This window comes from Microtus oregoni, unplaced genomic scaffold, assembly GCF_018167655.1.
Source record: "Microtus oregoni isolate MIOR12 unplaced genomic scaffold, Mior012 000020F_ref0000438, whole genome shotgun sequence".
In the NCBI taxonomy this organism is placed as follows: domain Eukaryota; kingdom Metazoa; phylum Chordata; class Mammalia; order Rodentia; family Cricetidae; genus Microtus; species Microtus oregoni.
In genome coordinates, this window is record NW_024543079.1 from 17,107,442 (window position 1) to 17,229,337 (window position 121,896).

Sequence of the window (121,896 nt, forward strand, 5' to 3'; positions counted from 1 at the left end):
GCTTGGCCAGAAAGCACTTCACCAGCAAGCAGTCTCTCCATTCCCAAATCCACTTTAAAAATTATAACGCTTTGGCCATTTGTAGAAACCAGTCCTACTGTTTGGGCCTAGATCATTTTCCTAATCTCCATATCTGTCTTCAGTTTTTGTTGAACTGAGAGGCTGCAGAGCTAGGAAAGATTAACAGTCGGAGCCTCATGGGATCTAATTTGAGTATAATTATACTCAGTTTGGTTAATTAACAATTCCGTCCAACTGGTACATTCTTACATCCAATGTTAGATGATTTCGTGTATTATTTAGTATTCAAGCAATACTTATTTCTGCCTGTGGGAAAGGTTTGAAATGCTCTGTTGTCTTTAAATATTAACCACAGATTCGGGTCTGAACATTACAGACAGGTGAAAAGATGTCATAATCAGAACAAAATTCTGTAGGATTGAAACACTTGACTTTTTCTTTTGTTTGCGTTTTTGAGTCAGGACCTTGCTGTATAGTCCAGGCTGCCCTCAAAGTCTCAATCCTCCTGCCTCCTGCTGGAAAACGTTGCTGTTTTCCCTTCTATCAACCAGACACGTCCTCAGGAGTGTTATTCCACCGTTTGGCCACACGATGGTGTGGTGAGCCCATGGAATAACGAAGGTTTCCTTCCAGCTGGAATCTAGTGATAGGCTGCGCTAGGGGGAAACACCATGCTTGCTAAAGAGTCAATCTTAGTTTTTCATAGAATTAGCAATAAGACACTGGCTTGATTCAACGTAGTCAAATGATTGTTTAAGGTAAGAGTCTTTCACACCCTCAATCAAAACGCTGGAGACAGGAAGCCACCAGATGTCACTGATGTTTGTGGGATTTTGTTGAACTCTTAGATTTACTGTAGAAACAAAGTCCCATTTACGCCGGGCGGTGGTGGCGCACGCCTTTAATCCCAGCACTCGGGAGGCAGAGGCAGGCGGATCTCTGTGAGTTCGAGACCAGTCTGGTCTACAGAGCTAGTTCCAGGACAGGCTCCAAAGCCACAGAGAAACCCTGTCTCGAAAAACCAAAAAATAAATAAATAAAAAGTCCCATTTACTATTCCTGCTGTGCAAGAATTTCAAAGATTGACATGATGGGAAGGGAGCAAGCAAAAGCCCGTGGCCTAAGTTCTGCCATTTTGATGTCAGACTCCATTTTCCCTGCAAGGTGAGATAAACTTCCGGTTTCCAAGTCCTAGGGGAGTGGAGAACTTTCCAATCGCTGAACAACCTCCTCCCTAAGCCATAGAAATAGCCGCTATGCATCTTTAACTCTTTAGAAACATTATGGCTGTTCCCAACAACAGAGAGGACAAATGAATCTGATTGGTTGGACTGAAAAGCTTGCATTGCCCGTCGGCTGACAATGACGGAACACACAAGGAAAGTCCCTAATCTTTGATTTCTGATTAGTCAAAATTGCAACTGTAACTTGGCAACAAATGTTTGTGGTTTTTATTCTTATAAATCCCATTTCCGCCCCACTTGGGGCTGTCCCTGATCAATCAGTGACCCGCTTATATGGTGATTTCTAAAATCTCTGGAACCCATAAGTATTGTGTCTCCTTCCTTGTAGCACATATGGGCTAGGTGTGACGGATGTAATTCTCTAAGGCCGAGATCGCCATTCGTTTGAGAAAGTGACATAACATAAAGCAACCCTCCGGCATGCAGGAGCCCGACGGTGCTCCTTACCTTCTGATGCTAAACCTTAAGGGGGAAAACGCTCGTTTCTCTCCAGGTCCCAGGAGGCCTTGCCCAGGGGATCCCCTGACTTAGCTTGAGGAGTCCCACAGTGCTGCTGGTCTCTCTTTCTGCTATCCCTCAGCTCCTGAGCCCTTGAGACACATGGAGTATAGACTGGAAAGTGGATACAGTTTATTACAGGACATGAGGTCACCCGAGGGGTACCAGAAAGTAACTGCTAACGGGAGCAAGGAGGAGCAGAGGACTTCCACAGAGTGAGAGCTGACAGTGGCCAGAGAGACCATGAGCTAACCTCCATTTTTAGGCAGGTCTGTACTATCTCTGGAGTCTATAGAACAGACAGCTCTCTGGGGGAGCATTTTGCTATTTGGGTGATTGACAGGGACATTTGGATTGCACTCTGAGAGTGAGCAAAGACATATAAAACCTGGGGCTAGGTAAGAACTTTATGTTTAGATTCCTGGCACCGGGTTTAGCTAGTTACCAATTAACAACCTTCAGAGCAGCTCAGGACATCGAGTCTCTTCCCATGACCGGTGATAAGAATCGGATCCCATCCATTAACCAGTGAGAATTTTGCTGCTGCTATTCTTGGTTTTACAAGTCAATGGTTCTGGCGGGGGGGGGGGGGTGAGAGGTTAGGGATGGGGGTGAGCAGTCTGGCCCTAATGCCTTCCAGCCTGCCGATATTTAGCTTGCTATCTAAAAATACCACCTATTTGCTTTATACCCTGAATTATTTGAGTCATACCGTAGATGTGTTGAGATTCCAAATTTTCACTCCTCTTAAGTGATACTGTTGGTTCGACAGTGGGAGAAAGCCATCCAGCGGGGCTGGGGAGATGGTTCCGTGGATAAAGAACTTGCTGCACAAGTGTAAGAACCGAGTTCAGATCCCAGCACCCTTGTAAAAATCAGGAGGATGTGCAGCCACCTGCAGTCCTAGCTTGAGAGGCAAGGACAGGGGATAACCAGATCAAACTGGCTGGCTAGACTAGCCAAGTTGGGGTGCCAAGTCCAAGTGAGAGACCTCACTTCAACACTTGCTCCGGCACGCACATGTGTGCATGGGCGTCCATCACACATGTGCACTCCAACACATACAACAACACATACATGCACCCCCACACACACACACGCTCTTTCAGATTCATGAAGCAAAAAAAAAATCCATGCAAGCATTAAACTGAACTTCAGGGATAGTCTTAGTGATTTACCATACGGTGGGGCCACCTTTCCAATTTCATCTATGTTTCTTCTTATAAAGATTTGTTTTTAGTTACGTGTATTGTATGTGCATTTGTGCATGCAACACCGTCAGAGACCAGAAGAGGGCAACAGTTCCCCCGAAGCTGGAATTAGGCAGCTGTAAGTCACCTGACATGGACGCTGGGAACCACACTCGAGCCCTCCGCGAGTACCATAAGTTTTCCTAACCACTGAACCAGCCCTCCAGCCCCATGAGCGTTGTATTTCTGAAACTCTGAGTCACAGTCCCTGGGCTGTGTCAAGGGACTTCCGTTTCCCTAGTCCAAACCCTAGCAACCCTTTGTTTGCCATTCACCTAGATAGTCAAGCTCACATGGGGAGTTCTGCCACAGCTGGTATAGGCCTGCTTGGGAAATGGCAATCATGACGTTAAACCAGCAGGTCATTTCCCGTGGGTGTTTTCTTTCTTATTGCTGTTAGAAAGTCTCTATTCTTCCAGACTTGACTTGTAGCACACTAGTCCCCAAATTCACGTTCACCATCTGTGTCAATATTCACTTTACTATAAGTAGCCAAGCTGAGCACCCACATAGCATGTGGTTTTGGCTTCTTGCTCATTTCATTCCTGTGAAGATGTGAGCCTCTAGAACCTCTGATGCCTATAGTTGCATAAAAAGCTTTGTATTCCCCTGTGTGTCCCTCATGCAAATTCCACCGGGTCACTCCTGGAGAGGTCGTGTTTATTTGGGAGAGGAAGAAAAGGATCTCAAATGGTTTTAGTGTAAAGAAATGATAAATGCTGAAAGACAAAGATTCACCTTGGTTTGAGCATTGTCCCATGTACAGAAATAGTCCATGTTGAAAGATCATAATTCGAAAATGTGTACAACTTTTATGTATCAGTTTGATAACAGGAGGAGAAATGAGCTAGCAGATACAATAGACCCAGGCCCAGCATCTTCAGACACTGCAAGACCCTACCTGCTCAGGAACTGCTACCAGCAGCTTGGTTTTAAGTGCTCTGGCCCATTGAACACTGGCTTCCCAGTTTCCATCTCTATATATCTGTGAGACTCTAGGTATCTCAGTATGCTAATCCCACATGCCTGTGAGACTCTAGGTATCTCAGTATGCTACCCCTGCATGTCTGTGACTGAATTCTTTCACTTGCTTGTGTCTCTGAGGCTCGGTGATGTCAAAGCTCGTGTCAGAACAGGAGTCCCTTCCTTTACAGGCTGATGGGTATTCCACTGCACACCCGCACAACACCTTGTAAACCCCTCCAGCCAGTGCTGAGTGACAGGTCTGACTGCTGTCGATGATGGCACCGTGAACACGGGCTTTGAAACAGCTGTTCTTTGGGATATACCTGGAAGAGAAGCTTGGGGTGTAACTCTGAGTAATTACCACTCTGTGCACTGTCTTCCATAGTCCCTGCAACCACTTCCTGTTCCTACCAGTGGTGCAAAAGGCCCTGACTGGGTCCACTCTTGACATTAGTTACTCTTGTTTTGAAAGAGCATGCGTTCTCAGAAGTATGATATGATGGCTCATTGTAGTTTGGAATCGAATATGCTGTCATAACCAATTTTCGTGTGGGTGCAGGGATCTGAACTCAGGTCCCCACACTTTCACAGCAAGCATTTCACCTGTGGACCATCCTCCCAACCCAAGAGCATCTTCTTAGGTGCTCACTGGCCATTTGTATATTTCTTTGATAACATGTCTATTCAAGCTCTTTGTTCTTTGCCCCGTCCAGCCTTTTGTTCTTGTTCTTGTTGTTTTTTTTTTTGCAGGGGAGGGGTTGTTTATTTGTTTTCAAATATTGCTTTGGTATGATTTATTTGATGTTGTATGGATATTCTGCCTGCCTGCATATCTGTGCTCCATGTGTGTGCCTGGTGCTTAAGGAGGCCAGAGGATCCCCTGGAGTTACCAATGGTTGTAAGCCACTATGTGGGTCCCCTGGAAGAGCAGTCAGCGCTCTTAACCACTGAACCGTTTCTCCAGTCCCTCCGTCCAGTTTTACTGAGGTAAAATGACAATGACTGAGCATTCATGAAAGGGATCCTAAACCTTCTTGCATTTTTATGATGCTATTAGTTCACTTCTTTTTAGCAGAGAAATTTCTAGGCAAGACGCATGTCTGGAGATTACTTTCAGAACTATTACTTTTCTCATGGAGTGACTCATTCATTGTCATCTGTCCCACACAAGGTGTCAACTGGCTAAACTTTGTCTTTGTTTCTTACAGAAAGGCAGGCCTGCTTTGCTGTCAGCATTGCTGAGCTATCCCCAGCCCTCACACAGCACCCCGAACTGGGACTCCTGGGGCATGACATCTTTCTGCTTGGTTAACCTCAGCGTTTCACCATCCCTTTCAGGTCACTGCCCCTAGCCTGGCCCATTTCCAAAGCTGACAGAGGCTGGGCCCTGCTCTGCTGCAGTGATTCCTACCCAGTCACACGCAACACAGCCTCCATGCTCTTCAGTATGTCAGTCACAAAGCCACACTTCATCACCATGGTCATTCTGCTGATCCTGGCTAACAAGACGGCAGGTAACTCAGGTCTCCCTCAGGTTCTGGGCTCTCACATGTACAACTGGTGTCTCAGTGACCTCTGAAAAGTCATGTATGGTAGGCCAGTATCTCAGGTAGGCTGTAGATGACACAGGACCAGCGGTGTCAATATCCCCCTTCATTCTCTCTTACAGCAGACTTAAGGTTGTTGGCCTGTGTTCCTGGGACAGTGGAGACTCAAAGCATGAAGGGCACCAGGAAGTGCTGTAGCTGGGATGGGAACCTGAGTCACGGTAAAGGTGTGGGAGGTTGGAAGGAGAAAGGACAAGTTGCACTTGGGAAAGAGAGTTGAGGGTCAGAGCAGGGATTGTAAGACCATAGAGAAAGAGGGGGATTGAAAAATTGAGTCTGGCTGAGCATGAGCCAAACAGTTCTGCTGTGGACCCAGGCTTGGCTGAGGTTCCCATGTCATCTGGAGAGCAAGCACTGTTTGCTGCTGAATGGAGCTGGGAGATTAGTGAAACCAGGAACTGGGGTAGAGAGGGGTCTGTGGTTCAACCCTGTCAGATGTAGCTGTGAATGGGGCTTGGATGACTTTTACTGAGCGTGTTTGTGTTTGCTTTGTAAGCAAGGCTTGACTGGTTATCAGAAGGGAAGAGTTTGATATTATTTGTTGGTGGGTGTCTCACCAAGGCCAGGTATATTTATCTGGATTAGCCTATGTTTGGGGGTGATTCTTAAGCTTCAGTAAGACCCTGAATTCATCAAAGCAGTACTGTAGCTGTTACTGATGTGGAGAGATGAAGATTCATGAATATACTGTTGGTGACTGTGTTTCCATGCGCTGGTAATTCTCTTTACTGCACAGGTTTTAGGTTGAGGTACCATCGATTTCTGGTTTTGTTTTTATGCCTGTACTTTTGAGATCAATGCAAATAAACTGTTCCAAGGCCACTATCAAGACTCTTTTGTCCTAGGTGGTATTTTGGGAGTCTTACAGTTTCAATTCCTAGGTCCATTTTGAGTTGAGTTTTGTCGGCAGCATAAGGGTCTAACTTCATTCTTTTGTGAGTAGATATACAGTATTCCCAACACTGTTCATCGAAGAGGTTATCCTCCTATAAGTAAGTGCCCCAGTGACAGAAAGTATTTACATCACACACTCTATTTTTAAAGTGGCATAGAGACCTGGAACAGTGGCGCTCCTCTCTAATCCCTGCATGGGGGAGACAGAGGCAAGCATATCTCTGTGAGTCTGGGCCAGTCTCATCTATACTGTGAGTTCCAGGACAGTCAGAGAGAAAGACGCTTTCTCAAAACAAAACAAAATAAAAGATGGCTTAGGGAAGATCTCTGCATAAGGATGAGTTAATAAACAAAATAATATTAATAAGGGTATTGGAGGAAATCTTTGGTGGTGATAGAGAGTGGTGATAGTTTCATGGGTTTGTATTTATCTCCAAATTCAAGATGTATTGTTAAATATGTGCGGTCTATAATAATGCCCCCGGCCAAGTGGTTTTAGAAATAAACGGGAAGAATAAGTTGGGAGAAAATATCTATTATTTTCCAACGTGGAGGAAGATTTTTGAGTGTGGGTTTTAGTCACACTAAAGAACAGTGCATAACTCTAGGCCCTGAGGACAAATGACACCAGACGGATTCTTCTTTGGCTATCCTGGAACCTTTGTAGACCAGGCTGGCCTCGAGATCTGCCTGCCTCTGGAGCACTGGGATTAAAGGTGTATGCCACCACACTCGGCAAAGGGGATGTTTTTGACGTGTCTCTTGTCAAGCTCCGACACATGCAGAGACACTGGGCACAGTTTTGACCTGGCGCTGTGGAAAACAAGGGTGGTTCCCTCATTCTGAGTGAGTTCCCAGTCCCTGTATCTAGAGTTGCTGTCCTGCCTTAGCATTTTCTTCTCTCCTTTCACCTACTGTTTCTTCTTTATTTCTCCTCCCAAGTTGCTTTTCCTCTTCTTTTACCCACCTGACAGAGGACCCCTGTTCTCCTGTGCAGTAAAGCTCGTGTTGGAACAGTGATGGGAAACATGGGTGTGCTTGTGAGAAATGACAAGTGAAGACAGCACGCCATGCCTCAAAAACCACACACGGTGCCGCTTCTCGTGGCTTTATGGCTGTCACCAGGCAGGATTTGTGAGCAGAAGTTGTCCCTGACCACCCTTTCCACCAGGACAATCAAAGTCATCTTTTCCTTTTCTTGCCCCAAACATGCATATCAAATTGAATTGTTTGATGCCAAGACCGCCTTTAACTATGAGTTCCTGGCACTGAGCTGAGGATGAAGTAGCTTGAACAAACATTTGTTGAATGGATGAAGGAAAGTATGCGTGACCGATGGCTGACTTACATGGCCAGGAAGAACCTTAAGAAGTAGATGGGGACAGCCACGTCCGGCCACACAGGTGGTTGAGAAATGATGTGTCGTGTTGATTTGGGGTCAATGTGGAGTTTGTTAGAAAGAGGCCAAAGCAACCCTGAGGGATGGCTCAGCGGTTAAGAGCATTTACTGCTCTTGCAGAGGACCCAGGTTCCTTTCCAGCACCCATATTAGGTAACTCACAACCACCTGTGACTCTAGCCCCACGGGATCAGATGCTCTCTTCTGGACTCTACAGGTTCTTGTACATACATGCTCAAATTCACACATATAAACACGTTAAAAGTAAAATCATTTTTTAAAAAGTAAGGGTCCAGAATGCATCTTCTCTTGTTTTTTGAACATTTTATTTTATTTTTATGGATCTGTATATGTGTGTAACACACGTGTGTTGGTGCCCATGCAGGCCAGAAGAGGGTGTCAGATCTGCTGGTTGCAGGCAGTTGCAAGCCTCCTGATATGGTGATGAGAACCAAAACCCAATGTCCTCTGCAACAGCAGTCAGCCCGTATTGCTCATTTTTGATTCGTGACTATTTATTTTGCTTTCAAAACATTTCGGCTGGCAGTGACTGTGGCTGAACCAGGGTTAGACTCTCATTTCAGGCAGGAGCTGCCTCTGCTCTGGCTTCAGCTAAGGGCATCCTGAATCAGATGCTAGAGGCACGTGTGTAATCTCCAAGCAGTGAGATCTCATTAGCTTCCTGGTGCAAATCTCCCCTTCCCCATCTCTCCCTGGGGAGACTAGGTTCAGAGAGTTGAGGCACACTGTACAGTGGCTGAGGCAAGGCTGAGCCCCACAAACAGCTCCTGTGGCTTTAGTTGGAGGTAGGGAGCTCACTCGAATGTGGCAGCACAAGAGCGTCGGTGGTGACGCAGGACAGCGTGGGGTTAGAAAGAGCGAGAGGCTGTCCGTGTCTATAGTAAACCTTTATTGCAAAAATTACTTACTTTTTAAGCCACTCTAGGCTGCATCCTCCTGGGACGGTGAAGAGCAGAGACTAAGACATAACGGCTCATCTGATCTCTAGTCCTCAGTCCCTACATCCCCAGCCACCCTCTGCAACCTGGACCAGCAGGTCATTCTTCAGTGACAGGGTCTTAAGCAGGAGGGCCAGGAGATGAGACAAAGATGGGAAAGCTGGGTCAGAGGTCTTGCATAAGCTGTCTTATGCCAAGCAAGTTTTCTAAGAAGTGCAGCCACTTATATCCTGCTTTTAGGGGGGGACAAGGACCAAGGTCAGCAGAAAGCTAACTCAAGCAATGTTGGCAAAGAGAACACAGGCTCCCTCAGACACAGCTGACTTAGTACTGATAACCACAGCCCTTCAGTGGGGAAAGTGGGTCCCAGGAACCAAAACCATAACTCCTCGGAGGCCCTGACCCCAGCCCCAACCCAGATCTTGCCACGTCCACCCCTGGGCAAGCACTCAAACCCTTTGAGCTTTCTTCAGGGTCTTCAGGAGAGCCCGGGATTGGTCTGGCTCCCAACACCTCCGGGGAGACAGATTCATGGGAGACAGAAATTCTTGCCTTCCCACTTTGCTGGCGATTTCCCTTATGTTACAGGACTTTGCAAAGCATTGATTATCACATCTGTTTATTTATGTGTGTGTTCATGGACATCCATGTGGAAGCCAGGGGACAACTGTGGTCAAGTGTCCTGGAGCCATTTCCCCCTTCGCTCTCACTAGCCATCAGGCTAGGTGATGTGGCATCTCGTATGCAAGGATCCTCACACATTCACCAGGGCCCAGGTTCTGCAGGATACCAGCCCCAAAGCCATTTTTTTTCTTATTATTTCCTCTTTGGAAATATTCAGATTTCCATATTCAACTCAACTTGTAAAGTTTTACTCCTTGTTCTTTTTTTATTAAAGGCAAAGCCCTCCTCTTTTCTATGAAATAAATCACATCAGACTATCACTGTCTCACTTTCATCAATGCTAACAATGAATTGGTTTTATTTATTCATTTATTTTGGGTGTGGGAGTGTGGGCATATGAGCCGCCATGCGTGTGTGGAAGTTGGAGGGCAACTTGCAGGGGTCTGTGATCTCAGGGATAGAAAACAAGTCGTCAGGCTTGGCAGCAAGCACCTTTTACTCACTAAGCCATGCAGCTGGCCCATTTTTATTTATGAACTGGAGACTTCAGCATGGTCCCAGCTGGGTACCTGGCCCATGTGTAAGATGAGGAAAAGGTAGAAGGCTGGACAGGGACTTGAATGTTAAGCTAGGCCTGTCAGACTGACTGTTGAAGCCTCATCCCCACACACATGATGCAGATGCGACTTGTGGAATCCTTGCAAAGAGAGGGGGTGTGAGCTGGAGAGCAGGGAGCTCGGGCTTGATGCCACGGGGATCCGAAACAACCTGTTTTCAGTCCGAGAGCAGGGAGCAAGGGGTTGACGCCATGGGGGTCCGAAACAACCTGTTTTCAGTCCGAGAGCAGTGAGCATGGGCTTGATGCCATGGAGATCCGAAACACCCTGTTTTCAATCCCTGAGACCCACAGACTCCTGTGGAATCTAACTTCACAGGAAGTTAGCTATCCCGCACCCCCCAATTTAGCACTTATGTGGGCAAGAACAAGCTACGGACATTTGAATATATATAGTTCATCTTGAGCCTATGTGTTTTCATCAAATGGTGGGGGGGGTCACAGTAGGTTTTTATGAGGGTTCTCTGAAGCACATTTAATAAAAAACTCACAGGCAGAAATTAAGGTTCAACCTAAAGGTCACTGACTCTTTACCTCGACCTCAGTCCAAAATGGCGATCCTGCCTCCAGGAATCTCAGAATGAGACTGACTGAGAGCTGTCTCCTCCTGTTTTATAATCCTCTCTAGGGCTGGGATTAAGGGCATGTATCACTACCTCCTGGTTTCTATGGCAACTAGTGTGGCTACTGGGATTAAAGATGTGTGTTACCGCTGCCTGATCTGTAAATCTGACCACTGGGGCTGTTTTACTGTCTGATATTCAGGCAAACTTTATTTATTAAAATACAAATGAAATGCCACTACAGTTCTCTGTGGTGTCACTCGAGAAATCGTCACACAAAGGAGATGCCATGCTGAGTGATACTTTGATCACATTCTGACAATAAACTTTACTTTGAGTTGGAGGGCAGACTGAGGACAGATAGGAGACAGGAAGGAGTAAGGCAGGGCTGAGGGGATCTCAATCATTCTGGGACTGAGGAATGGAGGAGGGGGGTCACTGGTGGCTTCTCTGATCATTTGGGTTCTTACCCCATATCTGACTCCCAATTTTTTTTATTAATAAAGAATAATTAGATAAACACTTCAACAGCAGTGAATGCTTGTATTGTGGTTTTTTTTTTTTCTCTCACATCTCCTTTGTTGTAAGAGCCAATTGTTGACTAGTACTTAGAAAATGCCAACTGTGTGCCATGAACTTTGGGGTTTTCAGTCACGGAGCCTGGATGCTCTGCACACTGCTGGATGACCAGTATGCAGCTATCAAGGCAGGCTTTAGCCACACGGAACATGTGTGTGTGGAAGAGGTTCATGTGGTGAGAACAGCTGCATTCACTGAGCGTGTGTGTGAGTGTGGCTCCCTGAGGAAAATCCGTAGGACCCACGAGTCTGTCACCAGTGTGTGGCTATGCGCACACTGCACCTGTTTCTTTGGGGGACATGCACAGAGACATGTGGGGAACACATTCGTGCCTGTTTCACGGCATCCAGTGATGCCTGCCCCTCGGTCCAAACGTGTGTTTCTGGATCATTAGAGGCACAAAGAACATGTCCAATGTGTACCCAGGGTGGCAGTGCATGGATCCAAGGCTTTAAGAAAAATGTTCGTGTTAATGGTGCCATATATTTAATTACAATAAGTGATTTAATTACATTAGTAATTCACATAATATTTATAATGTATATACTTATATAATAAAGTAACCTTTAATTACTTATTAAATGCTTGATGATTTTGTGGATGTTCCATGTGTGATATTTTATCATCACAAAACCCTTAGGGACTTGGCCCTGTTGGTTCTTCCGTTGTAAAGATGGTACAGTGGAGGGCCAGAGGCTTGAAGGAAGCCGTGTAAGCAAGGAGCTAGAAAAGAACAGAGCTCAGGTCTGACTCCAGATGTTTTGATTCTGGAGCCTGGGCTCAAAGGGACTATTTCATTTCAGTAACAATTCCTCACTTCTGACATCGCCACTGTACGGAAACTAAACATGGCTATGTCTTCCCCAGGTGGCCTGTTCGGATTCCGCATCAGCAAGAGTCCTTGGATTCCATGTGAACTTTACCACGGCGTATGCAGAAATTCCTGTGAGAAATACGAGATCCAATACTTAACCTGCCCAAACAACAGAAAATGCTGCCTCAAATTTCCTACGTAAATTTCCAGTTTCTAACTCTGTGAAGGAATTCCGCTTGCCCACCACAAATGCTTCAAGCTACTCTCAAGTTTGAGTCAAGCATCATCCCTTCCTGTAGTAATTTCTTCTATGATCTGAAAGGCTCTCTCATAAAAACGCATTCCTTCTCATGTGTGTCTCTCTCTGTTCATGGCTGCCACTGGTCAGGGCAATCACTGACTTTAAACAAGAGGCTGCTTTAAAGCCCAAGTGCTGTTACTCCAGGACACATGTTTTGCATTATGCCCACTTCTCGGGCAGTTATCTTACCTGCCTAGCAGTTTTGCCAAGTTGAAACATCCTTGGAGGAAGCTCCTTGAGAAGTTTAAAAAGAAGGCTTAAGACTCAGGTAGTGAACAACTCAGAAGTCTCAGGAAGTCCCTGAAATGTACCAGATTCACAAGACACCCCCACAAGGTTACATAAGCAGTAAAGAGATTGAAGAGACACTCTGACTTGTCAATTTTCCTGTGAGTTGAGTAAATGAGAGAATATGGGGGCCAGATAGTACCCTGATAGGCAGGCAGATAGGAAAAGACATCAGAAATAAACAATATGGCATACTTCCCGCTTCTTCTTCACCCAGGACAAATATTGGCAGAGTTCCTTGACACTTCCCCTAATATGGTGGGCACTCTTGCAGCTGACCTGCCCAGACATGTCCCAGGCAGGCCCTGGACAGGAGTGTGAACCAATCATCCTGTTCTCCTTTGTTCAGACTAGCTGATCCAAAATGAGGAAAGGAGGACCATCTCAGGCCACCTGAAGCACTTCCGACCCCCAGCCCTCTACAAAGAGACAGAGCTCAGCTGCTGAATCCCCTCCTCACTTGTGAGGCGTGTGTGTGTGTGTGTGTGTGTGTGTGTGTGTGTGTGTACACGCGCACGCGCACGCACTCTTGCTTCAGACTTCTTAGCTCTCCAGGACAATTATTTAGTTCCTGCTTTTTCATTCTTCAGTCAGTGGAGAAAAGGAACCTGACCCAAGAGCCCTAACTGGCAACACTGAGAGCTCCAGAGTTCCAGGTTTTGTGAACTTTTGCCCATTTGGGTGGGCATCTGGTGATGCAGCTGCCTTTGAGTGGCCCATTCTCCCGTGAGTTACCCTTCACCCTTCCCTCATCCCCACCTTAGTTTTGAGACAAGGCCTCTCACTGAACCGTGAGCTTGCTGTGTCAGTTAGATGGGCTGACCAGCCAGCCCCAGGGAGCCACCTATCTCCACCTTCCCGATGCTGGGTGACAGACATGTGCCACCATACCCAGCTTTTATATGAATATAGGGGATCTGGACTCAGGTCTTCACGCTTAAACAGCAAGTGCGTTACCCACCGAGCCATCTCCCGGGCCTGGCTTATTTCCCCTTTCTTTTTGTCTGTTTGTAAATGAAACTGTAAGGTGGTTTTCTGGGGTGTAGTGTTCAGATTTAGGGATGCGTGCTGACACGGTTAAACTCAAGACCCAGGAATCTGAAAGTGAGCCTGGAAGCAAGCAACATTCATCCAGGGTTTCTTCGCCTTGAGTGCAGCTTCTCTTAACAGTGTTCTGGAGTCTGCAAACCAAAGACACTCTTTCCCCACAAGTTGCTCTTAGTGGTGGTGCTGATGATACTGTAGCAGCAGAAGGCAAACCAGAACAGAGCAGTGCTGTTGACTAGGTGCCAGCCACTGTTGTGGAAAGTACTTTAACAATGTAAAGGTGTGTTTCATTTGTTTCTGCGGCATTTGCTTAATTATGAAAAGATGTGGTGTGTTTGTTTCACCTTGCCTGCCCAAGGCTCCTGATTGGTCTAATAAAAGGCTGAATGGTCAATAGCTAGGCAGGCAGAGTAGATAAATAAGAGGAGGGATCTAGGCTTGAGAGAAAGAAGGAGGAGGAGAAGGAAGAGGAGAAGGAGGAAGAGGAGGAGGAGGAGGAGGGGGAGGGGGAGAGGAGGAGGAAGAAGAGGAGTGAGGGGAGACATGCATGCCTGGGGCCAAAAGCCAGGAGGCTGCCAGACAGATAGACAGATATAGAGACAGTAGGAATAAGATACACAGAAGAAAGAAACAATAAAAAGCTCAAGGCAAAAAGTAGATAAAGAGAAACAGGGTAATTTAAGTTAAAAGAACTATCCAAAATGGGGCCTACGCTAGGCCAAGCATTCATAACTTATAAGAAGTCTCCATGTTATGATTTTGGAGCTGGCTGATGGCTCCAAAGAATAAAACCTGGTACAAGCCACCTTGTAATTCCTTTTTGAGACAAAGTCCCCCACAAGTCTGGAACTCAACACTTGAGAAAGGCTGGCTAGTCAGTGAGTCTCCCATCCTGCGCCCCAACACCAGGACTGAAAGCACCCAGCTTTCCTAAGTGAGCGCTGAGAGTCAAATGCAGGCCCTCAGGCTTACACACCAAGCACTTTACCAATCGAGCCATCTCCCCAGTCCCACTTTGGAAATTTGTAAAAGCAAAATTAAAACTTTCAGATTTGGATTTCAGGGCAGCATTTAGGACATGACTGCCACAGGGTGTTTGCATTCGTTTAATTGCTGTCATTAAAAAGTACCACCAACTGGGTGACTTGAGTTTATTTTCTCACAATTCTGTGGACAAAGTCCAAAGTGCAAATATCAGTAGAGCTGGTTCTCTTTGGCATCTCTCCTTGGCTGGCCGATGACCAGGGTCTTCCTGGGTCTTAGCATTCTGTGTGTCACAATGATTTGCAAACAATTAGGTCTGAACTTTCTCTCATGAGAACATTCATCATACAGCATTAGGGCCCACCCGAACAATACCATTGTACTTCCATTTCAGAGATGAGCCAAAGACACAATTGGTAAGGAGGCTTAGCCTGCCCTACAGACGTGTCCAGATTTCCTCCGTATCCTCCTCACTTCTATGTAACTGTGAGTCTGGAGACATGTTGGCACAGTGTGTACTCCTTAGGAAGAGCAGGATACCCAATGACATGGGTCCAAAACATCTTTTTGTTCCCAAGGATCTTGACAAGAATAGAAGGACACTAAGGATAGGACAAGATTGGGGTGCCCAGTACATATCCTAAAGGACCTTAGCACCCCAAAGAACACTGGAAACTGAGCATGCAAGTGTTAGATGCATCTTTGGAGTCTGGACACAATGACTAGAGGCAAGGATGGGGTCAAGGCATGCACCTCTAACCTGGGAGCTCCTCTCCGTGTCCCATACCAATAGTTCACCCTGCTGTCACTGGACCCTGGCAGGGTCCTCTGCCCCATGCATTGTCACTGTATTCACCTGTTGGTGATTTCAATAAAGCCTCCACCTCAAGGGACAACTCTAGCTATTTCCTTAGTGTCTGGGGGAACCTGGCCCACTTCCCTAGCCTAGCTGGGCTATTCCACCACTGCATCTCCCTAAGAGATGGACAAACCCAAGATCCAGTCTCTTGTTTGCTCTGCCATTCAAGTGCTAACCAGGCCCAACCCTGAGACCTAGCAGGTGCACTCAGGTCGTGGTGGCTCCACACGCTAGATGTCCCAAGGACATCTGTGAAATTCCTCCTTGTAGGATTACAGTGGAGGAGGGAACATGTGATGTAAACAGATGAGGAAATGCATTGAGAAGCAATTGGAAGGACTGTCCTGCCTCCTCAAACTTCATTTCCTCTTCTGGCTAAGGGGCATCGTATTTATTCCTTGCACATAATAAAGATTTTAGAATAGGCTAAGCTGTCTGTTGTTTTTACTGTTTTCACCTCCCGTCTTCTTGGGGCAGGAGTGGCTGCTTCCTGGTCACTGGATACGACCGACCATCTTTGGGCAGTCCTCTGTGACTATGGGCTTTGGGACTGAAAGGCCATCTAGCAAAGCGTGGGGCAAAGCATTAAGCTAGAGAGGGAAGACGGGATCTTCTGGATTCTATTGGTTCATCCTGTCTCTCTAGGAAGAGACATCACGTAAGAATCTGCAGCCAAGGTGCAGTTTACACCTGGAAACTTTCAGGGACTGGGAGCTTCTGCTCACAGTCTCGGGGATCCAGGAACTAGATGCCACCAAGTTCTTGTGCTATAAGAACCAATATTTTCAACTGACATTATTGGTTATGTTATCCAACCCAAAAAGTGCTAGACGATGGGCTAAAGGCTGACATGAACTCCTTCCCCTCAGTGCTGGGGTCAAAGCCAACACTGGGTGCTGGCATATGTAGATGCCCTGGGGTCAAAGCCAACACTGGGTGCTGACTTATGTAGATGCCCTGGGGTCAAAGACAACACTGGGTGCTGACTTATGTAGATGCCCTGGGGTCAAAGCCAACACTGGATGCTGACTTATATAGATGCCCTGGGGTCAAAGCCAACACTGGGTGTTGACTTATGTAGATGCCCTGGGGTCAAAGCCAACACTGGGAGCTGGCGTATGTAGATGCCCTGGGGTCAAAGCCAACACTGGGTGCTGGCTTATGTAGATGCCCTGGGGTCAAAGCCAACACTGGGTGCTGACTTATGTAGATGCCCTGGGGTCAAAGCCAACACTGGGTGCTGGCTTATGTAGATGCCCTGGGGTCAAAGCCAGCACTGGGTGCTGGCTTATGTAGATGCCCTGGGGTCAAAGCCAACACTGGGTGCTGGCTTATGTAGATGCCCTGTTACAGCTCTGTACCTCAGACTCCTTGCAATGAACATGGATTAATGAGCCCTCTGCAGCCCAGCAGCGCCTGAAGATTAGAGCAGGGGATCTACGTGTCCCTACTTGACCTGATGACTGTTGAACACTCAGGCTGGGAGTCCGACATGATACATACCTTTCTTTGACTGGTCTTTGACTGGAGGCAAGTGATATAGTTTCGACTTTGCTATTTGGATACAGCAAAAAGTTAAGTCCCCACATCTCTCTTTCTTCTTCTCAGTTGTCCTGCATTCATATCTGCATTTGCCCATTCCATAATAGCACGTTCTCAGCCACCCATCTGTCAAAGGGAGCAGAGAGGAATCCTGAAGTATGTGAGGAGGACACACCCGTATATCCTGAGGATGTCGGCGGGTGGGCCCGTGAGAACGGTGGGTTGGGTTCCGGGGGTATTGAGACCCCAATGTAAATTACAAATTCTCTCTCCTTGTCTTCCCCCAAAGTTCTCTCCTGGGAGGTAAGCTAGTGTTCTCTCTCATCAGGACACTCAAACCGGAAAATCAAGTTCATTTCAACTTCCCTTTCCACTTATGTATCCCATGAGCCCGTGCACTGGCACTCTCTGAACTGTCTCATAGCCGCAGCTCCCTCCTCTGCCTCAATTGTTCTCTCCAGAATTTAGCCCAGTTTGCCATCAGTGCTAATCAAGAATGGATTTTTTCTTCTTCCCATCCCCCTTTCTCTAGAGCAACAACAAATGATTGACAAAGACCTTCACCTGGCAAGGTTGACCCAGCAGCAAATGATGCAGCTGGGGTGAGGAGCTGACTCAGCCGGCGAAGCACTTGCTACCTAAGTATGAGGATGTGAGTCGAGGCTGTCAGTTCCCACATAAAAGTTGGGCACAGCAGCACACATCTGTAACCCCATCACTGGGGCAGTGGGACCAGGGAGATCTCTGGGTCTACTGGCCAGCCAATCTAGCCAATCTCCGAGTTCCAGGTTTAGAGAGAGTTCTGTCTCAAAAAATAAGGTAGTACCAGGCATGGTGGGCACGCCTTTAAATCCCAGAACTTGGAGGGCAGTGGCAGGTGGATCTCTGAGTTTCAATGAAAGCGAATTCCAGGACAATCAGGGCCATACAGTGAGACACTATCCCAAATAATAATTAACGATCATCTTATTATTGTGTGGAGCGTGACTAAGGAAGACATCTGATGATCGATGGCTACCTCGAGGCACTTGCTTTCTCTGTGCCTGCATTCCCCAGCCACCCTAAAAAGAAGCATCACCTTGGCCACAGGCAGCCCACAGGAAAGCACATTGGCACCCTCCACCCTCCTGTTCTCTTCTCCCGCCTCCTGTTGCCTCCTACCTCCCTCTGTTCCCTCCTCCCGTATACCCTTTTCCCTCCTGCCTTACTGCTCACCTCTCGCCCTCTCTCCTCTGTTCCCTCCCTTCTCTCTTTCCTCCCTCCTAGCACCCCCTCTTCCCTTTTTTCCTTCCTTCCTCCCTCCCTTCCTTCTTCCCCTCCTCCTCCCTTCTTTCTTCCCTATCACCATCCATCTGCTCTTACCTCCCTCCCCTCTTTCCTCCCAGCACTGGAGGGTGAACTTAGAGCCTCACACGTTCCCCAAGCAACTCTACCACCACGCTAGATCCAGTCCCAAAGACACAGGCACAGTATGGTTCTCTCTCAGCAGACCTCAGCAGCTCCCGCTTTCCCAAAGGGTAGCGTGGAACTCCCTTTCCCCTTCTCACCACCGCTTGGTTACCTGGGGAAGTCTGAGCCAGGACCACAAGGACAGCTAAGGTCAGAAACCAGAACTTAATGTGTCCTGAGAGGGCCGAGGAGCGAGTCAGCAGCATGCTGAAAGTGCTGGGAAAATTCCGACTGCTTTTGGTTTTAATGACCGAGGTAGGGCCTGGTCACGGGCAATAAATCCGAGGCTGGCAGAGAGTTGCATCACCCGGACTGCCTTCTACAGGTCACCACTGAAAGTGACTCATGCAGTGTGCAGGGTCAGCTCTGGAATCCCTCTGGCAAGGGGCCAGCAAGCCTGCTGCTTTGTGGACAGTGAGGATCTAGGCCCCCAAGAAGTCTTCCCTGCCGCTCTCCTGCCTGGTTCTGCCCCATGTTTGCCACGGGTGGAGCTGAGTTTTTCTAGCTTACTGTCCCACATACTGGTGGCCTCAAGGGACAACTGTGAGACTGAGAGCCCTGCAGGGGCAGACTAGGTTATCTCTGTGTGCCCAGCGCATGCGGAGCAGGTGCTGCTAATCTTGGGCAGTATTTCAACACCAGCACCAACTGGACTCATAGGGTCAGCAATAATAGATAGCAATAGAAAGGGAGAGGTGGAGGTCATGTTGGAGTGCAGGGTGTGTGTGGGAAGGGGTGCTGGGGTGGGTAGAATCAGGGTACACTGTTTACGTGTGTGAAATTGTCAAACAAAAGGATTTCTTTTAAAAAGCATTGGCTGGACAGGCAGGTGGGCTGTAGATGGGGCTCAGTTGACAGAGCTGGCCTGGCAGAAGCCCAACCTTCAGCTCCATTCCAGGACAGGGGAGGTAGGTGAAGGCAGGAGGATCAGAAGTTCAAGGTCATCCTCAATTGTGGAGTGAGTTCAAGGCCAGCCTGGGCTACGTAAGAGCCTGTATCCAAATAAATAAAAAGCAGGGGGAAGAAGATGGAGAATAAGCAATGTGTGACCTTTATTCATATCCCGCAGACCACGTGCAGAGTCAAGGGGTGAGCAGGGCAGAAACAAGCTGAGTGACAGCTCGTGTGTGTGTGTGTGTGCACATGCGTGTGTGTGCTGTGTAATATATATAGTGCATATGGTATGAATGTATGTGTGAGGTGTGTGTATGGCATGGTGTGCATGTGTTTGTGATGTGTGTGTGGTGTGACATGGTGTGAATGTGTGTGTGTGTGTGTGTGTGTGTGTGGTGTGGCATGTGTAGTTACTTTAGGCAGAGTAGTTGAGAAAGGAGTCTATGAGGAAGTGACATTAAATGAAACCTGAATGTCCCGAGGACTTGACTCATCTAAATAGAGTTTTCCAGGCAGAGAGAACAGAGAGGACCGAGCCCCAAGGCAGGAAAGGGCTGAGATCCCAGAAATGGCAGGGCCACCTGCATCGGACCTTACATGGCCTTATGGGATTCGTTCTGGCTGAGATATGGGGCCAGGGTTACTTTTAAGTGATATTTCAAATCTGACTTCATTTTCTCCACCTGAAACGTATCTGGGCTGGATGGCATGCCCCTGGGGTGTGCTGGTGTCGCTGGCAGCGTGATTTGTAGGTAGCAAAGAAAAGCATGTTTAATTCTCACAGGAGGACAAATCAGAGCCTAGATCTGGTGCTATTTTACATAACACCATTCAGGCTGGCAAAGCGGGGTGATCTCTGGGAAAAACACGAAACATCAGGCTGTAGATGGCCTGGCAAAGAGTTCGCAAGATGAAACCCAAACAACCGAGGTTTGTGAAGAAAAACTGGTAATGATCGTTCTACGGAACTGGAGACTGAAGCTCAGGGAGGGCAGCTGACTTTCTTGGCGACACACGGTTACTAAGATCCTTCCTGGTCACTCAAGCCTTCACCTCACCATCTGTGATCTCCATCTTTTGAGATTCTGAGAATGCTGAGTGTGTAGAATCTTGGTCTGTGGCTTCCTAGGTCTGCTGTTTGATTTGGAGTTTGTTCCTTTGATTGCTGAGTGGCAGTCCACAGTATGAAACATTTATGTCGTATTTTCTAGGATGGAAGTATTATTTCTTACTCTTTTGCTTTTTGAGGTAGCATCACTCTGTAGAAGCTCAGGCTAGCCTTCAGCTCATGGCGTTAACCCCAGTTGGCCTCAAGCTCCATCCTTGTGACTTGAGCTCCCGAATGCAGTGATCCACCCAGCTGCATTTCACACTGTTTGCATCCTAGAATGCCGTGTCTTCCTGGTCTCAAACTATACTTCTTTTTTGATTGTTTGTTTTGTTCATTTTTTGTTTTTCGAGACAGGGTTTCTCTGTGGTTTTGGAGCCTGTCCTGGAACTAGCTCTTGTAGACCAGGCTGGTCTCGAACTCACAGAGCTCCGCCTGCCACTGCCTCCCGAGAGCTGAGATTAAAGGCATGCACCACCACTGTCTGGCTCAAATTGTACTTCTTCACTGGCTAATGATGTTGGACATCTTTTTTTTCTTCTTTTTTTAAATTTTTTTTCTTTTATTATTATTATTAAAAATTTCCACCTCCTCCCATTTTCTTCTCCCATCCCCCCACTTCCCCTCCCCCTCCCTCTCCAGTCCAAAGAGCACTCAGGGTTCCCTGCCCTGTGGGAAGTCCAAGGTCCCCCCTCCATCCAGGTCTAGGAAGGTGTGCATCCAAACAGACTAGGCTCCCACAAAGCCAGTACATGCAGTAGGGTCAAAACCCAGTGCCATTGTCCTTGGCTTCTCAGTCAGCATTCATTGTCAGCCACGTTCAGAGAGTCCAATGTTGGACATCTTTTAAGTATTTGTCATTTATAATCTCCTTGGCTAAATTTCTATCATTGTCTTATGCCCATTGTCTATAAAGCTGATTTTGATTGTTTAATTTCCAGAGCTCTCCCCTTTTGTTATTAGACATAAGCTGTTTACTGTATACATAGTTAAAACTGTTAGAGTATGAAAGATTTCTACACTAGCCTGGAATGAAGTATAACAAAGGTTTATTTATTTGGGGATAAAGAAAAAGGGTAGCAATCTGCAGTTCTCTGTGTGCCCTGGGAACTGGAACTGAATCCAGCGACCAAGAGACCCTAGCACACTTCACATCTGCATATATAGTGCATAAGGCCTCACCTGAAGTTGGCCAGTATCTTAAAGGCTATTGGCTGAAGGAGTTCCCACAGCACCTCCCTCTCTTATCTAAATAAAAGAGTTTAAGCCTAATACAAAACTATATACCGTAAGAACAAATATCAAGTATAAAAATTAGAATACATTCAGCATGAACAACATCAATCAAGAAACATATACTAAATGTTTTAATAGTTATTTTATCCCAAGGAGTCTAAGTCTTATATGAGAAATGTCTTGGCAAAGTCATAAGAGGAAAGTAACTATGACTATCTAGTCTTCAACCCCATTGAAAACCCGAGAAGGGGGATAATATTACTTGAGTAAACAGGAAGTGCAATCAAGCAACTTTTAAAAGTAGCCAGAGGCAACTGGGCAATCACCCAAAGTGACACCATGCATTTTGTCACTGGTAGAGGTAGGGGCAGTTCTTTGCCCAAAGACTAGTTTTGCCCAGAAGAAAACAAGCTCCAAGTGGAGTGTCTTCGGTGCCCAACATTTTCTCAGGAATAGATCAGTGCTTCCAGCAGCAATCGTGTCTCACATCAACAGAATCCTAAATTATTTAAATGCCATATTCTACGGTTTTTTTGAAGTGGTTGAAGATTACCTATCTATGTTAAATATAATCTCTATACATCTAAAGAACCTGATTAGTCTAACTATACGTATAACAAACATGGATGACTATTGACCTATAATTCTTTATTTTTTTATTATTTATTTACTTATTTTGCTGCTTCAAAAGGCTTTATTTTTACTTGGTCCAAAACTTGAGAGGGGCTCCAGGGCATTACAAAGCTGCCTAGTGGCTTCTTGAGAGGTTAGGGTGAAGGTCCTGAGGCGGGCTGGTGCAGAGCAGAGGTGAGAGCCCCTCGAAAGGAGAGGCCTCTTAGTCATGCTTGAGAGTGAGCCGCTCAAAGAGGTACTCGCCCAGAGAAGCCTGGGGCCCAGTAGACAACCTGCAGAGGTTGGTCAGGTGGTTGCCCATCTTCTTGATGACCTTCACCTCCTTATCCAGGAAGTGGTTTTCAAGGAAGTCACAGAGATGAGGATCTGTGCGGTCAGAGCCCAGGGAATGAAGATCCAAGAGGGCCTGGTTCAAGTTCTTCTCCAAGGCCAGGGCAGCTTCCATGGCCTCCTGGGTTTTACCCCACTCATCTTGAGATGGCTTCTGCACATCCTGAAAGAGTGCATGGCCTCCGCAATCGTTCTGCAACTTGAGGAGATGCTCGGCGCCCTCGCGCTTCTCCTAGGCCAATTCGCGGAAAAAAAGGCCTACACCCTCCAGAGCCACGTCATCCCAGTCAAAATAGTAGCCCAGCGAGAGGTAGGTGTAGGAGGCCCGCAGGTGCAGGTTGACCAGGCGGTTCACGGCAGCCTTCACTTCGGTGGAATAATTCTGACGAATCTGGGAGGTCATGGTTGAGACGCAGTCTGGAGCTACCCGCAAAGAGACGGTGCTAGCTGGTCCTGGGAGCTGAAGGCGGCGAGGTGATGGTCCCGGAGGCTGCGGCTACAGATGGTTTTCAAGGAAGCTAACAAAGGGAGGCCCCGGGTCTGTTCCGTCCAAACACTATTCAAGCAAGACACAGATCCACGGGATCTCCGAAGGCTGCTGACCTATAATTCTTAATACCTATATATTTTAAAGACTAAGGCTTCATTTTAAAACATTAATCTTTAAACAAATTGCAGAAAATGAGAACAATGACTTCAAAATGTAAACAATGTATAAGCATCTTGATCAGAGGTAGAAATGTATGTTACAATATGATAAATATATCCTAAAATTGTATCAATATACAAAATGTCTTAAGCGGAGGTAGAATCATGCATGCATACAATATGACAAAATGACTTTTCATAGGTGCATAAATACTGTAAACAGAAATAGGAGTATATTCACTATAACAAATATAATTTGAATTTGTATCAATATACAAGAATCTATATCAATGTAAATTGTCTATAAATAATAGTTCACAAGTATTCTCACTATTACTCAGTATTATTATTAGTATAAGCTCACACTAATCTACCTATTATCCCATCCAATCTCCCCTGCTTTTTCTTTTTGTTTTTTTTGTTTGTTTGTTTGTTTGTTTGTTTTTCGAGACAGGGTTTCTCTGTGGTGTTTGGAGCCTGTCCTGGAACTAGCTCTGTAGACCAGGCTGGTCTCGAACTCGCAGAGATCCGCCTGCCTCTGCCTCCCGAGTGCTGGGATTAAAGGCGTGCACCACCACCGCCTGGCTTCCCCTGCTTTTTCTTAAAGAGATCTCTCAGCCTACTTAATTTCCAACCCCAACCCTATACAAGTTATAACCAAGCCCTAATAGATGTTCCCTAACCCTGAGGACAAACTTTCTTGAGAGAGGGGATAAACAGAGGCTGATCACTCATTTCCCAACCTCTCAGACCCGAATAATCACACAGAAATTATATTAATTACAACACTGTTTGGCCAATAGCTTAGGTTTATTTCTACCTATCTCTTATATCTTAAATTAACCCATTTCTATTAATAAAGGAGAGATCTTTGGAGAGAGATCTTGCTCTTCCATGATGACCGTGTAAGCTGCGTCAGTTTATTCCTTGCAACTCCATTCCAGTCCAGTTAGGGAATCTGTGTTGGACCCACACGGCCTCCAACAGTTGTGATTGAGGTAAAGACCAGCTTTTTATAAAGACGTCCTTATAGGTGAATGTGTTACAGCTTCCTGACTTATGGGGAGGCCAGGCTAGAGCCACAACAGGGACAACTCTAGAGGGGTAAAGAGCTGCAATAGGACAGCTCTGGAGGCTAGAACCACAGTAGGGCAGCTCAGCCCTGGAAGAAAAGTGTCCTGACTATTTGGAAGCCAGGATACCCGAAGCTGGAGTGCCGTGTGGGGATGATATCCTGGAGAGCCGCTACAGCTGAATTCTTCTCTGTTCCCTTAAGGGAACGTCCTAGCGGAGCTATCTGCTGCTTCTCTGGTCCAAGACGTTTCTTACTTTGCTAAAGCTGAAGTGCCTGCAGAAATGTAGCAATCTCCTCTAGCTCAGGGGAAAAGTTGTTACTGTTTTTCTGTCCCGCCTTACTCAGCCCTCATGGTCCTAGCAAGGTTCTCCTGTTCTGCTCCGCCTTGCTCAGGCTCCCTAGGAGAGCGTCTAAGCAAGGTTTTTCAGCTCAGTCCCCTAAGGGATGTCCAGCCAGGTTCTTCCAGTCTGCACTGGGGAATAAGGGTCATCACCCAAGACTCTTTTTGAGAAAGAGATTTATTTGGGAAGGAGGAGTACAGGATAGTGGCTGCCTCTGCCAGGGAGGGATAAATTGCCACCTCTGAACCAGCAGAGAGGCTTATACAGGGTTTCTTTTTTTTCGAGACAGGGTTTCTCTGTGGCTTTGGAGCCTGTCCTGGAACTAGCTCTGTAGACCAGGCTGGTCTCGAACTCGCAGAGATCCGCCTGCCTCTGCCTCCTGAGTGCTGGGATTAAAGGCGTGCACCACCACCGCCTGGCTTCCCCTGCTTTTTCTTAAAGAGATCTCTCAGCCTACTTAATTTCCAACCCCAACCCTATACAAGTTATAACCAAGCCCTAATAGATGTTCTCTAACCCTGAGGACAAACTTTCTTGAGAGAGGGGATAAACAGAGGCTGATCGCTCATTTCCCAACCTCTCAGACCCGAATAATCACACAGAAACTATATTAATTACAACACTGTTTGGCCAATAGCTTAGGTTTATTTCTACCTATCTCTTATATCTTAAATTAACCCATTTCTATTAATCTGTGTATCACCACAAGGCTGTGGCTTACCAGGAAGGTTCTGGCAGCTACATTTCTCTCCTTTGGCAGCTAAATGGAGTCTCCTTGACTCCACCTATTCTCTCTATGTATCTCTGTTTGGATTTCCCTCTTGGCTTTACTCTACAAAGTCATTGGCTGGAACAATTTTATTCACCAACCAATAAAGCAACACACATACAGAAGGACATCCCACATCAGAAAACAATTTCTCGCAGTCTTTAGTTTTCCTTTAAGTTCATTCAAAGGTGTGCTCCATCTTTAATCTGAGCTCAGGAGGCAGAGGCGGGCTGATTTCTGTGAGTTTGAAGCCAGGGTGGTCTACATAGTGAGTCCCAGGTCAGCCAGGGTCACAGAGTCAAACACTCTTTAAAAAAAAAATTATACTCCCTTTATGTCATTATTGACTTCTAGTTTTATCTCACTGTGGTAAGAAAATATATAGACTATCTTTTAATTTTTAATTTTTGAATATTTGTTTTGTAGTTTAAAGTGTGGCATATTCTAGAAGAAGCTCCATGTCTGTACACAGTGGGTAGTTCTGCGATGACCGTTCTGTCCATCTGGTCTCCAACACACCTCACTTCTCCAGCCTCTGCATTGTCTCTCTGCTTACTGCGCCCACTAGTGAGAGTGGAGTGTTGAAATCTCTGTTATTGCATTGAAGCTTATCTTTCTTTATCTTTGGGTCTGTTTTATAGAATTGAATGTCCTGCACTAGGTACACAGATACTTGTAACAATTGTATCTTTTGTTGAATTGCTCCTTCAGTCATTACCTGGTGGCCTTTTTTCTAATGTTGTGAGGGGTGTACACGCGTGCGTGTGTGTGTGTGTGTGTGTGTGTGTGTGCATGTGTGTGTGTGTGTGTGCATGTGTGTGCGTGTGGGTGTGTGCCTGTCCCAAAATTCCTTTTATTAAATATAAGTACAGCTACTCCTGCTGACTTTAAGTTTTCTTTTGCTTAGAATACCACCTTCTGACTTTCTGCTCATCTGGACACATGTATATTGGTGAGGTGAGTTTCTGGGAGGCAGCTTGTGGTTGGATTGTGTTTCTTTATCCTTTTGTCTGATCTGTTTTTATTTTTTTTAATTGGAGAATTTAGTCTGTTTACATTAAGTTTATAATTGACAGGTAAGGACATTTTGACATTATTTTGTTGACTTTGTTCTAGTTGTTTTGCATATCTTTGCTGGGAATCGAACCTGGGTCCTCTAGAAGAGCAACCAGTGAGTGCTCTTAACCACTGAGTCATCTCTCCAGCCCCTGCAGTGACCTGTCTTCTTAGTAAGCCACTTTCTTCTGGGGATGCATCTTACAATTCTATTTTACATTCATTCCATTGTGAGTAAGCTGAACAACCCTTTACCTTTATCAAACATTCATATGTCTTCTTTGGAAAACTGCCGATTTGGATTGGAGGCACGCCTACTTGACTGAAACTATCTGGACTTGCTTATGACTTTCACGGAAGATTGGAAACTGTTAATTTACTTTTGAGTCAGGTGCAGGATTGTTTGGGGACCTATTTCACTGTTAGGTTGTTTGTGTGTTTCTCAAGGACTTGGTTTATTTCACATACTAATAAAAATTGGAGGTATATTACTCCATGCAGTTACTGTCCTCTTATTGCCATGGGGTTGTAATTACAACCTCCCTTCCAGTCCATAGAAGTTCTTTCATTGTATCTTCCAGGGAGCTGCCTTTGGTTTTAGTGACTCATCTTTCTGAGTGTCAACATCGTAGAATTTGCTCTCTATCTCTTGATATTTCTTTTCTTCTACTTGTTGTTGGTTTAATTTTCTCCTCTTTTTCTAATTTTCTAAAGTAAAATTTTGGATTTGAGTTTTTAAAAATGTTTCTTCACAAAACAAAACATAATAACGAACAAACAAAAAGAGCCAGACACGGTGGTATACGTCTTTCATGCCAGAGGCAGGCATATCTCTGTGAGTTCAAGGTCAGCCTGGTCTACAGAGTGAGTTCCAGGACAGCCAGGGCTATGTAAAGAGACCCTGTTTCAAGAAAACAAAGATAAAATAAAAACCACTTCTTCCTTCCCAATGTACTGTTTCTTGGTTATTTCTTTGAACCAATGGGGTTGGTGGAGACGTGAAATGGAGACAAGACAGTCTCAATAAGACCTGCTTTTCTATTTTGACTCCAGTTCCTGACACCTTCTATTTAATAATCCATGGAGTTGGGGCATAAAGGGTTTTTGTTCGTTTGCTTGCTTGTGTGGTTTTTAAGCATCTCCCTATTTCACGGGGATTCATACTAGGGCTAACAACCAGAGAAAAAGCCCACTGTTTCCTGCATCCCGTGACCCACTGGTCTGCTGCAGAGGTACCTTCATGGAGCCTTTCTACTCTTGTTGGATATATACAGGAAGCTGCACATGGATAGAAAAGAAAATGACCCCATGTAGGTTTACAGGAAACTTCCTGTTGAGCAGTCTTTCCATCAAACCACACGGGATTATATCCTGTCTCATCAGGCTTCATTTTCCTTTAATAATCTCCATGCCGGGCACGATTGTGTCATGCAAGTGAATGGTCCAACAGCAGAGGTGGCAAGGTCTTCTTCCTTCTCCGCTTCATCACTCATGATGCCCATAAAGGTGACAGCCTAGATCCCTTGCTGGATAAAGTGTTCTGGGCTCCTCGGGACATAGAGCGTTCTCTCTCAGGAGCCATGATTTTCCCAGTGCTGGCCTTCATTCTCTGTGAGTTGCTAACTCGGAATAAAGGTAATGGACCTGATTAAATGAGGGTAATAGAGTGGGGGTGAGTAGTTACACAGCCTCCAGCCCCTGCCCTGGTTCCTTGGGGGGTGGGGAGCATCATGCAGGGAGAACCTTGGCTCCAGGAAGTGCAGGAGAAAAGGTCTTTCTTCTGCTGGCAGCTCTTGCCCCTACTCTCTGAGATTCTTCTGTCATGAGCATCCAAACATCTGGGGAGTCCTCCGAGATGAGTCTCCAGAAGGCAAGAATCTACTCTATAGTCTGAGCTGCCTGGAGAGCTTTCGGTACAACCATTCCCTGCCAGCTTGACCTTCCTCCACTTCCTGCGGCTGCTCCACTGCTGTGTCTGACAAGTGGGAACCTTCTCTCCCTCCGAAACTCTTAGTCCTGAGACCACCAGCAGGGGGAGATGCTCACTTCGTGGTCTTAGATGCGGTAAACAAGCCCAGCCTGTATATCCTGCAGAGCTGTCTTGTGCAAGAGACATTAAGTTTGTGATCCAAAAAAGGATAAAGATGTGGTGGGGGACATGTGGCTGATGAGGAGCTTCTGATTTCAGGTCAATATGAAGCACCTATCCTGCTTTAAAAAAAAAAAAAAAAAAAACCACTGGTACTTTTGGTTTAATTGAGAAATATTTGCCACTGGTTTATGCATAAAATATCAACACAATTAGTCTAAGCTAAAGAAACTCTCCAACCTAGAAACCCCACTGCAGTCGTCCCCTTCGGGATCAATCAGTGCCACTAATTTCCTGAATGCTCTAGTATGCGTGAATCTATTTCCATGCTTGTCCCTTGTAGCCTCTTAAAAATTCATCTGTAAATGAACCATGTGGCTTCTTCTGCAAATGGACGGGCAATGCGCCTTAGGGGCTTTTTTAAGAGACAAGATCTGGAATGTTAGCAGAGCTGACTTCAAGCTGGCAGCCTCCCTGTGCCAGCCTCCTTAGTCTTGGGATGGCAGGCATGTGCCACCATGCTCAGATAAGGCTTCCTATTAATACATAACCTGCCCTGTTATAGTTAATTGATCCAAAAACTTTGGGGAAAGTGGGATTTCTTCCCCTTGTTTAATTGCTTCACTACAGCTGGATCCCAGCTCTTTGTCAACGGTATTCTCCAGGGGAAACTTGCAAACTAATGTGTGCTTTTTCCTTTTGAGAGCAGGAAGGGGGGGGGGGAGAGAAGGAAGGGGGAGAGATAGAGACAGAGAGAGGTAGAGAGAGAGCCCCATCAAAGGCTTCTTTTCATCACCCCCAGCTAAATGTTATCTTCCCAGTCATTTACCTGTGTGTTTTCTATTATGATCTACAACATGCTAAGTGCAATGCTGGCTCCTAGGGTGTGAATTCAGGGGCTGTGGTTGGGTGACGGAATATCCATTCCACTAGATTTCTGAACGCCACCCCATGCCTATCATTTTTTTTAAAGAGCTTCCATGGACAAAGAAAACAGACTCATTAATCCGGAGGTGTAGCAATTTGCTTACAAAGATTTTTTTTTTAACCTCCATGAATGAAATGGCTTGCCCTGTGTTATTTCATCTTACTCACTGTGGATGTAGCAAGTGAGCCAAAGGCCTCACGTCTATGCTCGTTTCTGACTTACAGATTTCTTGTGATGCCATCACTACTTTCCTTTACCAAGTGTTTTTTGGAAATGTTCTCAGTGATAATATAACATTTCACTAAATAAATGCAGTGTAAATTATTTGTCCAAATTATTGTTCCATGACATACTTATGTTTTAAATACACAGTAGTAAATATAATCTTTCTTATACAGCTATATCATTCAACATAAAAATCTTATGTGCTTAATGTATGATCAATTTAAATATATTTGAAAATGACAGATTGTATTAGAATATTTGATGTCAATGTTTTTTACAGCTAAGTAACTCTCCATTGTGTAAACGTGCTGCATTTTCTTTACCCATTCTTCAGCTGAGGGGCATCTAGGCTGTTTCCAGGTTCTGGCTATTACAAATAATGCTGCTATGAACATTTTTGAGCAAGGGTCCTCATGGTATGATTGAGCATCCTTTGGATATATGCCCAAGAGTGGTATCACTGGGTCTTGAGGTAGATTGGTTCCCAATTTTCTGAGAACCCACCATACTCATTTCCAAAGTGGCTGCACAAGTTTGCACTCCCACCAGCAGTGGAGGGGTGTTCCCCTTATCCACATCCTCTCCAGCATAAGCTGTCATCAGTGTTTTTGATGTTAACCACTCTGTCTGGTGTAAGACAGTATCTCAGAGTCATTTTGATTTGCATTTCCCTGATAACTAAGGACGTTGAGCAGTTCCTTAAGTGTTTTCGGCTACTTGAGATTCTTCTGTTGAGAATTCTCTCTTTAGCTGTTTCCCATTTTTAAATTGGATTATTTGTTCTTTTGATATCTAGTTTCTTGAGTTCTTTATATATTTTGGAGCTCAGCCCTCTGTCCAATGTAGGGTTAGTGAAGATCTTTTTCTATTCTGTAGGCTGTCATTTGTCTTGTTGACCGTGTCCTTTGCCTTACAGAAGCTTTTCAGTTTCAGGAGGTTCCATTTATTGATTGTTGCTCTCAGTGTCTGTGCTGCTGGGGTTATATTTAGGAAGTGGTTCCCTGTGCCAATGCGCTCAAGGATATTTCTCACTTTCTCTTCTATCAGGTTCAATGCAACTGGATTTATGTTGATGTATTTGATTCACTTAGATTGAGTTTTGTGCATGGCAGTAGATATGAACTATTGGCAATCTTGTGCTTGTTGACATCCAGTTACTCCAGTACCATTTGTTGAAGATGTTTTCCTTTTTCCATTGTGCCATTTTGGCTTCTTTGTTAAAAATCAGGTGTTATAGGTGTGTGCATTAATGTCAGGGTCTTCAATTTGATTCCATTGGTCCTCATGTCTGGTTTTTTGGGTTTCTTTTTGAATTTTTCGAGACAGGGTTTCTCCGTAGCTTTTGGTTCCTGTCCTGGAACTAGCTCTTGTAGACCAGGCTGGCCTCGAACTCACAGAGATCCGCCTGCCTCTGCCTCCCAAGTGCTGGGATTAAAGGCATGTGCCACCAACGCCCAGCCTCATGTCTGTTTTTACACCAATACCAAGCTGTTTTTATTACTAGAGCTCAATAGCAGAGTTTGAAGTCAGAGGTGGTGATGCCTCCAGAAGTTCCTTTATTGTACAGTATTGTTTTAGCTATTCTGGGTTTTTTGTTGTTGTTGTTGTTGTTTTTCCATATGAATTTGAGTATTGTTATTGCAAGGTCTGTAAAGAATTGTGTTGGGATTTTGATGGGGATTGAATTAAATCTATAGATTGCTTTTGGTAAGATTGCCATTTTTATTATGTTGATCCTACCTATCCATGAGCATGGGAGATCTTTCCCTTTTCTGATATCTTCTTCAATTTCTTTCTTAAAGTTAAAGAAACTTAAAGTTCTTGTCTTTCACTTGTTTGGTTAGAGTTACCCCAAGATATTTTATATTGTGGCTATTATAAAGAGTGATGTTTTTAAGCCGGGCGGTGGTGGCGCACGCCTTTAATCCCAGCACTCGGGAGGCAGAGGCAGGCGGATCTCTGTGAGTTCGAGACCAGCCTGGTCTACAAGAGCTAGTTCCAGGACAGGCTCCAAAACCACAGAGAAACCCTGTCTCGAAAAACCAAAAAAAAAAAAAAAAAAAGAGTGATGTTTCTCTGATTTCTTTCTTGTCCAGTTTATCATTTGTATGTAGGAGAGCTACTGATTTTTTTAGATGATCTTGTATCCACTACATTACTGAAGGTGTTTATCAGCTGTAGGAGTTCCCAGGCAAAATTTTTGGGGTTACTTATGTATACTATCATATCATCTGTGAATAGCAATAGTTTGACTTCTTCTTTTGCAATTTCTATCCCCTTATCTCCTTTTGTTATCTTATTGCTCTAGCTAGAACTTTGAGTGCTACATTGAATAGATATGGAGAGAGTAGACAACCTTGTCTTGTTCCTTTTTCTAGTGGAATCACTTTGAGTTTCTCTCTATTTAATTTGATGTTGGCTGTTGGAATTTGATTTTCATTTATCTTGTTGCGTAAGGATGAGTCAAATTTCAAATATAATTTATTATCTTTAAAAATGTTTTCTATACATTGTCTCTGCCTAGACTTTTGTTCTGGAAGTTGGATCTATAGCTTTTATTTTTGTTTGCCTTTTAGGTTCTCTCCTGAAATTTAATCTCCCTGAGCTTCTTTCTGTGATTTTAGGTGATAGAACATTTGATGGTCAATGAAGCGCATTTTTCCCAAGCCAAGCTGTCCACCAGAGGCTGCTGCCTTGGGCTTTGAAGTGTCATTCATATTCTCTGTGTTTGGATTTTGCGCTATTGAGGGTAATGGTCATGCATCCTGAGAACATAACACACCCAAGCTCTGGGAAAATAACCGTTGCTCTTCTAAAGGGAGATCCACTGCCATGTAGAGTCCTGACAGTTAATGTCATTTCATTGCTTTACCTAAATTCTTGGAATTATCTTTAATGTTTCTGTTTCTGGGTCGCTCACATCTTTCAGGAAGTCAGTTACGGATACCTGCAAATTCCACCCAGAATTCAGCTGCTCTCACCAGCTCCACTTGGGGCATTCTGACTCAGGTCTCCACCCTCTCTCTCCCTTATGCCATACCCATCTTCCTGCTGGGTCCCTTTCCTAGTCTTACCTCCATCATCTCTAGTCAAGATGGTGAAGCGTGTGAGCTGCTTGCATTGGTCAATCACGTACATTATGAAAGCACAGCAATATCCAACTGGCTTTTTACAATCTGGCCCTCAGACCTTCTTATTTCTAGTGTGGTCCTTGCTCGGCTTACTGCAGCCACATTGGTCCCAATTATCTCCCTCAAACTTGTAGACTTCCAACACACAAGCCCTGTACCCTCAGTACTTGTCCAGTACGTCAGTGTGGGTAATTCCCTTTCCTTCTTCAAGTTGCCTGGTTACTGCTTCGTCACACACACTCGTGATATTTCCCGTTTGGTAAGCTGTGTCTTTCCTGCTCAATCACCCTACATATCCCTTTCTCTTTGCAAACCATTTCTCATCTTCTCATACACAAGGCATCGTCTTTTGTCCTAGGCTAGAATGCAGACTCTGTTGTGATTTGTTTTTTAGTTTACTCAGGTACCCCAAGGACCACAGCTGGGGCTCAGAACTTTGAAGACTGTTTGGCTCTAGCTGAAGCCTTAAGGAGAGAATAAGTAAAAAGACAGACTTCATTTATCACTGTAAACGTTCATCCCAGGAGCCTTTGGATCGTCTCCTCAGCCCTTCTTTCCGTAGCCAAGGAAGTATGTCTTCGCCAAGAGTGTACATATCCCTTCTTTTTAAGAGTGATACTTTTGAAATATATGTTTTATCAAATACTAATACTGCCATTGATTTATGCCTCGAAAAGCAATATGATAATGTAAGGAAAACAAACAAATAAACAAACACGCTCTTCAGGCCAAAACCTCTAGTTCAGCCTCCTCTCCCTTCAGAGTCAGTCACTATTACTAATTTCATGAATGCTCTAGTATATATGGTAAATGCGCACAGTCAGAACGTTTAGATTTTAGTGCTTTACACATGTATAAAGAGCTCTGCCTGTGCTCTGATGTCTGAATCATATATTGATGTATCACGTGAGCTAAATGATTAGCAACCATACTTATGTCTGACTGTGACATCGTAGTCAAAAACATGGGACGTTTTGAAACATGGGACGTTAGAAAGCAAATTCTTTTCTCTTTGCTCTCCCTCAGTTTCGTTATCATTTGTATAAAAAAAAATGTGCACCTACTCACCAACTTCCTGATGCCGTTAGCGCTCACCCACTCAAATATTCTTTTAAAACTGTGTTTTCAAGGATTTATAAAATTTCTCTGAACCGATGCCTAGCTGAGGATGAATTCCCGATTCTCCTGTCTCAGCCTCCAAAACGCCAGGATTGCAAATGTTCAGCACCGTGCCCAGTTGTGCGCGGTAGTGGGGACTGATTGACAGCTCTCAGCTACGCGAGTTACAGACCCAGCCTCTCTCTGGTCTCCTGACACGGAAACTCAGCAGGAACTCTTTCTCTCATATGACTCCACGGCTGTAACTATTAGCAACCAGCAGTGACTCTGGCATTCATATCTTCAGCTGAAGCCTCTCTTCGGAGACCCCACTGCCTTCTTGACACCCTGGGTTTACCATATCCTGTTCTCCAAAGCAAAAACTTGGCCCACCTGTTGGCCCACCTCCTCAGCTGTTCTTTGTTCTGTGAATAGCGCGCGTCTCCATCCGCCTCCACGGTTCAGAATCCAGCCGCTCTTTTTGTTTTCTCCATCTGTTGTTTCTCTGACCCTGCATCCAAACCACCGTATTTACCAATAGCCTGCCCTCAAGGCGCTTCGAGCACATCTGTGGAATCCCACTCTTCCCTGTCCACCACCGAGCCTCCCAGAACTGACTAACCTAGAGCAGACTGAAGCCAGTGACTGTTGTGTTCTGAACAAACTAAGAACAGTAAAGGGCCTGTGGGTCTGACACTGCTACCTCATACTCTCTGCTGCCTTATGAACTCCAGACTTAGCACAGAGTGTGTCAGACCGTCTCCATGCCTGAAGCCTCTTACGTGTGCCCAGTAGCTTCTTCCACACAGACCAAGCGTCATTGCGTCTTTCCCAGAAGCAATCCTGGCCTCCTGTGAACCTTTTATGCTCACTTCCACCCTTCTGAAGAGTCTAGGTGGCTCACACCTTTGATCCCAGCACTTGGGAGGCGGATCTCTGAGTTCAAGGCCAGCCTGGTCTACAGAGTGAGTTCCAAGACAGCCAGGACTACACAGAGAAACTCTGTCTTTAAAAAGTCAAACTAAGGGGCTGGAGAGATGGCTCAGAGGTTAAGAGCACTGGCTGCTCGTCCTGAGTTCAATTCTCACCAACCACATGGTGGCATCATAGCTATCTATGATGAGATATAGTGCCCTCTTCTGCCCTGCAGGTGTACATGCAGGTATCTACTGGGTAGATAATAAATAAATAAATCTTAAAAAAAAAAACAAAGAGAGTCTAGGTTTACGTAACAGCTCCAAATGTGACCGACCTACCTACCTACCTCCCTCCCTCCCTCCCCCTCCCCCACCTCTCTCAGGCATGTGCCACCATGCCTAGCTTCCCCTGTATCGTTTTGAGGGCATACATCACAATTTTAATAGGTTTTGTGCCTTCTTGTCTGTCTCTCTCAATGGCTTTTAGGTCAGAGGTAAGTTTTTGATTGAGTGAAAGTTATGTTCACGCTAAAATTAAATTTTTTTACTTGCTTTGTATTCCCCGCAGCTGGCTGGTCTCAACCGAAATGCTGGAAGAACAATTTAGGGCGCTGCAGAAGCCGCTGTCTGGATGACGAAAGGTACATTCTTCTGTGCAGGAACAAGGCGTCGTGCTGTATCCCCAGAGCACTAATGGAAGAAAAACATCCGAGGCCACAACCTTCCTTGACCTTCCCAGAGGATGTAACACTTCCAAACTCTTTTTCTGTCTCACTGAACACCAAATTTAACGATGAAGTAAACTTTAAAGGGAATGAATCTAAAGAAACCGCGGGAACTCCTCCCAGTACTCCTATGAAGCCAATATATCCCCAGACCACTGTTGCTGTGAGCACACCCATAGACAGGGCAGTTACCACGAAGACACCCTCTCCCTTGCTTGCCACTTCTACTACTGTGAATACATCCTCTGCTTAGGACCTGGACCCCGCACTCTCTGTGTCTGATACCACCCTTCAGTAACTTGTCTCCGTTTGTGTCTGGGGTATCAACACTGCCCAGAATAATGACCAGGAGCTCATGCAATCAATCTTGGTTTATATCAGAAATCAGATAACCATGGGTATGCTCATAAGTTCTACAGCCAGGAACACAAGTCAAATGTTTCTGAGATATGAGAATTCTCTTTAGCAGTCACATTCCTTTCCTATGCCCTTTTGAGTTATTAAAATATATGGGCTAGTTTCAGTCTCAAGGGAGCGCTGGAGTATCCATGGGTTTCGTTATTATTTTAATTGTACATATTTATGAACTCTATCATATAATGATTCTGTACATGTGTATGATGGATAATACGGAATGTAAACCGGGAGAGTTAACATGTCTGTCCTTTCATGTGTGTCTTTAAATGTTGGTGTGACCCATCATTGCTCCTGGGACACGGCGTGATAGCTCAGGACACAGATACAGTTTGTGCTGATAAAATCAGGGTATTTCATAGCTCCTCCTACTTATGATTGCTTCTGTTTGGAAAACTTGAGCCCTTGTTTAATAAATATTATTAATAAAATACAGACTAGGTTGCCATGCTTATAGTAAACACACTGACCTATAAGCACTGCTGAGACTTACTGCTTCTGCATAACTGTGTCTAGGTATCCCTTTGCCAGTCTCTCTCGGCCTCCCCAGTGGCCTCCCACTCTTTGTACCATCTGCTGCGAACAACACGGGAATAAACATGGGCATGCAGGGATCTCGATTCGTGCTCATTGTGCTTCTTTTGGATGTACGCACAAAAGCGGTCAGCCGCTAAGCCTGAGTCTACTTTTAGGTTTTTGAGGAACTCCATACTGTTCTGTGTCAGAGCCATATAACTTCCCATCCCCAAAACAACGGGGAAGGATGTGTTTTCCTCCATGTTCTCACTAGCAGCTTTTTGTTTTCTTTAGTTTTATCATGTTTATCATGTTATACATGTTTATACAGGTTAGCCCTTAGGAAACTTAGTACAGGTTAGCCCTTAGGGAAGTCAGTACAGGTTAGCCCTTAGGGACATCAGCACAGGTTAGCCCTTAGGAAACTCAGTACAGGTTAGCCCTTAGGAACATCAGGATAGGTAGCCTTTAGAGATATCTCCTGAACACCGGGTTTCTTTTCCTTATTTGTCCCCTCACCAAGTTATCTATAGAAAAACCCTTGGCCCTGAGAGTGAAAATTTATTTCTCGATGAGGATTCAAATTATACGGAGGCTGGTAGCAAAGTTAGGGAGAGGTGAGGCATTACACTCCTATTATCTTTATAATTATGAGGTGATAAAGCAAATCTGAAAAGGAAAGGAAAGCACCCCATAAATTATACAATTATAACTTGTGAGTTAGAATATTGATAAATTATTTTTTTAATATCTACTAGGGGCCAGTGTCTGTCCATATTGTCCTGATCACTCATTTTAGTTTTCTGATAGGCACACACACGTTTTGGGTAGACGTTGTCTTTATTGTTTAGGTTGTTTGAAACTTTTGGATGCAAAAACAAAAATCTAACATTCAAGGAGAAAAAACGTCATGGAAGGAAGCTCTTCGTTTCAGGTGGCTAAAGGAAACTTCAGGGTCGTCCTCAAAGGACCTATGCCTCTGCCGTTCCTTCACTGGCCTGAGGTTCTGCATGGTCCGTTTCAGGCTGGCTGTTTTTTTGTTTTTGTTTTTTTGTGCACACTTTTTTTTAATTTTTTTTATTTAATTAATTAATTAATTTATTTATTTATTAAAGATTTCTGTCTCTTCCCCGCCACCGCCTCCCATTTTCCTCCCCCTCCCCCAATTAAGTCCCCTTCCCTCATCAGCCCAAAGAGCAATCAGGGTTCCCTGCCCTGTGGGGAGTCCAAGGACCACCCACCTCCATCCAGGTCTAGTAAGGTGAGCTGGCTGTTTTATGCATGCAGCCTGCTGCTCATTCACACAACTGGGGTGTATCAGGTGCCATGGAGAGAAGAAGGTAAGTGAATATCAGAACGGTTCCAGTTGATCTTGGGAGACAAGGACTCACACAGGTCAGGCTGGCCTGCAGCCGGCCAAGTAGTCAGAATGACTTTGAGCTTCTGACAGTCCCGCCTCCACATTCCAAAGGCCTGTTGGGACCACAGGCTTGGTCCATCACCTGTGACTTTTGTAATGATTAAGATCCACCGCAGGGTTTCCTGAGTGCGGGGTAAGCATTCTACCAACTCAGTTGTAGCCCCAAGCCCCTCATCCCAAGGTATTTTGAGGCCATGAGTTCCTCAGCTTCATCCTTATTGATCAGAAATCTCATTGCCCTTTTCTTTGCCACCGACATGGGATCTGAAGACCTTCAAACTGGAATCATGTTAAGACTGAGGAGAACATCAGAGGGTGAAGCCTCCAGGTTCTGACCATGAAGTCAGTGCTGCTACACAGAGGAAAGTCTGTGGTTAACCTGTCCTGCCAGAGGCTTCTTTTAGAGATCCAGAATTTTATTTGCTTTCACAACACATGTGTCCCCGTGGTCCCCTTGCTTTCCATGCTAACCCTGTCCCCTCTAACCTGGGCTTCCTATATCATATTCACACACACACTCACTCTCTCTCTCTCTCTCTCTCTCTCTCTCTCTCTCTCTCACACACACACACACACACACACACACACACACACTGAGAAATGTCTAGTCACACGCTCTGCATCCACTTAATGAGACAGTTCTCCTTTTCATTTCTCCGGGTGCAGAGTAACCTTCCACCATTACTACCAACACAGACGAAGTCTGATCTCCAGGGCACATGCTCAGGGCTGGTAACTTTCAAGGTAGATACAGGTGGCTAAACTGGCTCACTTGAGCCTCCTTATGGCCCTGGATAGGTGCAGGAGTTCAAGATAACTTTGATCAGATCTGTCATGAAGCGATCCCTGGGGTCACAGTGCTCCCTAGTGACAGGCACAGCTTCTACATCAGTTGACTCAGACTGGCCACGTTATAGACTGTCCTTCAGGACAGCTGTATTTGTATTTCAGATGCCTGCTCTGAGTCGATGCACCCAGCTTACCAAGGTCAACTTCTTTGACAGTGGGAAGAAGAGCTCCTTGGGCAGAGCTGAGATGGCCAAGCCTCATCCCTCAGCAGCACCTGCCTTGCCAGCTCTAGCAGTGTGGATGAGACCTGGATGCTCATCCTGATGGAGCTTAAGGGGAGGAATCGTGGGGTACCAGAGATGGATTCCGGTGGTCCAGCTTCTAATCTCTGCAGGGTCAGGCAGTGAGTCCAGGCTCCAGGACTCTGAACCTCTTTCTAGTTGTTTCGATATATTAATACCACAGGGTGTGATTAAGTCAAGCTAATTAATAGACTGGTGATCGTGATGGCTACTAAATTCTTCTGACTTAGTAGGTCACATGATCTCTAATAGTGGAGGACTCATATCATAGCCTCATAAAAATAGATAAATCCAATAAAGTCAAAAGAGTCACGCTAAGTCCCATTATAATCAAACTGTCAAAGGATGGAGACTGAGATGCTTGATGTAGCTAAAGAAACCACTTGGTCCTGTGCTGGCCAGGGTTACAGCTGATATCCTGCCAGAGGCACGCGCTCACATGTGTATGTGTGTGTGTTTAAAGGCAAACTCTATCAACTAAGAATTTTGTATCTGACAAAAGCAGCTTTCAAAATGAAATGAAAATGACATTGTTCCCCAAAGCAGAGAAACAGGAGATCATGACTAACCAACCCACCATCTGAGCAATGTTAAAGGGTGTCCTTCAGACAGAAGAGGGCCCTAGAGAACACCTCAAGGTCATATAAAGACACCTAATAAGTATAAAGGCTTAATGTGACTCAGGTTGGTAGTTGCTCTTTTCCTTATTTTATTTAAGAGACGAGGTATAGCATAATAATTACGGGTGTATGCTAATGAGTGCACAAGATACAAGACTGGAAGCTGTGAAAATACTGGGAGGAGGAGATGTGTAGGAGAAAAAGATGTAGGATTGCGTCTACTGTTAAGCTAAATTGGCATCGTCTTAACTGGATGGTTTTAAATTTGAGAATTTATGATGTTTTTCAGGAAATTATCGCATAATGGTACAGTGCAAAATATTACTTAAGAATAAGGCGAGCTATTTCTCCTCGACCACTGGCAAGACTCTCCAGTCCTCTCCATCTTTGGGGGGTCTGCCTGTGACATGGCTTGATGTGACCCTCTTTCACTTACTGTGGTTAGAGTTTGATGAGCGTGGATATGAGGGTTAGTGAACTTTTACAAGATTTGTGAAGTGTTTTGTCGTTTGCTCTTCATATATTCTTTATCCATTCTTTTGCTGATTTCTCTTTCTCTTTTCTCACAGAACGTAGATTACACATGGTTCAGCTCAGTTAAAACTTCTCCAGCTGGACTCTTAGGTTCTATTCATTTTCTTTGTTTTATCTTTTTCCCCTTTCTGTTCTCTTTTTCAAAACAGGGTTTCTCTGTGTAACCCTAGCCATCCTGGAACTCACTCTATAGACGAGGCTGGCCTCGAATTCACAGGCCTGCCTCTGCCTCCCGAGTGCTGGGATTAAAGGCGTTCACCACCGCCAGGCCAGAGGAAGACACCTGATCACCTAGAGCTGGAATTACAGATGGTTGTGAGCTGCCTGGTATGGGTTCTGGAAACTGAACTCATGTCCTCTGCAAGAGCAGTTACCATCATTAACCCACGAGCCGTGTGTTTCTGTAGACATGTTGTCTCTGCGTCTCTGTGTATGTCCTGGGATTCACTCCATTAGAGAAGAGACAAGTCCCTTTCTCCCCCAGATGTCTAACCTCTAGGGATTCTACTTTGTCACTTGTGTTTAGACAGATGAAGAGGTCCATGAGTCACTGATACCTTGAAAAAAGGATTCTGAATGATTAGATAACATATCTTGGGCTGAATGCCTGCTCTGAATATGCCAGGCCCTATGATCACTAGCAAAAGAACAACAAAGATGTGTTCTTTAAAGCCTTACCATATTTGATCCTTCCAAGTCATTAGCAAAATATGATTCAGTCAATCTGTAGGCAGACTTTTCTGTCCCACCAATCTGCTCTCTTCCTAGATGGCTCCCAAATAACCACACAGAGGCTTAATATTAATTATAAATATACGGTTGATAGCTTAGGTTTGTTACCACTAGCTCTACATCTTAAATTAACCCATAGTTCTTATCTATGCTCTACCATATGGTGGGACTTTTCCAGCATGGTATATTCATATTTTCCTCCCTCCACCCCACATCTTCGGGCGACTCTGCCCTTCTTCTTCTCAGCATTCTCTCAGTCTGGCTCTCCTGCCTAAACTCTTCCTGCCTAGCTATTGACCAGTTGATTCTTTATTAAACCAACGAAGACAACACATCTTCACAGTATACAAAAGAATTATTCCACAGCATTTCTCCCTTTTGTCTAATTAAAAAGGAGTATTTTAACTTTAGCATAGTAAAATTATATGCAACAAAATCAATTATCAAGTAAGAATTATAGATACAATATACAGTCTATTTGTATTTGGCAAAATTAGAGGAAATGCTCTATTACCTGTCTTATTTTTATGAGTTTAAAGTTTTATATCTATTTTTTTCTTATCAGAACTAAGAAGAACTGTAAGTCCAACTATTTAGTCTTTAACTTCATCAAAGACCCCAGAAGGGTGTAATATTACCTAATGACAGAGACATCTGACTGCCTGAACACCCAAAGTTCCTCCCCAATGTTAGGACATCCATCTTTAACCTACAATCTTACAGACATTTCTGAGAAATGGAATTTTGAAGGACTGACCTACTTCATCTTGGCTTAAATGCCATAGTTCTGTAGGTCTTTGAAGTGTTTGTAGACCATCTATCTATCTAAATATATTTGTTTAACCTTGAAAACATACCTAATATGACTACAAGTTTGATTATTATAGATAACTAACTACTAATCTATATATCTTAATTATACATCACATTTTTAATGAGCTGCATAAGCACAATACCCAAAACAAGAGTAGAAACATACATGTGTATAACAAAAATAACTTTAAATTTGTATCAATAAACCAAAATTCATACCAATGTAAAATATTTTTGAGATTAATAGTTGATTTTTGTATTAAAGTAGATTCAAGACTCTACACTTTTTATTCTATCATTTTTATATTTCCCCTATTTTTTCAGAAAAATATCCTTGTATCTAACTTCCCTTGTTTAGTTTTTTTCTCCTATCATAACCAATAATAATTTACAACCAACCCCCCTAAATGATGACAAGCATCATCCATAACCCATCTTTTAGGAATGTAGCTGTTATTTTCTCCAGACTGCTCCCTGTTGTCTGGGGGCACTGGTGTCTTTGGAGGACCCTGAGAAAACATAGAATAATGATCAAGTCCTAGTTGAAGTAGTTTGTGAGGCTGAACCATCTCAACTAGCAACCTTGAAGGTGTTCTGGATTCAGAAACCTGAGGAAACTGAAACAGAAGCGTTCTGAAATGTTGGATCACCTGGGATACTCATCTTTACTGGTGTCTGGACCACCTAATCTGAAAATACGTAAATTTTCAAAGGTAACATGCATATCTAAACGGACCTCTAAGTCCGTTGCCACTAGAGAAAACATCTCCTTCCCCTTCCTGCTTTGATGGCTGCTTGCCTTGGTGCCAGGGTTCGCTTCTCTGACTTGCATCTCTGCCATCCATGTCTGTCTCTCACACATCTCGCTAACACACGCAGGGAGCATGACTGACGGTCCTCAGTTGTGTGATTGAATGAGAATCCCCCCCGCCCCGCCCCCATGTGCCCAGGTGTTTTGACTCTTGGTTCCCTATTAGTGCTTCTGCTTGGGGAGGTTGTGGGATCTTCAGGCAGGGAGCCTTGGACTTTGAGAGTTTGTAGCCTTGCCCTGTTTCCAGGTAGCTCATTTTCTGGTGTGCTAAGGAATTGTCATCAGCCAGCTTCCTGCTCTGGCAGCCTCCTGCTGTGCCGTCCTCATCGTTATGGGCTTCTCTGGAGCTGTAGCCAAATAAACTTTCTTCCATACGTTGCTTTCAATCATGGTGTGTCATTATCTTTTTTACAAGTAACTAATGCAGAAACTGGTACCAGAGAGAGTAGGCTGCTGGTTTTTGGAGGGATGTGTAAGACATCAGGGCTTTAGACTGAAAAAGCAGTTGAGTGTCCTAAGCAGAACTTGATGGGTCATTCTAGGAGGCGTCTGGACGACAGCAGTGTGGATGACAGGCCGCTGGCCACCTGTCATCAAAGCTCTGCTATCTCCAGAATCTCTCCTTGGCTGAAAGCGCAAAAGCGCAGCTCCACCCTTGAACCTCTGTGCTGTTACTCAAACCCTGAGAAGTGCCCGCAGGCTGTCAGTGCAATGAGGTGTCAGTGTTCTGGAAAAGGGAAGGTTGGTTGGCCCTACAGAATGTGCTGGATTCATCAGAGAGCTCAGCACGCTACAATGAGAAGTTCTGATGTGGAAATGTACTCTTGGAATTTCTGCTTATTTGTACCATATTGCCTTGTGTTATGCTGCAGGAACAACAGCTTGGGAGCAGTGACCTGAACATATATAATCTGTTTCTCCAAACTTCTAAGCACACTGCTGTAAAGTGTGGTGCAATTATTAGGAGTTATATTTAGGCAGTGTGGTCTTAGTGGTGTCTCTGATGGAAGGATCCTTAAAGGAGTGGAGGGGAGTTAGGCATGGTGACAGTTGCCCGTAATCCCAGCACTCAGAAGGCTAAGGATGGAGGATGCCAAGTTGGAGACTAGCCAGGGCTACAAAGAAGGAGACCAGAGAAATACAGACTCAAGTGGCGATCCCCTGAAGTCTGTCTTGGTCCCTCTCTTTGTTCTTTCGTGGAATGGAGGCAAAGCTGCCCTCTGCACTGATGGTTGAGATGCTGAAGGATATGTAGTATAATGAAGATGTTTTAACAACTCTGAGCGTGTGCCTCATGTGGAAAATAAAACCCGAGTTTGCAGAGGACATGGCCTTTTCTGCCTTCCTGTGCCATGACACACACAGCTGCTGAGTCACGAAGTACAGATGTGATGCAGGATAGCATCTTTGCTTAAGTCAGAAGTAGTAACTTTCTTCTCATATTTTTATTCTTTTACTGCATCCAACTTGCTTCAAAAGATTTGAGGAGAAACAGGATTTCAGGGGGGAATTGCTTTTGTTCTTGGAACTCACTGATTAGCCTATGCTTGAATTCACAATCCTCCTGCCTCAGTCTCTCAAATGACAGGATCACAGGTGTGTACCTGGCTACAATAAACCCTTTCTAACTGGCACCTTGAACTATTTCATGAGAGGAAAATAGCTTAAGAACTTTAAGGAGACTTGTGGTAAATATAGGAGGTAGGGATGAAACAGGATGCTTTCAGGACATAACAATTCCTAAAAGCAATGGCTATGTATAAAATAACTGATAAAAATGTCAACGCATGATTATTTTGAAAAGGCTCAGTGAGGCCTAATGGATTTGTAGTGAAATAGCTTCAGAAAATTGGGAAGCCAATACAGGACATGAGAGAGAGTGGAACAGGAGGGTCAGAATCACTGTCTCCACAGGCCACAGGGGATGCGAATACTGAAGAAGTTAACAAGAACCCAAGCAGATTCCAGTCTGTCTTTCTGGTGTGATCACTACCCTCAGGCCCCTCAAGATAATAGAGACAAACTGAACAACTAAACATTCACAAACAACAAATGCCTCGGTGAGGTAATACAAAGTCTGGAAGACATCTGTGAGTGGGGTCGTCAGAACACCCAGGAAGAGACAGGATTCACCATGGCAGGAAGGACCAAGCAGAGGGAGAAGGCATGCTCCCTGATAAAATCACTAGCTGTAATTCGCAGTTGATACAAGAGGCAGGTGTCAAAACTGCCTTCACCAGATCCTGTGGGACGAGAGCTTTCACTGAAGCGCAGTGTAAAATGATGGTAACAGAACGGGCTTGCTGAGGAATAGCAACTGACTGTTTCCTCAGAAGAAATCCTGGGACCAAGGAAGGAAGGAAGTTTCCCCACCAAAAATGAAGCTGTTGTTTAAGGACAAGGCTAATAACAATCATTTGGCTGAATCGAAGTGGTTATCGCGAGTCATGCTGCACAGCTGTTTAGGAATACAGATAGGCAGATGTTTTGTCTTTATGGAAACATCTAAATATTTGGAATACCTGAAGATAGAGAAAGAACTAAAGGGTGTAGAAAGCTTAATAAAATAACACCAGAAAACTTCCCTGATCTTGGTAATATATATATATGATATCAGTTCTAGGTTGCTGTCTGTTGTTTATGACAAACACCAAATGCCACTTGGGAAGGAAAGGGTTATTTCACCTTATAGGTTATAGTCTATTATCAAGAGAAGCCAGGACAAGGACTCAAGGCAAGAGCTTGAAGTAGAAACCACAGAAGAACGCCACTCATCAGCTTGCTCCCGGGCTACCTTTCTTACATAGCCCAGGCCCACTGGCCTATGGACGGCATTGTCCAGAGTGTGCTGGCCCTGCTACAGCAGTATCAATAAACACAATGCCCCCACAGACATACCTACATGAAGCAGTTCCTCAATTTAGATCCCCTCTCCTCCAGGTGTGCAGGTTGACAGGTGAGATGAGCCATCAGAACACCCTAACTTCGTTTCCGTTGCTATGATAAACACCCTGGGAAACAGCAGTTGAGGGAGAGCGGGATCTAGCTCAGCTTACAATTCCGTGCTACACTCAGTCATTGTGAGAAAGCCAAGCAAAAACTTCAAACAGCTAGTCACATCACTTCCGCAGTCAGGAGCAGAGGGAAGTCAATGCACACATGCTCCCTCGCTTGCTTACTAGTGGTCAGGTCAGTTTCTCCATCCACACAGTTCAGGGCATCTTGCCTCAGAATGGTGCTGCCCGCAGTGGGCTGAGTCTTCCCACATCAATGAACTTTACTGAGACAATTCCTACAGACTTGTCCACAGGCCTATCCAGTGGACGTAACTCTCTTCCCTAGTGATTCTAGATTATGCCAAATTGACAATTAAAACTAATCATTACACCTGGGCAAGAGGCTCATAAAAACATCATATAGCCACGAACACAGTTTATTATAACCAAACTGCCAAAAGTACATCACACAGAAAAGGGTTTTAAATTTATAAAAACAAATGCACCAAGCAGTAGTTAAGGATATCTCCATTAGAGCAACAACAGATTTTATTAGAGGAAAAAACAATATAGGCTAGAAGAGAACGGAAGGACATATTCTAATTCCTGAAAGAACACAAGTGCCAACAATGTGACAGCAAGGCTCTCCCTCAGAAATGAAGATGCTTGAAAGAAACTTCCAAAATAAGCAAAATTTGGAGATTCATGACAACCAGACAAGACTTACAAATGAAGCTTGAAGGACTTTTGCTTTTGACAGTGAAAGGAGGATACCGCCATCATGCAAGCCTGTGGAAGAGATAACCGCCATTGTGTGAGCGTGTGGAAGGGATAATGACCATTGTGTGAGCATGTGGAAGGGATAACCGCCATTGTGTGAGCATGTGGAAGGGATAATGACCATTGTGTGAGCGTGTGGAAGGGATAATGACCATTGTGTGAGCGCGTGGAAGGGATAACCGCCATTGTGTGAGCATGTGGAAGGGATAATGACCATTGTGTGAGCCTGTGGAAGGGATAACCGCCATTGTGTGTGTGGAAGGGATAACCGCCATTGTGTGTGTGGAAGGGATAACCGCCATTGTGTGTGTGGAAGGGATAACCGCCATTGTGTGTGTGGAAGAGATAACTGCCATTGTGTGAGTGTGTGGAAGGTAAACCCTACCCAAAACCTGTAAATGAAAAGAGAAACAGAAGAATTAATGAAGAATCAAGTCACAAAGTTGAACGAGAGAGAAAAGAACAAAGAATGTGAAAACAATAGAAAAAAAATCAGCAGATGACAAGAACAAGTCCTTATCTAAGTGTCCTTTTCTTGGATGTAAGCAAGCTTAAGTATCCAGTCCAAAGAAACAGACTGGGAAAATAAAGAAATAAATGAACAAACCTGTGCTGCCTTCAAGAAGCTCGCCTGCCCAGAGGACACGCACTGACTGAACGCGAAAGCACGGAAAATGATATTCCAAGCAACCGAAACCCCAAAGAAAACAGCAACGCCTGTATTTATATTTAACAAAATAGACTTTGAAACAAGAACTACACAGAGACAAAAATCACTAGTGACCACAGCATCAAGCCAACGAAAGATAGAGGAGGGTTGGAAGTTTGCATGCACCCAATTTTATAAAGCAAATCCGTTACCAGGTCTAAATGGGGAGATGGGCTTCAATACAAAATAATGTGGGAGGGCTGGAGAGATGGCTCACAGGTTAAGAGCATTGCCTGCTCTTCCAAAGGTCCTGAGTTCAATTCCCAGAACCATATGGTGGCTCACAACCATCTGTAGTGGGGTCTGGTGCCCTCTTCTGGCCTGCAGGCATAGACACAGACAGAATATTGTATACATAATAAATTAATAAATATTTAAAAAAAAAACAAAATAATGTGGGGGACTTTAACACCCAACTCCTATTAATCAATCATTCCAATTTTAAAAAAATCATACCACAAGGGCCATGATGATCTGAGTGCCTGGTCCATCGCTGTACTGCCTCCCCCATCTGTGTTGATGTCTGTGGATCCTGTTGCCATCAGGGGCCATTCAGATGTCCACGGTCTGTGTCACCGCCTGGGGCCATGTTGGTGTCCTAGGGCCACCCTGCAACTGGGGCCATGCCAATCTGGGTGGCCTGCATTGCCACCCAGGGCCATGGTCATATCTGGGCCCAAACTGCTGAGGGCCACATCTGGGTCCATGGTCCTGCTGCCGCTGAGATCTGGGTTGATGTGCATTGCCCGCGTTACTACAGGGGCCCTGGGGAATCATGCATGTTGAAGACAGGCTCCTGCTGTGCTGGCCTTGCCCCTCACTGGCCCTGGGAGAGTCAGCTACATCCCATGCCTTATGGAGGTGACCCCAGGAGCCCTTGACTGCCCAACCCTGCTAGCACCCAGCCATACACCCAGGACTTTGAGTTGGCACTCTCTGACATCCACCCCATCTATGACCTGCTGCAGCGAGTGAAGGGGCTGATCCTGTGGAACCATAGCCACAGGCTCTCCATGACTCAGAGCAACAGCAAGATATCCCCGGAGAGATGCAGTGAGGGTCCAGTATTGCTGGTGTACCAGAAGCCAGAGGCCTTGGACATGACCCACAACTCACCACACAATGAACGTTTGCAAACAAGGCTGTTTGGACGAAAGGGTCTGTTGTGAGACACCCTGCAGCTCCCAGTGCTCCTGAGACAAATGAAGAGGAGATGGAGAGGTGGGAAAGATGGAGGAGCTTGTTTCTTGCTTGCTTGTCTGCTTTTGTTTTGTTTTTTTTTTATTATTTATTTTTAATATATTTTAATATATTTTTAATTTTTTTTCTTTTTTATTGTTTTTATTTAACTATGTATTTTTCTCGGTTCCTCTCCCAAGGTCCCCATGCTCCCAATTTACTCAGGAGACCTTGTCTTTTCCTATGTCCCATGTACATTAGATCCATGCATGTCTCTCTTAGTGTCCTTATTTTTGTCTAGGTTCTCTGGGATTGTGAATTGTAAGTTGTTTTGTTTGCTTTTGTTTTGCTTTATGTCTAAAAGCCACTTATGAGTGAGTACATATGATATTTGTCTTTCTGGGTCTGGGTTACCTCACTTAATATGATGTTTTCTAGTTCTATCCATTTGCCCACAAATTTCAAGATGTCATTTTCCCTGCTGTGTAGTACTCCATTGTATAAATGTACCACATTTTCCTTATCCATTCTTTAGTTGAGGGGCATTTAGGTTGTTTCCAGTTATGGCTATGACAAACAATGCTGCTATGAACATAGTTGAGCACATGTCCTTGTGGCACGATTGAGCATCCTTTGGATATATACCCAACAGTGGTATTGCTGGGTCTTGAGGAAGGTTGTTTCCTAATTTTCTGAGAAATCGCCATGCTGATATCCAAAGTGACTGTACCAGTTTGCACTCCCACCAGCAATACAGGAGTGTTCCCTTTACCCCATATCCTCTCCAGCATAAGTTGTCATCAATGTTTTTGATCCTAGCCTAAATTTTTTATTCTTGTTGCTTTTTAAATTTTCCTCTGTGGGTTCAATACAAAGGTGAAGGGTGGATATGAAGGGACTGAGAAGTGGGTGGAATTGGGATGTGTAAGTAAAATTCCGAAAGAATCAATTTTTAAAATATGCTAAAAAAATCATCGAGAAACTTCAGGACAAATTCTACAGGACCTAGCCACTTCCGGTCACCACCCAGTTCACAAGCAGCATTTCTCTCTGCACAGGTAAGATTTCCCTGACTGTTCCTCGCACTCAGAGAAAACAAGTCTTAAACTGGGCACAAGGCACAACAGTGATGTGTGCCTTGAAGTACATCAGTTAATTCCCTTTTTATACACACTCATCTGCATCTTTTACACACAAATTAAAATTACTATCTTGTTTCAAAATGTTGCTTTTTCTCTCAAAAATATGTTTAGAAAGACAAAAATCTGCTGCACCCTTTTTTAATAAGAGGCTGGAACTGAGCCAGAGACACGCCTCATCTTAGGAAGCTGTAGATGGACACACACACAAGTTTCAAGACATCTTTGAACATAAATGACTACTTGCTAAACTAATACACTCATTCTAAAAAAAAAGGATTTTTGTGGGGGGTTGCAAAAATTTGCCCAGCACGTAAAAGCACTTGCCTCACAACCCTGATGATCTGCATTCAAACCCTAGGTCCCACAGTCAAAGCAGAGAACCAGCCCCCAAAACTTGTGCTCTGACCTCTACATGTGGGCCATGCCCCCCGTGTCATACATACATCATATACACAGTAATGATGATAATAACTGGGTTGTTGAACTGACTCAGCAGTTAAAAGTGCTCCCTGCTATTGCAGAAGACCTGGGTTCACTTCCCAGAACCCACATAAGTTGGCTCATTTGACACCCTCTTCTGACTTCTGCAGGCTCCTGCACTCATGTGGCGCACATACATACTCTCAAACACACACACACACGCACACACAAAACATTAAATAAATAAATATTTTTAAATAAACTTCAATTTTAAAAGGCTTCCTGAGTTCCCAGATTATCAACAAAGTAGTAACTTGTTCAATTTAATAAACAAGAGCTTTGAAGTAAAGAACCACGTGCAGATATAAATGCATACGGTGGGGATACGGGATGTATGTGCAGAAAAGCACAATACACGTCAATACCCAGCAGGCCCCGTGTTTCAGGAGGACAGACGGACAGCTGAGAAGACAGCACACACTGCAGTGACATGGGGCCTCTGCTAGCACAGGAGGCTTGGAGGAGCACAGGTGTGAGCGGCCAGCCTTGAGGGAATCAGATAAATGTTTCCTGCAGTTCTTCCCGTCTGTGAATGGACCTGTACCTAGCAGAGCTCACACCTCTAAGCTGCCCTTCTTCCCCCGAAGGCATACCTAGTGCAGGGCTCTGGGTGGCGTTCTCTTAATCAGAGCTGCTGGCCAATAGACTGAAGTCATGGTTGACCCAGTAGACTATATCCTCCTGTTCTGCTTGCTGAGCCAGCCTTCTCCTAAGCCGACAGTAAAGATCTGTGTTCAGAGTCAAACCGCCTGAGAGTCCTGGACTCAATCGGACCCTCTGCCCACTGACTTGGAGCCATGAAGTCCCTATTATCTACTCTTGTGATCCTTATGCTCCTGGCCCATTTGGTCACAGGTAAATGTAAAATCTTGGGGCGAAAGAAACGAATGTTAGTCAGCCTGCAACAGGATCCTGTACATGAACCCCTGGTGTCAAGTGAGCTATGGGGCAGGGTCCTCACTGGAAGAGAGATGAGGTTTGTCCCAAAGTTCCTCAAGGTTCTCAGAGTAGAGCATTATCTGTGATCAGAGATGGGGGAAGGGAATGAACCCAGGACCATCGCCTCCAGAGGCAGAGACACTGCTGGAATTCTGGACTCTCCCATCTTCTCACTTGGGGCCAGTCCTGTTCACTTCTCTTGTTGGCCACGAAGATGCCCCTGTGGTACCACTGCCCTGTGCCCCACAGGTGCTGTAGTTCTGGTTCCTGGTTCTAGGACTGGAACATGGATGAGGAGGAAGAGGCACTATCTGTGGATACGGGGAACTGTTGGCATCTGTACCAGACTGTTCTGTCTGTACCAGTCTGTTCTGTCTGCACCAGACTGTTCTGTCTGTATAGGCAAGCCTCCTCTTTTTAGGTTGGTTGGTTGGTTTGGTTTTGAGTCAAGCTCCTGCACTGTAGACCAGCAGGCTTTGAATTGGTAGTTTTCTTGCCTCTGCCTCTGAAATTCTGGGATTACAGGAGCAAACCACTACATTACGTCAGGTTTGTTTTGCTTCATTCATTAACTAACTTGTTTTGAGACAGGGTCCTGCTAGGTGGTCCAATAGCTTCAAGCTCACCGTCCTCCTGCCTCTGACTCCTGGGCACTAGAATTTGAAAAGTGTGGCACCTCCGTGGCTTTTAATTTTTGTGGAGCTGAGAACCACACTCAGGGGCTGGTACTCAATAGACTTTTGGCATTGGACTAGGTCCACAGCCGTATTTTACTCCTGACTGACACACAACTATACACATTTATACTGAACCTTACTGAAGTATCACTAGGAACGTCTCTGATCCTATAGGCAAACAGTAGAAGTTCTATTGATCCATCCAAGGGTTTTATTGCTCTTACATTGCCTGGCATATCGATTGCTAATTACTATTATCTGGATTTGTCTTTATTCTTCTACTGAAGATTCCTTATGAGTATTATAGAACATATTTTCTATTTATATTATTTAAATGTCTTACAATATGTTCATTTCCCCTTAAGCTTTTATTTAAGGGGCAAAATTTTCTTTCGCAGAATGCTGCTCCAGTCCTCGGTAGAGGCTGAACAGCGGACAGGAGGTGTTAGTGGTGCATGCTGTAGCCAAGACTGCTCCAGCCTCTGACTGTCCTCCACACCACACCCTTCCGTCTGTGACTCTGGTCTCAATCTGTGGCTAGTTTTCTTCTTCACTTTCTTGTTGCTTTGCTGTCTCCTGCTCTCTCTCTCTCGCCAAGTTCTTAGACAGAAATTGAGGCAGGGGTTAATCACAAACTCTCCTTAGAATCTATTCACATTCTAACATGTGGTCAGGCAAGTCACAGTTATGTATAATGTGGACTCATACACAGGCAGCGCCTGAGGGGTGTCTCCCTAATACACATGAGAAATTCACCACCAGGCATGAGGGTTACTCCTGTAATCTCAACGACTCAGGAGACTGAGGCAAAAATTCCTGGCTAGCCTGACCTGCATAGTGAAATGTCTCAAAGTAACAATAACACAATTACAGAATGTACGTATAGCTCAAAATTATCTACATTTTAAAGATTTATTTTTATTTGGTGCAATATGAGAGTTTGCTTGCCTGTGGCGGGGGTGGGAGGTGGGGAGTGAGACCACCAGGGTGCAGTACCCGCATAGGCCAGGAGAAGGCATCAGATCTCCTGGAACTGGAGTTAGAGACAGTTGTCAGCAGCAGTGTGGGTACTGGGAACTGAACCAAGTCCTCTGCAAGAGCAGTGCCAAGCCACCTCTCCAGCCCCCTTAAGTATCCACTTTTAACAAGGCAATATGTAAAACAAGTCTAGAGTCACAGTCTGTCACTTGTTGGACCTCAGAAATATGGAAGGACTTTGCAAATCTCAGCAATACCAATAAAAACCCTGGACGTGTATTTTGGCAGTGATGAGAGAAATGCCCGCAATGGTTTGTGTATTCCCTTTTTTTAAATGTGTCATTGTTTCTATTGGGGTGTTTATTTATGTTTTTGTTACATTTCAGGTCGCAGATTTTTTTTTTTGTATAAAACTATTTTCTATATTTTCCCATTTGAAATGCTGGGAAATGGGCATTGTAAGTGCAAAATTCCGCTTCCAGAAATGACACGCCCTTCCACATATGTGCACATTAAAAAAAAATCTAATCTACTCTTCAGGGAAAGTTTACATGATTAAGAAAAGTAGGAACAGCAGCCAGCAAGAACCGGGAAGACACAGTGCTCAGGAGATGGGCGCTGTTGATGTGGGTTTTGAGCCGGTCTCTCTACACAGCCCACGCTGTCCTGGGACTCACTTATGTAGCCCAGGCTAGCCTGTAACTCAGAGATCCGCTTCTCTTGGCCTTTACCTCTGAGTATTAGGCTTAAAGGTGCTGGCCACCAAGCCCTGCCCAGACGCGGCTTTACCTAGGCCGGCTCAGTACCCAGGCCTGATGGCTCGCTCTCCTCTCTGCAGGCAGCTGGTATGTGAGAAAGTGCGCGAACAAACTGGGCAACTGCAGGAAGGCGTGCAGGAGTGGAGAGCTGAAGACGGTGCCTGCTACGGGGATGTGCCCCAAAGGAAAACACTGCTGTGTTCTGAACTTCAAAATTTCTGGCTGTGGTGGGGCCACCACAAATGGAGCAGGCGCTGCGGAGTCGGGGGCGGAGTCGGGGGCAGGGGCGACTCCTGGAGCGGGGGCGGCACCGGGGGCAGGGGCGACTCCTGGAGCGGGGGCGGCACCGGGGGCAGGGGCGGGAGCGGAGACCCCAGCAGCGCCAGCAGCAGCAGCTACCACAAAGGGCACCACTGCTGCTCCCTGAACGCTGCAGCCTCTGTCTCTTGATCTAATACCACTTGTTGATTAAAGCAAAAGAGGCCTAAGACAGTGTTGGTTTCCTCTCTATACCCCTTTCCCACGGTGCCTCCTTTCAGGCAGGTTTGCCAAGGCACCTTGCCTCCTCACTGTGGCGGTTCCAGGGTTGGGAATCCAAATTAAAAGAGGCGGGGCACAGGAGGGTTTAGTTCCTCCCCATTCAGAACTGAGTAGTAGAAGCTGGTCTTCCTTCAGTACAGATCTTCAGTAGGCCCCTGACCAAGAGTGCAGAGCTTACGTGGACGGGAGGCATTGGGAGCGGCTGCACAGACCCTGAGCCTCATAGGCAGTCCTGACCCGGGGCACCACTCCAGCTCACACGGGTGCTGGTATTAACAGGGACTGGCTGATGGAAGGCTTCCTGCAGAAGCAATTTTCTATGAATAAAAGGCAATATTTTCTGTGTTTGAAATAGAATCTCACTACATAGACCTGGCTGGCCTCAAACTTGGGATTTTTCTACCTTAACCATCCAAATGCTGGTATTACGGGCATGTGCTACCAGACCCAATCACCTATATATTTTTTAAATTACTGGAACTGAAAATTTTTTTAAAAAAGTCCCTAGCAGGGGCTGGAGAGAAGCCTCTACAATGCTCTTGAAAAGAACTGGGGTTCAGTTCTCAGCACCCACATGGCAGCTCACAACCTTCTGTGAGTCCAGTTCCAGGGGCTCTGCCTCTCTCTCTTCTGACCTCTGGGGAACCAGGCACAAATGTGACACACGTACGTGAGTGCAAGCCAAACACTCATACATATAATATAAGTTTTAGAAAGCATCACCGTGAAGAGCCCCTTGGTGACCATCTTCTTAATGTTGGACTTCCCCAGCCAACTCAGGTCCTGGCACTCACTTTTCAGAAGAGCAACCTGAGACAGACTCAGCTACCTACACGCCACAATGTTATCCATAATCATATTCTGCCCTTGGACCCCCTGAATTGTAGCTTTCAGCTTAGGTAGGAAGGAAGAGATCTCCAGAACGTTGGTGTGACCTGAAGACTGAGCAAGATACCGTAAGTATCAGGATATCCTAAGTGTTCTGTCCTTCCCATAGAGCTTGACTTGGAGCATCCCAGTCTACTCTTCCTTAGCGATCACTGGATAGAGAGCCGGAAGTGTCAACTGCACTTTCTGGGCTCCTGAAGCCTTCATGCTTGCCTGTGAGATCAGTCTGATTACTTGGGGAGCTGTGGGGTGGGCCGAATATCTTCCTCCCCATCCTTGGCATACTACCGTACTTCTGATTTAAAACAAACAAACAAAAACAACGACAAAAATGAGGGACGAGGATAGTTCACAGTAAAAGTACTTGCTGCAAAAGCATGAGGTTCACTCCCCAGAACTCAGATACAGCGCTGGCATGACCGCAGAGGGGAGGGCCCAGCGCTGTGGGGAGCAGAGAGGAGGGTTGGGCTTCAGGGGCAGCAAAGTCAAAGGAGTAAGTGGAAAGTGATAGACCCAGTGTCCTCTGCCTCCTCATGGGCATAAAGGCATACACACACACACACACAGAGGGAGGGAGGGTGTGTGTGTGTGAGAGAGAGTCTAGTTTATACTTTGACCTCCTATTAAGCCAGATCCACTGTAGACATCTATGGTGGAAGAACACCGTTGGTAAAATGGTCGTCTCTCCTCTTGAGTCTGAGTGCCCCCAGCACACCGCACCTTCTCTAACAAATGCTCCGGTTCCTACTGTCCCCCACAGGATCAGCCATCAGGACTTCCAGTGGTGGCATCAGCATAGCAGCCGACGGTCCACTCTGTACCCCTCCCACACATTTGCCGCCATCTTCTCCAAGCTGAGCCAAGTCAGTTTTTGGAAACACAAATATAACCACTAATCTCCAATCTGGCGTCTTTGCCCACAACATCCCAGCCACCTTTCAGGGCCCATCTCATTGTCCACTGTGGTTAGGACCTGGATGGCATCCGCAGTCGTACTTCCACAGAGCAACTTGACTTCTAGTACCCGTCCTCCCCAGGGACTGATTTGAACTCATGGAATCTCTACTGGCTTCCAGATTGTCTCTTCACACTACCCGTCTGAGGGCTCCTTACAATTCTTGCTAAGGACACAGATAGCCACACCCGCAGAGCTCTTCTGAGGCTGAGGCTTCATTGTTGTGACTCATCTACAAGTTTATGCCATCATATTGTGCTCTGTGTCTGCGCATGACATTTGCTCAATGGTGGGAACCATTTTTCCCCTCTTATCATCCCCTGACTAGAATTGCTACCAATTCTTTTTAAATTATGTGTGTGCATAGCTAAGTGCAGGTACCAGAAAAGTTCAGAAAAAGGTGCCAGATGCTCTAGGAAAGGAGGAGTCTCAGGTGCTTGTGAGCTGCTTGATGTGGGGGCTGGGAACCGAGCTGAGGACCTCTGCAAGAACAATGAGCACTTTTAATGAGCCGTCTCCTGGGCTCTTAAAAAATTATTTTTATAACTTCTTTTTCTTTTTAATTGTGTGCCTGTCTGTGAGTATGTGTGCACATGAGTGTGTGTGCCCACAGAGGACAGAAGACAGAGTCAGATTTCCTGGAACTGGTCAATCCAACACAGGTGCTGGGAATGAAACAAGTCTTCTGCAAGAGCGGTGTGTTGTTCGGGATTCTCTAGGGGAACGGAACTGATAGAAGGCATCTACATATTAAAAGGGTATTTAGAGGAGTGGCTTACAGGCTATGGCCTGGCTGTCTCCCGATGGGAAGGCCAAGAATCTGGTAACTGCTCAGTCCAAGAGGCTGGAAGTCTCGGCTGGTCTTCAGTCTATGTTAGAATCCCAAAGTAGATTTTAACAGCAGCAAAGGGAAGCTTCTGCAGCAGGACACGAGTTTGCCACAAAGAGGGCAAGCAGGCAAGAAGCGAAAGCTCCCTTTTCCCGCGTCCTTCTGGGTAGGCTGCCACCACAAGGTGTGACCTAGATCCACTGTGGTTCTTCTAACCTCAAGTGATCCAGATTTAGGGTGCGTCTCCCCCACTGTATATAATCCAGTCAAGAAAAATCCCATTACACATGGCAGTGCGCCTTTAATCCCAGCACTTGGGAAGCAGAGGCAGGCAGATCTCTGAGTTTGAAGCCAGCCTGGTCTACAGAGTGAGTTCTAGGACAGCCAGGGCTACACTGAGAAATCCTGTCTTGAAAAACCAAAGAAAGAGAGAGAGAGAGAGAGAGAGAGAGAGAGAGAGAGAGAGAAGAAGGAGGAGGAGGAGGAGGAGGAGGAGGAGGAGGAGGAGGAGGAGGGAAAGGGAAGGGAAGGGAAGGGAAGGGAAGGGAAGGGAAGGGAAGGGAAGGGAAGGGAAGGGAAGGGACTCACAGGTGTGCCCGGCGTCTTGGGTTTTAATTGATTACAGGTGCAGTTAGAATGACAACCCAAATTATTCATCACCTGCCGCATGTCCTCCTACCCACAGTGCCGTACCTTCAGGCCCAGAGACCCTGTATTAAGTCTTATTGATGAAGTAAAGGGGCTTCTTGATGGCCCCAAGGTTGCGGAGAGTCATTGAAACCTTCATTTGTTGTAGATCTTCCCCTGGGAAACAGGCTTCTGTCCTTCTAAAGACATAGCTATGGTCTATGGCACAACTGGGAGGCAACATTTCCTCCTACACCCATGGCTGTCTTTGCAGGTAGAACTCACAAACGCACAAAGCAGGGTGGGCCGATGGAAACGGGGCAGCAGAGAAGGGCAGAAGGGAAGGAAAGCATGTGATCTTTGGGGTCATACATATCTAAGGTCAGTTCTGTCCCACTAAAAGTTCACTTTTAGACTAAGGTCAAGTGAGCATGCATTTTTGAACATGGAGAATAGAGAACGCATGTCCTCCATTGAGTGTATATTATGTTACGTGTATTGCGTTTGCAAGAATGGTATATTATGTTAAGCACATTGCAGGGACTTAGTTAAGGTAAGTTGCTTATTCCTGGATGAGGGTTAGCAAGAACATTTCCTGAGGGCCCTGCCTGTTGGACCATGGCTGCCCTTCGTGGGTATGTGTGATGATAAGCTATGCTTCACCTGAAGGGAAATGCATTACCATGCAGAAGAGTGTGAGAGGTGAGGGCCATGGGCTCTCTTTGGATAGCCAGATGGTCTTTTAAAGGCTCTTGAGGGCACTTGATGTGCTTTCTCCTCAGTAATTAACTGGATCACTGCCTCAGAAATACCTCAGACCCATGATCACCTTGAATGTGGGCAGGGACTCTAAGCTAAGTACTAATATAGCCTCCTGTCTTCTGGCCTCACACCTCACCCTTCCTCACACCGTGTAAGCAGCAAACTGCCTTCACCGCTGTGATATAATCCCAGAAGAAACTAGCGATAGAAAGGACAAGCCTCAACATAATACAGGCTGATACAACAATACTATAGGCAACACTATACAAAGTGGAACTGAATTGAGAACATTACCTCTAAAATCTGAAGCTAGATACAGGTGCCCACTGTCTCCACTCTTACTCAGTATTGTGTTTGAAGTCTTAACCAAAGCAATAAGGCAAGAAAAACAAATAATAAATACTTCATAGGGTGTGCTGGAGGAGATGTCTCAGCAGTTAGCAGAGGACTTGGGTCTGAGTCCCTGCACTCACATGGTGGTTCACAACCATCTACAACTCCAGTTCCAGGAGATTTGTTACCATCTTCTGATCACTACAAGCACCAAACACACACACGGTACACATACATACATGCAGGCAAAAAACCTCACACATAAAACAAAATGAATAATTTAAATTTTTTAAAAGTACACAAATAGGAAAGGAAGAAGTCAAATTATCTGGATTTGTAGACAACATAAGTCTGTACTTAAAAGACCATATGTATATATTTAAAGCCAGGCGGTGGTGGTGCACACCTTTAATCCCAGCACTCAGGAAGCAGAAGCAGGCAGATCCCTGTGAGTTTGAGGCCAGTCTGGTCTACAAGAGCTAGTTCCAGGACAGGCTCCAAAGCTACAGAGAAACCCTGTCTCAAAAACCAAAAACCAAAACAAAACAAAATAAAACCCTAAATATAGTATCTTAGTCATTGTTTTATGGCTATAAAGAGACACCATAACCATGGCAACTCTTCTAAAAGAAAACATTTAATTAGGGACCTGCTTACAGTTTCAAATCATAGCAGGGAACATGGCAGCTACATCCTGATCCGTAAACAGAGAGAGAAACAGAAATAGAAAGGAGAGAGAGAGAGAGCCTGGGGCTGGCATGGGCTTTTGAAATCTCCAAGCTTACTCTCAGTGACACACTTCCTCCAACACATCCATAACTCCTAATCCTTCTAATCTTTCAAATAGTGCCACTGCCTGGTGACCAAACATTCAAATATATGAACCCAGTGGGGGCCATTCCTATTCAAACCACCACACTCAGAAATCTCTAAGATCTGATAAATGTTTCCAGAAAAGTAGTAAAACACAAACTCGACATAGTAAAATCAGTCTCCGTGTGCTGGGAAAGTTCAGGCTTATCTGGAGTCTGGCTGCAGCAGTCTAGGAGGCTGGACCATCTGGGCTACTTGTCTTCCGTGGTGTCTGGTCCTTTTGCTCTGAAAGCACACAGACTTTCAAAGATAACATTCATGTCTGCATTAACACAAGTATGGAACGCGCAGTGTGAACAAGTCAGCTAAAGATGAGTTTTTCTTCTGTGTTTGAAGTGAGAGGATCTGTCAACTTTGTAAGTTCATTTGGACTGTTTAACCAAACTGTAGTATAAACCTCTATCCATGCCATATGAAAGGATGGCATGTAATAATAATTCATGAGGACTCTGTAGCCATGTTACCATGTCTCGTCCAGTCCCAGAGCTGTTCCCATGCAGAGGGATCAGCATATACGTCACCTGTCCTGTAGTCTTTCTTAATTTCTTCCTTCATGTCTGCGGCCAAGATTTTCAGGAGGTCTCCCATGATCAAATCTGATCTTTATTAATTTAAAAGGAATTCATAGCTTTTTGTTTACTGTGGAGACAAAGGCATAACCTCTCCTCCAACACATTTCCTGACTTCCACTCTGAAGTTAAGCCATCCTTAAAATACATAGGCTGGTGTAAATCATTTTCCCCCACAATCCAATGTCTCTCAGCAGCTGCTGTTTTTTTGTTCGTTAGCATTTTAAAAATTCAGAGTCAATAAAGCACCATACAGGATCCAGGTGCCCTGTGTGGTTCCCATCCTTGTGTGGCTTGTTCTTCTTATATTACTTTGCTCTTTCTTTAAAGATTTTACTTTATTATTTTTTGCCTATTTGCAGTATTTCTTTGACTGCCTGAGCCAAACCTTAAACTGTGGGGCTACCCACTGAGCATCTCTCCGTAGCACATGGCATTGGCGACTGACCCTGCCCACTTCGGGCCCATGATTAGGCCCATGGGCACCAGACTTACCATCCTACCTAGCTCTGGGAAGCTGTTGGGCCTGCGCTGCGGCAGGAGTTTCTGTCTAGTCTCCCATCTATCTAAGAGTGCACCATTCAAGGGTTCAGCTGTGTAGCAGGGCCTCTTAAAGGAGCCCCAGCTCTGTACACCACAAGCAGTGGGCTCCATTATCTGCCCCACATTGGTCGTCAATCACCATCTGACGTTCTTTTGGGGACCACCAGCTCCCAAATAAGGACACAGAGACTTTTATTAATTACGAATGCCTGGCCTTAGCTTAAACTTGTTCACAACTAACTCTTATAACTTAAACTGACCCATGTATATTAATCTACGTCCTGCCACATGGCTCCTCCATAATGTATATCTGCTTCCCTCCACGTCTTGCTGGCAAATTCCACACGTCTCTATTCATCCCCCTGAGTCCCTCTCTCTGCCTGGAAGTCCTGCCTAACCTCCCTTGCCTAGCTAGTGGCCATTCAGCTTTTTATTAAGCCAATCACAGTGACACATCTTCACACAGTATAAACAAATATCCGGCAACAACTCCTCTGCCCACACTCAGGCCTGTGGGTTTACTCTCCCCGAAGATAACAGGACCACATAAGTCCACATTCAGCTCTCTTTGCCGCCTATTCCAATATGCTGAGATGACAAGACCCACTGTTTCTTAACTTCTGAGATGGCTTTCAGACTCGAATAAAGACTTTTGCCAAATCTTTTGACTCCTGTTTTAACCAAACTGAGTACTTGTGTGTGTGGGCGGGGGGGGGGGGGGGGGGGGGAGTTCTAGGGCCTCGGAGGACTGGGACCAGGGGCAGGACTGGATACTATGTTCCCTTGGACAGGTCTGCAGCTTGAGACCTCAAGATCCCACCAGCTGCGGAGCAAGGTCTTGTGGCGCAGCCCGTAGCTTCTAGAGAGGAGTCCAGGGTCTTTGAAAGTCTGTCTGCAAAGCACTGGGTTTTACTGAAATGCGTGTGATCTGGGGTCCGAGTCAACACTCGCTCTTTTCTCCTACCTCCCCCAAACGGAGATTCTCTGTTTTCTAGGCTGCCTGAGGATGGGGAAGGATGATGGGGACTCTAAAACACTCTGCCCAGCTTCTTCCTTGCCTTTTTCTTCTGTTACCAGACAGCTGCTGGGGGTTCTTTAGCTCTATCCAGATAGAAGCCCTGAGTGGCTGAGGCGCTCTTGCTGGGCGGATCTTTGAGGGCTCCCAAACCCTTTAGCATTTAACCGCAGTGAGGAAAAGCAATGGCGAAGTGGGAGCAGTAATAGGTGACGCCCTCTAGTGTCCTGAGCTGGAGTGTCTAAGCCCCTCGGTCCTGGAGGCCTGTCTTGGACCACAACAGTGAGTTCAAGGCCAGCCCAAGTAATTTAGTGAGCCTCTGTCTCAAATTTTTACACTTCTAATTTAAAAACAACTGATGGAAGAGGGTGCTGGAGAGATGATTCCGCCATTAAAAGCACGGACATTAGGAGCTGGCTCTCTACTCATCCTGAAGAGCCCCCAAGTTGGGTTCTCACTGGGCAGCTCACAACTTCCTAATAGTCTAGTTCTAAAAGATCTGACACCATCTCATGCCGCTGTGGGCACTGCACTCATGTGTACAGACCCACACCACTCACACACATACACACACTCACATATACACACACTTATATATACACACACATACAAATACTCACACATACACTCACACACACTCACACATACACTCACACACACACTCACACACACACTCACACACACATACACTCACACATACACACTCACACACACACTCACACACACTCACACACACACTCACACACACACTCACACATACACACTCACACATACTCACACACATACACACACTATCACTCACAGACACACACATACACTCACACACATACACACACACATACACACTCATATATACACACACATTCACACTCACATACATACACACACTCACACACACACATAATTAAAAAAAATATTTTAAGAGGACTGGGGCTATAGCTCAGCACATGTGTCTGAGGCTCTACGTTCAATTTCCAGAACCATGACAAAGGGTTATTTATGGCTGACCAGCACTGTAAGGAAAGCAGCCGCCACAGTGTCCACACAGATGTTTCTGTTTTGTTCATCAGAAGAACCTTTCCCACTATCCTGAGCTTCAGCCATTTCATTCTGCTCGTGACAGCTTCTTAAGTGCAGCACACCTATAAGGCTTTAAAATCTACGGTACTAAACAGATCAGTCAATGCTTTCAGACATCCTGAGAGTTGCCTTTGTCTAAAACTCAAGCCAACTAGACATTCTAATTGCTAGTAAGAGAGAAGGTGGTGGTGGGGAGCGTGAAGAGATGGCTCAGAGGTTAAGAGCACTGGCTGCTCTTCCAAAGGTCCTGAGTTCAATTCCCAGCATCCACATGGTGGCTCACAACCATCTATAATGAGATCTGGTGCCCTCTTCTGATATGCAGGCAGAACACTGTACACATAATAAATACATGTTAGGAAAATGTTCAGGTATCTTTCCACACTTCAAGAAACTCTTAGTTGCCAGGCGGTGGTGGCACACGCCTTTAATCCCAGCACTTGGGAGGCAGAGGATCTCTGGGAGTTCGAGACCAGCCTGATCTACAAGAGCTAGTTTCAGGACAGGCTCCAAAACCACAGGGAAACCCTGTCTCAAAAAAACAAAAACAAAAAAAAAAAAAAGAAGAAGAAGAAGAAGAAGAAGAAGAAGAAGAAGAAAAAGAAACTCTTAGTTGTTGGCAAAAGCCGTGTGTGTTCTCATAGCTTCTTAGAGACATGAGAAATTTCACTGGAGAGTCTGAGGGAGTGGATGAGATGGTGCTGTAGGCAAAGGAGGTGCTTGCTGCCAAGCCTGGTGATGTGAGTTCAATCCCTGGGACCCACAAAGTGAAAGAAGAGAACCGATTCCCTAAAATCGTCCTCTGACCTCCACACATGCGCCACCATGATACATGCATGTCATGAAGCATACCCAAGTATGCACGCACAAGCACACACACTAAAATACCCAAAATTATCTTTGATTTTTTTTAAAAAATAAAAAAAAAGAGGAGAAATAACTGAAATTTGAGAAACGCCTTCTTGGATAGAAAGTGCAGAGACTACCTGCCACCTCTCCCAGGGTTCATTTAGCCTCGTGTCCCCATTTCTGGGGCAAAACACAAGAAGTACAGCAGCTATGCAATCTCATTCACGTTATCCAGAAAAGGAGCGGACACAGGCAAAAGTGTCAAACTTTATTATGTGGGGAACCACGTGCACAGGAGGAAAGCGGCTGCGGCAGCCCGCAGGGTTCCACAGAGCCGTGGAGGACATACGGTCCATTCAGATAGTGATGGTGAAGTAGGTGATGGTGGGCAGGATTATATAGTCTTGGACTTTGTTTGACTTCTCCTTGGGTTGGACCCGCTGCTGGTGGAGGATTTTCTGCTTTTTGTTTTCCCTTTCATTGACGCAACAGTATTTGGCATGCAGGCATCCCACCTCAGCTATCTCCCCCATTTTGCATTTCTTCCTGCAGTAGCCTGATACATTGTTAAAGCATCTTTTGGGTTTTGCACCATCTGAACACAGGAAACAACATGGAGCAGGGTTAGTTTCTGAGGGAAAGCAGAGATGCAGCTGGATTTCACACTCACAGGGGCAACAGACTCACCACCCTCTGTCAGCATCTCCTCTATCCCAAACGGAAACCTTATACTAATACAAGGAAACTCAGAACCCCCAAATTTAGGACATTCAAGGGATTGGGGAGATGGCTGAGCAATTGAGTGTGTTTGCTGCACTTGCAAAGGACCCAGATTTGGTTCCCAGCACCACCTGATGGTCTACAGCTATTTGTAATGTTCCAAGAGGTGCAAGGCCCTCTTCTGGCCTCTGTGCACCCTAGACACACATGTGGTGCACATACATATGCGCTGGTGGAATGTTTGTACACATAAAATTAATCTTGAATTTTAAAAAAGGACAGTTGGTCCTGGCCAATACCCAAATAGCTTTGGAAGTACCCACGACAGGGAGGAAGAGGAGAAGACCTGATTCCTTGCGCAGTCCAGGCTAGGTACCACCCCAAATCAGGCAAAGCCCTCCCGGCTCCATCAGCACGCCCTCAGTCTTGTTTCCTCAGAGAGCACTAATACATCACCATCAGTATACTTCAGAGCCAAGTCAGCTTTTAAAAGGGCATCCCAGGCTGGGCTACCAGGATGGCCCTGCAGATAAAGACACCTGCTATGGGAGCCTGGCAGCCTGTCTTAAATCCCCGCAGTCCACACAAGGTGGGCAGAGAAAGTAAGTCCACAGAGTTGTCCTCTGACCTCTGACCTCCATGACACCCATGAGCACATGCATCCACAAATGCACTTCACACGTATACAATAATAATCAAGCAGAGTTAAAATCTTTTCCCATGGCTTCTGGAGACCAGACTCAGATCCTCGTTCTCACACAGCAAACACACTCTTACTAACTACGCCGTCTCCTCAGCAATTTTTTTTTAATTTAAAAGAAAATCACAGAGATCAGGAGAGATGTCTCGGGAGGTTTTTTTTTTTTTAAGATTTGCTGCATATCTGAGTTCAAACGCCCTGCGCCCTCATAGAAAACAGGTGTGTCTGTGCCTGTAACCCCAGCACTGACTGCTGGGGGACAAGGTAAGAACAGGAGGGTTGTGGGGCTCGCCAGCTGCCAGCCTAGCTCCAGGTTCAGTGCGAGAGCCCATCGCACAGAAGTGAGGTGGAGAATGGCAGAGCAGGGCACCCAGGGCATGTGGGTGGACGTGCAAAACACACACACACACTTGCAACATCACAGACACACATGGATGCAGACATGTGGCATCACAGACTCTCTCACACACACACACTCACAACACAGCATCACAGGCACACACACTCACACACACAGCATCACAGACAAACACACACAGCATCACAGGCTCACACACTCACACAGCATCACAGGCACACACACTCACACACACTCACACAGCATCACAGGCACGCACACACACACACAGCATCACAGGCACACACACACACAGCATCACAGGCTCACACACTCACACACACAGCATCACAGGCTCACACACTCACACACACTCACACACACAGCATCACAGGCACACACTCACACACACTCACACAGCATCACAGGCTCACACACTCACACACACAGCATCACAGGCACACACTCACACACACTCACACAGCATCACAGGTTCACACACTCACACACACAGCATCACAGGCACACACACTCACACACACTCACACACACAGCATCACAGGCTCACACACTCACACAGCATCACAGGCTCACACACTCACACACACTCACACAGCATCACAGGCTCACACACTCACACACACTCACACAGCATCACAGGCTCACACACTCACACAGCATCACAGGCACACACACTCACACACACTCACACAGCATCACAGGCACACACACACACACACAGCATCACAGGCACACACACACACAGCATCACAGGCTCACACACTCACACACACAGCATCACAGGCTCACACACTCACACACACTCACACACACAGCATCACAGGCACACACTCACACACACACACAGCATCACAGGCTCACACACTCACACACACAGCATCACAGGCTCACACACTCACACAGCATCACAGGCTCACACACTCACACAGCATCACAGGCTCACACACTCACACAGCATCACAGGCTCACACACACACAGCATCACAGGCTCACACACTCACACAGCATCACAGGCTCACACACTCACACACACTCACACACACTCACACAGCATCACAGGCTCACACACTCACACACATTCACACACACTCACACAGCATCACAGGCTCACACACTCACACAGCATCACAGGCTCACACACTCACACACACTCACACACACAGCATCACAGGCTCACACACTCACACAGCATCACAGGCTCACACACTCACACACACTCACACAGCATCACAGGCTCACACACTCACACACTCACACAGCATCACAGGCTCACACACTCACACACACTCACACACACACACTCACACACACTCACACAGCATCACAGGCACGCACACACACACACAGCATCACAGGCACACACACACACAGCATCACAGGCTCACACACTCACACACACAGCATCACAGGCTCACACACTCACACACACTCACACACACAGCATCACAGGCTCACACACTCACACAGCATCACAGGCTCACACACTCACACACACTCACACACACAGCATCACAGGCTCACACACTCACACAGCATCACAGGCTCACACACTCACACACACTCACACTCACACACACAGCATCACAGGCTCACACACTCACACACACTCACACAGCATCACAGGCTCACACACTCACACACACTCACACAGCATCACAGGCTCACACACTCACACACTCACACAGCATCACACACTCACACACACACACTCACACAGCATCACAGGCTCACACACTCACACACCCTCACACACACACACTCACACAGCATCACAGGCAGGTCTTTGTGTTTCACACTCCTAGGCTGCAGGCATCACCCTTGCCAAGATCTCATTAGTTTTAGCCACAGTTGCTCCTGAGACCCCTTCTGCTCATCCCAGACAAATTCTCCAGAACCTGGCTGTTCTCTGTCTCACTTTCTTCTTCAACTCAGATAAATGTCTTAGCTAGTGAGCAAACACAGTTTGATATCCTTTCCCCCTGGAGATCCCGACTCTCCCCTACTCTTGCACGTAGGTCCCAACATCTCTGTCTAAGCCTTCATTTCCCTCTCTATCCAAAATCAGATCAACCTGCAGAATAAATGTGGACAGCAAAGATGTGCTCTCCCTGCTCTCAAACTTCATAACGAGCAACAACCTTGAAGACGAGAGAACTGTATTTTGAGGGCCATGAAAACACAATATGGCTCCTTGCAAGCAAAGCAGAAAAGAACCCTAGATGTCGGACTTCCTTCCACCAATAAGAGGCTTTTCATCTTTGCATCTGAGCTAGAGATGTTACACCCACTTGCCAAAGAGAAAAATTAAGGTTCAAAAGAAATAATTCTCTGGGTTAATTAGCTACTTAATGATGAAGAAATGCTTTCGCCTGTGAACTGTTCACTTCACTGCTGCAGCCCCGGCTGAAAATGAATTTGAGTGGAAATGGGGGGTGGCCAAAGTTCTCAGGTGAAAGCTGCTGAGCATCATAATGTTGATACCAGATGATGAGCTGATTGGTACCTTCCGCAAGGGTGCCTCTGACCTCACTGCTTGCTCTCTCTCTCCCAGGCACCAAGGATGATGCTGGCCAACTGTCAGCGGTCTTAACCATCCCACCCCTGTTGCCACCAGCACTAGCATCCCCTACTTCGGGGTACATTTGGACAAGTTACCTGCCAGTACCACAAACAGCAGAATAACGAGAACCTGAGGCAGCTTCATGTTTGCAGACCCCCCAGAGACAGCAGGGTATCCTGCGAGGCAGCACCGCTCAGAGCACAGCTAGCATGCCACACTTCGATTTTAACTCACATGGACAGAGAGGGAACCCAAGCCCGACCCCACCTACATCCCCAAATTCGGAGTCCACAGTCACATAATGTTCCATCCTCTCCCACCCACTCCCTTTTCCTCAGGATGTGAACCCCTGCTGAGCTTGCTCCACCTGGCTGTCAGCCCACTTGGCTCAACGTTGGTTGACCATATTCCCTGGTTTGGATGGGCCATCCCTGCTTTATGGTTATCCTTGCCTCTCACTCTCTCACTCACAAAAACCTCCAAAATAACGCATAGCATTAGATTAGAATCCATGGGAGACTGAAGGCAAGATAGCCAAGGAAACAATGCTTTAATTCGTAAACTGTTTGGGCCACACCCTCAGCTCAACATCCACCTTGTATCGTTTAGGAAGCAGCCTTGCTGAGACGGTTTGTATTTCTACTTTCCTCCTGATGACACTGCTAGACCTTGAGAGTAACACTGGTCACCTGCCTCAGGCATTCACCCCTAAGTCTGGCCATCCATCTGGCTAGTTCTTTCAAGTTCCTGCGCTGTCAAATTGCCATCTGGATTGGGTACAAGGAGCACACAGCCTCCTCATTTGCAAAGCTCTTTACAGCTAAGTAGCCAGGTTCCTCTTGAGTAGGCTGGGAAAGATAACAAGATCTTGCTTTATAGACATGGCCAGTTTTTTCGTGTTTTTCTTTTTCTTTTTTTTAAATCCCCCGTCAACATATTTACTCCCACCAGCATCCACAGCCACACAAATCGTTTCGATGCCTTACTTACAAATGGATTTTAAATGTGTTTCATTTCCGACAGAGCGTCTCTGAATTCTACACGCCGAATTCGGAAGAATGGCAATGCTAATCCTCACACAAAAAGACTGGGAAAGTTGAGGATATTTGTTCAGAAGCGGTGAATGGGGGTTAATAATTCATGCTGCAAAAGTCAGACAAACCCTTTTCAAAAAGGCAAAGAACAGAAAAAAATCCCTTTTTAAAAAGGATTCATTTATTTTTATTTTAGTGTATGAGTGTATTTGCCGGCATGTATGTCTATGTACATGCATACCTGGTGTCCGTGGAGGCCAGGAGAAAGTGCCACATCTCCTGGAACTGGAGTCATAGACAGTTGGAAGCTACCACGTGGGTGCTGGGAATCAAACCTGGGTCCTCTGCAAGAGCAACTACAGCTCTTAACTGCTCCAGCCCTGATATTTCCTTTAACACGCATGCTTTAAAGGAAAATGCTTTTTATAGTTCACTCCAGAAATTGTCTTGCTAGCTCAAATTCCAGAGTCCAATTAGGGCTGCACATACTTCAGTTCCTTCTTGGTAAACTGTGTTCCTAAGACTTGATGTATACTGGAAAACAAAAACAAAAACAAAAAATAAATGTGTATTATGGGGATTGACGACATTGTTCAATGGCTAAGAAGCACTTATTTTGCAGAAGACCCAGGTTCTGATCTCCGCACCCACGTGATAATTCACAGCCATCTCTAGAGTATCCAGTGTCCTCTTCTGACCTCCATGCACACCAGGCATGCATGTTGTATACAGATATACAGGTAAATAAAACACACATACACATAATAAAATAAATATTAAGCTAAGCATACATATTAAGTGTATGCCTTTAATCCCAGCACTTTGGAGGCAAATGCAGACGGATCTCTGAGTTTGAGGCCAGCCTAGACCACAGAGCTAGTTCCAGAATAGCCAGAGCTACACAGAGAAACCCTGTATCAAAAATCCAAAACCAAAACAAAGAGACCTGAAGAAGAAAGTGTACGTTACGGTTTATAAAATGCACATCTGAGGGCTGGAGAGATGGCTCAGTGGTTAAGAGCATTGCCTGCTCTTCCAAAGGTCCTGAGTTCAATTCCCAGCAACCACATGGTGGCTCACAACCATCTGTAATGAGGTCTGGTGCCCTCTTCTGGCTTGGAGGCATACACGCAGACAGAATATGTATACATAATAAATAAATTTTTAAAAAAAATGCACATCTGAGTCCCCATTTTGAACTTGGTTAGCAATTATTAAACACTATGTAATAGTAGGCTGAGGGCATAGCTCTGTCGATCAAATGCTTGTAAGCACGAACATCTAAATTTCTTCCTCAGAACCCATGGGAAAATGCCTGGCATAGTGGCATACAAACGGCATTCCAACTATCAATGAACAACATGTCTGACGCTTCTATGTATCTAATCACAAATTGATTACAAATAAACATTCCTCCTTCATTTAAAAAAAAGCTTAAAGTGGTAGCAAATGGGAGAGAGGAGATGATCATGCTGGTAAAGCATTTGCCATGCAAGCAAGAAGTCCTGAGTTCGATCCCCACCACCCACACGAATACTGAACGTAAGATTCTGTGACTGTAATCTCAGCACTGAGCAGGCAGAGACAGGAGGATCCTGGTGACTTGCTGGCCATTAGGCTAGCCTCACCAGTGAACCTGAGGTTTAGTGAGAGACCCTGCCTCAAAAAATAAGGCGGAGGATGACCAAGGAAGCCATCCAACACCAACCTCTGACCTTCCCTTCCCATACAAGTGCACACACATGCCTAAGTACCCACACACATATCTGTGCATGCAAAAAAACCACCATTATTTTAGGTGTACAGATTTTAGCTGGTTGTAAAGGCATGTGTGATGTTGTCAACTACACCTGAAATTAACTAAAATCAAAAATGTCTGGGTATACTTATGAGAGATTTTTGCTTAATTAAATCACTTGAAGTGGGAAGATCCACTTCTAAATGCATGGCTTTGAGGTGGGACAGTGCACCTCTAATCCAGATCTTTTGAGGTGGGAAGACCCACCTCAAATCTAGACCACGCCTTCCGATGGAAGCCTATATAAAGGACATGGAAGAAGAAAGCCTCACTCTTTGTCTGCTTGCTCTCGCTCTCAATGGCAAGTCCATTCCTTCACTGGCATTAGAACCAACTTCTTCTGGATTCCAGTGCACACTGGGGACCAACTGAGACATCCAGCCTTGTGTAATGGACAACTACCGAATTCATAGGGAGCGATGGTTGGATTAGCTGGACCACAGCCTGTAACTCGCTCTAATAAATCCCCTTCTATATATAGAGAGATTCATCATGTAAGTTCTGTTACTCTAGAAAACCTTCACTAATACAGCATGCTAATAAAAATCTGCCACGGATGAAATAAGAGCTCCCCACGATGTCCACCATGCGTTCTCAGAAACTATGAACATGGCATGCGTGGGAGATTTAGTGCTGTGAGTAGAACCGACGATGGTGGTGAGAAGATCGTAAATGAGGTTCTCCTACCTTATCCTGGAGGTGCAGTGTGATACAAGGACCCTCTAACATGGTAGGGAAGGTGGGGGAGTCAGCATCACAGAGAGATCTGATGGAGCTACACAGTTGGCTTTCAAGATGGATAGAGGGAAAGTCAGCCAAAGAGTTCAATCCCCTGAAAACCAGAAAATCAAGGAGTTCTCCATTAGAGCCTGCAGAGGGAACACAGCCTTCCCACCACCTTGTTTTTAGCCAAATGAGACCCATTGTGGACTTCAGAACTATGAATCTAAACTAGCTACAGAAATTATCTAAACTTGTGTTATTCTATGCTGTTAAGCATAGGGGCATGTGACAGTGATAGAAAGCCAGAGCCGTATTGGTCACATACACAAAGGGATCCAGAATGTGACCAGAGCATGTGCTCTCAATCGAGCTTCAAGTTCTGCACTGATGAGACTTAATTCAAAAGCACACTTGATAACTTCAAGCCTGGAAACTCAAACTCTGATGGCTTAATTGCGCACGCGCACACACACACACACACACACACACACACACACACTTGCGCACACGGCAGGGGCGGGGGAGAGAGAGAGAGATCAGGCTGGCTGGTCAGAGATCTCCAGGGAGCCTCCTGTCTCCACCCCGCAGAGTTAGGGTCACAGGCATGTGCTGCCAAGCCCACCATGCAAGCATGGGTGCTGGGATCCACACTCAGGTGCTATGCTTGTGTAGCCGGCATTTGACTGGCTAAACCATCTCCCTGGCCCCAAGCTGCAGAGAATTTCCTCTGATATGTGTCCAAATTTTTATTTTATTTTGTTTTGTTTTGTTTTGTTTTTTTTCCAAGACAGGGTTTCTCTGTGTAGCTTTGGTGCCTGACCTGGAACTAGCTCTTGTAGACCAGGCTGGCCTCGAACTCCCAGAGATCTGCCTGCCTCTGCCTCCTGAGTGCTGGGATTAAAGGTGTGCACCATCACCGCCCGGCATGTGTCCAAATTTTTAAATCTAAGCCCAATGCATCTATTCCTTGGGTAGGCTGCCACAGAGAGACCAGAGATATGTCTAATAATTTACAGTCAACTTCCAAAGAGGAAAACTTGGCTCTTTGATGAAAGGCTCTGCTCAACTATGTTCATAGCAGCTTTGTTTGTCATAGCCAGAACCTGGAAACAACCTAAATGCCCCTTGACTGAAGAATGGATAAGGAAAATGTGGTACTTGTACACAATGGAGTACTACACAGAAGAAAAAACAACGACAGCTTGAATTTTGCAGGAAAATGGATGGAGCTAGAAAACATTATTTTGAGTGAGGTAACCCAGACACAGAAAGACAATTATCACATGTACTCATCATAGGTAGCTTTTAAACATAAAGCAAAGAAAGTCATCTTACAAACCACAATCCCAGAGAACTTAGACAACAATGCGGACACTAAGAAAAACTTACATAGATCTAATCTACATGGGAAGGAGAAAGTAGAAAAAGACAAGATCTCCTGAGTAAATTGGGAGCATGGGGACCTTGAGGGAGGGTTGAAGTAGGGAGGGGAAAGGCAAGGAGGGGAGCAGAGAAAAATGTAGAGCTCAATAAAAATCAATAAAAAAATAAAAATAATACAGTTGATTCTCAAAAAAGAAAGAGTCTGGGTGCACTTTCAAATGTTTAGAAAAATAAATATATTTTTCCTACCAAAATATCCTCAGTTTTATTTGATACATTATTTTTAGAAGACATTTACATGTTTAAGTAAAAACTCAGCAACACACCTGCCCATACTGGATTTGGTGGCACACACCTTCAATCCCAGCACTCAGGAGGCAGACAGAGATGGATATCTGTGAGTTTGAGGCAGCCTGTCAGGGATACATAGTGAGATCCTGTCTTTAAAAAAGGGAGGAAGGAAGAAAGGGAGGAAGGGAGAGAGGGAAGGAGGGAGGGAGGGAGGGAGAGAGAGAGGGGGGGAAGGAAAGGAAAGAAAGGAAAAATATTTTAGACAAAATATTACAAATAACTTCAAATGTCCTAGAGTGGTGGTTCTCAATCTGTGGGTCACGACCCCTTTCCGCAGGGGTCACCTAAGGCCATCAGAAAACACAGATATTTACATTATGGCTCATAACATAGCAAAATTATGAAGTAGCAAAGAAAATAATGTTATGGTTGGGGATCACCACAACATGAGGAAGTGTATTAAAGGGTCGCAGCACTAGGAAGGTCAAGGACCACTGTCTTAGAGGAATAAATTTTCATAGTTCAGAAAGCATAGATGTAAAAATTAGCCAAAATTATATTCTTAATCTATTCCTTTTCTATTCTCAGACCAAGAAGCAGCACAAGCTACTTTTCCCAGATGAAACTCTCCAGCTAGTAATCCTACAGTCCCCATAAAGCTCCCTCTCTCCAACGTGAAACCTTTGAATGCCAAGCCCAGTTGCTATTATCTTCTATTGAAATGCCCAACTTTGGGTTTAAAGTACCACCTAGTGGTCAATTCTTCTTCCTAGTTGCCCAGACATCCAGACTTTCAATATTGCATAATAACTCCACAGAAATGATATAAATCAATTGTTCTCCATGCTTCATAAACGTCTAGAGACCTCAACCTTAAAGAATGATCTAATAGGGGCTGGAGAGATGGTTCAGCAGTTAAGAACACTTACTGCTCTTGCTGAAGACCCAACTAACATGAGTTTGCTCACAACCACCTGTAACTCTAGTTCCCAGGAATCCCTCAGCCTATTCTAGCCTCGCAGGAGGAAGCAGAGAAAGGAGGCTCCTAGCGACTCACTGGCCAGGCAGTCTAGCGAATTAGTAAATTCCATATTTGTTGAAATGCTGGATATGGTAGCCCATGATTTTAATCCCAACACTCAGGAGGTAGAGGCGGGTGACTCTCTGTGAGTTCAAGGCCAGCCTGGTCTACTGTGGTAGTCTGAACATAATTGGCCCCCATAAGCATTATGGGAGGTGTGGCTTTGTTGGAATAGCTATGGTCTTATTGGAGGAAATGTGTCACTGTGGAGGCAGGATTTAAGGTCTCACGTATGCTTAAGCCATGCCCAGTGCCTCAGATTATTTCCTGCTGCCTGCTGATCAAAATGTAGCTCCTTCTCCACTCTCAGCTCCTTCTCCAGCACCATGGCTGCCTGCACACCACCACGTCCCACCATGATAATAATAGACTGAAACCCTAAAACTGTAAGCCACCCAATTACATGTTTTCCTTTAGAAGAGGTGCTTCGGTCATGGTGTTCTTCACAGCAACAGAAACCCTAAGGCATCTACATAGCATGTTTCAGGCCAGCCAGGACTACGTAGGGAGACTCTGTCTCTAAAATAAAACGAGAAGAAACAAAAGACTATAACTGTTTTTACTCTATGTGAACAATCTCGATTTATTTGCACACACATTGATGCTATGTCTTTATGGAAGGTGCCCCGTGTGCTTTACAAGAGTTTGGATGTAGTTACATCTGATCTGCATTTAGCTTACTTTGTTCCTCAAAGAAATTCAGGCATGCTTTGCTGTGCATGTGGGACTGAAGTAAGCATCACAACAACCGTTTTCACCAGACTGGGCAGTGCTTCAGTAAACCTAAAACAAACCACTAGGGGTCAGACTTCACTCAGAGGACCTCCAACCCCCAGGATTCACCCACAGACCACTGGTGACCATAACAGCTGTATCCAGCCCCTCCAGACACAGGTGGTCAAGGTCTGCCCTATAGAGTAATAAAAACCCAAGGTCAGGTCACAAAATGCCACTAGTCCCTGGCCACCCCAGAAAACTCCAACCCCAATAAACCCTATATAAATCGTACTTCCCCTCAGTTCTCTGCTGCTCCTTTCCTGAGAAGAGGCAGCCATCCTCCTGCTGTGTGAGGTTTGTTGTGCTAGGTGACTTTGCGGTATTCCTTGGGTCCCCGACTGCCAGGATACCTTTCCCCTCACAGCTGTACCGCTTACAACTCTGGCTACTGAGTCCTGTGGCGCCAGACTGCATTCCTGTCTCACACAGCTCTTGTCTGTGCTGCTGGTGCAGGACCGCTCACAGCTGGTGCCCAATGTGGGGCTCAGCCCTTGAAGAAAACAGAAATTTTTTCTTTACATAGAAGCAGAGGGTCGGAGTTCAGTACTCTCACCCCAGGGGTCACAACTGTGAAAGAGAAAAAGTCCACGGAGTCTTCTCAGTCCTTTGAGGCAAAGCATCTTATACGGTTATTGAGATGTCCGTTAAGATTCAGGAGCGCAGAACAGGCAGGGCAATAACTGCGGCTGTGTTACACGCGACTGTAAAATCCAATCCAACAAGGAGCCATGGCTGTTGACAACTGGAAATGCGTAAGCGCTGGTGTAGAACAGAGCCCATGGAAAGGGGGATAAAATCCCTGGCGATTGTTTGGCAATCTGGATTGCGGTAATGAATTACCTCTTCAAGAGGACCTCAATAGGAGGATCCCCCAAACACATCTCAGAAGGGACTCACTGCCCCTTACATTTGGGGACACTAATTTAGACACATTACCTCCCCTTTCAAACACACCAAATTTATATCTATGTACCATAAATATTCATTCTCGCCAATACAACTCGGAAATTCAGTCTATACTGCCTCGCTTTCAGAGACTTCTTATAGAAGATGAAGGACATACTCAACAATGATTAGACGGAACCCCTCACCACACCAGCTCTTATGATACATGTGATTTTTTACATCCTCAAAGCCCATGGGCATCAACATCACCCATTTACTTTTGAGTTCTTAAAGGACTCAGAAACTCTATTGCTGCCAATGGCATGTATGTTCCATTTATTGATGCGGTATGGGGGAATCTAATTATTACTCCATGGGACTTATAAGCAAGTATGTAAAGCTTCCTTAGCCCCAGGACAATGTCTGGCGTGGAAAGCAAAATATGGTGACAAAGCTGAGGAACAGGGAGAGCTACACTGTAACACAATGTCCCGATTAACCGAGACATGCTTAGGGAGTGAGAAAATTAGTGACACTCTAGTACAGATGGGTTAGCCTGGTATTTTGACCAAGGGTGCTCTGTGCACTGAAAGCCTGGAGAACTACTCCTGACCGTGCAGAAACTGTGGATTCTCTGGCCACTTTGACACAGGCCTAGGAGCCATGTCTGAGTTTCTTGCTCACATTAAGAGAGTGGTACAGCAGAAAGTAGCTAATGGGGAGGCTGCAGGTACCCTGATCAGGCAGCTCAAGGTTGGTGGGGCCACCGGAGTGTGGAGCTGCTACAGCACCAGTAAGGCATGGCGATTTCTCTAACAGGGTAACGGCCACTTGGCACATTGGCAGCTCACCCTTGGGTGGCAGCAGTCACTGCAGCGGCTAATCAAAACACTCCCCAAAAAGGACTTTGCTTTGGATGTGGGAATAAAAGGACACTGGAAAAAATTGGTGAAAAAAAAAAAAATCTAGTAACTTGGCCCCTTGCCTTTGCCCATGACGTAAAAACGAAAAGTTTTGGGTTAAGGAATGTCAATCCACATTTGACATGGATAGTAAGCCTTTAAACTCCCCAGGGACAACACCCAGCCTCAGACTAAAGAGGGAAATCAACCCAGACAACCAAAAACAATGAACCAGGCTCAAAAGTAGTGTTCATTCATTCATGGGGAGCAAGAGGACCTGGTGCAACGGGATTAAATCCCCTAACTTTATGGACAAGACCCTTACTAGAGGATGGACGTCCTATGTTGACTTTATACATTAAGAAGTATTCCTTCTAGAAACTGGGGAAGATTGTTCAGTTATTCGTCAACAGAGATGGCCCCACACTGGCCAGTGTCTGGAGGCCTGCCTTTACAAGGTGCTGGAGGCCAGCACGGTTCTTTCCAAAGTACTAATGTCTTAAATTGGATTAACAAAGATTGTTCTTTTGGCAATGCTCAGCCTTATATTGGCTCAGGACTTTGATATAATCTGTGGGGAAGAGCTATATTACAACAAGTGCAGGCAGCACTGACCCCTGCAACTAATGAATCATCTGATAACTCTAAGAGAATACAAACTCCCTTATTGGGGTCACTGATCGAGGGCCAGCCATACACTTTTAAAAACAACCGTAGGTCTCTGGTGACCCTGTATGGATTGATCAATGGCCCCTTCATGAGGAAAAATTAAAACAGGCCCAACTTCTAGTACAGAAATAACCGCAATGAGGACATGCAGAACCTTCAGTAAAGTCCTTAGAGTCCCCTGTTTTTGTAATCCATAAAAAGACAAATAATAGACTTGGATTCTTACATGATCTCAAGGGCATAAATGCCACTGTGAACCAACGGAGGACCTCTACCCAGGGGTCCCTGCTCCTAGGATTCCTCAAGGGCATTACGATACTATATTTGACTTAAAAGACCGCTGTTTTTCTCTTTTTTTTTTTTTTTTTTTTTTTTTTTTTTTTTTTTGCAAAAGGACCAGCCTTTTGCAGGTCAGGGAGACTGGGAATGGGATGCAGAGGCGGCAAAAAAACCACACTGACTTTTTTTCTGAGAGATAAAAGCTTCTCCTCTTTTTGTTCCTCTTTCTGTTGTTCTTTTTGTTATGTTCTTCTGCCCTGATGTTTCCCTTCTGTGTCTTCCCTGGTGTCTTCCTTCTTACTACTGAGTCTTTTTTTCCACCCTTACAGCTTATATAGCCCAGCAAGATCTTTCAAGCAATATTAAAATTACAATGCAATTATACTCTATTTTTTAAGTGAATGATTACAATGAATACAAGTAAAAAATGACATATTTTCCATTTCTCTTACATGATTAAACATTTTACATATTACAGGTGAAAAACAAAATTATCCCCCCAAACCACATACAGTTAAACATTTATCTCTTAGACTTCTCATAGACTGGGAGCCTTTCAGCCATAACTGTTTACATAAGCTATAGTTTTTATAATTGCCAAAAAAAACAGGTTACTAGTTTCACTTTTCATATTTTAGAGTCCATCCAATTCTTTGTTTTTCAGTTACATGAAGTCATTATTGAAAGCTTTGTTTAGCTATGTTGTACACTGAAACCCATGAGCACAATTCCCAATATCAAAAAGAACTTGCACTGGGGCTGGAGAGATGGCTCAGAGGTTAGGAGCACTGGCTGCACTTCCAGAGGTCCTGAGTTCAATTCCCAGCAACCACATGGTGGCTCACAACCATCTGTACTGAGATCTGGTGCCCTCCTCTGGCGTGCGGGCATACATGGAGGCAGAATGTTGCATACATAATAAATAAATAAATCTTTAAAAAGAGAGAGAGAGAGAGAAAAAGAACTTGCACTGACTCCTGGGACTCCATTGTTTTGCTGAGTCACTAGCCTAAGTCACAATCTATACGACTCCTCAAGAGAAACTCCTAAGTCATAGCTGCGTGACATTCCCTTGGTCCCATTTTCTACCCTCTGCAGCCCTTGCTTTACCGGGGTGTGAAAAACACTATATTCTGCCTTTACCTGTACTAATTTCCCACTAACCTAACCTCTATCATAATCCTTTACTATATTTGTTAGAAACCCTTAATCATCAAAATTCTATTTAAATTAACACTATTATTGCATAAAATCATTACTTCAATTAAACAGTACAGTTTAAGAGGAAATCATCTTCATAATAATCCACAGGTAAAAACGTCCAGTAGAATGGGATAGTTCCATGAGAAAATCACACTATATTAAAGGTAGTGGGAATCTCCCCGACACCCAGCCACACCATGTCAAATACCAGAGAAAAATGGCACTGGCAAACATGTAACGGCATAGCAGTAGCAAAAGACATTCTGGAGCCAAAGCCCTTCCGGCCTCACCTATCCGAGATTCATCCATCAGTGCTTTGCCTCCTGATGGGTCAGACTCCTGAATTCAAGTGTCACAGCTGCTCCTCTGATGTGGTCATCGGCACTTTTCCTCTATTCTACATCCTGATGATAAGAAACGCTTTGGAATCTCTGTTTCTGCTTTAAACAATCAACAGCAAATGACCCAATATCAGTGGAAAATTTTACCACGAAGGATGAAAATAGCCCCCACTATATGTCAATATGATGTCCATGAAGTTGGTGCTCATCAAATTTCCCAAGGTATTGGTCATTCATTATATGAACAACATTCTTTTCTACTAGTGATCTAATCAGTATGTAAATGAGTGCTTAAACTTTTGTGGTAAATAAACTAAAAAAAATTAGACATATCTGGATAAAATACAAAAGCAATCACCTTATAATTCTTACGGCATGTAATTACACAAAAACTAATTAGTCATCATCCTCTCTGCTTAGACCTTCCCAAACAATACCTTCAATTACTTACAAAAAATAGGGTCATGCCGATTGGGTACCCCCTTATCTGCCTATTCCTACTAAAGATGTATCCCCACTCTTTAGTTTACTTTCTGGAGACTCTCGGTTAAACTACGTGAAAAACACCACACCTGAAGCAGAGCAACTCATTAGTTTCTTATAGAATGCTGCTGCGGAGGCTGTGGCTCAGAGGATTGATCCTTTACTTCCTTATCAATTACTCATCCTTCCTTCCCCCTCCTCACCTGCTGGAATTAGATATCAACAAGAAAATGGAATTATAGAAACTTATGTGTGTCACAATCCTCCACAACAATCCATAGCTCCTTATTTACAAGCAATTATAGACTTGACAGTGATGGAAGGGCGTGTCTTAAGGAACTTCCTGAAATCACAGTAAGTTGTAGAAACTACAGACAGCATAGTGCTATTAAAGAAAAGGCAGATTGATTATTTGTTCCACACTGATAATAACAGGCAGGTGGCATTAGCATGTTATTCAGGATCTGTAGATAATCATTATCCTAAATGTCCCCTTCTAAGATTATTTGAAGATACCCGATGGGTAGTAAATCATGTTACTGGAATCCCTTACAATTCGTGGTGTCAAGCTATTGTTGAATGGCACCGTCAAATACTTAACAGAATTTTTTTAATAAAATGTGGGTATATACACCCACCTAAATCCTACATACTATACTACATGTAGCCAAGTTTATTTTAAATTTTTTCACTTTAAAGGATAATGCTTCTTCTCTTACCCAAAAACATTTTCCCTATATGAGACACAGTCTAAAATATATGTTAAACGGAAAGATCTAGAAATTAATTGGAAAGGACCAAATGTTCTTCTAATATCAGGAAAAAGTTATGCTTGTTTCTTCCCAGAAAATAAACAAAGTCCCAGATGACTCGTACTCCAATGATCCCCACCAGTGCAACATCCCCGAGACTATCAGACAAACAAAATGTCCATAGATAGACCACCAACCCATCAAGAGGAGATGTCCCAAGAGGATGACTTAGGGGGACATCAAGACTTAGCCAATGACTTAGGGAGACATCAAGACTTTAACTCATCAGGCTGAGACCTTGGGGAGACAACACAATAGTATTGCCTAAGTCACTTGAAGAGGCACTGTGACCAAAGCAACTATTATAAGAGAAAGCATCTAACTGGGGGCTTGCTTACAGTTTCAGAGGGTTAGTCCATTATCATCATAGCAGGGAACATGGCGGCATGTAGACAGATGCTGGAACAGTAGCTGAGAGCTACATCCTGATCCATAGGCAGAGAGAGAGTGACACACTTCCTCTAACAAGACCACACCTCTTAATCCTTTTAATCCTTTCAAATAGTGCCATTCCCTGATGCCCAAACATTCAAATATATGAGCCTATGGAGGCCGTTCCTATTGAAACCACAACTACTGACCCCAAAATGATGCTGTTATGTTTATTGACTATACCACACGTTTATTCTCAGCTTGTTAATGCAGAATCCAAAGCTTTTTATGAGGAGGATAAAAGACATGCCTGTAGTAGGAAACAGTATGAAGCTGTTTTGCCATGTTCAAGATTGTTTTTATCCTTTGGAGCCAGTTGTCTGAACAAAAGATAGTAGACAAATATTTCGCCACATGAATGGAGGATATTTTGGTTAGACTAATCTGATGATCCCAGATGCTATAATACAGATTTTAGAACAATTAAGTACTCTTAGAAAGCTCTGATAATGGAAAATATAGTTGTATTAGGATAAAGAAAGGAATATCTAATGTATTGCTTATTAAAGTTAATATTACTGTACATAATCTAGCACTATCTCTTGCCAACAGCTTAGAAAAGAACCTCTGGCTTCATTTGGCACACGGTAGTCAATGAGAACAACTTTTCTGTATCAGAGGAGACCCATCTATTTTTGGGCTCTTAAAAAAGAAGTAGGGGCTGGAGAGATGGCTCAGAGGTTAAGAGCACTGGCTGCTCTTCCAGAGGTCCTGAGTTCAATTCCCAGCAACCACATGGTGGCTCACAACCATCTGTCATGAGATCTTGTGCCTTCCTCTGGCGTGCGTGCATACGTGAAGGCAGAATGTTGTATACATAATAAATAAATAAATCTTTTAAAAAAAGAAATGTATATGGTTTATGAGCTACTCATTTAAGTCATACACTTATATGATAGAGGGCACCCACACCCATATTCATAGGACTTCCCCTGACATTCCAGCCAACGGTGCTTTTTTATGACATTGTTTATGCTTCAAATGCACTTCTATCCCTCCTCATTGTAACTCCATTTCTAATTATGACTTCCCATGGTAACAACCGCCTTGGATGGACATTTTTATGTGAGAATAATGCTTACACTGCCCTTCCTGCAGGTTATAAAGGCTGTGTGTGACGGGCTGTACTAGACCATTTTGCTCAGTAAATCTTGGCAATTGATCGACAGAATTAGGAGAGTTCCCCTGAAAACTGTGATGATTCTGAGCACCTGCTGGTTCCTCTAACCATTGCCACCACAATGGCTTTTTTATTACCAGGCCCAGGAGTGATTACTGGACTACAAAGAGATTTCAAAAACGGCCTGTAACCTTGGCAAAACTACTAATAGCAGAAGCTAATCACGACATGGCTGCGCTGAGTACCAGTTCTACAAAATAATGTAAATTATTTGTTGCTCAAGCATAACCCTGGTTGTCGACAATTTTCTGGCTTGTGTTGATTTAACGTGTCAGAGTGCTCCCATACCATGGATGGCCAAGCTGATCATCTGCATAGTAAGAAAAACAAAACTTCCCAAGGTGCCCTTTGAATCGACATCATGGCTAAAATGGCTTTCCCCTTCCCTTGGTCCTCAGCTAGCCACTCTTCATTCTGTTTGCCTTGCCTATATTAGTCAGACTCGCCATACAAGCAATGCATCAGCTTTGACTCCTGTTACAGCCACACTTTTCTCTTTAAAATATAAGAAGCGGGGAGATGCATTGCCCACGGACAAGCCTACCAAGCTCCGGGATTTCAGGCATGCTTGCACTGAACATTCAGCTCATGAAGTCATGCTGCCTTCAGCCCCTGAACAACACTCACGTGGACAACTGAGGATCTGTTCCAGGCATAGATTGAGTCAGGAGCATCACCATGATAACGGAAAGAAAGGAGAGAGTGGTCATCTCAGAGAGCAACTCTCAGTCAAGAACACACAGCACAGGTGAGCCTGAGCTGGGGTTTAATCCTACAGTTGTCAGGCCCCAAGGAAAGCTAAGAATATTCTTTGTTTCCATTCCCTCATCTGTAACATGGAGACCACTGTACCAGGCTTTCTAGCTACCTTCCTTTTTCTGGGTTTTATAAATTCCAGAAAAAAAAATCTGGGCAGTAGTGACGCATACCTTTAATCCTAGCACTTGGGAAGCAGAGGCAGGTGGATCTCTGTGAGTTCGAGGCTGGCCTGGTCTACAAAGCCAGTTCCAGGACAGCTGGGGTTGCACAGAGAAACCATGTTTTAAAAATAAATAAATAAATAAATAAATAAATGCCAGAAAAAATAATCCCATGACTATTCTCTAAGATTTATTTATTTTATGTCAATGGATGTCTTGCTTCCATTTATATATGTGTACCACGTGTATTCTTGATGCTCCAGAAGCCAGAAGAAGGTGTTGGATGCCCTGGAGCTGAACTTACAGACAAGTGTGAGCTGCCATATGGATGCTGGGAACTGAAACCAGCACCTCTTGAAGAGCAGTATTCATTTTTAACCTCTGAGCCATCTCTCCAGTCCTAATCACGTACCTTTTGTAGAAGAAATGAACTTTGGGGTAAATATTGTGAAGCAGAAGTAACTGAGTTATGAGATTGAGAGTTGGGAAATTGGGTCTTTGCCAATAGTCATATCGGGCTCCTTTTAAATGTGGAAGATACAGTCAAGTCTACAAAGTCAATAATTCACATTTACTGCTGTCTATACCATGCTCAGACAAGGGATAATACATAATATTATCACACCAATCACCTAATACTTAACTTCTGTCATTCCCACAGAGAGTGGCTGTGTCCTTCCACGTTTATGTCTGGGGCCGCCTCAAGCTTCAGGAGAAGTCCTGATGCTCATCTCAAGTCAGCACGCAGAAAGTTAAACAGTCCACAGGTCTAGCCTTGGAAAAGCAGAGCTCCCTCTCTGAAGTACCTATTCTGTGGGTCCATCTCCTCCCTAGCCTGCTTGCCTTGACTGGACCTCACACTTACCCTGCTTCAGTCCTAATAACAGGAAGTGTGGGGCTGGACAGACAGCTCAGTGGTTAAGAGCTCATTCTGTGTTGCAGAGAACCAGAAATCGGTTCCTCACACCCGAGACTCAACCCACTTTTAACTCCAGCCCTAGAGGGTCCAGTGTCCTCTCTGGCCTCTGAGGACGCAGCACCGGCATGCTCATACCCGCCCACAGACACACATATACATATGCTTAAAAATAAAAACAAACTCTTTCTAATAAAAGAACAAGAAATATAAAGAGCAGCGTTTCTTTCTTGTCCTCGATGTATTGTGTCCCCCGCAAGACAACAAAGAGGAGCAGCAACACACAGAAATTTGCTGACAAACTTATCAAACAGAATCAGAGAAAACTGACTCTCCTGAGCAGCAGGGCTGCTGTGCTGCACTTCACTGCCCTTGGCCCAAGGCCATGAGGAGGCCGATAAAGGCCAGAGCTCAAGAACAACCACCCAGACCTAAGGCGTCTTTCCTACCACCCAGCCATGAAGTTCCTTTTTCCTCTCGTAGCCAGCCTCATGCTACAGTATCAGGTGAAATCAGGTAATGTGGACCCCTGGGTTGATGTGAGCAAGTGGGACAGGGCTGCCCATGCTGCTAGGACCCCAAAAAGACGCTGAAAGATGACATTCCCAAAAAAGATGGCTGGAAAGCTGACCCAGCCTCTAGACTGTGTCTGATGGAGATGCCCGGGAGTTACAAAGAGAGTGGGGTATCGCATGTCTGACATACGATGGGGTTCTTGCTCTGAGTATGTGTCTGTCTCCTTGAAACAACTCAGCCCAAAGCACCTTCAGGCGAACTCTATTTCTGAGTTGACCACCTTGTATATTTTTAAAATCTGTGTGTGTGTGTGTGTGTGTGTGTGTGTGAGAGAGAGAGAGAGAGAGAGAGAGAGAGAGAGAGAGAGAGAGAAAGGGAGAGAGAAAGGGAGAGAGATAATACAGTGTGATGTGTGTAAGAGAGAGAACACACAGGGACATGAGTGTAGAGCTCAGAGGACAGCAGGTGTCAGTCCTCCCTTCTCTGAGGCAGGCTCTTTCGTTGTTTCTCACGGGTGTACGCCAGGTTAGCTGGCCCATGGGCTTCTGGGAAGTCTCCTGTCTCCACCTCCTGTTGCACTATGGGAAGACTGGGCTTGCAGAGGCCTGCACTACTGACTGCATCAGACCTCACATCTGACCCACGGAGCTTCCTCCGCAGCTCCAGCCAAAGCCATCTCCTAACGCAGAGGTTACATTGGTGATGCACCTCTGCGCACAGGATAAAATCCTTGCCTCTGCGTTCAAAAAAAAAAAAAAAACCTCTTAAGAATTTGGTAGGCAGGTCTACGTCTCCATACCAGCTCCTCCAGCAGAGCCTTATTTCTCTCCATCTCCGTCTTCCTGGAAACCCTCCAACTACCATAAGGGTGTCTGGGGGTACAGTATAGCACATGACAGGACAGGGCATGGCTGTTGCTCTTGAAAAGGAAGGAAAAAGATAAGATGGAGGCTTGTTTCTGGGAACAGGAACCATCAAGTTACTTGGAGTAATCATAATGAATCAAGGAAAATAAGGGCTGAAGATGTCTGTACTGATTTTATGTTGGGAACATAGGGAAGTCCGTGTCCCCTTGGGTAAAGTCACTTAAACACGTTGAGCTTCAAAAGTGACTTGAGCACACTGGAAAAATCAATGTGACCGCTTCTAGTTCTAAAATGTTTCTGCTTTGCAGTCCTTGTAAGAACAACATGAAGATGTATGAGAATAACAAAAACATATGTGAAAATATGCTTTGAAATTATGTTTTATTGACATACATTAACTGTGTGTAATAATTGGATCCCATGATGTCCGTCATATGTATGGGATGTATTTTATCAGATTCATTCCCACTCTCTCTTACCCCCTCCCACTCCTGCTGACCCATACTCCTCTCTGCTCTCTGCTCCCAAATAGTTCCTTTTCTACTTCATGACTTTTGTGTGTGTGTGTGTGTGTGGCCCAGTGAGTTTTATTAGGTTTGCTTTCAGAAGCATGGACAATGGGCTATCTACACAAGCATGGGCAACTTACCAGTGGCTACAGTGTAGAAGAAAATCCCTCTCTTTCCCCAACCATCCTTAACTACCTAAAGAGTCTCATGGAGGAGCGTGGCCTCGTGCGCCTTTCTCTCCCTCAGCAGACCCAATCTTATGCAGGTTGTCATGGGCACTATAATCTTTGGGAACCATCTGATGCTAAATAAATCACTTCTAATTTACATAAAATTGATAAGGTGGGTAATAGAGAAAGAAAAGATTTCTCTTTTTTAAAGATTTATTTATCGTGTATACAACATTCTGCCTGCATGTATGCCTGGAGGCCAGAAGAGGGCACCAGATCTCATTACAGATGGTTGTGAGCCACCATGTGATTGCTGGGAATTGAACTCAGGACTTCAGGAAGAGCAGTCTGTGCTCTTAACCTCTGTGCCATCTCTCCAGCCCAGAAAAGATTTCTTAATTGAAGGAAAACATTCAGACTCTGGGATGGGACATTCAACAGATGAAGGTAAATTACTAAACTCAGGGGGAACTAAGCTAGAAATAATATGTGAGTGACCTTGATAGAGACAAGTGGAGGCCACAGTAACAAATAAGATCTCTGAAGGACAAAGTATCCAGGTATTGGAAGTGACAAAGTGCCATGTCCCAGAAGCCGTAGGTCCAGTGACTGACAGGGAGGTAAAAGGCCATGGACCTCGAAGAAGACAACACTTCTGAAAATCCTGTTAATCCTGTTTCAAAATTCTTTCTTGGTTTATCTCAATTAATGTAAGTCCCCCATTCCACTTATTATCTTGCAAATTATCATTTTATTCTTCTCTGTGACCACACAGAGAGAAGAGTACTACATGCTGTCTCATGTGAAGTTAAAAGAAATAGTCTGCCAGGTGGTGGTGGCACACGCCTTTAATCCCAGCACTCGGGAGGCAGAGGCAGGCAGATCTCTGTGAGTTCGAGGCCAGCCTGGTCTACAAGAGCTAGTTCCAGGTCAGGCACCAAAGCTACACAGAGAAACCCTGTCTCAAGGAAAAAGGAAAAAAAAAAGAAATAGTTAACCTGAATGCACTATTGACTACCCAAGCGTGGACAAAGACAGGCTTGCTATGATCAGCACACTTGGAATGCATGTGCTGAAATTGCACACTGAATTCACTAATGTACACCGCTAGCGAATGTTGGATAATAATCATGAGTCTTTCTTGGATCAGCTACATGGCAGGTTTTACTGACATTGGTGTTTTATAGGATTATAGAGGGGGTGGGGGGCTCTGCTGGTATGGATGATGCAGGATTGGAAATCAAAAATGCTGTCTTGTGGCTGGAGATGTAGCTCAGAGGAAAAGTGACTGACCCCAAAACCCTGAGTTCAAAGCCCAGCATCACCAAACAGAAAGGAAAGAAGGAAGGAAGAGGGAGAAGAGAGGGAGAGAAGGAGGAATATTCTGAAATCAAGTACTTGGACTTCATATCTTTCCTTCCTCATTACAGCCTTGGTGTGTGTGTGTGTGTGTGTGTGTGTGTGTGTGTGTGTGTGTAGGCCCTGAGACAACCTCGGGTGTCTTTCTTCAGGTACCATTCACCTTGTTTTTGTTGTTTTGAGACAGGGTTTTTCTGTGTAGCCCTGGCTGGCCTGCAACTCTCTATACAGACCAGGCTGGCCTCAAGCTCACAGAGTTCCACCTGTCCCTATCTCCCTAGTGCTGGAATTAAAGGCATGCGCCACTACAACCTGATTGTTAAGATAGGCTCACCAATCAGGTTAGGCTGACTAGCCAGTGAACCCTGGTCTTGTCTGGCTCTGCCTTCCCACACATGAAACCACTCCTGCCTTTTGGATCTAGACTCTCCCGCCAGCAGTCTGAACATCGTCTCCAATGATTAGCCTTGACCCAGTGGTTTCTCTCTCTCTACCACACAGAGTTTTTGGTCGTGAAAAAATGTATAATGGGCTTTGGGAAATGCAAAGACAGCTGCCTCGCCGAGGAAATCGAGATTCAGACCTGCAAATCCAAAAAATGCTGTATTGGGTCCAAAGTGACTAAATTGATTAAAAGCTACCTGCGACACGAAATTCCCCACATCTCTGACAAGGACCTCGTGGAGATGCTGAAGAGCGAGAAGAAGTCCAGAGAAGAGCTGCGAAGGAAGCAGGCCTTAGGCACACTCCCCCAAATCAGAGATGTCAACCCTTCACTCAGTATCAACTCTGCCATTGTTCCAAAAGGCTCCCCTATGAAGGCTGTCACCCCCAGGCCAGGCAGACGTGGCTTGGGCGGTATTGTTTCCACCAAGAGGCATGTGGAACCAATCAGGGATTCTGCCAATGCTGCCCCTCAGTCCCGACCTGGACCACCTTAGACATGGCCAGCACCCCCATGGCAGCAGGGAAGCAGATGAGCAGGGAAGTGGGTCTTTGTCCTAGGGTGTCAGGCTCCTCTCTACCTCCACAGGCATTAAAATATGACGTAACTGTTCTGCCCACAGACGGGTAATAAACACTGTTAGGTCCCTTCCAGTCCGTGTCATGGAATCATTCTTGCAGGGGTCCCCCAGAGGACAGTGCTGGAGAGGCATGGGATTTTAAGTTTAGATGCCGGGAGAGAGCAAGTCCCAGCTCAGGAAGTGCTGAGCCTCAGGCCTCCTTGTGGGATTCTCATTTGAAGGCCTTTTCCTGTGACAATGGGAAGGAAAGCCTGAGCCCTGTTTCCTCTGGTCGTGAACCTTGGGGGAAGGGCCCCTATGCAGCCAGAACACAAACAGAAGCTGGTAGGGCTCATCTGAAGAACTTCTTAGCTTAACAGCCTGAAACAATACCAGATCAGTATGGCACCAGGACGAAAACGACTCTGACATTGCTCAGTTGTGCGGCCTAAAACAAATCACATATCCATACATTACCATCAATTTATCCATTCGTTAGTGGAGATGCCAGCATTTTAGTAGACACCAGAATTCAGCAATCTCAGACTGCACGGTCTTACTTTGTCGACGTGACAGCAGCATGGCCCTCAGTCCCAGTCTTTGAAAAGCTTTATTGCAGTAGCATTGATAGAAAACATCCACATGTGTCTTGCTCGGACTACTGGGTAAGTTTGGCACATACACACCCCAGTGAGGTTGCTATCAGAGGTGGGGGCTCTGTCACCCATGTTTTCCACCAAAAACAAACAAACAAACAAACAAAAACCAGAAGACAGAAACGAACGGTGTTCTCGTTCCATTCTGTTGTTTTAGTAAAATACCGAACCACAAGGCCACTTGGAGGAGAAACAGCTGTGCTACAGAAAAGATGACAAAGATAGATGGCTTCACCATTTCACAAACAGCTCCTGAGTTCTAGGTAACACTATAGATAGGTTTATATCTCCATTGGCCTTGCTCCAGAGAGAGAAGCGGGGAGGGGGTATCTGAGGACCTGAGGGTAGAAAGAGGAAAAAGATTATCCAGACTGACAGAAACAGACAGCAAGAAGGCATAGAATTCTGATTGCTAACAAAATAGACTTTAAACCCAAATTAGGAAAGATGAAGAAGATCACTACATATTGGTAAAAGGAATATTCTAGCAGGAAGGTGTTGCAGTTCTAGGGGCTGGAGAGAGGGCTCAGAGGTTAAGAGCTTGTCTTGCTCTTTCAGAGGACCAGGGTTTGCTTCCCAGTACCCATGTCTAGTGGCTCACAACCTGCTTCAAATCCTGGCTTCCAAGGGCACCTGCATGCACATGGTGCACATACTCAAACACAGATACACACATACGCACATTATTAAAAATAAAACAATCTTTTAAAGATACTACAGTTCCCAGCATACATATATCAAACCATGGTGTACTAAATCTCATAAAAATAAATACATACACACATTATTAAAAATAAAACAATCTTTTAAAGATACTACAGTTCCCAGCATACATATATCAAACCATGGTGTACTAAATCTCATAAAAATAAATACTACTGGATGGAAGGGCACAAACTGATCTCAACACAATTACTGCGTGACTTAAGCATACAGACAGCTGGGGAGATAGCAAATTTATTGGGGTCCATTCTATTGCTGTGAAGAGACACAGCAACTCATAAAAAAATTAACTTGGGTGGCTCACTTAAAGTTTCAGGGGTTCAGTCCATTATTATCATGATGGGGAGCATGGCAACCTGTAGGCAAACATGGTGCTGGAGTAGCTGGAAGTCCTATATTTTGTAAGCAACAGGAAGTCAACAGAGATACTGGTGGTATCCTAAGCATAGGAAATCGCAAAGCCTGACCCCTCTGTGACACACTTCTTCCAACAAAGCCACACCTCCTACTAGTGCCACTCCCTATGAGATTATGGGGGCCAATAACATTCAAACTACCTATAACCTAATAAATTGGAAAACCTAAAATCCATAAAGTTCTGGACATGTGATCTACCAAAATTAAATTAAGAAGATATAGTGTAACTGAGATGATAATAAACCATGGAATTGAATGGAAATAGTAAGAAAAACCATGTCAAGCAAACAAATCCTGGGCCCTGAAGGGAGCCCAAATGAGTCTGACCGGAGCTTTAAAGAGTTAACAGCAACACCATCACACTACCCTATGAGACAGAAAGGGGAGGAAAGCTACCAACTCCACTTTATGAAGCCAGTACTACACTCACACCCAAACCAAAGAGGCACACAACAAAGAGAGAGGTACGTACACACACACACACACACACACACACACACACGCGCGCGCACGCACACACACACTATGAACTTTTATGGCCTGTTCCCATCTCTGCTTCCTGGATCTCCATGGCGTGACCTGCCCAGCTCTGCTGCTCTTTCTGCATGATGGAATTCTGCTCCCAGAATCCTCCCAAACCTCCTACGTTGTCTGGTATACACCAAGCCCTGCTCCCTTTCAGTTCCCGTTGGAAAGGTATATTTCTTCCCATCCCTTCCCTTTCAATCTTTAAGTTCAGGTGAAGCGAGTCTCTAAGATGAAACACAGCTGAAACTTGGTCTTTTTTTTTTTTTCAAATCCATTCAGCCTCTCTTTCTCTTTTTAAAATTTTGTTGTTATTGTGCACGCGTATGCCTGGTGCGGGAATGTAGGTGCATTGCCAGGGTGCATGAAGGAAGGTAAGAGGACCACTCTGCGGAGTCCGTTCTCATCAGCCTTTAAGGGGTTCCTTCTGGAAACCCCGTCTCCAGCCTTTGCAGCAAGTGCCTGGACCCATTGCACCATCCCACATTTCCCATGTTGTCTTGTCTTGTTTGTTTTTTCAAGACAGGGTTTCTCTGTGTAGCATTGGCTGTCCTAGACCTTGTTCTTTGTACCAGGCCGGCCTTGAACTCACAGAGCTCTGCCTGCTTCTGTCTCCCAAGTTCTGGGTTTGAAGGTGTGCGCCACCACTATCTAGCTTTATTTAACTTAGTATCACAATTTGCCTCTTTTCCAAGACCCTTCCCCAAAAAAAATGTAGAAATGGAATCTGGCAGGACGGCTCAGAGGGTAAGGCACTGGTCACGCAAGGCTTACCACCTCAGGTCAGTCCCCTCCACCCACAGTAGAGAGAAACAGCTCCCCACATCTGTCTTCTGGCCTCACACACTGTTGTGCACACTCACACACAGTCCTAAGCTCACATTAATAACAAATGAACTGAATTTAAAGGGGAAGTTTTAGGAGTCGGAGAAGTGAAATTAGAGGCAGGCACAGCGGCGCATGCCCGTAACCCCAGCACCAGGGAGACGGGAGCAGGAGCACTGCTCAAGTCCAAGAGCAGCTTCGACTGCGCAGCAGGAGGAGTAGAGACGACGGCTGGAGAGATGGTCCAGAGGCAAGGAGCACTTTCTGTCCTTCTAGAGGACCTGAGTTTGGCTCTCAGCAGCCGTGTCAGGCAGCTCAGAACAAAGAGTCCTCTGGTTCCAGGGGATGAGTGCCCTCCCCTGGCCTCTGTGGGCATCTGCACACAGTACACACACAGACATTATACATACATATATATATATATATATATATATATATATATATATATATATATACATATGTGTGTGTATTATATCTACACACATGTTATATATATATATATATAATTATTAAATAAATAGATCATAGACTCAGTGCTGTTCCCTGCTGAGTCTCTCACGTCAGGCAAGGGGAAGGAGGTCAGCAGTCCTGAAAAGGGTTCTCTCTGCTTTAGCAGGGTATTGCATGGCTCTTGAGTAAAGAAATGTCTCCTCGCTCCAGATAGGGAAGGCATCATCAGACCAAGGGAAGGTTCCATCCGGTCCAGCTTGATGAAATAGTGAGCTTGCTGGAGCCATTACAGGAGCATGGTCCACTCACAGGGAGCTACATCAAAGAGAAGTGTCACCCTGGACACCCATTTGCCTCTGACATAATGACACATGGAATCTCTGGGGAGGGGGGAGGAGCCTCGGGACCCTAGTGAACCTCCTTGCTCACCCAGAATTTTAACAAGCCAAACTTGGGAAGACTTCCTGCATGTCACAACTGCTCTGCCTCAAAATGGCAGCTGCCGTGCCCGACCCAGATGACCCGGGAGGAAAGAAAAAAGACTGCACCACAAACCAGCTAGTCACAGACATCCTGGTGGCCATCCTTGACAAAGTGCAACTGGTAACTAAGTCTACAGAGTCCCAGACATGGCTATGGGGAAAATATCATAAACTTGTCAAGCCAAATAGTCAGCAGAGGCTATCCTGGAATGTGCCCAACCGAGATAACCCTCATCTAAGTGAAGGGCTCCCGGGGATACCTCTCATGTCGGGGCTGGGGTGCAGCTCAGAGGGAAAGCACCTGCCTGGCATGTCAAAGCCTGGATTTAATCCCAGCACTGCAAAGATATGCAGGGCCAGGCTTCTAACTACTCTGTGAGTGCTCAGACAGTGGATGCCACGGCTAACTGTTCTGTCCAAATTGACTCGCACTAACGTGGACGTGCCTGCTTCATCCTGGTTAATCACACCTGAAATTCAACAATGACAGGTGCTTTAGGCAGTGACTCGGTGGCTCTGTCCCATCTGCCCACTGCTTCTGCCCGGTGGCATGTCCTCATCCTTCAGGCGTGATCTTCTTGCCTCTGGCTTCTCCTGTTCCTATCTGCAGTGACCTTGAGTAACCCAGAATCTCCCGTTATTGAGAACCGAGCGATGGAAGGGAGAAGCCATGGGACACACCTGCTTTAAAGAGTGGAAATTTTCAAATGGACGTCCATAGGGAGATAGGGGACGGGTGTGACCTTGAGGCCACTCCCGTGTTGCTCAAATTTGAAAGTTCTATTTGGGAACCACTTCAATATTGGTACCTAATATAAAAATGCTAAAATTCAAAAAGCAGGGGCTAGAGAGATGGCTTAGTGGTTAAGAGTGCACACTTCTCTTGCAGAAGACCCAGGTTCAGGTCCCCAGCATGGATGTCAGGCAGCTCACAACTGCCAGGAACTCCGGCTCCAAAGGATCTGATACCTCCTCAGACACCTACACATACATGCTCACACCTTCCCCAGACATACACACATAGAAACAATTTTAAATAAATCTGAACATTATGTATACATATATATATACATACATATATATGTCAAAATTTAAAAAGCAACCCCTAAAGATTAGAGAACCCTAATTAGCCTAGCGTAGTCAGGCTTATTTTTAATCCTAGCACTCAAGAGGCTGGAGTAGGAGGACCGGGGGTTTGAGAGCAGCACAAGCTATATAATAAGAACCACTTCCAAAAAATCAGAAACGAAACACGGCGAGATGAAGATGGTAAGTCATATGGGGCACTAGCCGCGCCCACACACATGAAAACTCTTTCCAAGGGCTTGGAGCGAGCTCTGGTGCAGCCTGTTTGTGGAACAGCCTGGAGACAGCACTGCAAACTGCTCCCGTGAGGCACACGACACAGGCGGAGAAAAGCAGCACATGGTTAAGTCAGAATTCTCTAACCCCAGTTTGAACTCATCATTGGGGAGGGGCTCTTTAAGACAGTCTCATAGAAATCACTATGTATTCCAGAGTGGTCTTGAACTCGCATTGATCCTCCTGCCTCAGTCTCTGGAGTACTAAGGTGCCATCCCACACCTAGCAACACTTTATTGTCAAACATTTTTTCATCCCTGTCCAGTGAACAGGCCTAGAGATATGGAGCAGCCAGAAGCACTGATTGCAATGGCCATGCGATTGTAACCTTAACTCCAGTTCCTCAAAGTCTCATGGAAGGCATGATTTCTTGGCCTGAAGCAAATATATAAAATATACTTGAAATACTTTGCTACATTTGAGAAAAGTATCCTGGCTCAAATCAAAAGAACACAGGAGGAGCTGGAGAGATGACTCAACCATTATGAGCACTTGCTGCCCTCCCAGAGGACCAGAGTTCCGCTCCCAGCAATCACATTGGGCATCTCACAACTGCCTGTGACTCCAGCTCCAAGGAATACCATGCCCTCTTCCTGTCTCCTTCGCCGCTTGCACTCATGTATGGGCATGTACGCACATATACATATTCGCACAAACACATACAGATACATATGCATCCATACATGTATGCACATACAAACAGACATACAATATGCACACACATACATACATGCATACATATATACACACATTAGTTAAAAATAAATCTTCAAAGAACAAAATAATCAACTTAAGAAGGGTTACTTGGCAGAGATGGGGAAATGTAGCCTCAATAAAGATAAAAACCAGGTAGGTGGTGACAGTGCACACCTTTAATCCCAGTATTCGGGAGGTGGAGGCGGGTGGAGGCATGTGAGTTCGAAGCCAGCCTGGTCTACAGAGTGAGTTCCAGGATAGTCAGGACTAGAACTATACAGAGAAACCCTTTCACAAAAAAAAAAAAAAGAAAAAAGAAAAATTTTAAATTAAAAAATAAAAACCACATACATTATTCACAATAGCCAAGATATAGAATCAGTCTAAGAGTAAATGGAAAAATTGGAAAAATTAACCAAAAAAATATGGAATTAAGTCTTTTAAAAAAAAAGGTCCTGGAGGCCAGAGAGATGGCTCATTGGCTAAGAGCACTTGTTGCTCTTGCATAGGACCCAGGTTCAATTCCCAGCACATACACGATAGCTACCAACTATCTGCAACTCCAGTTCCAGGAGATCCAGTGCCCTCTCTGGCTTCCTCAGCACCAGACATGCACATGGTGCACATACATACATGCAGGAAACATTTGTACGCATAATTTTGTGTATGTGCTTGGATTTTTTTTAATTTATTATGTGTATCGGTGTTTTGCCTGCATGAATGTCTGTGTACCACATATGTGTCTGGTACGTTTTGAGGCCAGAAGAAAGCATTGGATCACTCGGAACTAGAGCTACAGATGGATGTGAACTGCCATGTAGGTGCTGGGATTGAACCTAGGACCCCTGGAAGAACAGTCAGTGCTCTTAATCACTGAGCCATCTCTCCAGCCCACACATAAATTTTTAATTAAAATAAATTTTTAATTTTTTTCTTTAAGGCCTGATATGGAGTTGGATGGGGGTAGTGCCTCTTTACGCCTGTCTCAGAGCCAGACAGACAAAAGGACAGACAGACAAGCCTGTCTCAAAGTGAGGCAGACAGACAAAACTTTTTTATTACCTCAGATGAATTAGATGTGCACAATGAATATTAATGGCTGCCAAAATCATCTCAGAAGAAACAGAACCATCTGTGTCTGTCTGCCTGTCTGTCTGTGACAAGGTCTTGCTACACAGCCCAGGCTGGCCTGATCTTCTTGCCTTCCCCTCCAGAGAGTTCGGAATGCAGATGAGAACCACCATGCCTGGTCACACGTGAGTTGTGATAAAGGAAGATACTGTCATCTTCAGAAAAGTTTGCCCAAATTAATCCAAAAACCAAGTCCAGACCTAATGAGGGCTCTGGTTGCCATGTCCCGTCTCTAGGTTTCATGCACAGGAGACGGTCAGATGACTCTGTGGGGGTGTGTCCGTCAACTTCTGAAACATGATCATGTCCTTCACTGAGCTGTTAGTTTCTGTAGTCAGTTATTTCCTGCAGCCCGGGAAAGGAAGCAGCATCAATCCAGCTTCGACATGTCAGTTCTTACTGCCCAGATGAACATTTGGTTTTTTTTTTTGAAAGATTTGTTTATTTTATGTATACCAGTGTTTTATCTACATGCATGCCTGTTGAAATAGGGGCAGCGGGCTGCTTCCTGCCACCCTGCTAGCTTTACCCGAAATAATTACACGGAAACTGTCTTCTTTTAAACACTGCCTGGCCCATTAGTTTCAGCCTCTTAACCCATTTCTAATAATCTATGTAGCACCACGAGGTGCGCTTACCAGAAAAGATCTTAACCTGCGGCTGTGTCGGGAGTGAGAATCATGGCGACTCCTGACTCAGCTTCTTTCTCCCAGCATTCTGTTCTGTTTTCTCCGCCTACCTAAGGGTTGGCCTATCAAATGGGTCTAGGCAGTTTTTTTATTAATAAGAAATCACTCCCACATCGCATGCCTTTACACCAGAACAGGACATCAAATCTCACTACAGATGGTTGTGAGCCACCATGTGGTTGCTGGGAATTGAACTCAGGACCTCTGGAAGCATAGTCAATGTTCCTAACCTCTGAGACATCTCTCCAGCCCCAGATGAACATTTGTAAGGGTGAAGTTTTACTGTCTCCTGAGTTTGGAGTAGGGATGATGATGATGATGATGATGATGATGATGATGATGATGATGATGATGAGCGGTGTGTGCATGAGTGTGTGCATGCTACAGCAGCACGTCAGAAGGCATCCCTCCTTCCACTGTGGGCTCCAGGAATCCGTTTCTAGTCATAGGGTTTACATGGCAGGCACTTTTATAGCTAAGCCATCTCACCAGCCTAAGACAAACTTTTGAAAAATATAAGACAGTCTAGAAGAAAACAACATGATTTTTCATTTATCCCATATTGGTTTTTTTTTCTGACCAAAGTGTTTCAACGTATTTTGTTTTTCTAATTTTATCTTTAGAAAGGCCTCCTCAAGCTTCCAATAGCGTCATAGAAATCTTATGTACCAACCCCAAATCAGGAGGACCAGGACTTTGACAATGGCAAAGCACAAGTCACCAGATCAGGGACCTGATCCAGAGCCCTCAGTCTACCCACGACCTCATCATCCACCTCAAGCAGCTCAGCGTGTGGCTTCATCATTCACCACCACAGTCAACATGACCACCAGCTCATGGAAAGGGAGCCCTCCCAGGGGCTCTCCAAACACCACACAGGGGGTGGAGCTCGTGGGAGCCCTCCCAGGGGCTCTCCAAACACCACACAGGGGGTGGAGCTCGTGGGAGCCCTCCCAGGGGCTCTCCAAACACCACACAGGGGGTGGAGCTCGTGGGAGCCCTCCCAGGGGCTCTCCAAACACCACACAGGGGGTGGAGCTCGTGGGAGCCCTCCCAGAGGCTCTCCAAACACCACACAGGGGTGCAGCTCATTGTGTGTTCAAGGCTCCCCATGCCTCAAAACAGCAAATAAATAAAACCAGGGGCTGGCAAGATGGCTCAGAGGTTAAGAGCACTGGCTGCTCTTCCAGAGGCCCTGCGTTCAATTCCCAGCACCCACATGGTGGCTCATAACTGTCTATAATGAGATCTGGTGCCTTCTTCTGGCCTGCAGGGACACATACAGATAGAATACTGTATACATAACTTTAAAAACACTATATATGTTATGATTTTAGCCAACCAGCATGGCTGGCACTTCCAGGTTCCAGGGCCACGTATGTGCGGACAAACCTTCAGGCAAAAATACCTAGCTGCCCCGGGGACCTTAAAAGGCCCTGCATGACTCACATGCGGCATGGTTGTATCACTTTCGTATGATGCAGCTCTGTAAGTCCTTGCGCACCTGTGTGAGCTCTGTCATTTGCGTAAGACGTAGCTTCATTATCCCCCTGTGCGCATGCGTTAGGCAGCCTTTAAAGGCTGGATGCGCCATCTTCAGTTCTTTGTACACTCCAATTCCCGGGTGTGTACGCATCTCCTCTAATAAACTCCTAAGCGGGTTTGTTGCGTGTTTCGTGCTTCCTTCTCACTCGCACCAGGTAATTTCAACATATATAATAAACAAATCTTTAAAAAAAAAATAAAGCCACACCGTCCAGTGCTCTTCAGTTCCTGACAGTCACTCATTCATCGGGTGCATAGCAGCCCACCTTCTAAGACCTTTCTCAGTGAGCATGATGCCCACGGTCCCTCTGAGTTGGAGCTGTGCTGGCCAATAGTTCATTTCTTCTTCATGTTCTTTTCTGTGTGTGGCATAGTTGTGTGTGTGTGTGTGTGTGTGTGTGTGTGAGTGTGTGTGTGTTCTTATGTATATGGAAGCTGGGTGTCTTCCTCCACCATCACCTTATTTTTTGTGAAAGGTTCTCCCATTGAACCTGAACCTCAACAACTGGCTAGTCTCTCTACCAACTGAGACAACCAGGTGCTTGTTACAGGAAGTGCATCACCAACTCAGCCATCTCCCCAAATTCTCAGCTCCTCTTCGTTGGTTTTTCTTTCATTTCCTTTGCTTGTTGAGACAACATCTATGTAGACTAAGCTAGGCCTCAACTCTTTGTTGTTGTTTTTTGAAACAGGGTTTCTCTGTGTAGCTTTGGAGCCTGTCCTGGAACTCACTAAGTAGACTAGGCTGGCCTCAAACTCAGAGGGATTCCCCTGCCTCTGCCTCTTAAGTGCTGGGATTAAAGGCGTGTGCCACCACCACCTGGTTTACGCCTCAACTCTTAATACTGCTGCCTCAACCTCCCAAAATATGCCTTACCAAACCCAGCTTGCTTCTTCTTGTTAGGCTAAGTGATGCTCTGTCATATGGCAGTTTAATCACTTCTAAAGACCTCGAAGATGTTTCCAGATGCGGACCATTACACATGGAGCTGTTATGAATATTGACAGGCTTCTGTGAGAATATCAGCTTTCATTCCTCTGGAAGGCATGCACAGGAGTATGCTGGGACATGTGATACAGGTGTGTTCGACTCTGGACGATATTACAAGGGTATCCACAGGACGGCAGGACCATTCAGCCCCACCAGCCACATGTAAGGACCAACCTTCCTCCCATGCTCCACAGAGTGGTAGAATCTATATTTTCGTTTGCTTGTCTTAGTCACTTATCAAGTGCACAACAGAATGTCATTGTTTTAACTGTTTCCCTAAAGAGCAACGATGCCATTGGGCCTCTCTGTTCATGAGCCCAGCCGTTGTCTGCATGGCTTCCTTGACCAGGTGCTTGATGGGAGTTCAGTTCAGGAGAGTGTTTTCATCAGAATTGTGGGGGCCCACAATTGTGAGTCCTGTTTCACTTGGAGGTCAGAGAGTTTGAGCTTATTTACTCTTTCAAAACAGGTGTGGCTACAAACAAGATGTCCTGACCTAGGGTGTGGTGACTTGGTATTTTGGACATGAAGATGACCCATAGAGGTGGATCCACTCCACCATGACCAAAGGTCACAGAATTCAAGCCTATTGCTGCTTCTTGGTTTTAAAATAGGAGTTTTGACATAGGGAATGGCTGCCTACAGGATACTTGGTCTAAGGTGTATTCGTTGCATATCCCAAAACTTCAGAATGCTTTACTCAGGAAATCATGGCTTGGTGTCTCAAGTATTAAAGCAAGTACCTGTTCTGGTTGTCCTTTCCATCATGTTAAAGCAGTCTTTTGCCTTCATCCCTCCCTTTGGATTGGGGTATATAAACATACGGAAAATAAACATGGGCAGATTCAATATTCACTGAGTTTCCCTCCCGATACTATCCTATGTCTCTGTATTTTTTTTGTATCTCTTATCTATTCTTCCTAAATACATCAAGAAAATAAATGGAGCTGGTTTGATGGCACATGCCTGTGAGGAAGATGAGGCTGAAGGATCGAGAGCTGAAGGTCAGTCTGGGCCGCCAAGGAAGAACCTGTCTGGAAAAAATGAAGGTTTTTGTACCCTGATATTAAGCCTCCCCACTGACAGTAAACCAAATCAAGCCAAATTAAGGATTAAAAGTCCAGGTTTAATTAATAAAATGCCCCCAGATGATTTCTCAGCCCCCAGAGAGGAGATGGAGAAGAGACCAAAAAAAAATCACATGGCCTTTTTCTAGAAGGGGCAGTTTAAAAACACTGTAGACGTGGTCTTGAGATTCTCTAGGGAAGGAGCTGCCTTAGGCAGTTTTTCTGAAAGGGGACAGGGTTTGGAGAGAGAGAGAGAGAGAGACGGGGGTGGGGGGGTGGGGGGTGGGGGGTGGGGTGGAGTGGACGACGACTGAGGTGGAGCTTCCACCTGAACAAAAAACAAAAAGGAAAGAGGGAGGATAAAGTGTGTATTTAAGCCAACACACTATCCCTGGACTAAAAGAAGCAGAGAGAAGGCTAGCTGAACGAAAGAAGGGGACCCACAGGAGTGGGGGAAAGGAGTTGGAGAGTGGGAGGAGAGCAAAAACAATAGGGACTGGGGGTGCCACTCAACTGGTGAATGCTTGCCCGGTGTATGGAAAACTCTGAGTTCAGTTCCCTGCACTGCAAAAAAAAATAATAATAATAATAATAATAATAATAATAATAATAATAATAATAATAAAGTATGCAAATCTCATAATGAAACCCACTGTCTGTATACTAATTTCTTATTTTAGTTGAAGTCCTCAAGAACAGGGTGTGAAGCAGGGCACCAACTAACAGACCGCGCTTGGATGGCGGGAGGAAGGCAGGCCCAGAGAGCAGAACCAAGGCCAGCTCGCAAGCAGGGACCAGGCAAGAGCAATAAGAGTCACTCCACGCACGTAGTGAAAATGGCTATAAAGCCTCCATAAACCGGCCCCTGGTTGATTTTGATCGGACTTTATCGCCATCTGCTGGCGGAACCCGGTATCACCACAGCATGAAGAAGGCTTTTGGAAAGGCGGCTCAGGCACTCACAAAGTGCTCCCAATTCTTGTCCGTGTCCCAGACACATGAGGTTCAGGTAGAGAGTCACACTTTATTTCACAAGGTCCACAGAGATTGGCCTCATAAGGGGAAGTTCTGGGTCTGGCAGTAGTGGCGCATGCCTTTAATCCCAGCACTCAGGAGGCAGAGGCAGGAGAATCTCTGTGGTTTCAAAGCCAGTCAGCGCTACTTTGTGAGTTCCAGGGCAGCCAGGATTGTTACACAGAGAAACCCTGTCTCAGAAAAGCTCAAAAAAGGGGGAAAAGAAGGAAAAAGAAGGAAGATGGGGAAGGAGGAGGAGTAATTCAGTCCAATCCCCCAACTAGTTCACCAGGGAGGCTTTCCAAACCCTTCTGCTAAAAATAAATAATACTATCTGGTGTGCAAATGGAGAACGTGGGCCTGGGGAGAAGAGGAGGAGCTATAGCGGGAGAAGGAGGGGAGGGACGGAAGAGGGAAAAGGAGGAGAAAAGAGGGAAGGAGGAACCCTGGCAGGCATGGCAGGTAACACAGCCGCAATCCCAGCACTCTGAAGCTGAGGCAGGAGGATCACTAGTTCCCAGCCAGCCTGGCCCTGGGAAAAAGAAACAAAGTCATATGGAAACCTACCACTTTGTACAAATACTATACATTAACTTGTTGTTTTGAACAGGGTCTCTTTATGCAGCCCTGGCTGTCTTAGAACTCTATATGTCGACCAGGAAGATCAAACTCACAGAGATCCCCCTGTCTCTGCCTCCAGAGTGCTGGGATTAAAGGTGTGCACCACCATGCCTTGGACCTACATTCATTTTGTAATGGATTGTATACCGATAGACACGTGGCTATTGCTCCAACATAAAGATGAATGAGATCATACAAAGACTAAGAAAAACAAAGTGGGGATCCTTCAGTGAAAAAAGTCAGGCTCAGAAAGACATCAGCTACATCTGTCTTCCTCATAGCTGGAATCCTAAAAGGAGAAATGGAAAAAGGGGACAAGGGAGGTAACAGGCATGGATATGACATGCATGGGTGACATGTCCTGGTGACACTCTTTGCTCCAGATAATGTGCGCTAATTTTAAAAAGAACAAGAGCTCAATGTCAAGTCCTCTAGTGCCTGAGGTGTGCCGAGCCATAATCCTTACTAAACTCAACTCTGGGAGTGTGTGGTGTGTGCACGTTTTAGTTTGGAGAAATATAGACTTCGGTACTTTGGGTTTGGAAAACAAATTTTTTTTAAAGATTTATTTATTATATATAGTGTTCTGCCTGCACATATAACTGCAGGCCAGAAGAGGGCACCCGATCACATTACAGATGGTTGTGAGCCACCATGTGGTTGCTGGGAATTGAACTCAGGATCTTTGGAAAAACAGGCAGTGCTCTTAACCACTGAGGCATCTCTCCCGCCCAGGAAAGCAGAATGCTGTAAGCACTGCTAATAGACCCTGCTAACAGGAGCATGGAAGACAGTGGTGCTGTGAGTTATTTGAACTGCAGGAGTTCACTCAAGATATTTCAAAGGAGAATCTTAGTATATTACCTAGAGATCATTCTTATGATATTTTGGTGAAGAAAGTGGCTGCCTTTCGCCCTTGTCCAAAAAGTCTGCCTGAGACTAGAGTGAAGAGTTTTGGATTAATTCCATTGACAACAGAAATCTCAAAACAGCCTAGTATAAACTCTGTCATGTGGTTATTAGTGCTACCTCTAATGAAGATTTATAATGAAAAGAGCAAGCTGAGCAGGGTAAATTACAAAGTGTAAACTTTGAGGAGAAAAAGAGCACCAGGAAATGAAATGGAGCTAAATCCTGTGTTCAGGGAGATAAATGGATTAAGAAATTGAAAAAAGGGAGTGGGACCTCAGGGCAAGATCCCACACAGTGAAATTTCCAACTATTGAAAAGGAATTAAAGAAAAGCTTAGAGCAGGGTGTGGTGGTGCACACCTTTATTCTGAAGGCAGAGGTTGGTGGAGCTCTGAGTTTGAGGCAGGCCTGGTCTACAGAGCAAGTTCCAGGACAGTCAAGCTTAGGCAGTGAAGGAAGCCATCAAAAACAGAAAGTTGGTGAAGATGTAATTGAATGAGGAGACCATGTTCCAGCCCCAGTAAGCAGCAGAACTTGGCAACTTCGGCCACACGGTTCTGGAGTTAAGGATAGAAGAAAGGACCTATGGAATTTGCCTCTGCTGTTAAGGAAAGCTGCTGAGATCAGGCATGTGTCAGGGGTGTCCCTGAATGGAGGCCCAGAGAGGCCATTGTGTGAAACTATGAAGTTGAAGCCTGGATTCCCTTGGAGAACCCAATATGTTGGAGATGCCAGCGTTGTGGGATACCTGCCAGAGAGAGCTGCCTACAGGGAGTGGAACCAACCCAAGAAGAAGAAGTGTGTTACAGTCAACAAAGCTGAAAAATGCTTTGACATCAGATGTGGAGATGCAGAATTTGGAGTTTGCCAAGCTGGTTTCCTGTCTTGCTTAGGTCCAGTACTTCCTCAACATGCTTCCATTCCTGCATTTTGGAATGGGTATGTATAACCAGTGCCATTATATGTTGGAAGTATGTTATATGCTTTTTTATTTTGATTTTTACAGATGATTACAGTTAAGAGATTGCATGAATCTCAGAAGAGACTTCGAACTTTAGACTTTAAAACATTGTTAGACTGTCATAGACTATGGGGACTTTCGAAGTTAGACTAAATGCATTTTGCACTATGATATTGTTACGAGTTTATGGGGTCAGGGAGTAAAATGTGGTAGTTTGAATATAATTGGCCCCTATAATCTCAAAGGAAGTGTGGCTTTGTTGGAGTTGGTAAGGCCTTGTTGGAGAAGTGTGTCACTGTTGGGAGGAGGCAGGTTTTGAAGTTTCCTATACTCAGGATACCATCTACTGTCTCAGTGGACTTCCTGCTGCCTACAAGATGTAGGATTCACAACTACTAATCCAGCACCATGTCTGCCTGCCTGCTGCCATGTTTCCCATCATGATGATAATGGGCCAAACCTCTGCAACTGTAAGCAAGCTATGCCAATTAGATGTTTTACTTCATAAGAGTTGCTGTGGTTGCCGCATGGGAGTGGCGCACACCTTTAATCTCAGCACTTGGGAGGCAGAGGCAGGCAGATAGAACTCTGTGAGTTCAAGGCCAGCCTGGTTTACAGAGCAAATGCCAGGACAAGCTCCAAAGCTACATAGAGAAACCCTGTCTCAAAAAATAATAAAATTAAAAAGTTGTTGTGGTCATGGTGTCTCTTCACAGCAATAGAAACACAAACTAAGATAGACAGAGTGTCCTTCCGCACTACCAAACCAAAAATGATTGCCACACTCAAAGTCCCTCCCTACTACTTCCTGTGCATTTCTCTGTCTTCCAATTCCCTCTTTACCCTCTATGGCTACATCCTGTCAACTAGCCACTGGCTCTGCCTCCTGACCTCAGGTTTATTTTTAATTAACTCAATCTCAGGGTCCACAGTGTGATCAAATACCCTGCAACACCACCCTAAAAGTGAGCGGCACCATTGCCTAGGCTGAGATCTTGAACTGCAGAAACAGAGAGTGAGCTGAGCACAAGCACGCACCATTCTGCTTCCCAGCTGTGGGCTGATGTGGCCAGATGCCTCAAGCTCCTGCTGCTGGGATCCCTGCCATGGCGAACCACACCCTGGAACCATGAGCTCAAATGAGCACCGCCTCCCTTAGGCAGTTTTGGATGGGGAAAGTAAGAGGGCCGGGGAATGGAGAAAGCTTCATGATTGGAACTGCCTGAACCTCAGCACCTTTGCAGGAATTCCACCACACAACTGAGAATAGTGAACTTCCCCAGAAGGTGAAAGTGAATGTACCTGCCCATAAGATGGAGTCAGTGGTGAACAAGAGTCAGGGCCACAGGCACAAGAAACATCCTCAAATACGAGAGCCCCAGCCCCTCATCCACAGAGGAGTGACACCCCAGATGACACCCCTGAGCCAGTGCTATCTCCCAGTGCCCTTGTCCCCTTTCTCCAGACCCTACAGTAGTGAGCATGGAAATGCCATCTCACGCCTGTTTCCCATGGCCAGCTTTATGAGCACCCTCGTAGTTTCTAGTGCCGACATGAGACACCCCCCATCCAAACCCCAAGGTTGTGGGGGGTCATCTTCGCCCTGACATCAGGCTCATTGGGTCAGCACAGTGTAGAGCCAATTCCGTCAACTGGGATCCTGCTACCCCATTAGTAAGTCTACACATCTGCCAGCAAGTTTGAATACAGTGCTGAAAATCCCCAAAGGAGAAGCTCACCCATATGCCCAGCTAATACATTTGTGTCCATGAGCCTTTTTCTCTAGCCAGGCTCTATGCCTCAAGACTATCCAGAAAACCAATCCCTGCCCCGTGTCCCACCGAATCCTAGTGACTTAGACTGAGGACCTGCACCCTCTCACCTGTGATGCCCATAGGACTTCACCTAAGATAACATTGCCCTTCTAAAGCTGCACGAGACAGCAGCTCTCGAGACCCTCTAAGAAACCCTGACCTTTGAGCCCCTGATGCAAGCCCTCTTCCCTCAGAGGATCTTCTGCCTCACGGGACACTCACGGGACACGCAGGGGACACGCAGGGGCACCAGTTGCTATCAGATTACTCAGCAGTGAGTAGAGATGATCGGGCTTTGCCCCACCGCTTTCAATGGCCAACAGACACAGTCATTCAAAAGGAGCATGTGGGTGCAACTGTCCTACAGCCCACTGCCTCTCAGAAACAGAGCCCCTGGTAGGGTAGACCACTGCGTGTTTATTTTAACTGTGGCATCTGTACCCCAGGATCCATCAAAGGTGCTTCCTTTCAAAGCCTCACCCATCTCCTGCAGCTGGAAAACAGTGTCCAGATGAGAGTCTCATGGACACAAAAAAGCAAAGCAGCCACCCTGTGTTCCCTTTGGAGGGTTTTACCTAATCTGGGGCTGGGGTTACAATTCGGTAAAGGGTTTAGCATGAGTTTGGTCCCCATCACAAAAAACAAAAACAGAAACAAAAAAACAAACTGTGGCCATAGCTCAGGATGGCACATTTGTTTCATACATGTGGTACCTGAGTGCCACCCCAAGCACTGGGTAAAGTGAGGCAATACAGCCCTGTCTGCCTACGAGGCCCAGGAGTGACATACCTGGCAGATGAGCCCCGCTTGCCAAGCCTGTCTCCACAGGCTCATCTGAGACAAATGTCTGCCTCTGCTGTGTGTGTGTGTGTGTGTGTGTGTGTGTGTGTGTGTGTGGTTAGGGCGGGGGCCGAGGGGTTCGGGGGGCTGCTGCAGAGTGAGAGAAGGAAACAACAGTCCTTTGGAGTAGTTCCAAATTGAGCCAAGAAGCCTGTAGCTGTGACATTTGTGCGGTCACTTGGGGCTGGAGGAGGCTTTCTTTGGGGGATTGGCTCTCCACAGGTAAGGGCCTGCCGTGTACTTCTGTGACTAGCTCTGCACCTAGCCTGAGTTCAAGCCATAGGCCTATGCATTTGGGGGAGGAGCAAGGCTAGGCCAGAAGAGAGATGGCCATCAGCACTGTGGACCCAGAAGGCTCCCGCGTGAATAAATCTCAAGGAATCTCTCTTCTACCTTGGCGCTGACCTCAGCTGCTCTGGGCCCCAACTGTAAGGGAAGCTGAGCTCCCGCTGGACCAGGAGGGAACCATGGAGATGAGGGAAGGCCGCACTCCAGCATCCCTCCCCGATGCCATCAGAACAGCAGCCTAACCCTGATCTTAAGGCAAAGACCATTGCTGTGACGTGTCCAGCAAAGCCTAAGTGGGGCCCCATACACCAGCACCAAGCAAACACAAACCCAGCTTTATTGGCAGCAAGGACTGGGAATTTCTGCCTGGTTCAAGCAGCAAGGGAGAGGGGTGGAGGAGGGATTGTGGGTCAGAAGGGGAGTGGTTCTCGCACAGGAATGTTGAGTTCAACAGCCATGTCTGGGGTGCACCTGGCAGGAAGCAGAAAAAGACTGTGAGGGGTCAACAGAGGCACCAGGATCAGGGACAGAGGGGGGAGACGTCATCCCCAAACTCAATCTACAGCCACCTGCACATGCACGTACACATGCACAGGGCGGGGGTGCGTGTACACACACAGGTCAAAAGTGGGAAGAAAACTAAGTCGTCAAGGACTAATGTACCCCTAAAAAGGACCAAGATCAGAGGGGAGCAGAAACTCATGTCAATGTCACGTCCTCCTTGACTGTCCCCACTTACAACCCTGGGACAAGTTCTTCCAGGCTCATGGGGCTCACAGCAGTTCCACGCTCAGAGCTTGGTGTCTCCTAATGTCTTATCCCCCTCCCGGCTCTGTGGGGGCAGAGCCAAGGGTTACTCCAAGACGAAGGAAGAAGTGAGATGGAAAATACGTGACAGAGAAAGCCAACTAGCACGGGACTGTCCTCTAAGCCAAGCAGCCACCATCTTCATAGGCTTGGCTGTGCCCGATGCAGAACATCATCACAGCTCAATCTGTTGACTAATGGCATTCCCTCACAGAAGAAGGTAGCCGGGAGGGTCATGGAGCCCTTACCTGAGCTTCTAACTGCTCCTCCTAACCAGACATGTGGCTTCAGGGTCTCAGAGAGAGGCTAGAATTTATAGACTGAGAAAGAATAGTAGAAGTGGGGGGAGATTCCACCCTCACAGTTAAGGGAAGCCATCACCCATGCTGGAAGCACACACACTCCTGTCAGCGACCCTTGTGACCCAGACTCTGTAAATAAGCCCAACAAACTCATCAGTTTCTCAGAAGGAACGATGGTAGAATCAAACTTTGGTTTGTTATTGAAACCTTAGGAGGCAGATGTTGCTTGACATCTCCTCCCAGAAAAAAAAATTCTCTAAACATATGATAACCCCAGCATTTGGGAGGCTTGAGCAGGAGAATCATATTCGAAACCAACCTAAGCTACAAAGTGAGACTCAGTCTCAAAACACCAAGTAGGAGGTAGGCAGGGGTAGGACACAAAGAGAGGCCTGGGAAGGGGGCTGGAGAGATGGCTCAGTGGTTAAGAGCATTGCCTGCTTTTCCAAAGGTCCTGAGTTCAATTCCCGGCAACCACATGGTGGCTCACAACCATCTGTAAAGAGGTCTGGTGCCCTCTTCCGGCCTGCAGGCATACACACAGACAGAATATTGTATACATAATAAATAAATAAAATAAATATTTTAAAAAAGAGAGAGGCCTGGGAAGAGACGGGAGACATAAGGGAAAGTTATGCAATTTGCAAATGCTGGGCTCAGCCACCACACAAGAAGAGGTCTAGCCTGTTCCCACTACCATCTGGCCCTACAATTGAGTCTAATCCCAGGTAAAGCAGGCCCTGAAGGTTAATTTTGGAAGGAAAGACACTCTCTTCTTGGGGCACAGAAGCCTTTCAAACAGGAAAGATATCCTCCTTGTCCCCCATATCCCTGGAACCAACCATCTGTGTCAGCTACATCAGAGATGGACAGAGAAAGCTGTGTCTAGGTTAGAGGCAGAGTGGAGGCACACCCAGGGTTCCTCCCCTCCATGCCGAGGCTCTTGCCATCTACCCGGACTGCCTTCCCTAGGAACGGGCCTGCCCAGCCAAGCATGGCAGCCTAGACTACATACTTGGGTCTCTGCAGTAGAATATCCTTAAAAACGACGTCTCGGGGATTGCAGATTTCTGCATACATTTTCCCCACCTCCGCAGTTAGTATGGGTATCTCCTTCTTCATCTTCTCAATTAGCTGAGGGAGACACAGAAAGGAAGTGTGAAGTCCGAGCCTGGGGAAAAGGGACAATACTCAAAAACAAGGTGTCTGGGAAGATGGTATGGGCCTTGTCACTATGGCATGATGGGTTTAGGACCAGGAATGGGCCTTTCAAGTGAGGTGAAGGGACAGTGAAGAATGGAGGCAGGTGACAAAGAGGTGGGACATACAACGTGAGAAAAAGGGACTGGTGGAGATGGGGACCTCCACTTGAAAACTGATGGATACTCACTCGGAGAGGGCGGAGCCTTGTCCCATAACTCTGATCTTGGCCCAGAGGGTAAAGGGAAGCAGCTAGTGTAGAGCAGGGGACATGTGAAGAAGCTAATGGGTCACGGCCTGCAATGGTGGCCAGCGAGGCAAGGTCCACGCCAGCAGGAATCCCCTTTGAGAGGAATGCTGAGTAGCAGCAATGGTGCAGTCAAAGAAGAAGGCTAAACCAGAGCAGGGCCCCTCCTGAGGACCAGGTCTGTGCAAGCCAAGGCCCACCTGCAGGTCCCGCGCACACGCCATGGCCCTCCTGGTGCCCTCACCTCTCTGAACCAGACTGTGCACCTCTGCAGGCGCTGGCTATCCTGCTTCTTCAGCATAAGCACCTCCTCATAGGGTTGCTGGGTTTTCTGGGGACAAAGGCAGGAGCACATAGGTGACTGACAGGGACACCAGAGGACGGGGAAGCTAGGAGGGCCTGGAGACCCGCCACAGCACCCAGCTACTCACCACCATCAGAGACCTCAGGATTTTCTTCTTCTTCTCCTGAATCATGTCAGAGAAACCCCCCAGGACCATGTCACGCATCTCCTTAAGGTTGTCCAGCTCGTCCTGGGGGTGGCAAAAGGGGTTTGACCACCACTCGCACCTTCCACGCGGTGTAGGTATGGGGCCAAGGGCTCCCTTACCTGCTGTCTGTCCTTTGCCTGCTGCACCTGGCGTATGTGATTGGCGATCTGGACTGACCTGACGGGATACTCGTGGTCCATGTAGGTGCTCAGGAAACTCACCTCCTCACGGGCCTTTAGGATCTCAGCATGCAGCTGTTCAACCTCCCGCTTCAGGCCTAGGGAGGGACAGCACAGGGAAGGGAGGGGCAGATGTCTGGGCCTTCCTTTAGAGAGCTTCCCAGGAGACCTCGGAAGTCCAGCTGTCTTTGGCCAGTGAACTGGGATCTGGGCTGAGGTGTGCCCACGCGAGGTAGGAGATGGTGGAAGCTGAAGCTGCTAGGGTCTCAGGCCCCAGAAAGGAGAAATGGAAAAGTACAAGGTCCTTAGACAGTCCAGCTTTGCTGACGGCTAAGTGGTCTCCACCAAGACTATCCCTGACTGGATCTCAGCATCCTCAGATACATGCCCCCGAGGAAGCAAGACCAGAGAGATAGGCAGACACTGATGTCCAAGACATGATCCTTAGCAGGAATAAGACAAAATCTAGCAGCTGCTATGGCTCACACCTATAATCCCAGCACCAGAGAGGCTAAGGTGGGAGGACTGCTGAGAATTCAAGGCCAGCCTGGGCTACTAAGTGAGTTCCAAGTCAGCCTGAGCTATACAGAGTATCGTATAAAAAGTAAATGAATGAAAGATAACACTATCTTGCCTTCCTCCACGGAGGGGACCCCCAGTGTCGCAGACTGCCTGGCACAAGCCCCCGACACACACCTCCTCTCAGCATCTAGCCTCCCAGGGCGGGGCAAAAAAAATCACAGATCCAGAGCAATGGAAGCCAGGCCTGGGTCCCAGCCATTGCCTCCCAGAGGGACCTTGACAGGCTCAGCCTGGATTCCAACTCCTAGCCACATAGCCTGCAGCAGGGGCTTCCTCTCCCCGGCTTCAGTCTCCTCCTTGGCAGGTACGGTGTGAGAAAAGTCCCTGCATCCCAGGAGGGTACAATGGGTGTGTAGCCACTGACACTCAACCACCCAGGCCTGGAAAACACTGAGCATGCTTCCCGCTTTGTAAGCTATTCGCTCTAGCCCGCAGCTGCGTGCTCCCCCTAGAAGGCAGCACGGGCCTGGTAAGGAGCTGCCCTCCCCCAGAAGCTCCTGGATGAGGCGGGGGCCAGGGGGTCACCCCTTACTGTTCATTTTGTTCTCCTCCTTTTCCTTCCACTCCTGGAGCTCAGACCTCAGCTGCTCCACACGCTTCTTGTTTGAGTACTCCAAGATGTCGATGACATTCTACAGGAGGGGTGAGGTCAGCTGACCACCAGCCTCTGCTGGTTCTCTAGCTCACAGTGGGCTGTGGCCACAGCACACTTCCACAGCCCCACTCGCGCCTCTGACGAGAGGCCGGAGAGCCACTACCTCCCACTCCAATCCTCAATGGACTCCTTGCCATGGCTGAAAAGAGCCTGCACGATCTGGCCTGGGATGAACTCATCTTTCCCCCATCCCTCCCTCACACCTTGCTGTGCAGTCACCCATAGCAACTGTAGCTCCTTGAGCTCCCCTTCGCTCCCTCTCACCCCATATCTGAGGCCCCTGTTTCCTCTGCCTGCAACACTCGTCTGTCCAATCTCACCAGTTCACATCTCTGCAGACGTCAGCTCAAGTATGGCTTTCCCCAGGAAGTCTTTCTGATGCACCAATGTCTGAATCAGAGCTCCCCTTGGAGCTCCCCAAGTCTCCTCAACTCCAGTACAGCACAGACCAAATGCCAACTGCAAGTGCCTGCAACCCCATTAGAGGGAAAGTTTTATGTGGGCACTCTCATGATAGCTGCTCCCCAAGGCCCATAGGTCTAAGGGGCTAGAGGGATGTTCAAACCCCAATACCCACAGGTGTGATGTTGTGGGTGTATAAATCCCAGTACTGGAAGGATCCAAACAGGCAGATCCCGGAGACATGCTAGCCACTCAGCCTAGTCCGATATGCAAGCCTCAGGTTCCAGGGAGAGACCCCGTCTCAATAAAGATGATGGACAGTGTCTAAGGAACAACACCACCTAGTGGCCTCCACATGCAAGGGTGTGCGTGTGTGCATGCGTGTGTGCGTGCATGCGTATGTGCGAGTGTGTGTCTGTGTGTGTGTGTGTGAACAAGAAGTTTGCTTGGGCTGAAGGGCAGTGTGGCTTTGGTCTCTGTTACAACTGGACTGTGTCTACCAAAACTTCTTAGGTGTAACTGCTTTTGGAGACAGGACCCTTAGGAAAGTAAATAAGAGTGACTGAGGTCACAAAGACAGGCCCTCATCAGAGAAGACCGGTGTGTCCCCACAAGACAGCAGCACTCTCTCCACACACAGAGAGAAAAGGCTTAAGGACATGGTAAGAAGATGGCCATCTGCAAAATAGGAAGAAAAGGCTACAACAGAAGCCAGCCCTGCTGACCCCTGACCTTACTCCTATGGAAGCTCCCCACCCTAGTACCTTCCTTCCTACCTCACGCAGCCTGAGAGATTAATCCACCCCCAGCATCTGAACATTCCTCTGTATCTCACACACTAGGTCAGCTCCGGGCCAACTGCAGTCATCCACTCTCTGACTGTTCTCCAGCTCAGACCTTCCGTCCCTGGGACCTTCCGCCCTCTCCCCAGCACCAGGAGGATGCTTCGCTGGCTCTCAGACCCTACAAGCCACCACTGGGTTTCCTAATAGCAGGGTGGGCTCCAGATAGTACAAAGTTACTCCTCCAGCAAGATAACAGCAGACTCAATCAACTGTACTCCCTAAAAAGAAAGAGAGCCGGGCAAGGACAGCACAGATCTGGGGTAAGACTGCCTGGGTTCAAATCCTCACCCCGATTCTTGCTATCCGGATGACCTGGAGCAAATCCAGTCCCCTAGCCTTGTGCTTTCCATTTCTTTATCTAAAAATGAGGGCAATAGCCTGAAACGAACAGTCTGTCGGGCTGCTGGGAGGTATGTATGATCGCACATGGAGCATTTGGTGTCTCACTGTTGACACTTTAATGGCAGTGGTGGTGGTAGTGGCAGCACCAAATAACTTTCTACTGCACAAATGCCAGGTGTGATAGCCACAACCTCCCTTTTGCGGTGGGTGTTACTGGGATCCACTCCACCAAGCTCCAAGATATAAGGTTAGCCCAAAGTCTCCCGGCTGGTAAGTGGGGACATAGGGAGGCACTGCATTTCTCAGACAGGGGTTGGGAGTAGCCAGCAGAGGGCGCGCCTGCACGAGAAGGAGGCTAGCAGAGGGGAGGAGGTGGCTCACCCAGAGAATGCCCTGCTGCTGCAGCATTGCGCGCACGTTCAGGGCCGTGCTGTCCTCCATGTCCTGGATGGACTTGATCAGCTCCTGGTTGAGCTTGCTGAGGAAGCTCTCGTGGCTGTAGAGCTCCTGGAGTGAGGTCCGCTGATTTCGAAGCATCGACTGTGGATGTAGGGTAAGGGCAGGGAGAAAGTAGCTGTACACATGCCCTAACTTGGGCGGGGGTACACGCTAAAGACCCTCCTGCTCTAGGCCTCTTGTAGTAAATGTTCCCAGGTGGTTCCCCCATCCCCTGCAGATCAGAGCACCTGGAAAAGGAGACACTGTTACCTTTTCACCCACTAAGCAACACACATACACACATACCCATTGTCACATCTCTGAAATGAGAAGTCGTCTTACAGTTGGTGGCTCATCACCATCTAGTTACCAAACATCAGTTGATAAGGATACGCCTTATTACTAAAGACCTCTTCAAATCCATGAAAACTAGAAAGAATGAACATGATAATGGCCCAGTTGGGTAAGAAGTCGGCAGAGATGACAGGCTAGGTTTGGACTAGATGCAGGGATGGGTGAAGTGAGAACACCCACATTTTCTTACCCTTTCTTATCATGCAACGCCCCTGTGGAAAGTGAGTCTGAAGGGTAAGTGATTGCCCAAGGTTACACCCAGCGGTACATAACAGCAATAATGTTAGCAGTTAATAACAAATAATATTAACAACAACTGGCCCACGAGACACGAGGGCAGGCAAGTGCTGTGACCTGCTCTGCACATGATACACAGAATCGGTTCATCCTCCAGCTCACAAGTGGGGACTTAGGGAGGTTAAATGGCACTGTCACACAGCCCGCCAGGAACTGAGAGTGTTGAGACTGGAAAGCCAAACTTCCGAGTCTCAAAGCCTGTGTTTCCACTCCCCCACCTCAAGGAGTCAGTGGGTTTTGTGCTGCCAGGAGCCCAATGCATGGTGGCACCGGCATGTGATGCCAACACAGGCTGACACACGAGGACTACCTGGCAAAACATGAACTATATACAAGTTCAGACTCCATAGTTTACCCAAGGTCACACGCAGCAGAGCTGCTGTTCATGGCTGCTAACCACTCCACTTTTGCTCCCATATCCCCAGACCCCAAAATACAGAAGTGCCTTGAGTGTGGTTTTGTTTTTGCTTTTTAAAAGCCACTCTCAAATCCCTAAGAAGAGAGCTCAAATTGCTGGTGAAATGAAAATCTGGGGACACACAACGACACCCGCTACTCTCCCAGTGACTCTGAGAAATGGGAATTTATGATCTCTGCTCTCGAAATTTACTTGTCTAACCGCAGATCTAATATGGGGTGGTGGTGTCTCCTGTAAGACCTTGACCTCAATATGTAATCACTACTCCTTCTAGGACCCCATCCCACACAAGGGCCTTCCTTATGGTCTTGCTGGTCCTCCTTCCAGCAGCAAGTCACAATAGAAGAGCAGGCTGTGTCTATGCGATCACCAGAGCAAGGACAATGCATGGAGCTCTGCGGGTAGCCGCTGGATAAACCAAGAGGGTGTCTCTTCTTCAGGGTGGGGGTTAATTCATTAGTCTGTTTCTCAAATGAAGTTCAAGCTTGCATTAGTACCCTATACAGAGCCGTGTCTCCAACACCTGGAACAGCGCCCTTCACCAGGCGTCTCCAACACCTGGAACAGCGCCCTTCACCAGGCGTCTCTAACATCTGGAACAGCGCCCTTCACCAGGCGTCTCCAACACCTGGAACAGCGCCCTTCACCAGGTGTCTCCAACACCTGGAACAGCGCCCTTCACCAGGCGTCTCCAACACCTGGAACAGCGCCCTTCACCAGGCGTCTCTAACATCTGGAACAGCGCCCTTCACCAGGCGTCTCCAACACCTGGAACAGCGCCCTTCACCAGGTGTCTCCAACACCTGGAACAGCGCCCTTCACCAGGCGTATCCAACACCTGGAACAGCGCCCTTCACCAGGCGTATCCAACACCTGGAACAGCGCCCTTCACCAGGCGTCTCCAACACCTGGAACAGCGCCCTTCACCAGGCGTCTCTAACATCTGGAACAGTGCCCTTCACCAGGCGTCTCCAACACCTGGAAAAGCGCCCTTCACCAGGCGTCTCCAACACCTGGAACAGTGCCCTTCACCAGGCGTCTCTAACAAGCTGTAAACATGCCCTCCCCCGACTGTCGACCTCTACTCTTCACTCCCCGACCACTCCATCTAAAATGGCCTCCTGAACTTCTCCTGGGTCCCTTTAGCCTCCAACCGTAGTCCTGGCTTCCTCATACCTATATTGTCACTGTACCTGTTAGTGCCATTTTTGTCTTTGTTCTTAGAGACAGGTTCTCATTCTTTAGTCCAAGGCGGCCTTGCACTCACTCTGCAGGCTGGGCGGTTCTCCTGCCTCGGCCTCCCAAGTGCTGGGCTTACAGGCATGAACTACCATGTCCTCTGGCTTATTACTTCACTTTTATATGTGTGTTTATAATCACCTGTCCCCAAGGCCAGAGTCCAGCCCTGGTGACTCTCCAAGCTCTGGACAGGGCCTAGTCCACAGCAGGTGTTCAACCAGGACCTACTGACTGACTGACTGACTGAATGAATGAATGAATGTTTACAAAAGACACAGCATGAAGAACTGCTGAGGGGCACAGGTCACTGTCCATGTCCACACCCTGTATCACACAAAAACACACAAACTCTCCTACAGTGAGGATAAAAAGAACATCAGAAACAGACCTCCTATGAATCAGCCCATTGAAACCATCTGGCGAAAGGACGGCTGACAGGGAAACCACGTATTTTTACTTTTATTTTTGACTCAGAGTCTCACAGTTTAACCCTCACTAGCCTGGGACTCACCATGTTGGAGGTCGCCCTCTGCTACATAGGGAGTTAAGCCAGGCAAGCTAGGCTTCATGAGACTAGTCTTTCAAAAAAAAAAAAAAAGCTTTAAAATATAATTCAAGTGATTACAGAAGCCATAAAACAATGTATAACAGGGGTGGCCATGGTAACGCACACCTGTAAGCCAGCACTCTGGAGGCTGAGGCAGGAGGATTGTGAGTTCAAGGCCAGCCTGGGTTACCCAGCGAGACCTGGCCTGTGGGAAAGGGTGGATGAGTTAGCTAAGGGTAGCAGCTGACTTGAAAGGTTTTTTATAAGCCTTTCCAAGCACCGCCCCCAAATGGGCAGGGCTCAGCTTTTGGAGCCTGTCCTGGAACTAGCTCTTGTAGACCAGGCTGGCCTCGAACCCACAGAGATCCGCCTGCTGGGATTAAAGGCCTGCGCCACCATCGCCTGGCCTGATTACATTTCTAATACAGAGAACTGGTCTAATTCTTTCAGTCTAAGCTCAACATCCCAATCTTAACTGTTTGGGCCCCCGCGCCACTGTTTTCTGGCTGTGTGACCTGGTACAAGCCATTTCTTTCCCCATCTGCAAAATAAGAATAGTTAAGTGTGGCCATGGGCTTGCTGAGTGGAGGAAATTGACCGGCGTTGCTGCTGTCTGTGGAGCTGTGTCTCCTGCTCTGGGCCTCTCTTACCCGCATCAGCCGGAGCTTGGCCTGCATCTTCCCATGGTGCGCTTGCTCCCTCCTCCGTGGCCCTCGCGGATTCTTTGCTTGGTTTGCCATCTCTCCAGAGCTCTGGGACTGCACTGCTGAGGACAGATGGGAAAGGGGAGAGAGAGGATGAGAAAACACACAGGCTGGACCCAGGTCCCAGAGAGTGCCATCAGCTGAGCCCAGCCCCAGGCCCGCTCGTTCACAGATTTACCGCGTGTGTGACACAAAGGAAAGAAACTGCTGCCCACAAAGAAACCCCTACTCTGGGCTTTGTTATAGGAGGGATGAGGCCAGGAGAATGCAGTGACAGGGAGATGACAGAGGGATGGCCAAGGACAGGGCCCCTCCCCCACAAATTATAAATTTCATTTTCCTTCGAGGTTCAGTCTATTCCCTGGAAGGTGAATTTAATGGAAACATTGAGGTAAACCAGGCCAAGCCCACTGTCAACCAGAATGAAAATTGAGCCTACCACCAACATCATCCCCACCACAGTCAGACATGGTGGTGCACGCCTTTAACATTTGGGAGGCAAAGACGGGAGGATCTCTTGTGAGTTAGAAGCCAGTCAGGACTACATAGAGACACCCTATCTCAAAAAGGCAATAAAATAAAATAAAGAACCTACCCCCTCTGTGTTCTTCCAGCCCCAGACACAGAAAGGGGCAGCAAGTGGGGGACAGCGTGTCAGACAACCCCAAATCCCTGTTCTCCCCACTGGGCTGGTAGGAAGGACAGCTGAGCTGAGTGGGAAGGGCTTTCTAGCACCTCTCTCACCCAGAAGGCCATGCGTTTCTGGCCCCTCAGTCCCCCAATAAGATGGGAATAGCCATGCCTACCTCATAGGTGGGTCATGAAGGTTGGATGAGAAAGTCACTGTGCCCTAAGGTGTTTTACATAGTACCTGTCACATCTTCAGGGCTGGCTGAACTATTATTTCTAGCGATCACAGCAGCTATGCAGAACTCCACCCGGCCATCTCTGCAACGCTGTGAGTGGCAGTCAGACAGAGCAAAGGCTCTGGGAGAGCAGATGCTAGGATCCCTGCTGGGGATACAACTCAGCTGGAGCAGTGCTGGCCCAGCATGCACAAAGCCCTGAATTTAATCCTTAGTACTGCATCAGCTGGGCATGGTGGCTCCAGCCTATATTCACAACACTCTGGAGGTGGAGGCAGGGGGCTTGGGCTGCAGGGGAAAGAAGGGACGAAGAAGGTATGAAGTGGGCGGGGGGGGGGGGGGGGAACAACACTCTGCTTCCTATCAGACAATTCTGTACCAACGTGGAACCACCACCCGGCTGCTTGTCTCCAGCCTCGGTCTCCACCGACATCCTTATTCCACACGTAACTGTTCACTTGAGAACCATACTAAATATTTAACCGATTAAGATTATGAGTTCTGGGAAATTTTAATATTTAGTGCTAAGATGATAAGTTACTCTTATTACATATATGTTAACTACAGAATTTTTTTTAGATATTTGAGACAGGATCCCATGTAGCCTGGACCTAACTATGTAGTCATAAACAGCTTTCTCCTAATCCTCCTGCCTCCGCAGAAGGGTTCACAGGCATGTGCTAAACTGAACTACTGGGACTTTAAAAGAACATAAGACTATCCACATGTAGAAGTCTGGTGTTAAGATATGCAGAATTAATCCTCTTTTTGTTTGTACCATGTTGGAATTTTCGGTATGTCCATGTGTGTTTGCGTGTTTGGGGACAGGTGTGTATATAAGTGCATGTGTGTGAGCACGCATGTGAAGGCAGGGGCTGACGTCAAATTACCTTTCTCATTAGCTCTCCACCTTATTATAATACGGTACAGCCTCTCATCTGAACCCAGAGCTCACCAATTCAGTCTAGCTAGCCAGCCACAGAGACAAGCAGATAGATCACTGGGGCCTGATCCCCAGGCTCAGGGAGAGAACCTCCTTCAGAGGAGTAGGTAGGGTGTGATGGAGAACACTCAGCACCTACTTCTGACTTCCTCATGTGCACACGGGTGTTGCGCCTGCCCACACATGTGCTTATACATTCGCACACATCATTTCAGAGTGCTTCATCTTCCTACAAACCACCAGCAACGGGCATGACCCAGCTCTTCTTCACCAGCATCGGAGGCTGGATGACTTTTCGCAGGGGGATATGAAGAAACATCTGTCCACCCCACACAGGGCCCTGGTGACAAACCAGAGGAATGATCTCGCCCAAGTCTAGCTTAGGGGACCAGTAAGTTTACTGGAGCCACTTACAGGAATGTGGACATGGGCTTACAGGAGTGTGGGTCACTCAAACCCACCCCAGCATGGGTGACACTTCACAAAAGCCGTATACCACAGCACATGTGTAGAAGTCAGGGGACAGCTTTCTGGAAGCCCTTCTCTCCTTCCACCACATACTCGGGTCATCAGGCTTCCTGGACCAGTTTTGTTTATTTTGAGGAACTCCATTATAACTATTTTTCTTTCCTGGACCGAACTGTTGGTGCAACTTCTAAAAAATTCTACCCGCTATCCTAGGCCCCAGAGATTGCTCTCTTGCCTTTTTAAAAAAGTTGTATGGATTTGCATTTCATTTTCTTTCACTTTATGTTTTTACTTTTAGTTAGTTTTTATTCATGTTTGTTATTTGTGTGTGTGTGTGTGCCTGATTGTCTGTCTGTGTATCACATGTGTGTCATGGAGGTCAGACGACAGTGGTCAGATCCCCTGGAACTGAAGTTATAAGTGGTTGTGAGTTGTCCACGTGGGTGTGGGAGCCAAACCCAGGCCCTCTGGAAGAGCAGCAAATGCTCTTAACCACTGAGCTATCTCTCCAGTCCCTTCTCTTTGCTTTGTATTTTAAGACTGAGTCTTGCTAAGCTGCCCTGCCAAACCTTTAACGGACTACAGTCCTGCACACTCTACATAGTTAGGGTTACAGGCCAGTGCCACAAGGCCTAGCCAACTGACTGTTTCTAAATATACATACCATATTTTTCATTTATTCCTAGAAGTTATTATATATATGTATATATATATTTTAAAAAGAATAATAATTTTAAATAAAAATCAAAGAGATGTCTTGTAGTACAGCACAGCGGTTTTAGACCTGTGAGGCCAGGCCCGTCTTCACACGCGTGCTGCTGACGTGAACTCAGGTTCTCACAGCTCATAGCAAACACTTCCCTCACTCATCTCCCCAGCACCTCTTTAAACAGGAATGCTCCAAAATACCTATTCTTTAGACTGCCGTTGGTGTCCGAGGAAGGGGGTTTCTATGAGTGTAAAGGCCACCTTGTTCTACATACCGACATGGCCCTTGTCTCAAATACAGACATAATTTAAAGAGGTTGCTGGAGGGAGATAGGACGCAGTATGGCTTTTCTTGGGGAGGTGTCAACATTTGGATGGGACACCAAAAACAGACCGGACACATTATTCTCCCTGAGTCTAGCCACTGGAGCCAGTGTTTGCTGGGCTACCTGAAGGACTGTGAGTTAGGGATGGTACAACCATACACGGTATAGATGACTCACAGGCGGCTGCATCCCCAAAGCCCATCCAAGCAGGGGTGAAAATTCATGAAAACTGTGTTCCTGAAGCTCCCTGCTGGGAACAAGGAGCCCTGCCATAGCTCTCTGGATTACTTCCTGGGCCCTGTAACTTTCCTTTACTTCCTGGGCCCTGTAACTTTCCCCTACTTCCTGGGCCCTGTAACTTTCCTTTACTTCCTGGGTCCTGTAACTTTCCCCTACTTCCTGGGCCCTGTAACTTTCCTTTACTTCTCTCTCCATGGCATGGGGATGGTGCCTGTATTAGGTGGAAACAGCTACACAACAGAAGGGCTGTTTTTTACTGTTCAGGCTACCCTTGAACTTCCGATCTACTGCCTCAGCCTCCAGAGGCTGAAGGCTGTGTGCACCACCATGCCTAGCCCACACGATTCTTTTTCACAGTTTCTGAGTCAAGGCTCAGAAAGACGAAATACTCCTCCAAGTGAGTAAATAACATTGTCAAGACGCAAACCCACACCTGCCTGAGCCAAGACCTCAGAGTTTCCCTGGGAAGGTTAACGATGCTATGATAGACTCAATTCCCCACACGGCTTGTGCCCCTCCTGAACATAGAGCCAGACATTTCCCAGCTTCCCAAACTGTCGGACATGGTCACATGATGAGAGTGGCAGTTCATGGAAGGAGGACAAATGGTCTATGTTGTCACTTCAGGTCTGAGTCCTCTTGTTCTTGCTCTCTCTTCCCTCTCTGCCAGCAGAGGTACTCAAGGGTTTACCAAACATTAGATCTATGAGGTTAAAAGAGCTTAGAGCCCTGAATCACTGTGTGGAACAGACCAGCTCCTCCCCGCACCGCTACAAATGCACAAATGCATTCCTGGGGAATGAACTTCCGCATCAGTATCTGAAGATTGAAGGCCATTTGTCACATCTGTTAGCCTACCGTAATACGAATGGTGTCAAGGGCCAAAAAGCAGCCACTTTAGCTTGTCCCCAACACCCACAATAGCTCCCAAGAGCCTCTGCCTACCTGGCTGCATTCTGCTCAGAGTCTTCATTTTGGTTTTGCTATGGCTTTTGGCATGTCGGAGGGGAGGTAGGGGAGATGACTCCAGGCTCTTCTCTGACCACTGTTAGGGAACAGAATGCACCACACATAACACAGTTCCAGGGTCAGTGGGTTCACCTCCAGCTTGCCCTTTTCAGGTTACCTGCATCCCAGAGCAAGAGACCTGAGCGCTAAGCCTCGATTCTCTTATCTGTAAAGTGAACTTAATCACACAGCCTATATCCTTGAGTTGAGTTTGAGAAGTATTTGCAAGGCCTGCAGTGGTTCCGTGAGTGTTAGCCAGTGCTTTTGTTTTAGCGGGAAGCCAGGACTCACCAAGAACATGTAGGCCATGAAGTGCTAAGAACCTGAAGAAACAGAAGGCATGGAAAATACCCAAGACCCACCCTCTAGCGACAGGAGCAGCAATGAGATCAGTGAGTGAGCAGCTTGATTGACACCCCACCCCCACCCCCACCCCCACCCAGTGTTCGGATCCCGTAATGAGTGCCATTAAGTGAAGTTCAGAGGCTTGCTACAAGGGCGCTCGCTGCTGGGCTTCATATTCAGGCCCAGACTCTATCATGCTCACGACCATGGGAGTTGAGGGCAGGTGGAACACAGGATTACCCAGACTTCCACCCACATCAGGGTACCCTGCCTTTCCCAGACTCACCAGTACTTGCAACTTGTGCCCTGTGGAGTGAATCCTAGAGTGGATGTGTCTGGAAAGAGTCGGGGAAGGGAGGGAGGGAGTTCCATCATCCCCAGCCCAAGAGGGATCCTCTAAGCCCGCTTTACCAAGCGCAGCAGCAAGCTGGAGCCTGGAGAGCGAAGGCTGCGGAATAAATCCATGCATGCGTGCTCCGCCACCCGCCAAGCTCTCTGCTTACTTCTGTGCCATTGGGGAAAAGAGAAGAGTCCTGATCCTCCAGGCACAGATCGTCTCCAGAAGCCAGGGAAGCCTCTGCCACCTCTGGTCTCAGAATGGATCCCAAGGAGACCAGACGCTTTCACCAACGTCTGGTCTCCAAGGAAACGCAACTACGGAGAGCTGAGTGAGACTAACCTCGCCAGACAAAAATACCGCGGCGGCGGCACTTCCCAACCTGGTTCTTTCCCTTTTCGTCCTCCATCAACATCAAACTTTCATCAAACTTGCTTCCTCTTCCTCACTACTTTGCTTCCTATTTCATCAAGAATATCGAGGAGATCTGGAAGCATAACATTCCTGCTCCCAAACACACACACACAGAAAGAGAGAGAGAGAGAGAGAGAGAGAGAGAGAGAGACAG

The 121,896-nt window shown here is 46.1% G+C and overlaps 4 protein-coding genes and 1 pseudogene across 17 annotated transcripts; 1 reads left to right on the plus strand and 4 right to left on the minus strand.

Annotated features, from left to right (window-relative positions):
• Positions 1 to 11,780: 11,780 nt before the first annotated feature.
• Positions 11,781 to 18,744, minus strand: Defb115 (defensin beta 115). Of its 2 annotated transcripts, none has more exons than XM_041671016.1 (3): positions 18,617 to 18,744; positions 17,017 to 17,181; positions 11,781 to 12,163 (listed from the first exon to the last, which is right to left on the minus strand). In XM_041671016.1, exons 1-3 carry the CDS (start codon positions 18,708 to 18,710, stop codon positions 12,063 to 12,065), a joined length of 360 nt encoding a protein of 119 aa, XP_041526950.1. In that variant the 5' UTR covers positions 18,711 to 18,744; the 3' UTR covers positions 11,781 to 12,062. The 2 variants fall into 2 exon arrangements, with proteins under 2 accessions (XP_041526950.1, XP_041526952.1); XM_041671018.1 differs by lacking the exon at positions 11,781 to 12,163 and adding an exon at positions 14,792 to 14,937.
• A 3,682-nt stretch (positions 18,745 to 22,426) lies between these two features.
• On the minus strand, positions 22,427 to 23,199 carry LOC121460416 (annotated as a pseudogene).
• Positions 23,200 to 63,515: 40,316 nt separating this feature from the next.
• On the minus strand, positions 63,516 to 67,641 carry Defb128 (defensin beta 128). The gene is made up of 2 exons (XM_041670092.1): positions 67,593 to 67,641; positions 63,516 to 63,754 (listed from the first exon to the last, which is right to left on the minus strand). Exons 1-2 carry the CDS (start codon positions 67,639 to 67,641, stop codon positions 63,516 to 63,518), a joined length of 288 nt encoding a protein of 95 aa, XP_041526026.1.
• A 16,423-nt stretch (positions 67,642 to 84,064) lies between these two features.
• On the plus strand, positions 84,065 to 87,967 carry Defb129 (defensin beta 129). Its single transcript, XM_041670870.1, has 2 exons — positions 84,065 to 84,122; positions 87,528 to 87,967. Exons 1-2 carry the CDS (start codon positions 84,065 to 84,067, stop codon positions 87,965 to 87,967), a joined length of 498 nt encoding a protein of 165 aa, XP_041526804.1.
• A 12,054-nt stretch (positions 87,968 to 100,021) lies between these two features.
• On the minus strand, positions 100,022 to 121,633 carry CUNH20orf96 (chromosome unknown C20orf96 homolog). 13 transcript variants are annotated; one of them, XM_041670863.1, is made up of 12 exons: positions 121,495 to 121,633; positions 121,278 to 121,326; positions 120,584 to 120,683; positions 116,034 to 116,149; positions 112,472 to 112,630; positions 110,379 to 110,478; positions 109,205 to 109,362; positions 109,026 to 109,127; positions 108,839 to 108,925; positions 108,538 to 108,690; positions 108,163 to 108,281; positions 100,022 to 100,153 (listed from the first exon to the last, which is right to left on the minus strand). In XM_041670863.1, exons 1-12 carry the CDS (start codon positions 121,503 to 121,505, stop codon positions 100,141 to 100,143), a joined length of 1,167 nt encoding a protein of 388 aa, XP_041526797.1. In that variant the 5' UTR covers positions 121,506 to 121,633; the 3' UTR covers positions 100,022 to 100,140. The 13 variants fall into 13 exon arrangements, 9 of the variants coding, with proteins under 9 accessions (XP_041526797.1, XP_041526795.1, XP_041526796.1 ...); XR_005976051.1 differs by lacking the exon at positions 100,022 to 100,153 and adding an exon at positions 106,358 to 106,509 and having other exon boundaries at positions 107,094 to 108,281; XM_041670861.1 differs by lacking the exon at positions 100,022 to 100,153 and adding an exon at positions 106,358 to 106,509.
• Positions 121,634 to 121,896: the final 263 nt, after the last annotated feature.

Bases quoted from the DNA above. Each gene is read 5' to 3' on its own strand.
- Defb115 (XM_041671016.1), bottom strand. From the start codon at position 18,710: ATGCTGCTGACTCGCTCCTCGGCCCTCTCAGGACACATTAAGTTCTGG. The intron at 17,182-18,616 runs GTAACCAAGCGG...TCCCTTTGACAG, and splicing joins CCTGGCTCAGACTTCCCCAG to ATGGGTGGCTGAGAACGTGC. The intron at 12,164-17,016 runs GTATGTATCATG...TATTTCTCACAG, and splicing joins CAAAGACCAGTCAAAGAAAG to GAATTTCTGCATACGCCGTG.
- Defb128 (XM_041670092.1), bottom strand. From the start codon at position 67,641: ATGAAGCTGCCTCAGGTTCTCGTTATTCTGCTGTTTGTGGTACTGGCA. The intron at 63,755-67,592 runs GTAACTTGTCCA...TCCTGTGTTCAG, and splicing joins GCTGTTTGTGGTACTGGCAG to ATGGTGCAAAACCCAAAAGA.
- Defb129 (XM_041670870.1), top strand. From the start codon at position 84,065: ATGAAGTTCCTTTTTCCTCTCGTAGCCAGCCTCATGCTACAGTATCAG. The intron at 84,123-87,527 runs GTAATGTGGACC...TCTACCACACAG, and splicing joins ACAGTATCAGGTGAAATCAG to AGTTTTTGGTCGTGAAAAAA.
- CUNH20orf96 (XM_041670861.1), bottom strand. The intron at 112,631-116,033 runs GTAAGAGAGGCC...CTACATCCACAG, and splicing joins CCAAGCTCCGGCTGATGCGG to TCGATGCTTCGAAATCAGCG. The intron at 110,479-112,471 runs GTGAGCCACCTC...CCCCTCCTGTAG, and splicing joins AGCAGCAGGGCATTCTCTGG to AATGTCATCGACATCTTGGA.